General features: G+C 36.9%; 3 protein-coding genes, 2 non-coding genes and 2 pseudogenes across 5 annotated transcripts; 3 read left to right on the top strand and 4 right to left on the bottom strand.

Annotated features, from left to right (window-relative positions):
• Positions 1 to 50074: 50074 nt before the first annotated feature.
• LOC149154967 (alpha-dioxygenase PIOX-like) lies at positions 50075 to 54376 on the top strand. Its single transcript, XM_089444270.1, has 11 exons — positions 50075 to 50146; positions 50243 to 50500; positions 50621 to 50773; positions 50895 to 51028; positions 51166 to 51379; positions 51575 to 51720; positions 51898 to 52125; positions 52264 to 52367; positions 53518 to 53577; positions 53730 to 53973; positions 54084 to 54376. The coding sequence occupies exons 1-11, from the start codon at positions 50075 to 50077 to the stop codon at positions 54307 to 54309; spliced, it is 1839 nt and encodes a 612-aa protein (XP_089300396.1). The 3' UTR covers positions 54310 to 54376.
• A 2392-nt stretch (positions 54377 to 56768) lies between these two features.
• On the top strand, positions 56769 to 58133 carry LOC149154966 (uncharacterized). The gene has a single exon (XM_089444269.1). The coding sequence runs from the start codon at positions 56769 to 56771 to the stop codon at positions 58131 to 58133; it is 1365 nt and encodes a 454-aa protein (XP_089300395.1).
• Positions 58134 to 58748: 615 nt separating this feature from the next.
• Positions 58749 to 59234, top strand: LOC149154965 (uncharacterized). The gene has a single exon (XM_089444268.1). The coding sequence runs from the start codon at positions 58749 to 58751 to the stop codon at positions 59232 to 59234; it is 486 nt and encodes a 161-aa protein (XP_089300394.1).
• Positions 59235 to 88199: 28965 nt separating this feature from the next.
• Positions 88200 to 89885, bottom strand: LOC149154964 (E3 ubiquitin-protein ligase RING1-like; annotated as a pseudogene).
• A 4091-nt stretch (positions 89886 to 93976) lies between these two features.
• On the bottom strand, positions 93977 to 94805 carry LOC149154963 (respiratory burst oxidase homolog protein F-like; annotated as a pseudogene).
• A 3490-nt stretch (positions 94806 to 98295) lies between these two features.
• Positions 98296 to 98367, bottom strand: TRNAP-UGG (transfer RNA proline (anticodon UGG)). Its single transcript has one exon. It is a non-coding gene; the product is annotated as a tRNA-Pro (tRNA).
• A 240-nt stretch (positions 98368 to 98607) lies between these two features.
• Positions 98608 to 98691, bottom strand: TRNAL-CAA (transfer RNA leucine (anticodon CAA)). The gene has a single exon. It is a non-coding gene; the product is annotated as a tRNA-Leu (tRNA).
• Between the last annotated feature and the right edge of the window lie 45488 nt (positions 98692 to 144179).

Here is a 144179-nt window from a genome sequence, read left to right as displayed (position 1 = left end):
GAAATTTGGCACACTTTTTGTCAATTTTGAATTTTTGGAGCAAAACACAGATTTTTCTACATGGTGCGTAGCGCCACCTGATGCTCGCTTTTTTTAGGGACCTCCATTGGAGGAAAACTCAGAATTTTTGGATTCCTCATGAAAAATTATGAATACCCAAAAATGGCCAAGAAATTTTGTCAAGTTTTGAGCTTCCAAAAGGGTCAAAAACACCTCAAAAATGCCCTTTTTACACCTTTTTGGCCACACAAGAAGCAATGTTGGAAGAACTCACTTTTGGAGGGGAAAATGGACACCAAGTTTAGAAACTCCACCTGTTCTAGAAAGTAGACAGATAGACCTTTCCAACAAGCCCACTTGGAGAAAATTTGGTGCACAGGAAGGCCTCCAAAAGCAGCTGTAAAAAGGCACTACACACAGGGACACTGGCGCGGCGCACATGATGGAAAATTGACTTTTTTGCCCAAAAAACTCTGTTTTTCGCCTATTTTTTCTCAATTTGACTTTTCTCTCTCTCATGGTCAAATTCATGATGTAATTTGATATAACTTGATGGACTTTGATGTAAAAATGTTGAAATTTCACTGATGGAGGTAGATACATCATGAAAAGGTAGTTTGAAACTAAATGAAGCAGTTTCCTAGGTTTTAGAGGCAAGTTGTTCCACTGCCTACTTTTCAGTTCTTAGTTTATATCTTGTTGAAACAACTCCTAAACTCATGAATTTGATCCCTAAAGCCTAGCATGAGTTGTTTGTTGCCTATATCTAGTATTTTTTCAGTCATTGGTAAAGGTTGGACTCTTGTGAATGCTTTGAGCATTATTGTACATTCATCTATGCAGTTTGGAAAATGAATAGACCAGGGTTTGCAGCATTTTGTGGGATTCTTGTGGAAACTTGATTTGGTATTGTTTTTCCTTCTATAATGCAAGTTTACATGTGTTTATGTATGCCATCATCTCTTTCTGTTTCAGCTTAACTAAATGAAACAAGGATAAAGGTAGAATTCATTGATATTGCAGTGCTCTACCTAGGGTTTGTTTAGTTATTCATGTTTTCAACTATTTGAGGATCCCTAAGACTTTCATGCCCTCTCCAACTCCTCACGAGTCTTAAGAATCTCCATCAAAGTACTAAACCATTTTCCTACCTCGCCCCACAGAAAACTCTGCAAGACTATGTCCATTCCTTGAACCCAAATCTGCCTTTCACATTTGAGCCAGCAAACCAACATTAAACTCAATCAAACTCCTTTGAGCATATAACTAGCCTAAAATCAGTATTTACATCAGTCATCTCAAACCTCATTAATCATATTTTCCTGAGATTGACAAGGAGAGAGCCCTCTCCCGACCTGGTAGGGCTAGCTACCAGGTTAAGCATGGTTTGATGTTACCCTAGATCCTGCCTTTCCCAACCTGAGGTAGATTTAGGCCATAACAGGTTGAGGCATGTTGTTACATCAAATTTGAAATCCTACTTGCGAATTCGCCGATATAGGGGCTCTAATACAAGGGATGGCTCGTGGTCACATGAAGAATCGAGGAACCAAGGGTTGAGCGATAAAGGGCTATCGCAATTGGAGGTCGCTAACATGTTGTGGCTCATATGTAAAAGTCCCGACTGGAAACTCTGATTGTGATCCACCGAGAAAGGTGCTTTGATATTTGGCCAAGCACCCGGTCATAGCCCCCCGGTTATACGAGAAGAAAGGCAAAAAGGGGCTAAATAAGGGGGCCAAAGGAAATCAAGACTCGTTGTTCTATAGCGCCTTTAAGAGTAAAAGTCTCGTTGTAGTAAATCCCCAATAGTATGATACATGGCTTTTAGCGTGGATGGGTCGACAGTTGAAGCATTGAATGAAGTATGGTGCAGTGACAAATCAGTATGGGGGGATTCTTGAAGATTAATGGCTCAGCATGGATCTCCACTCAGTTGTAAATGTAAAGGACTTCCCCAAAAAAATTTGATTCTACTTTGTAACAGGAAACCACAGTCGATCGCTATCAGTTCCAGAGAGTGGGGAAGTCAGACAATTAAGATGAAAGCAATGGGAACCATCCAATCTGCAACGAGAGGCACATCAGCATAGAGACATGGCTTGATCAGGGACCTTCACAGGAACCACAGGATGATACTTCCTCCATCCTCTTTCTGTTTGTCCTTTCTTTTAATTATTCTGTAATTTCTATTTGATTTCAAGAAAGGAATCAAATCCTTGGAAATCATTTTGGGCAGCAGAGCTATCATAGGCCTAGGAAACTAGTCAATCTGACAGCTGGCCCTGGGCTAAGATATTTTCTAACTGTAAATTCAATGCTCCCCCTCTTCTTATAAATAAGGGGAAGAAACACTTAAGACACTTTCCATAGTTCTACACCTGAGTGGTCCAAATTCTTTGGTTCCAGTTTGGTTCTAAATGTTTTTTCATGAGGGACTTGAGTCGAATATTGCCGAATGTAATGGACTGGGCATTGGGACTCGAGGATTAATGAAACTTTTATGTTGATTCCTATCAAAGCAATGTGCAATATGTTTCCTCTTTTGTTTATCACTTCATGTATGTTTTTCTCCCTTTGAAATAGTGTAATCAAGTTGTTGGTTTCTCCCTTGTTCATTATTGTATATTTGTTACTAAGTAGTAATAATACATGTGTTAGCTACAAATTTACTCAAGTACCTGTAATGTGCACATATCTACCTATTCTTTTAGTGAGAAATTTACCCATGAACTATATAATATCAAATCTTAATTCGTGCTCCATTGTTTCTACCATTCACCTCCTCCCTCTTCCATATTTTTGTCAGGACATTGTCACTTAGGATTCTGTTACAGTCCTATGCATCAAATTCCCTCCTTTCTCTTCTCATCTTTACCTTTATTACAACGTCAATATTAAGTTGTCTATTTTTGTGTGTCGGCCACCAGAACCATACATTTCTCTCTGAGGTTGGCCCAATTTACCCCCTAAGTATTTGGACCCATGTATCGGCTTGAGTTTACCTTCAAGAAAGTTGCCTGAACCAAGCCCCCTTTTATTCTCTTTTTTAAAATTCATGACAATTGGAGTGTAACTAATCCTTCATATCATCTCAAATGCACTCCTCTATTTAAGATGTCCTAGGCATTGGTCTACAAATAACCCAGAGGTTCTCTCTAGGAAGCTTTATATGTCTCTCGAAGCACATATGCTCCAGGTGCCAGAAAAATCTACAACATCTCTCTAGCGTCGTTGCTGGGGAATGGATTATAATATTTTTCCCTAGTTACGACAAATTTTTACATTGCCTCTGTTAGGTGAGCAAGGGAAGTGTGGGTTGAAGATCTCTCACCTTCGCGACTCCATTGTTTCAATTTTATGGTAAACATCATGGTGATTCCACTGTCCATATCTCTAATTGATCGCCCTGGCTTTCAAGTAGCCTCATACTCACTCTGATGCTAAACAAATGAAAGTTTCCCCTGCCTTTGAACTTCAACTCACTCATCTAAAGGGGTTTCAAAATGGCCATTCCTGCATTCCTGGCCAACCAATTTACCCCACTATATTTTTCTTCTATTGCTAGTTATCCCAATCATGTCCCTTCATTTCATGAATGGAATACCTATTTTCGTAGATTTAGTGGGAACACAGATAGAAGGCTTGACCAACACCTCAAAAATTTTCATGAATGCATGGAGCAATAGGGGATTTTTTTGACGATGCGCAAATGAAACTATTCATGCACTCTTCATGGAAGCATATCCTCCTTAAAATGTTTTCATACAACATTCCATAATTATTGCAAAATATTATATCCACCGAATGCTCTGTTCAAAGATTTATGCACACATTTTAATATTGAAAATATCCCTGAGGGTAATGATCCTACTGAAGATGTTTGTGAGACTCCATTCCAAGAAGATATCTACTCACATCAAGAAGCATTGCCCAGTGGTCAAGAATGAAAATAAGGAAACATCATCGAGATGCAAATAAACCCTCGGAGGTCTTATTCATCCAAATTTGATGTTTCTCCTTCCTATGATGAATACAACTCTGATGGAGAGTTAAGTGATGCAGAGCCACAGTGCTCCCAATCATGGGAAGCTCCACAAGAAGAGGAGGTCCACCAGGAGGTTAGCAAAGAGGCTCCAGTTTACAATAAACATCCTTCACCTAGAGAACAAGATCAAGAACCTCCTCCGATTTATGATTCATATCATTCAAAGGAGGATGATATTTTCGAGGATTTTCAAATGGATCCATTTACCAACAAGTGGCGAGAAAGCCTCTAGCAGCAAGTTTTTCTCAAAAAATCTAAAGCTGAGGAGCCAAAACATATTTGCGACTACCCTGGCCAAGAAACTATTTGTGAGTAGAATTTGCATGAAAAAAGGCAATGACAAATATTTCTTGTCAGTTTTGTGACCCTGTAGCTAACTACATGATGACATTCTTAAGTTATAAGCAAAGGTTATTTCTAGAGGATGTATTTTTTTTTTGTTTGAAGACTTTTCATGGTGCATGCTTATTTTGATTTTTAAATTTCAGAAGCAGGGAGGCATTAGGTCCAGCACCCAAATGATGGCCTAGCTCCATTGGAGGGTTGAACTCACTTAGGTGAATTAAGCCCTGTACGTAGGTAGGAGTTGTACATAAATAAGCTCACTAGTTGAGCATTTAGTTTCAAGTTAGAATTTTTATTTTTTCATTTCAGTTTGATGAGGAAATGACTCCCAAAAAATAAAGTCCCATGGAGATTTTATGGTTCTATAAGTTCGTTACATTTTTGGCTCCATGCCCAATGGTGAAGGCTACTGGTATGCAGGTTCTCAGCACCTTGCCAGCAAGGCACTGTCCCTAATTGGAGCCAATGTTGTCACTCACTGCATTATGAGTTTTAAGTTATCCAAAGTTCCAAAGAGAAATGAATTTTGAAGCCATCTCCCAAAATACAGAAAACCTCAAAGCTAAATCAGCCCCTCTCCATTGCATAGTGCTTAAAATGAGCTTTTCAATGGTAAATGGAAGTCTGAAAATAGACTCGCAGGTCAGAAGTTAGAGCAGATTGAAGTTGCCCTTTGAAAGCTAGAAAACAAAGAGAAAAAGACCAAGGGTAAGGGCCATCGCAAATCCCAATCAAAGCTTACTGAAGCAGCAGCAGGGGAAGACAGTGAAATCTGCGATCAACGATGGTCAATATCGCAAATCGCAAATCAAAGTTTCAAGGCACAGTCTATCAACGATCGAAGGTCTTGGCAATGATAAATGAGTAGGAAATCATAGGTTCAGGGGGGATTGGTATATCGGTGATGGAAAGTACCGAAGGGTACAACTAAATACGGTGCCATGAAACTACCAAAGGTTGATAACATTAAAAATCACTGAGATTCGGGCCTTTAGCATTAAAGCGCAGGAGAGGGCCAATTGCAACTAACAAAAGAAATCAACTGCAAAACCAAAGAAGGATGAGCCTTTTCTCTCTCCTCCAACAGACCTCGTGGAGGAATACCATTGGTCCCAATAATTCACATGGCAACTGATGTCAACATGACGTGGTGGTATGAAGGACACATGGCACACAGATCTCGCATTTTCAAGGGTCCAAAGAGGGCATATCTGGGTGACACGTGGCAGAGGATGACATCACATCGGAGATCACAAATTGGCATTTGCAGGTTGAGGCATGTTGTTACATCAAAGTTAAAACCTCGATTGTGAATCCATCAATAAAGGGGCTCTGATACAAGGGTTGGCCCACGATCACATGGGGATTCGAGGAACCAAGGGCCGAGTGCTACAGGGCTATAGGCTACTGAAAAGTTAGGCATCCAACTAGGCCTGCATAGGCTCTGCATCACTCTGGAGCTGCCTGCCACACATGCTGCCTAAATCAACTACCAATCTAGTTGTCATGCATGTTGCTGACTGGGAAAATGCTTCTCCGACCCTCCAGAAATTCTTCTCGACTTCTGGAACTAAAAGCGTCTTCTCCTCCAACCAAATCGAACTGCCTTTTTGAGGCTTATGTGTTGCCTCTACGCAACCTCTCAGAGAAAATATCAACCTCTCTGCAAAGTACTCACCAGATATGGAAAAACTTCCTCCAGATTCACTTTCCAATCTATCTCTTCTTCCTTATTTGGCTCGAACTCTTCTGATATCTACTGTTTTTCTTTTCTGGAAAATCGAATTCTCCAAGGAAATCAACCTCAAGTATGTGTTCTCCATCTACCCATCACCCTCCTCTTATAGTCTTCTGTTGGGACTCCAACAACAAAGATTAAAACATAATTGATGGTTAATATCATATATGGATGATTTTGTGTGATTTTCTAGATGATTCACACCTTATCTCAATTAATATTGATTAGTTAACCCCTTTTCCTAAGTTTAGACTTAGGAAATATTTAAAAATAAGTTAATAATCTAATTGAGATACTTCTGTGTGGAATTTCCAAAAATGATTTATGGGTTATGGAGAAATTATGTTTTTTATTCTCTCCACAAATTCTCGAGACTAGAACACCTTCGATGCTACAAAATCTAACACAAAATAGTTATGCATTTTTTCTCTTTTGATTAAATTGTGATTAGTTTAAGAAAATGACGCTATTGTAGCAAAGCCTATTATAGAATACAAATTTCATTCGTAGAGTAGGGGTAACTGTTTTGATGTTTATTACTGATTGATGCATATTTAATTTATATGGTTTTGCTACTTCAATACCATGTATTGGTGATTTTAATTCTCAAGCTTAGATAGTCAAACTCAAAAAAATATGTTTGTAGAATATGCTCATAGTCACTCCCAACACTAGGATAGAGTTGTATTGCATGAACCATTATATCTCCATATAGGTGATGAAGCACAATGGTGTTGTTTAAATATATACCTTTTGCAGATTTTGACCTAAATTCAACAAAAACAACAAAAAATTGGTCAAATCTTGATTTTTATTGTTTAAAATGTGTTTTTTACAATATATATAGATTCAACACCCTGAAAAAGTCACACAGATTATAGAGAGTTCACAACTCAAACTTGTAATTTCAATAAATGTCTTAAGAATTTTCAGGAAATTAAACCGAGAAAACCTTACAACAAACATGACCATCGAGTAATGTAGTTAATTCCAGTGATTTTGTTCATGGAATTTATACACACACTCTCTCTCTAATTCCAATGATTTTGTTCATGGAATTTATACATGCTCTCTCTCTCTCTCTCTCTCTCTCTCTCTAATTCTCTCCTTCTTCAGCTTTTGTTCAATTAAGGAACCTTTTGTTGTCTAAGGTTTGGCATCTTTGCTTGTGTTGACATTGTTTTTTATTATGACAAAAAAAAAATCAAAATAAATGATAAAATTTGTCTTCAAATGTTATATCACTTTCATTTTCATTTTAATACTATTTTCCTTATAGCTTGGGTTTATAATTTTTAAGAAAATTATGTTTACTATAAAAGTGGTTTAGAAAACAATTTGTTTTTATATTTGTGTGATTCAAATTTTGGGAAACAATTTATTTTTCTATTTGTGTGGATTCAAATAAACAGTGTAAGCTTTGAAACGGGAACTATAAACTCAAAACGGGAACTCTGGCCAAAAAAACTCAAAAAAACATGAAAAACAGTCCTAAAAACAAAAAGTGTGTATACTGGAACGATGGTTTTTTTTAAGGGGTCAATTTTCAACATTTTTAAAAAATGGCAGTAAAACCGAATTTTGTGCAAAAAACACATTAATGTTTTTGGTAGAATAACATTTTTATTTCCTAGGTATAACTTCAACATTTTTTAGTAATGACGATAAAAATAAAATAATGGGATCTAAAACACATTAAAATTCTATCAGTTTTCATCCATGTTGTTAAACATATAATAGTATGACACTAAAGATCGTTAAAATTCTAATTGTTTTCAACCATAACATTACAGATACAAAAAAATTGGAAATTATTCAACCATAAAATTAAAAAGCCATGAAGTTATGAACAAATTACATTACTAAATTAATCAAAATGTCATTACTTGTAGATTGAATGAAACATACATTATATCTCTTAGTTATTGATGCATTGTAGATATTATAAATAATATTAATCATTATAATTAAAACATATAATCCAACAAACATAAAAATGACTCATAACTTCGTTTAACACCATATGGAAATTGAAATTTTTATTTCAAGATACGAAGCAAACATCAATTATATAAACTCTCTTAGACAATTAGTCAAAATCACTCATATTTTCTTGCACACCATCAGAACTCACATCTTCAGATGAATGACTTGATGCAGATGAAGATGTTCCATATTATTCTCTTTCATCAACTAGTTCCCCATCTAAGTCCACATGCATGCCCACCATTTTAGGTTTCAAAATTCTTCTGGATCTACAACTGGTTTCAGCATACTCCCATCTCAACATTGTTCCTTTTGGTAACAACCTATTAAGAATCTCTATCATCTTGAAGCTAATAGTTCCTCTCTTTGTTAAATTGAATTCATAAACAAGCATGTCAATATCCTCCAATTTTAAGAGGTCTATGTAGTGACGATTTATATTTGTACCCTTGATTTTTCTCTTTCCACCAATTTTTTTATCAACTACCATCTCTGGCTTATACACACCATTGAATGGGTGTGTATTTGTGGCATACCAATGTACTTCAACACCTGCAACATCTTCATTTTTTGTAATGACCTTTATAACCTTAGAAACCCATAATGGATAGTCATTGGGATCTCCATCTGCTAGCACCGTGATCATGCAACCCTCCTTAATATCATATATTGAAACCCTGTAAACGTCTTCCATGGATTCACGTTGTGCACAAGATCTTCTAAAACCAATATACATTTCTCTTTCCTCTGCTTATGAAGAATTAATAATACCTTGAGATTGTTGATGTTCAACAATGTTTCTTTCATCATGTTCATTTGACACATTTTGTGGCCAAATAAATGGATTTTTCAAAGGTATATCTTCATTTGTTTTTCTTGAAATGATATCACTTTGATTATTGAAAAAAGACTCCCACCAATCTGAATCAGCAATATCAAAGTACTCATATGTATATCTAATACATTGTTTCATTTCTTCTAGGCAATCAGAATAATTTATATCTCTATTATTCTTGCGTGCATTATGAACTCCAACAACTGATTGTAATAACAATATATTTGATGAAAATATTGGATGATTTGGAATGAACTTCAAAAATTTCAAACCTAATGACGGTGCCCATTCTGCAGTAGTTGAATACTTCTTGCCCCATATTAGTGTTTTCCCGACAATTTTTTTGATACGAAATTGATGTTGGAATCTAATGTCATTAAGTTTTTCAATGCATTTATCCTCACCATGTGATCCCAGAATAAACCTTCACATGTCAACAGTTTCTTCCAACACATCAAAAGTAGGCTTTAGCATGTATGATTTCTTAATACATTCAATTAATGATGGAAAGCTCTCAACTTCCTTCCTCCTCAATGTGACTGAAAAATGACTGAATATCTAATCAATATGGTCATGAGTGTGCACAACAAGAAGGAAACCAACCTTTACCTCCTGAAAAATTCTCAATTCAAAAAGCATGTTTAGATATCCAAAAACAATCTGATTTTCATTTTCACGACAAGTGTTATCCAATTGTAGATACAAAACTTCAGGAAGATTACCAAACCAATGAGAAAGAACATCATGAATTATGGTTATTGTCATATTTGCATCATTATGAATATTTGGAGTTGTGAAGTATACCCTTGGAAACATTTTCCCATTGAAGACCATACAACCGACCAAGTGATACTGAATAAAATTTTCCTCCTGTAAATTTTGGGTGTGCGAACAAAATGTGGTAGAAGTGTTTTATTCTGGTCCATACCATCAATTATCCAACCTAAATATTTATTTGGATTATCATAACACTTCTTTCTATGCCTGTACAACGTTTTCCTTTCACTTGTTTGTTGTTCGTGATGCTCTTCAAGTGCTTTGACAATGAAATCTACACAACATAAAATAAATTCATTAAGAAATATGTTTTTCATAGTTGATGACTATACAATTTTAAAATTTAAAGTTATGAATGCTTACCTCCTTCTGACCCATCACATTTATCCCTTTTTGATTTAAGAGATGCACATTTACTGCAAATCTCCATCCTTGTCTTCTTAGGAATAAAAACATTGTTGAATTATTTCTTCCATATCTTCACAACATATTTATATGTAATAAATCAACCATGTCCCTCAGCGCCTTCTGCATATTCTTTGTATAAGTTGTAGAATTCTCGTCTTGAAAAATCATCTGGAATATGTATCGTCTCTCTATTTGGCATACATTTTCCATGCTTTGAAAATAAATATTTCATCCATGACATTGCAGTATTTGATAATGGCCCAAACTATCGTTTATGACGTACTTTTGAATAAAATGTGGGATTTCTTTCCAAATTTTCTTGGATTCCTGACAAATGAAAAATTACCCATTGAATGAAACATTTTGAAAGCCTTTCTACAGATTAATAAAGACCCAATATGATAATAAGAACCTAACAATGTAGATTGCATGCACCCCACTAGATATGAATTTTGCATGCTTTTATTCATTGACAAATATCTCTTCCTTTTCTTTAATGCAAACTTGAAATCCATATGTTTCAAGCAATCTTTTTGACAACATTCACTTGAAATGAGAGCCCTGATAGAACTTATTCTCATCAGATATTCTGCTCTACCCCTTGTATAACTAGAAAATCTTGGATTGATATGAAAAGGTCTGCTCCTACTCCTCGATACAATATTTCCTGGAAACATCTCCATCATTGGATCATCATTTATATAAGCATTTTCATCATCATTATAAGGAATGTTATCCTCACTATGATCATTTATTCTTTTTAAATATTGACTTGGAGGATATTCTTCATCTTTCCCTTCTTTAGTGCTACCCTCATAGTCCTTAGAGTTAGGACTAAATGTAAAATTTGACTCAATGTTTATTGGACATTCTTCATCATGTTCATTGTCAGTGTTGCTCTCATAGTCCATAGGGTTAGGACTACGTAAAAAATGTGACTCTTTACTTACTAAAAATTCTTCATCATTGTTGCTTTCATAGTCCTTGGGATTAGTACTAAGTGCTTCATCCTGTCCTTCGTCACTAATGCTCACATAGTCCTTAAGATTAGGACTAGGTGGAAAATGTGACTCTTGATTTATTATTAATTCTTCATCCTAGCCTTCATCACTGTTGCTCTCATAGTCCATGGGATTAGGACTAAGTGGAATATGCGACTCTTTATTTATTTGAAAATCTTCATCATGTTCTTCATGACTATTTCTCTCATAGTCCATAGGATTAAGACTAAGTGGACATCCTAACACTATATTCATTTGAAATGATTCATCATGTTCTTCATCACTGTTACTCTCATAGGCCATAGGATTAGGACTAAGTGGACATCGTGAAACTCTATTCATTTGAAAATCTTCATCATGTTCTTCATCACTGCCACTCTCATAGTCCATAGGATTAGGACTAAGTGGACACTGTGACACTCTATTCATTTGAAATTCTTCATCATGCTCTTCATCACTGCTGCTCTCATAGTCCATAGGATTAGGACTGAGTGGAAACCATGACACTCTATTCATTTGAAATTTTTCATCATTCTCTTCATCACTGCTGCTCTCATAGTTCATAGGATTAGGACTAAGTGAAAACCGCAACTCTTTATTTATTTGAAATCTTCATCATGCTCTTCATCACTGCTTCTCTCATTGTCCATAGGATTAGAACTAAGTGGAAACCGTGACTCTTTATTTATTTGAAATTCTTTATCCTATCTTTCATCAGTGTTGCTCTCATAGTCCTTAGGATTGTGAGTAAGTGGAAGATTTGATTCTTTATTCATAGCGGAAGAATTTTCATTATATTCATCAATATGAATAGAGTTGTTACGCGACGAAGATTTTGATGCTTCACAAAGCGAAACTTCACTATCAGAAGAATCCATGCCTTTCAAACAGAAGAGGTTGAATGATACAAATGCACTCTCTCCTAATGATATTATATAGCTTAAAGAATGAAAATTTCCCTCAAAATTTCCCTCCAAAAATTTTCACTGAAATTTTTCCCTCCAAAAATTCCATTTCATGTATTTTCCTCATAAATTTTCTTCTAAAATTTATTGAAAAATTTTAACTAAAATTTTCTTATGAAATAAATATTTTAAACTAAATCTTTAAATTAAAATTGTAAACTAAATACTTTACCTAAATTAATTTTTTACTTAAACTATATAACATTTACTAGACAATTGATTGTTTTTTTAATTTTTATTATATCTTCTAAAACAAATTAATCCCACATTCACCGTGCGGTAAAAAAATTCCGTAATGTTTGCTTTATCATAATTTACTATATCGCCATAACAAGATTTATATGTGAAAGTCTTTATAAAAACAAATTAATCCAACATTCACTGTGCGGGAAGACAATTATGTAATGTTTGTTTTATCATAGTTCCCTATACCGCCATAACAAAATTTACATGTTAATGTTTTTATAAAAACAAATTAGTCCCACATTAACTGTGCGGTAAAATAATTTTGTAATTTCCGCTATAACATAAATTTCATTATCACTATTCCTCACATCACATCAAGGTTTTTCAAGGTTCGTTACAAGACTTGGAGTGAATTTGTGGAGCAACTACATTGTTATCAACAACATATTCAACAAAATATTATTGCATTTGAAAGGTTAGTTTCCCTTTTGTTGTGTGCAAGTTTTAAAATTCAATAGGTTTAATGAGATTTAATTTTCTTTTAGAAATTAAAAATTTATATGAGCCAAATTTACCCACTACGTCCACAGTGAGCGTGGTGGGCTCGATCATGTTCGTTGACGGCCCAATGGGCCCATGGGGGAGGGGCGGGGGGGCTTGTGCCCACCCCCCACCCCACCCTAATGGCCCAACAACCCGCCGGGGTGGCAAGCCGTTGGGCCACCGGTGTCATGACCCTATCCTAGCAGTAGTCTTTTAACCGCACATAGGTAGGTGTGGCACCGCTACCCAATTTCTTTTCACCAATACTTTCTAGTACGGTCTACGTCTAACATTCAACCCTTAGAGTATTTTTCAACTTTACTAAGCATTCACCATTCTTTTACATAGCAGAAACATTCATCATCATCATTATCGTTTGAATATGCACATCGAATAAAATCTTCTTTTAAAGGGAGGAGAAACTCCCTGGTTCAATATTGCCCAAATCAAGTATTTTGCAACATTCATCCTTTGTAAGGCAACCCCGGAATTCACCTTTACAAATTACCAAATCTCCAACTCGGCCCTTCATTCATCCTCGCCCAAGCTTAGCTTGTGCTTGGCCAGGAGCGCCCACGCTCTCGGGTCGCCTACCAGACTCATCGTTGGGCAAGGCACCCAGCTCGTCGCCTCCCACACCCTCTCATTTGCCTTCACCCAACGCGCTTGGGTCTAGCTCACCCACCCCTTGGGTTTGACTTGCCTAGCTCGCCCATTCACAACTCCACCCCGACTCGTCTATTCACAACTCCACCCTGGCTCGTCTTTTCACAACTCCACCCAGCTCATCTATTCACAACTTCGCCTGCTCGGTTGATCACCCGACCTGCTTCCGTTCAGAATTTCAGGTGGGCACACCTATGTGCTACAGTAGCTTGCCCTGCGACTAGAGCTCTGTGGCTCATCACCCGAATTACTTCCCACCTTGCCACCTGCGGCTCGTCTAACCTGTTGACCTACATTCGATTCTATTTGTCCTCGGCCTTAGTATTTTGGCCCTCGGTCTGCCTACACCTCCGCCCTTCCTCCTTGTTATCAAGTTGTATGCTTGGTTATGCTTGGATGTGTTGATTTCTTTCCTTTCATCCATGCCTCCACCACACACACACACACACATACATATGTGTGTCCTCCAATGGATTAGGGTGGGTTAGCCTACCCAGTCCGACCATACAATTCGGCCATCGAACCAGCAAGTCATGTCAGCTCGCCCCAACCACACGTTGGCTTCACCAACTCGCTCAGCTTTTTCACTCTCCTATAAGTTCGTCGCGCTTCTCCACACTTAGTCAAATTTAGCCTTCTCGGTCTTTTGACCCCTGTGTTGGATCGTCGCAACTCGTGTCTTCGTCACATCTCATCGCATGTGTCTCAGGCATGTTTAACCAACAACCCAACTTGTCGCACATGCTAACTCGTCCCATCGTCGCAACTTGTCACACATTCACCCGGGCGCATTTAACCAAACGCCTAACTCGTCGTACATGTCAACCCATCGCCTTTAACTAAAGATCATGCCACCACCCATCGCACATCACAAATTCCAACTTGTGGGAGTGACATACTCCCCCACTCTAAATGGTTGTCATCCTAGACAATATCATCCTAGCAACCACCATCACCAAGACCATAAATCCACACAAATATGTGTATGGGTATCCAAATTTTCTCACCTCTAACCTGGCTCGTGCCATCGATATGCCAAACTCTGCAAGAAAATCATGTGTTGGTGCCCCTCATGTTGGTGGCTAGTTGGGTAGTTAATCCAACCATACATCACCTCCATAAGAACACATGCCCCTATAGCATCATGACTCATCTCTGCACATTGCTACCAATCATGTTCATCTCACCCCAGATGTCGGCTCAAAACATTGGAGACTCACTGCCATGAGCAACTAACAATGAACCTCATCCCCATGTTAGTCTAAGAAGAGGGGGAGGATGTGGAGGCTGAAAGCGCTCCCTCTTCCTTGCATATCAGCTCAATCCATTTGTCAAGATCTTCCACCTCTAATCTCCGCAAGTATGCTTCTCAACTCTCCATCTGACCAACCAGTATAGAATCCTCATCCTTCTCTATTGCCTCTAGTCTACTTGATAGATCCAAGATACTATCAGACAACACTCTAATCACCTGTGACTGATCCATAAGATTTTCCTCCATATGATACAACCTCTTATAAACTTCCTCATCTCGCTTGACCTCTTCCACATTCATTAATGTCAACTTACATTCGATTGGCGTAGCCCCTATGGTTGGTATACCAATGGGTACTTCCTCACGCCCGTCGTAAATGTACAACCTCTTCATGTGTGGAACTATCATAGCTTCAAATTGTTTCATAAATTCCATGCCCAGTACCACTTCATAGTCATCTATCTACACCATTGTGAAATAGAGTTTCCCTATCCATTCACCTAAGCTTACATCGACCTTCTCAACTACACCAATTATAAAATCAGGTGGAGAATTCACCGCTTTCAATTGTGCTTAAACTGGTATAAATTTCAGCCCAATATTCCTCACAGTATCTTCACTCATGAAGTTATGAGTTGCACCACTATCCACCATAGTGATAACAGTGCCTTTCCCAATCTTCATCTCCACATATTCCAACTGGTTCCTTTTGGGATCTCTTCGTGAGATCACTTCTGTAGCCACTGCAGCTCCCAAAATCTGCATAACTCCAACGTAAGTTTCTTCTTTCTTCTTCTTCACATCGGATTGTGCCATCGCTGCCACTTTCAGTCTTGAAGGACAATTCTTCACCGTATGTGGTTCTTCACAAATCCAACACTTCAAGGGCTTCTTCGTCTTCGACTTGTCATATGATCTCGAAGGCTCTTCTTTCGTAGACTTCTCTTTCGGCTTATCAGTCTTCTTCTTTCATTCTTCATTTCCTTCATCATAATGTTCTACCAAGCGATCAACTGATGCAAAAGCTTCTTCAAGTGTCTTAATCTTTTGCCTCTTCACCTCATTGTGTGCCCAAGGTTTCAATCCTATAATGAAATTGAACACCTTGTCCCTTTCCACCATCTCAAGTAACTCCAAAACTGCACTCGAGAACTCACATTGATATGCTTGTAGGCTTCCTGTTTTCTTTATGAATTTTATCTTCATCCTTGCATCCCATGTCTCGTCTTGTGGACTAAAAAGAGCTTGCAAAGCTTTCTTCATGTCATCCCACGAAATGATTTCCGCAGCGTTGACATTAGAAATCTAGTCCATCTTTCTTCACCACCACTTATTAGCATCTTTCGTCAAGAATTGGGTAGCTACCTTCACTTTGGCCTCATCATCAAACATACCCAAGTGCTCCAAGTATTGCTCCATATCCCATAAGAAATTTCCAATAGTTTTTGCACTTCTTGTCCCATCATAAGAATCAGGTTCTTTGACCTTCACATGAGCAACTCCTCCACCAAAACTTTGCCCAATTGCCTTCTTTAAAACCACTATTTCATTTCGAGCATCTCCAAGATCTTTCTACAACTTCAAGATTTCTGCCAAACCTTGGTCCCTTGCAGCTCCAATCTCTTTGACTTCTTTATCTGTTTGTGTATACATCCATTTTGTATACTCATATCGGATTTTGAGGTATTCAAAATCTTCCTTCAACTTCGTGTGCTCAACCTGCAACCTTGCTGCCATATCCCGATGTTCGGAATATTCAGACTTCACAGAAGCTAAGTCAGAATTCAATTCCTCAATTCTATCCAATACCTTATCCATGAAAATTGTCTCAGCATCCCTGCTAGATTTCCCCGTCATAACTTGAGGTTCCTCCACTTGACTTGCAAACAACTTCCTTTGTGATCTAGTGTAGACCATACACCACTTATATCGTTCAAATTGGCCCTTTTCTTTCCCTTGTCAAACTTTCAAATTCTGCAAATCGATCAAAGGAATATGCCTCTAATACCAACTGTCATGAAGTGCAGTTGTATCACTTCTTCCAAATATCCTCTGATACCACTTGTCATGAAGTGCAAGGGGTGTCTACTTCACTTCTCTATTTTCTAAATCATTAAAGCCCACAAAAACTATACCTATCATACCACTTATCATGCCCCTATCTTGGTGGTAGTCTTTCAACCACACATAGGCAGGTGTGACACCACTACCCAATTTCTTTTCACCAATACTTTTGAGTACGATCTATGCCTAACATTCCACACTTATAATAATTTTCAACTTTACTAAGCATTCATCATCATCATCATTATCATTTAAATATGCACAGCGGATAAAATATTCTTTTAAAGGGTGGGGAAACTCCCTGGTTAGAGCTTGCCCAAATGATAACAATAATACAATTTACAAGTATTTTACAACATTTAGCCTTTGTAAGGCAACCCTAAAATTCACCTTTACAAATTGCAAAACCTCCAACTCGGCCCTTCGTTCAGCCTAGCCCACGCTTGGCTCATGCTTGGGAAGGAGCACCCACGCTCTTGGGTCGCCTACCCGACTCATCATTGGACAGGGCACCCAACTCGTCGCCTACCGTGCCTGCTCATTTTCATTCACGCTTCACTACACCGTGTTGCCCAACTTGTGGGCAGGAACACCCAACGCGCTCGGGTTTAGATCACCCACCCCTCGGGTCTAACTTTCCCAGCTTGCCTGCTCGTCCATTCCCAACTCTGCCCCATCTCGTCTATTCACAACTCCGACCCCGCTCATCTGTTCACAACTCCTCCCGCTTAGTTTATCATCTGAACCGCCTTTGTTTGGACTTCTGGGTGGGCGCGCCCCTATACTACGGCTCGTTACCTGACTTGCCTCCCACCTTGCCACCTGTGGCTCGTCCAACTTGTTGACCTGCGTTCAATTATGTTCATCCTCGTTCTTAGTGTTTCGGCCCTCAGTCCTCCGACACTTCTGCCCTACTTTATTCGATCTTCATCCTTGCTCCCAATTCGTATGATTGGTTATGCTTGGATGTGTTGATCTCTTTCCTTTCCTCCATGCATCCACCACATATACATATGCGTCCTCCAATGGATTAAGGTGGGTCAGCCTACCTAGGTCAATCATGAAATTCATCCATCAAACCACCAAGCTGTGTCGGCTCACCCTAACCACATGTTAGCTTCACCAAATCGATCGGTTTTTCGACTCTCCAATAAGCTTGTCGCACTTCTCCACACTTAGTCAAATTTCTTCTTCTCGGATTTTTGAGACCCATGTTGGCTTGCCACAACTCGTGTCTTTGTCGCATCTTGTCGCATATGTCTTGGGTGCATTTTGTTAGCCTCCTGCTGTAGTAGGTTAATCATCTTTCATGATCGACATTTTTACATGCCAAATATGTCGTTCTATGCATGCTGCGCCTGCAATGCTCCATATTTGCTTCAGATGGCCAAAGAAGTGTCCATGAGAGTGTGCTAGTCTCACTGTCACTACTGTGTTCCAATTTTGATAAGCAATCCATTTTTTGGTTTGAGGCAGTTTTTCAGTTGGAGGACTTCAAGCGAGGCATGTCTAACTCCTCCCTTCTTCCTTTTTCCCCAAGTCACTCACTAACTTCCCCTAAAGAGGTCAAGATCTGCTTGATACCTCTTAGTTTCATCATTCTCCATATCATTTGCCTTGGTGAAGATCTGCTTCACTCAAGGAGTGTTCACACTTCTTCTATCAGTCATTTTCCCCCATTTGATAGCCTAAGACATCATACTTAGCGCTTTTTCTCATCATTGTCATATTAACTATTAACTTTACTATGTAGCTCCCTATCTATTTCCCCTTCCCCTACTAAAGCTATGTATATTACTCCCCTATATACTTATCCCCTCCCCCTGGTTGAAAGATAACCATATACATCCTCGGGAATTGCTAAGTTTATCAGAAACTCAACAAGAACCCACACTGCCCTCCTCTAACCATCTTCCAGATGCATTTCGGACTCCTTCCGATGCATAAAGCCCTTCATCACTCTATAAAACCCCTCTAGTGCTTTTTGATTCCTTCACAAAGCATAAATTCCCTTCATATGTATAAAAAACCATCTTTTGGCCTTGTTTCTACCTTTTCCAAGGCACAAACCCTTTTAAAGGCCATTAAACCCCTCTCAAAACACATAAAAATCCTCCCAGGTGCCTTTGGAATCCTTCCAAGGCATGAAAAATCCCTTTTTGGGCTTTCGGACCCCTTCCGATGCCTTGAAATCCCTTCAAAACATCAAAAATTCTGCCTCCGATCATAAAAGCCTGCATCACTTACCTTGGGCCTTGCTCCGATTGCAAAAGAGTTCTATTTGGACCCCCTCTGATGCGATATCGCAGTCAGGAGGGGAGTTGTGTGTTAACACAATGCATATATGGGAGTCCGATCAATAAAGGCTGATTGCGATTTCGCCGATCGGCGTATCGCATGGTTGCAAACAATGTATATAAGCCCAACAAATGGTCCACCAATTGCCGATTGCGATATCGCATCGGCAGTCATATGTATATAGTGTACCGCCCCCAGCTTGCTCCGACAGCGAAACATCGACCAAATCTCAGCCATCCATTTGGGCCCCAGATCAATGGCTAATGTTTTATCGCTTCATTCCTATATATGGCTCTGACTGGGCGGAGCCGAAAAGATATAAGGCGCGGCTTATAAAGTTTTCGGGTCCGTAAGGGCCCCTAGTGCAGTGAAATGAAGGCTCACGATGGGCCAGAGCCAAAATGGTATATAAATACAGTTTGAATGGGTTTCGGGTCCGCTTATCATTTTTATTAAAATCCGTCGAGTTGGGCTCGCCGATGGGCCGGACCCGATCTCCATAAAGAAAGAGCCTATAAGCATTTCGGGTCCGCAAAGATTGGTACTGTGTGCCCCATATCCGGATCCGATAAATTATAAAGAGCAGTTGAAAGGGATTTCGGGTCCGATGACCCATTTTCATTCAAATCCACCGATAAGAGTTCGCCGATGGGCCGGACCCGATATAAATCAAAAGGGAGCCTATAATGCATTTCAGGTCCGCGGGGTTCATCGCTCATCGGAGGCATTATGGTTTGGGATCCGCCGATCGTCGATTTAGCTCCAGTCGTTGGATCTGCCTTCTCGTGATCCAACGACCATGATTTAATAGAATGCACAGTGTTGCGGTAGTGCCAATTTTCAATGAAAATTCATGTTTTTTAAGCATTCGCGCGTTATAAGGAAAGGGGCATTTGTTAAAGTTTTGTTTATACAACACTCCCGCCCGCCACAACTGCAAAGGAACGATGCTTTCCTTGGCTATTTTGAAATCACTTCATGCCCATAATACATCCAAACGCATGGTTTTGCCTCAGCAATCTATTAGAATGCATTTATCCTCCGTTTTGCAGCATTTTTTGAAGATTTAAGCATCATTTTTTATCAACCAAGCGCCGATAGCATCCCAAAGGCCACGGAAGCATTTGCAGCAGTTATTCTTGCATTAAATTGGCAGATAAAGGGGCGATTAGACAATTAAAGAGTATCAAAGAGACAAAGTGGCTTGATTCAGTGTCAAAGTGTATCAGAGAAAGCGGCAAAGAGTATCAGATCAAAATATCAGCAGCCCGAAGCAGCAGAACATTAAATAGGCCCCCATCAAAGTCAATAAAGCAGCTCAGAGCCATCAAAGCCCACCAGATCACAGCTATGAGCATTAAAGCCACTCTACAGCAGCAGAACCGCCTAGAGGGGCAATTCAAGTGTTTAAAGCCCAGATTTTGCAGAGACAGTGTACAAAGACACATATGAGCAGCGCAGCAAGTCCCAAGGCACAGTTATTGCAGAAGTGCCAGCGCATTGCTCAAAAGACCAATAATTTGTTCATTCTTATGGCTGCAGTCCCTGTGCAGCTAGTAGATAGGCATTCTTTCATTTATTTGCAATAAATGTTAGGTTAGAAGCATTCATTTCTCCAGATCTGCTATCAGATCTGTTGTTGTAGATATTTTGTAGATATTTTCTCTATTTATACCACCCTCTGGATAGTGTAAAGGGTTGGTTGGTTGTATTTCTCATTCCAGACTTGCGCTTTAAGCTTAAGAACTTCTATAATCAAAGATTGCTGGAATATTTGCATCTGAACTGTTGGTTGTGCTTTCAATGGCTGAAGAGCTTGATATGGAATTCTCGTGCTTGCTCATGGTCCAATAAGTATTTCCTCTTTCTCTTTATCATTTTATATGTATCAGTATCATCTATATATCATAATCTAAGTTGCAGGAAGAATGAATAGTTCAAAACTGGCTTTCATGCCCTCTGTGCTCAATTCTTGTAACTTTTCTATGTTTTCCTCCGAATTAGTGATGAATATGCATACTTAATTGATCATGTTTAAGCTATTTCCTTCACATATGAATGTTGTTTAGGAATCCTTCATTGCTCCTATATAGTCTTCATCCACTTTCCCTCTTTGGCTGGATGAGAGATCCTTAATTGCCTCTCATCCCCTAACCTCCATTTCATCCTTATTCCAGCATTTAATCATTGTGCCATGCGTAGCTATCCTGCTCCATATTCCCCTCTTCTGCCAAGGAAAACGCACCCTTCAGTTCACATTCATTGACTCCATGCCCAATGGTTTGAACTTCTTACACTTTGTATGCCAACTCTGCTTGAATAGATCAACCATCCCACCAAACTCAAGCAAAACCCATGTGCATCATATCTAGCCTAAAATCATCCCTTAAACAAAGCTAAATCCTAAAGAGAGAGCCCTCTCTGACTGCAGGTAGGCTAGGACCTGCAGTCCAAAGATTGGTTTGTGGTTACCTTGGCCATATCCCTTTGGGAGTCAAAAGGGACAACCTGAGTGATAACACATTTAACCAACCGCCCAACTCCTCACACATGCTGACTTGTCCCATCATCGCAACTTGTCGAACGTTCACTCGGGCGCGTTTAACCGAACGCCCGGCTCGCCGCACATGTTGACTCATCGCCTTTAACCGAAGGTCATGCCATCACTCGTCATGCATTGCAAATGCCAATTCGTGGGCATGACAGTCGGGGTGGGGGCGGGGGGGTTGGCGCATAATTAACCCGCCACCCCCGGTGAACCATTGGGCCACGAGTGTGGGGTGGGAGGGGAGTGCATGGTTGGGGCCACCAAGGTGGGGTGGGAGGGGGCTGCATTTTTTTAACTTCTTACTTTTTTTTTAATTAAATGGTAATGTTTTACAAAATTATTTATCATTTATAGTTTTGTTTGTTAATTTAACCTATTATTTTTTTGTAATTTACTGATTTATATATATGTGTATTTTTTTGTAGGAAAATGGCATGAAAGAATATTTTTGTGAATCTTTCTAGACCAAAGACTGCTAAAATTAAAGGTGGATCGTCAAAAATCACTTTTGAACAAACCAAACCTTACCTAATAGCTACAAATCTATCAAGTGCCTCAAACGAGAAGAAGATTATTTCATACTAGACGAAATCAAAAGAAGTGAAGCTTCCAGAAAATGTATGGTATGTGAAAGAAAGAGAAGGCAAAGATGTGCAGATATATCTATATGTTGATATCCCTAGCGATAGTGGAATTTATGAGGTGTTGGGAAAGGTCATAGACATGTGTTTGATACTGGACAATGAAGTTGTTTATATACTTACAAAACCGCCCAAGTCACATGACAAGATTAAATATCAGTTATCATTGTCATTGTATGACACGAGAGAGGTATCTACAAAGTTGTCTAAACAAATCGTAAATGAGATTGCACAAGATATAGTAAGTATTGTTATATATATTTGTGTTTTGCGTTATTGTAATTGTCTCATTATATTTTTATAACTTAGTTTTTATTGACATATCATATTTTCGAATTCAAGCTTCTATGATCCATAACTTATTAATTAATGAAGATTTTCGGAAAAAATCACATTGCCAATATTTGGTCGACGCGTTTCAAACCGGCTAGTGTGGTTCATCTTCAGAACAAGATGAAGAAACAAATCTCATAGGAAGGTTAAATAGGAAGATAGGTCATTCTAACGACTAGAGGAAAACGGTTAAATTTGACCAAGGAGGGAAATTTATAAAGTTTATTAATATATTTAAACAATTTATTTATCTATTATTATAATTTAACCAAACAGTTATATTTGACTAGGGTAGGGAATTCTAATTTGTTTAATTATTTATTTACTTAATTAACTAATTTATTTATGCATTATTTTATTGTTATTGAATAATTGTTTATTTGGTAATGATTTGGAAAAATAAGGATTAAAAATAATAACTAATGATAAGGAATAAATAAATACTCAAAAAATAATAATAATAAATCAATCAATCAATAAAAGGAATATATAAATAAATATTTAGAGTGTAAAAAATAAATAAATGAATTTTTAACAAGGGAATGAAAATAAAAGAGAAGGTGTTCATATATATATATATATATATATATATATATATCTTTGAAGATGATAAATTCACGATAATATTATTATTATTATTAAAAACTGGTAATAGTAATAGCTAATAATAAATGCATAAATAAAATAAAAATTAATCAATAAATAAACAAAGAGGCTAATACTCTCTAATAATCAAAAGAAGGATAAATAAGGGGGACTAGAAGACTAGACAAAGAGGAGAAAAAACTAGGAGGAGAAGACGAGAATCCAATAGCTACTAATCTTCCAATCATCATCCCTATTAATATTATTAGAAGACCTTTCAATTTCAATGGCTTCCCTAAACTTATGGTGATGAAAATGAGAGATCTTTGCAATGACCTTAGCCTCCTCAATGTATATATGATGCTTGGTATTCACTGCATGTTCCACCAAAGCAGAAGATTTGGTCCTCCCATGCTTAATATCAGCAACGTGTTCCTTAATCCTTTGGTTAATAGACCGACCTGTTTCGCCAATGTATGAGGTACCACATGAACACGAGATAACATAAACACCTTTCAAGTCCATAAGGTTCACTTGGTCATTAACAGACCTTAGGGATCTCTTAATGGTGTTGAGGGGTCTAAAGGTTGAGGGAACATTATGCTTCTTCAAGATTCTCACAATCTTGTCAGTCATCCCTTGGATGAAGGGGAGGTGAACTCCTGCAAGACGATCAGTAGTGTCAGTATTAACTTTAGGACCTTTCCTAGCTTTGAGGAAAGCTTTGACACCCTGTTGCCTACTATAACCATTCTGGACAAAGACATTAAGGAGATGGGACTTTTCATCAGAAAGGTGGTCTTCATCTGAAATTCGAAGTGCACGAGTGGCTAACGTACTGAGAACACCTATCTTCTGAGCAGGAAAATGATGGGAATTCGCATGAAGATACTGCTCAGTATGAGTCTTTTTTCGATACACCTAATGGGAGAAAGATCCATCAGCTTTCCTTGAAATGAGGACATCAAGGAAAGGAAGGCAACCCTCAACTTCTCGCTCCATGGTGAACTTTATGGTGAAGTTTTTCTAGTCTTCTAGTCCCCCTTATTTATCCTTCCTTTGATTATTAGAGAGTATTAGCTTCTTTGTTTATTTATTGATTAATTTTTATTTTATTTATGCATTTATTATTAGTTATTACTATTACCAATTTTTATTATTAATAATAATAATAACATTATCGTGAATTTATCATCTTCACAAATATATATATATATATATATATATATACACCTTCTCTTTTATTTTTATTCCCTCGTTAAAATTAAATATTTTTTTATTTTTTTATTTTTTTTTACACTTTTAATATTTATTTATATATTCCTTTTATTGATTGATTGATTTATTTATTTATTTTTAAGTATTTATTTATTCCTTATCATTAGTTATTATTTTTAATCCTTATTTTTCCAAATCATTACCAAATAAACAATTATTCAATGACAATAAAATAATGCATAAATAAATTAGTTAATTAAGTAAATAAATAATTAAACAAATTAGAATTTCCTACCCTAGTCAAATATAGTTGTTTGGTTAAATTATAATAATAGATAAATAAATTCTTTAAATATATTAATAAACATTATAAATTTCCCTCCTTGGTCAAATTTAGCCATTTTCCTCTAGCCGTTAGAGTGACCTATCTTCCTATTTAACCTTCCTCTGAGATATGTCTCTTCATCTTGTCCTGAAGATGAACCACACTGGTTGGTTCGAAACGTGTCGACCAAATATTCGTAATGTGATTTTTTCCAAAAATCTTTATTAATTAATATCATATTTTTTTTGACAAAATTTTATTGAAAATCTTTCAATTATGTTGGGAGGCATTCATTTCATAGAGCAAGATATTATGAATGTTTTCAACAGTTTCTACTCAGATTCAGAAGAAGATATGCCAAACAAGCAAAAAGTAGTAATTCATGATGCTACAAAACTACATCCAAGGGATGAGAAAAAAATAAATAAATAAATAAAAATATATAAATAAATAAATAAAATAAAATAAAATGTCTCTAATGGATAAATCTAGAAAAGGTAGATAAGTTACTTTTGAAGATGAGGAAGTTGAAACTGACGCTGAAGAATATTTCTTCGTTACTGAGGATGATATTATAAATGATGTTAGAAAGGAGAAGAACCATAAAAGACCAAAAGTAACAATCCCCAGGAATGTCTTTCTTCTAGTTAATAATGAGAATGTTAGGAGGAAGAAAATTAAATTTGAACATTCTCAAGTAGTCATTACCAATTGTAAATATCCTATTGAAAATTCAAAAGAAATCGGGGAAATCATTACACCAGGAGCTAATTTAGAGGATGGAAATATTAAAACAAAACAAAATGTCATTCGACAGAACTTGACAAAGAGTAACTTAATTGGCGGTGGTCGTACATTTCAGCTTAATGTCAGACAAATCTATAAGGCAAGTGAAGGACAAAGTAAATATCAAATCAGAAAGCCACACCACCTGCATGTTCACAACTTGAAGACATTGATGAGGTACAATCCATATGCTCATGTGGTTAATTATGTGCTTCTTGTTGATCCCGTTCAAGTTCCCAACAAAGAATCATTTGATAAGTCAAAATGTTTTGAATACAATTATTATGTGCTTAGGGGGAACCATTCTATAGAATCTCAAAGGAAATTTATGGAGGAATATCCCAATAACCCACGTTTTGAAACAATTAAATATATCATCTATGCTGGTTTATCAGATACAGAATCAAAGTTATTAGCATGGGATCATAATTCAGATAATGAATATAGGATGTCTATGACTTTAATCCGAAGGGTTAGATTTATTCATAGTGAATTTGAAGAAAAATGTGGTGGGGATAAGATAAATGTTACTGTAGATTTTCGAAAGGAATGTTGTCTGGAAATAGGCTATCAAATTGAGGAGAAAATCAATTCAAAAGGAGGCATAGTAAATACTCATATATTCAGAAGTATTGGTAACATTTTCCAGTTGGAATTTAGAACTCGGGAGATATGGGAATTGATTAATGATATTTTTAGCATGTGGGAGAACATTGGCATTAAAAACCATAAGGTCAAAAGGTCTAAACCATTGATATGTAGCGACAGTAAATCAGGTCCTGAAATGAAGAAGCTTCCAGAAGATATGACTATCACACCTTGGAGAGAAATGCAAGGAGTGAAGGATGAAAAACTTGTCAAAGAAATATTATCTCGTGTGAGATCAGGGGAATTATCATTGGAGGAAATGTCTGAGGAATTTCAAAAGTAAGTTTGTTGAATTATTTTTACTTATTTCTATATTATAATTTTCTTTTAAATATAACATATTGTTATTGTTAGTATTTTTTATACATATTATTATATTAACTTTTTTTACTTTATCTATTCAGTCACAAAGTTTACATGAAAATACAAGAACAAATGGTTAAATTGTTGAATGAAGATAGTTGGGATGATGTTGTACGCAACTATCCAAATTCAAGTTCTACATCAACACTAAAAGATTTTTATCTTGCATTTAAAAAGGTATGTTGATTTATACATTCATTTTTATTCATATGTATACTATTTTTATTTTATAACTTATACATATATTTGTTTATTTTATTAAAGATGAGGAAGGATGCAAATGGAGCATCAGATAGTTTCACAACATTTATTGAAAAAATTAAGATCGAAAGACTGAAGAATCAGTGTCTTAGGAATGTTGAACTTGATCAAACTCTTACTCATTTCATTTGGAATGGGCTTGACACTATTCAATATCAAGTAATACAAGGCAACTATAAAGACTATGCTAAACTCATACCTAAAAGGGATTATTCCATAGTTATTGCAGATATTCTCCATGGTTTCAATATATCAAACATTGACTATGATAGTGACCCTTATACTTATCAAGTTGTTAGTAAAGTGGTTGCAGGATTTGTAGAAGTCACACCATCACCATTATGGAGATTAGTGGCATTTCATTTAGACAAACAATTGGCAATGTTATTGTCAAGCTTCAAGGGGAAAACAAACTCAAGGATGCAGCTTACATGGTAAGACATTGAAAATATATGTTTGATTAATGTTAAAAAATTCATTTGTGTACAAGTTAATTGAACTTTTACTATTTCATGTTACATGCAAAAGTCAAATCTTCTTAATCGTGAAGATCAACCATTTATAAATTATTGTGAGTTCATCCATATTGATAGTTGGGCAAAAGATGATAGCTATATGTCTATGCTTTTTAATCGGATAGATGGAAAGAATCATAGTCAAGAATTGGTTTGTAATGTTGTTGTAAAAAAACTAACATATGAAGACAAAGAAGCAAAATGAGAGATAACATTTATCAAAAACCACAGTCATTGATTAACTATGTTATAGACATATGTTCAAATGAAGGAGATTGGGTTCTGGATTTATTTTCTGACTCAAGTAAGTTTTATTATATAGAATTGAATTTCAATATCTTATTTCTTAATTTATATGTCATTATACTAATCTACTTCATTATTTATTTTGTGCTTGATAATTAAGTACAACACTAGCATGTTGCTTACAAAAAGGAACAAATTGCATTGCCATCGAAAAAAGATCCAATACAATGCAAATTTATTCAACAAAAAATTAATGCTCTTCAATTTCTTCCAGATGCAATGCAAGAAATTGGGTTGAAGAAAGGGGATTTTAATGAATCATGTGTGGCAAAAAAGGCAAAAGAACCTCAACCACCATTACATGGAATGATTGGAAAGGCATACATTGGGAGATTCACAAACATCAAAGATCCATTAGAAGAGGAAAATGAGCAAAATGAAGCAGAAAATATTCTGGAAGAGAACAATGATGAAACTCTAAAGGATTAAGAGTTTGGATTACATGATATTCTTGATTAAATTCAAGTTATGCTTGGAAATCAAACTCATTTTTTGTAACTATTAATTAATTATATTTGTAATGTTTTGACTTTGGCATTTTATGAAGAATAAGCATTCAATTAATGTTGTTATGTGTTCAATATTTGTATTATGTGATTTTCGCTTTAATTTTTATGTGAATCATTATTTTTTATTTTTTTTTAAATAGTAATTATTATTATTATTTGACATAAAATTCATATAAAAAAAACAACTATTATTTAACCTTTTTTTGTCAATTTTTTCCTATAAAAATTATGATTTTGACATGTCATTTCTAGCAAAAGATGATCAAAATGTATAATTTTTTAGTTATATTTATGTTGAAAATGGTTATTTTTATGTCAATTCTTAAAAATTATTGTTTTTTAGAGACAATTATTTGATGTGCATCAAAAAAATAATTAACGATATATAAATATGTAGAATATCTAAATTTTAAAATATCAACCTTCTTCTTTAACTATGCAAAAAAAAAAAACATCACTACAAAAAAAAAAAAAAAAAAAAAAAAAAAAAATATGAAGAAAAAGACCACTTCAAAAATTGTTATATTTAGAAAATAATTATTCACATTTAATACATTAGAAAATTTAAAGTCAAAAAATAGGTCTTTTAAAAAAAGGCCTAATGCAGAATCAACACTTTTTAAAATCAGCATGCAAATCACTAACATTCTAAAAACTAATGTACATAAAAAAAATTGAAGTGTCAAAAACTATGCTAAAAAAAAATATGTGTATTCTGCATCACCACTTTTCAAAATCGGGTCACTTTTTTGCTACCTCTATGAAACAGGTAATCGTATTAGTTCTCGTTTCAAAGTTTACATTGTTTTTAGAAGATATGTTGTAACTAGTTCATTTCAAAGTAGTCTAGCTTAATAGACGAAATAGTATTTTTCACCAGAATTGAGTGATACAATTTCAAGCAAGATTGTGAGTTTTTATTGTTTAAAATACATTTTTTATTGCATAAATGGATTCAACACCCTGAAAAACCCTTGAGGCATTCAAATTCTACAAATTAAACAACATAAACTTTAAGTTTTTTGTAAAATTTGGGCTAAAATTAACCAAAAAAAAAATTCTCTACAAAAAGTTATTTCATCTATAAATTAGACTACATCATCCATTTCTATTAAAATTTTATATTTATTTAACTTAATATTGTGAAATTTTAACGTAATTATTAGAAAGAAAAAAAATTATAATAAAACTTAATTAATATTTTATAAAAAAATAAAATTTGTATAATATTTGATTATAAATTAAATTCATTTAACTCTCGATTATAATAAATTGGCTTTTACCCCTCTCTTTTTTTCAGTATAAAATAAAATAATTTAAATCAAATAAATCAATTCCTTATATTTTCATTGTCATCCATATTTATAAACTAATAGGTATTAAATGTTAATTTTAAATAAAATCTTTTTATAAACATAAGTATTAAATGTTAATTTTAAATAAAAACTTTATTAAATTTAATAATTTATAATAATGTTTTTATTAAAAAATTATGTTATTAATTAACTCAATTCAAAGCATTAATTGTAAAAAAATAAATATTTAACAATATTAATATATGTTTATGTAGCCCCCGATCGGGGTGATGAAGTGGGAGCGTACGAGCATGAAGACAGTGCAGGTGAGAGGACGGCCAGGACGGCCGCCTACTGCCATCAAGCTGGATCAACCGGACGTGGTGGCATCCTGCATGATTGCGGGAATTTCAAGGGAGCAAAGTGGCATGAGTATGGGGGTAGAGGTGGGCAAGAACGGCGGCGGTAGTGGGATGGGACGTAGGGTAGGTGGGAAGGGGTACATGAGGGTGGCAAGTTTAGGAAGGGAGCACAGAATGCAGCGAAGGGAAGACGGGAATAGGGCAGTGCAAGCGACGGGATCTTCTGCGGTTGAGCTCAATTTCGGGTATGTTTTCTCTAGATTACCTCCTGGAATTCACTCTAATAACCATAGTATGTTGGAGGGGGGAGAGCTGGGCTACGCTAGGGAGGGACTGTATCAGGGCAGCCCTGAGGACCGCGTTGGGAGGCAGAGAGAGGACCAGAGCATAGGCATGCCCAGGGAGTGTATTCTCAGGGCAAAGGGTCGGCCCTGGGAAACTAAGGATGAAAATCATAAGAAGGACAAGATGGTAGATGGCTTGGCCACCACCCTTAGTCCAGGGGGGGAGAGAACTACGATTTCCCAGAGCGACGGGGAAGGCAGGAGTGGGAGGGAATGCTTAGAAACAAGGATATCCCGGTTTACAGAAAGACCGAAGCTCCTATAAAGCTAACGTTTTTTATTGACAATTGTAAGCAGGAGTCAGTAAAAGAAGAGATGGCATGCCTGGGTAGAGGTCGAGGCCGTGGGGGTAGAGGGCGCCAGAGCCAGCCATGTAAAAACGATCCTACCACTTCGGCACCGGCAGGTCAGAGAAGAGGCAGGAAATCTATTAAGATGGCGGTCCATGAAGCAGCTCACGCATACAGAGAAGGGACGAATGCTGACATTTGTCAGCTGATCCAGGAGATGGAGGATAGCATCATGGAAGAAGATTCTGAGCCAGAAATGGAAGAATGGGGGATATAGTCCCCGACCCAGGGCACACCAGGGGCAGGATGACACTATACAGACAAGCCTTACATGTTTACTGGGTCATGAAGCATTTGCTGGCCAGAGCCCTGGAACAAGTGGCAGGGGAGATGGCAGAAATAGCACAAGGTATGCCCAACCTCAAAAAGGACATGAAAAATCTGCAAATTATGTTGTTTATGCAAGACAGCAAGCTGGACGAGATCCAGCAACGTATGATGAAGCTGTCTCCGGTGCCAGGTGACTCTGTTGTTGCACCGGCTATCATGGAATCTGATAAAGATGATAGAAAGGAATAGTTTTTTAACTTCCAGTTTTTACTAGGTTTTTAGCAGCTATCATTTACTTTTCCTGTGTTTTTATGTTAGTTCGAAACTTGAATAGTGTTTCTAGATGTGAAGTGTATTTAGCTTGGATTGAAAGACTGGTACAATTTTGCTACTGGATGGCATATAATAGACTTAGGTGGCCAACAGACTTGGTTTCCCATATGGGCAAGTTGAGGCCACCAAAATTTTGTATATGGAACAACTTGCTTTATAAATAGAAAAAGGAGGAACTACCGCAACTTACAAACTATATATATATAAATGTTTACGTAAAAATTATAGATATTAAATGTAAAAATTAAATACTTAATTATATCAATATATATTTCTCTAAAAATTATAGATATAATTATAAAAGATTTATAAATAAGTATAATTATTACAAAGAATTTATAAGGAAGGATGATTATCTTTTTCATCTAGATTCAATTCCAACAATTGATATAATTATTCATAATCATTGATGTCATTCAAATATATTTATTTTTTTAATATCTAATAAATTCAAGATTCCACCTTAATTTTTTTATTTCTTTTATTAAAAGTTTAGATTTCAAATCTCTTTCACTTAATTTGAGTGGGATGAAATGATTAAATATTCAACTTTCATTATCAATATAATATTAATAATACCACTCTTTATATGAAGATGATGATGATTAATATCCACTAAGACCTATATGGTCTATGAAACCTTAAGAAGGTAAGATGAATTAGAATTTTTTAACACTTTATTCATATGTTCAAAAAGAAGTGAGAATAATTGTTCTCACATCGTCATAGTTTTTTTGAGTTAGAAGATCAAGAAGGTTGTTAGTGTGACAAATAATTTGAAAATTAAATTCAATGTGAGCATAAGATGAACAATTTAAGAGAAAGTGTTTTTGATCTCCGACCCTCTTAGGATTACACAAGTGAGAAAATCTTTCATTCCATGGCATTTTTGGAATTGACCAACGTTTGATTTCACAATGAAGCTTACGAGAATTAGTTATAATCTTAACAATCAAGACAAAGAGATAATTTTCGTTTTCGAGATTGGGTTTGATAAACTCTTTATAATATTGTAGTTTCCTTTCTCTATCCAGCTCTTTATTTCTTCACAATTTCTCCTTAAATTTGGAAGTGATAATATTTTGAATATTATCTAGATTCTGCAAGACGACCTCTTCCTTTATTCCCTAATGGTTTAGCCAATACTAGGCATCCTTATGCCACCTTCGATTGAGTCAAAGGTGGGGGTTTTGGATAGAGTTAGAAGTAATTTTAGGAAACCTCTTAACATCCCTATTGTATAAATCATTATTATACATAATATACCTTGTCATAACCATGCTTTCAATAGGGGAAAGGCTTGCTTCAATTAGTAGGGTAGGGTGTGGAATATTCCCTTTAATCTTGAGGTTGCAGTTAATAAATTGATTTAGGATATGTTCAATCTTCCTCCATGAATCTATCAATATACTATAATTCCAAACCTCACACCCACATAAACAAACAAGACTGACAATAGTCTCAAAGAGAAGTTTTTTTTTAATCCAAAATCCAAATGTATATCGACTTATGATTGTTTTCAAGCCCATAATAAGCTTCAACCTCCATTCGTCCTTTTCTCAATGCTATAATTCCAATTGAGCTTATCATAGATGTCGATTCACAAATTGTTGTATGAAGGAACTTCCTCCAAGGATTTTTTCTAATAAATGAAACTATCATTATGTGATCCTTTTGGATTTAATTATCATGACTTTAATTTTGTCGGTATTAACAGTGGTATCAATCTTACAACATAATAATTGGAGGATTTTGAGTTGTTTGCCAAGATCATAATGTTTCCTTTCCAAAAGAACAATATGCTTAGCATAAAGTATAATAGTGATGACCATGCAAATGAGCATGGGGAAAACAAAACATGTATCTTCCAAATACTCTTCTAGCTTACCAATGTCTATGCCAAAAAGGGTAGAGGATAAGGTACACCCATGATTGACTCCAATATTGCATTTAATTTCTGTATACCAACCCTAAATGGTCCTAAGTTTGGAAATAACATTTGCGTACAAACTTGCCATGAAAACCCTCAACTTGAGAGGGACCATTATCTGTTTTAGCTTATTCCATAGCTTTGTTCTAGGAATGGTATCAAAATATTTTGCTAAAGTCAACAAAACAACATAAGGGTTCAGTTTGATTATTTCACATTCCTCTATAATTATCATAAGAATAACAATATGGTCCATATTTAAATGATATCTCCCAGACTTGGCTTGGCCATTAGCTCTTTTACCATGGATTTTAAGCTAAAGGCTATTCTTATTTTCCAAAATAAGTTCATTCAACTTGTCTAAAATTTGGCTAATCTCAGTGGTCTTATAATTAAAGGGAATTAGTTTATCCAAACTCTTAATATAGGCACAATAAGTCTTAGGGAAGTATTTCTTTATTGCTAAATTAAAGAGCTTGTATATGTGTAGGATGAGGATCAATTCTCCCATTTTAAAAATTTTGGCTTGGTAGCCTTCAATGTCTTTAGCTTTCCACTAGCAAGCTTCTTAGCCCAAAACTTAATTTCTTCCAAATAAAATATAGCATCATCTATAGGGGCATTCAAAATGATACCCATGTTGTTAGGGAATTCATAGAGGTTTTTAAGGTAAATATTCTAGTTCTTCAAGGGATTCAAATTATTTTCTTTAGTCTTACTAATTAGAAGTTTCTTCCAAAACTTTCTAGGATTAGACTCAGAGAGTTACAATAATTGTTCTTGCTTTCTACTTATACAATATATTTTCTTTCTTTTAATAAGATATGTGTGTGTGTTTATCTTATAAAGTTTTAAGGTTTCATTAGGAGCATCCATAATCACGTTTCTAGTGATTTTACAATCATTATCATATCAAGAGTTGGTAGTTCTATAGTTATTTTTATATGACACCTTGGATGAGAACTTGCTAATGGTAGTAAAGAGAGTTATAGTAAAATTATGATAGGTTTTCAATGATATCCTTATAAGTAAATAGGTTTAAATCCGTAGTTAAATCCTTTAAGAAGAGATACATTTTTCTCTTGTAAAAAAACATGTGGCTTTGACTCTTGCAATTATCATGCATGTGTTTTTCTCGCATGGCAAAGTTTAGAGTTAAGGTTAAAGGTGTATGATCAGAGTGAGGCTCATGGTCATTTAAGAGGTCAAAGTTTATATTTTGGTTGGAAACGTGTATATTAGATATCACATAATCCACGATACTACTTCTTAGCCAGTGAATACAAGTCATCTAGTTGGAATTTGGCTACTTGATTGTGCCATTGCAAATTATAAGGTCTTGAGAACTACATAGTTTGACTAGAACAATACCAAATAAAGTCTCAATTGGGACTTCAAAGTTTCTTTTGAATCTACTAGCCAAATCAAGTTCCTTATCTAGCCAAAGAGTAATAGGGTTTGAATCATTTCTTAAAATAATAGTTTGGTTAGATGCAGTAATAGCTTTAAAGTCTCCTAACAAGAGGATATTAATTTCATTCCTTAGGGTATGAATATCCTACCCTAAGGTGTTATAAGGTAAACTCATATCTAAATTGTTTTTCTTATAAAAGGTAGAGTTGATAGGCTATTGCAGAATCAATGGATAAAATTATTGCACAAAAAAAGCATAGACGACACATGATATGGGTTGCTACTTAGATTTCTAGGATAATTTGCAACATTTCATTATTGATACTATATGCAGGTGTGTAAGTATGTGGTGAAAGAAGTGACAACCAATAAATAGTAATATATGCTTTTGATTGATTGCAAATATGCTATATTTCTTTTGTTTGTAAAATTGTATGATGAAGAACCAATCATAGAATAGGGTGACATAAATTAAACGAGTGGTTCTTGGAGCTCAAAAACCCCTAAACATGCCACTAGTTTGATTATGTCTATAGTATGTTATAGTTTGTGGTTCTTGATACTTAAGAACCCAAGAACAACAACTACTAGTTATAGTTTGTGTGTTTGTAAGCTTGTGTAAAACAGGTCATTTTTTTAGATTGATTATTCGATACATTTAGAATTAAAATGATTTTTCTATATAACTGTAAAATGCAATGTGCTATGTCTTTGACATATGAGAGTTTTTCAATAGAATGATTTAGTATTGAGACTTCCTCTCTGGCACATTGGTTGGGTCTAAGTATGTTAAAAATCGTTAGTCATACAAATACATCAATGATGGTCATAAGCAATTGTATCTTAAATGGATCTAATGGTAGCTCAAAGTTGGTGGTTGAGAAAGAGTGTAGTCTATGAGATTCTAGAGTGGATGGAAGTGCAGATGAAGACCAATCTAGACAAAAAAATCAATGTGAAATACGTTTTTGTGACTTTAGTATTCTTCTTTGTAATGTAAGAATTAAGGGTCGGTGTTAGGATTAATGCTTACATTAGTAGATTTGGTATGTTGGTTTGGTTCAGTTTGTTGGAGGTTGTTGAGGTATTCTCTCAACCTCTCTCTCCAAGATTGGAAATAGTTGGATGTCACTCCAACTATATAAATGTAATATATTTGAACTTCAAAATATAGAAGAATAGTTTTGTGTGTATGGAAGTCAATTTTGAAATGTGAATACCATGGCTTATCAATTCCACATGTCCAATATGATATGGCATTTTCTTTAGTTAATTAATTTGAAATAAATTAATTGAAAGAGCATAACTAACTTGGAGATGAACTTTTGATCATTGATTTATGAATACTACTATAAATATTCCAACATATTCCATGTAGATTAAATCTCTACAATACATTTAACAATTATTAATAATTATATTATAATTCCAGAATAAATATATCTTTCAACATGATTATTAAAATATATCTAAATAACCACACATAATTAATTTAAACGTAAATGTGTTTTACCAAAAAAATGTTAGTGCCACGAATTCCATAGAAATTAAATAACTATAATACATTAAATGATTAAATTAAAATTCTGAAATAAACATATTTATCAACATAATTATAAATATATATAGATACATTTTTCTTTATTGGGTGATCTGAAATCCATTCTTATGGCTCGTCCCTCCTCTCAGAAAAGGAATAATGATTGGGGAGCCCAGGCCCCAAGCCACAACAATGGTTGAGGGCGAGGTGGTGGCCAACCCTAGCCTCAACGAGCCAGGGGTAGAGGTCATCGAGGCTTGGTGGGGAAGTCCCGGGAAGCTCCTTAGGTATATTTCAGCACTACGCCTCCACATGTTTGTCAATTTATCTCCAGTTGGGAAACAGAGCTTAAGAAACAAGATGAGAACTATGATATAGACCTGGAGGAATGGAAGCATATAGTCTCGGATCCTGGTCACTCTCGTGGAAGATACACTTAGTACCAACAGACAGTTTATCTCTATTGGCTTATGAAGAACATAGTGGCAAAAGAAATAGGATCTAGTTTTGTTGGGCCACCCAAACAAGAGTCTGAGTTGCAGGAAATTCACAGAGAATTTCAATTGATCCAATGCCAAATTCAGCTCCAAAATGTTCGCCTCAACCGGATTGAGAAGCACATCCCTTGTCTCCCTCAGAAAAAGTTGTCGGGTTCTAGTGCCAAAGATCTGATGCCTATTGATTCCTCTGATGAGTAATAGCTTGATTAGCATGGTCTTGTTTTTTGAAAATTTTGTGTAGCTCATATGATGGGTTTACAGTCTTTATGCTTATGTTTTAGTTATATAGATATTAGGAGAAACAAGGATATTCAGACTTACATGGCACTACTAGACAGTTTGAGAACCTTTAAATTTTGGATGGCTTACAATGCGATTAGATGGCCAACAGACTCGGTTTCCTAGTGGGCAGGTTGAGGCCATCTAACATTGTTGGATGTGTATGTAAACTCTATCTGCTTTTTGAAAAGGAATATAAAGGATTTTCCAAGCTTACAAAAAGATATATATATATATATATATATATATATATATAGGATCTAGTTTTGTTGGGCCACCCAAACAAGAGTCTGAGTTGCAGGAAATTCACAGAGAATTTCAATTGATCCAACACCAAATTCAGCTCCAAAATGTTTGCCTCAGCCAGATTGAGAAGCACATCCCTTGTCTCCCTCAGAAAGACTTGTCAGGTTCTAGTGCCAAAGATCTTATGCCTATTGATTCCTATGATGAGTAATAGCTTGATTAGCATGGTCTTGTTTTTTGAAAATTTTGTGTAGCTCATATGATGAGTTTACAGTCTTTATGCTTATGTTATAGTTATATAGATATTAGGATATACAAGGATATTCAAACTTACATGGCACTACTAGACAGTTTGAGAACCTTTAAATTTTGGATGGCTTAGAATGCGATTAGATAGCCAACAGACTCAGTTTCCTAGTGGGCAGGTTGAGGCCATCTAACATTGTTGGATGTGTATATGAACTCTATTTGATTTTTGAAAAGGAATATAAAGGATTTTCCAAGCTTATATATATATACACACACACACACACACACACACACACTGGTATTTTACCAAAAAATATCAGTGCCATGAGAATTATGTCTATCTTGAATAATTAACTAAGTTCAATCCCATAGTCTTGATTATGGAAGTCGAGTTGTCTTTAAGTGCGTATTTTTGAAAAGTTTTCTGATTTATTTTTCGATCTAATTTGTTAAGAATCCAGCATGGATTCGTTGAAATCACAAGTTTGATGGTTGAACTATGCACAATTGAAATGCCCCAAAGGTTTTTCGAGGTGTTGAATCTATATATGCAGCCAAAAAACTAGTTTAAACAACACAAATCAAGATTTCACCACAATTTTTTTTGCCTCATTCAAACTAAAATCCCACCAGAAACTCCAAAAAATCGCATTTAAAAGACAAATCCTAGGAACATTATATTAAATCTAGAGTGACTTTTTGTAAAGTGCAAAATTGAATTTATAATTAAAAATAAAGAATGTTTATGTTATTTGAAAGTGTTTATATAAATTAATTTATTTGGTTAATTGTTGGAAAGAATCATTATAATTAAAATAATTGATTTGACTATTTTATATAACTACAAAATATTATGTAGAAACGATTTTAAAAATAATAATAGTATTTAATATTTAATATTATTTATTTCACTTTTATTCATATTGATTTAAAATTGTAATATATAAATATTCTATGTGTAAATAAAGTTTGGTTATTTAAAATAATGGTTATATGGTTATAAAATTTAATAATTATTCTGAAATTAACATCGGCTAATAAATATTTTAATAATTTATAAAAAAATTAATGCAATAAGTTAGGATAAAAATATATAACTTTTTAGTCATTTCATCTCATTCAATTTAAGTGAACGTGAATTGAAATTTAAACACTTTTATATATATATATATAATCATTTTATCTCATCTAATTTGAATTAAGCGAAGGTGAGTTGAAATTTAATCTTTTAATAAAGGGAGAAATAAATTAAGGTTGTTTTAGTATTTATTAGATATTTAAGTGGTAGTGGTAATTTTGGAGGGATTTAAGTTTTTCAAAGGTTTTTAAAAAGTGAGAGATTATTAATGTTTAAGTATTGAGGGTCTTTAGTAGTGCATTATATTAGATATCATTTTTTGGGATTCAACTGCATTAAGAAAGTCATTCATATATGACCATTTCCATGAGAGGTAGTTGTAACTGACTAATTTCTCATGATTTTTAAATAGTCCACTAAGCATTCATTGCATCGGGTGATGCTCATAGTGGTGAAGACGTAGAATTGAAACTAGTGAAATGAATCACAGCGTAAATCATCACCTCTGAAGCTTGCACCGGATAACATTAATATATGTTTAACATGATTGAAAAGGTTATTGTTAAATGTTTTTATGTTCATGTATTTGGTCTTTTATAAGTATATGAATGACTTTTGTACATCAATCAAATGTTTTAAGATAATTTAATATTTAATTTTATATTTATGGGTAATATTGAATTTCATGTTTTGAATTTAGTTAATATATATTTTTTATTAAAAAAATATTTTTAGAATTAAAATTAAATTTTATTTAATAAAATTTTAAATTAAAATTTTTATACTAATTAATATTAATGATGAAGAAGTTAAAGTATTAATGATGATGCGTTATAAAATATTATGTAAACTATGAAATTCAAGATTCAAATCTCTTATTTTTGAAGCCAAAAAAAAATCAATCATGAAAAAAAAAATAGAATTAATTGATAATTGAAAAAAAATGAAAAATTAAATTAAAAAAAAAAAATTTAAATTAAATTTAAAAAAAAAAAAAAAAAGTTAAATGAATTTGATTTATAAAGAAAGACTTAGTCTAATTTATAGACGAAATGGTATTTTTCAAAGCATGGCTTCTGGTTAATTTCAACCAAAATTCGATAGATATCTTTTAAAACTTGAGTTTAAGTTGTTTAATCTATAGAATTCGAGCGACCCAAAGGTTTTTCAGCCATTTAATCCATTTATGCATTCAAAAATGTATTTCAAACAACAAAAATTCACAATCTTGCTTGAAATTGTATCGAGAAATTCAATTGAAAAGGACTATTTCATCTATAAGTTAGACTACTCCATAATGAATTATCATATAAAAAATGTTGCCTTGGTAATGATTAATTGAGATGAGAGGTGCATTATACATTCTAATATGAGGGAGATGTATACTTTTTTTGTGCTCAACTTGGAGTTGACAATGTCCCTTTTTTAAATAAAATTAAAATATTCTTTAAGCAAAAAAACAATATCCACTGTGATAAAAAATAATAAAAAAAATGAATGTACATATTTAGTTCGTTTTAATAAAAACAAATCATTATAAAACATGAATAATCCCACTCTGGACATGTGGTATATATATATCTCTCTCACATATATAAATACAGTGTTGGCAGCATGGTGTTGGCATTGATATCAACAATTGTCAATAAGCCAGTTGAGTTGGGCATTAATGTCAATAGGTTGGTGGCCAATGTATGATCATGATGATTGGGTCGATGTTCTGGAGGTGTTCACATGTTCCATAGGTTTCTAAATACATGGTGTGGCAGGCGAAAGCATATCTAAGTTGAAGGGTTTTCAGTTTTTCTAGCTTTACAATGACTATCATGGCCTTGTCGTTGTCACCCAGTGGCACTACTAGGCTGTCGCAATCATGTCATTAAATGCCTAAGGAAATATGCCTAGGATTCCTAGCATATGCTCGTGGAACTACCTATAGTTGTCGAAAAGGGAAAACCACATGCTTTAACCAATGATTTTCCCAAGGGATTGTTAGTGATCAAGTTGTTTGACATGGTTTTCAACGTTCACATGGATTTGGTCATCAAAAAGAGTGTGAACACATTAAAATTTTGAGTGATCACTTGATCTGGTCACACAATTGTAGTGGAATGCATTAATCACATTAATATGGTCCTTGTGGTTATGGAATGTGTTATTGAATGGGTTAGTGGTCGATTTGGTCCATTTGAGAGAGTGTTGGGCATCATTGTTAAATTGCCATGTCATGGATCGATTCTAAGTTTAGATGGAGGGATTGGAATGAGGTTGCTAGTAGACGGTATGTGTATGGTGTGAGAATTGTGATTTTTGATTGTGTTGATAGAGCATCAAAGTGAACCTCTTGTAGGTTGTGATATAAATTGTAGAAATCATTGATAGAGAGCTAGTGCGTATGACAGAGATAGATCAATGACGAGATGGATTATTATGCATGTAGAGTGCATATGGAGTGGTTATGCATTGTAGAGCATGGGTTTGATTATGCAAGGGTTAAATCATGAGATCATAGTTATATGTTGGTGATTTGTCCGTGTGTGTGTTGATGGTATGCTTCACAAAGTTATATGGTACAAAGTTTATGAAAGTATTGTTTATGTTTTGTTTGCAAAGGTTTACTCTTGGTATAGGGCAATGACACATGTATTAACATTGTTTTTCATCATAATGAGCTATGTATTGTCATGTCCTTGAAGTAGAGTTGTAAGGTCATAGTTCTTTCTTGATACATATTTTGTTGTCTATAGTATGAGTGATAGGTTGATGTTGATTGTGCTGAGAAAATTTTGAATTTCGGAGATAGAGTTTGATGTGTTATTGTTGATCAATGGGTTTGATGAGCAAATTTTTTTATGGGAGCATATATTGATTATGTGTTGGAGAGAGATATTTGATTTAGTGGTTTGTGTATTTAGATTTAGCAGAAGGATTAAGTGAGTCTAGTTTGAAAATTGGATCAAACAAGGCCTAAAATGTTTAAGCAAATATAGTGGGCCCTAGTTTGAACATGTATGAATTGTAGTCCACAAGACCTTGAAGGTTGGGGACTTTAGTGGGAAAGTGGTGGCTTAATGATTCAAGGGGTAGTGGCTTCCTTTGGGTTGTGGAATGAGAAATTGGAAGTGGTGGCTTCCCTCTGGTGGTGGCCAAAGAAACTGTTGGAGGTAGGGCATGTAGTAGTTCGGGGCCTGCAACAGGTAGTGGCTTGCATAGTTGAGGAAGTGTGGCTTCTGTCAAGTAGTGCCCTAGAGCGAGTGGTTGCTCATGTGCATTACAAGTTGGGGCTTGCACATTGGTGGTGGCCAGTGCATGATGTATGAAGAATATTTCTTAATAACAGAGGGCAATGGTTTTTCTCCCATAAGTGTTTCAACCTAATATCTGATGTATTCATGTGATGATGGTGACTTATGTGTTGTTATTATGTTTATGTGCCTTTATGTTATATATTTTGCTCATATGATATAGTTCATTATGTGAAGGATATGGAAAAGATCCCCCTTCTGTGAAATTAATGTAGCATAATGTCGAAGATAAGTGCATAATATATGACAATATTCACAATGCAGATATTTTGGAGAATATAGTGGATATGACATCTGCTAAAGATAAATGGGACAAATTGTAGGTGTTGTATGGAGGAGACAACAACATCTAGAAAAATTGAGAGATTGAGAAAAATAATAAAAAGAAGAAGCCTTCCCAAAATGAGACTCATCCCCCTAGAGCAAATAGTTCAACTAATCATCTAGAGGACAAATCAGTAAATAAAAAACCACATGTATTACAACAAATATATCTAAAGGTATGAATAATGATGAGTTATTTTTGAGTTATGCATTAGATAGTTCTAATGGTAACCATTCAGATCTAAACAATCAAGACATTGACGATTATGAAAGAGAAATGGTTCTTAAAGTTGAACTTGAGTTAACCATGGTTGTAGTTGATAAGCTAGTTGTTGAAGTAAGTAGGTTGACAGTTGTGTATATAAACTAGGAAAAATTATTACAGATTTGTGATCACAAGGAGGCTAAACTCCAAGAGGAAAACATCATTTTAAAGACCTAGCTGGAAGAATCAAGAAGAGTTGAAGATATGATGTCTAATCAACTAAAATAAAGAGAGGGTCGAGTTGAAAAAATAGAAGTTGAAACGGTCTCCATGAGAAAGAATCTAGAATAGAAAGACAATCATTGACTGAAGATGGAAAAGAGAACCAAGGCTTTAGACAACATGCTTAGTAGCCAAATATATCCCTTGATCATATTTGATTGTGGCATTCACATGGGAGAGTCCAACTCACAAGAACATGCAAATAATGATGCAAAAACTAAGAAACTTCTAGCAAATAATGGCACCAAGATGAGTGACGAAAGAGATAACAAGAAATAGATCCACTAGTAGATAAGGAAGGGCGAAATAGCATTCGTGTCAAGAAGACCACTTTCTTCAAGAGAATACTATGAAATATTTCAAAGGAGGAGTCAAAACCACTTTGTGCCCTTAATGGATGAGATCAAGTGTTAGATCTGTCACAACTATGGACATGTTACAGCTAGTTGTTGAAGCAAAGTGTTCAAATCTTACCAGCAAAATGTGCAATAGTTTGGACAGCATAGGAGATCAACAAGAATCAGATATACCAATGCATTTAATGGTTATTGTTTTTCATGTAACATGTTTTGTCGCAAGGCAGTTGATTGCAAATCTAAAGAATCGAGTAGAAGCATGATTAACACAAGGCATAGATCTAATGTGAGCAGTAGGAAATATGACCTTATTGCCTCATATCTTATTCATATGAAGTGTTACAATTGTGAAAAACTTGGTCACATGGATAAACACTGTAAGTTTTTTAATTCTTCAAGGAAAAATAGAAAAGAGGGCAAGATTAACCAAAGCAGGCCTAGCAGAAAACAAGAGGAGAGTGCACATGCAAAGAAGCATCCTACCACAATATGGAAGATGAAGGAGAAGAAATAAGTAAAGTGTGGTATTACTCTATGTACCTTTGATGACGATGATAGATGATATATAGATAGTGGTTTTTCTCATCATATGTCAGGGGACAAGGAAAAATTTATCTTCTTAAAGAAAACTAAAGATGGCCATGTTATTCTTGGAGACAATACACCTGCTAAGGTGTTGGGTAAAGGTAAGGCCAATATTGGTGATATGACGACTAATGTAGTTGATTTTTTGTTGGTAGAAGGACTAAAGCATAATATATTGAGTGTGAGCCATATGTTTGATGGAGGCAAGGAAGTGATTTTCAACTCCAATAGTTGCAGCATCCAGAAAGAAGGATCAAAGAGAGTGATTTCCAAAGGAATTAGAACCACGGATAATGTGTATGTACTGAAGAGAAGAGTGAGTAAAGGAAATATATTTAATACAATCTCTTCCTCTTTAGATTTCAAGTAAGAGAAGTTAGTCCCCAATACATTCCACTATTCTCAAATCTATTCAAAAGAAGACGACAGAAGTGCATGTGAGGCATGCATGGTCTTCAGGGGAGTTCATGGAAAGCATAAATAAGACATGTGTAAGAGTTGTAGCAACAACATGATGTGATAGAGATCCTAAATGCACAATTAGGTTTGTAGGATCAACAAGAAGTCAAGAAGGTGTATGAACTTAAGGGGAGTTGTGCATGGTATTAGGGTTTCAAGGGCTATATATCATTTCCATTTTTCTTTCACTCATTTATGTTTGTAGCAAATCTATGTATTGTTATCATGAGTGGAAACATGTTATTTAAGCCATATGTATCTACTTGTTCATAATTTTGATTTTTTGGTTGAATAATCCTTATTTCAACCATGCATAAGTTTTGGCATGCATATCAACAAGTCCCTTATATCAACTATGTATGCAATTTGGTGTACAAGGTATAGTCTTGTACTATCATTTTTTTCATCATTTGGTCTATTGGTTGAGATCCATGAGTTGTGGCTTGCATAGAAGACATTTTGTTTCAACCACGTATGGGATTTTGGGAGTCCTTGTTATATCCTTGTTACCATTGGTTATGGGTTGTGCGGAGACCTTGGTCTAGTCAGTGTAGCCTCTTGCATGTGGCAAGGAAAAAAAGGCAACAGCAAAATACAATGAACAACAACCTTAAGAAGATAATTTCAGCCCCAATACATGTTTAAATGGAGCATGTTCAACACATGAAATCTCATGGTGTTGGTATAATTGGTGTGTTGGTTGCAGGAATTTCAACTATGAGTAGTAGATTTCATGGCTCCTAATGATTATCTTGCATATGGTGTTTTTGATCATCCTTGATCAGAACACAATTGATATTAACAATGTTTAGATGGTGTCAGCATGGTGTTTTAGCAAGGTTAGGTCACCCTTTTCCACTGAGGTCAAAGGGGGGAAGTGAGACCAAACATTAGCATGGAGTGAGACCGACCAACTTGCAAGGAATATGGATTAATTTGGTGAAGTGGTTGAAGGTTTCCATCAATTTTGAAGAGGGATATTGTTGGCAGCATGGTGTTGGCATTGATGTCAACATTTTTCAGTAACCTATTTGCATTGGGCATTGATGTCAATAGGTTGGTGGTCAGTGTATGATCATGATGATTTGGCTTACATTTTGGAGGCATTCACATGTTTCATAGGTGCCTAAAGACATGGTGTTGTAGGTGGAAGTAGATTTGAGTTAAAGGGTTTTGAGTTTTCCTAGCTTTACAGTGATTATCGTGGCCTTGCTAGTGTCACCCAACAACATTGTTAGATTTCCGCAGTCTTGCCATTGAATGCATGCAACAATTGGCCTAGGCTTGATCACATTGATATGGTCCTAGTGGTTATGGAATACGTTATTGAATGGGTTAGTGGCCAAGTTGGTCCATTTGAGAGGGTGTTGGGCATCATTGTTAAATTGTCATGTCATGGATCAAATTTGAGTTTAGATGGACAGTGATTAAAGTGAGGAAGCTAGCAAAGCCTATGTGTATGGCACGAGAGGTGTTATTGTTGATTGTATGGACAGAGCATTAGATCACACCTTCTATAGAGTGTGATGTATTGCAGAGATCGTTGACAGAGTGCCAGCACACATGACATAGATAGATCAATGGAAGAATGGATTGTTATGCCTATAAAGTGTGTGTGGAGTGGCTATGCACTGTCGAGTATGGGTTTGATGATGCAAGGATTAAAGTATGATATAAAAGTTATATGTTGTTGATTTATTTGTGCGTGTGTTGATGGTATGCTTCTTAGAGCTACAGGAGACAGATTTTACGGCAAATTGTCTATATTTTGTTTGCAAAGGTCTACTCTTGGTATAGGGAAGTGACACATGTAGTAACATTGTTTTGTATCATATTGAGCTATGTATAGTCATGTCCTTGAAGTAGAGTTGTTGGTTGTGTATGTATGGTTATTGTAGTCATGGTAGTGTTTATGCTTCTATCATAGATCTGTATTAATGTCAAAGCCATATAAAAGTGAGTGTAAGGTCAGAGTGCTTTCTTGATATATATGTTTTTTTTTTTAATTCAGGCTTTTTTTATCCATATTTTTGTGAATTGATTCTTTCAGTAAAAATCACAATGGAATTTTTGTGTCTACACATTTCAATCCATCTAGTGTGGTTCATTGTTAAGACTATATGTTTTTATCTTTAGTATGATTGAGAGGCAGTTTTTGATTGTGTTGAACATATGTTGTATTGCAAAGATAGAGTTTGATGTGTTATTATTGTTGAGTGGGTTTGATGAGCATATTTGTTGATGAGAAAAGAGATTGATTGTGCGCTACAGAGAGAGATTTGAGTTAGTAGTTTTTTTATTTAGATTCAACAGAAGGATTAAGTGGGTCCAGTCTAAAAATTGGATGAAACATAGCCTACAGTGTTTGAGTAGAGATAGTGGGCCCTAGTTTGAAAATTTGTGAATGTGGTCCACATGAGCTTAAATGTTGGGGCCTTTAGCAGGAATGTGATGACTTGTTGATTCAAGGAGTGGTGGCTTCATTCAGGTTGTGGTCTGAGAAACTGGGAGAAGTGGTTTCCCTCCAATGGTGGCCAGAGAAACTATTAGAGGTAGGGGCATGTAATAGGTTGGGGCATGTAGCAGGTAGTGGCCTACATAGTTGAGGAAGTGGTGGCTTTCGTTAAGTAGTGACATGGAGTGAGTCGTTGCTCGCATCCATCACAAATTGGGTTTGTACACTGGCGGTGGCCAGTGAATTATGTAAGAAGAATATTTCTTAATAAAAGAAGAAGAAGCAAATAGAGGACGGTGGTTTTTCTCTTGGAAGGTTTTCCACCTAATATTTGGTGTCTTCATGTGATGATGATGATGATTTATGTGTTGTTTGTATGTGTATATGCCTTCATGTTATATATGTTGCTCATATGATCTAGTTCATGCATGTGTTATTTGCTGCTAATATCCTATAGTGCTAGTTAATCAATTGAAAGATCAATTATTTGTAAAGAAAAGGACAAAAATATTAATTGTTGATTTATTGGTACAACATGATTCACACCCCTATCCACAATAGGTAACAATACTTTATATAAACTTTAAAGAGAAATAAAGTAATTAAAAGTAAAAATATCATAAAAAGATGTATGGTTCTCTCTCTCTCTCTCTCTCTCTCTCTCTCTCTCTCTCTCTCTCTCTCTCTCATATATGACTTAAATAACTATTTGAATATCCATGTTAATTAATATATTTCAATATCAACTTTATCTGTATATAGAAAGAGAAACAATATTCTAAAAAATATTAATAACAATAAATATTTTAATTTGCATGTTGATTAAAATATTTCAATGTCAAATATGTATATATTATGTAAAAGAATTGAATGTCAAATATTTCAAGTAGTCTTACTATTTTATATTTTGATCTTCTTCAGGTTAGTTAATATTGTTTGAAATCCAAGAAAAAAAAATGTTGGAATTATAAGTTGAAGCTATATAGTCTACACAATTCAATTCAAGTGACCAAGGGGATTTTCAAGACATTCAATTTATTTATGCATTTAAATATGCAATTTAAACAATGAAAATTATACATGATATACATATAAAATCGTAATTGCATATTTATATCAATCACCAAAAAGGATTGAATCTCTTGAAATGCAAACTTATGTTAGGTTTGATCCCTCTGAGAGCTTGCTAGATCTAAATCCATAATTAGGATGGATCTATACTTATAACATATCCCATTTCTTCAATGATAAAGCAACATATACTTATAAATGTGTGCTTTAGAGTAAACCTGCCTTCTAAATTTTATAGATGTAGGCTTATATATGTAATTTAAGAGAGAAAATAACATCAAAATGAAAATGAAAGTGATAATACATTTTGAAGGAAGATTTTATTATTAGTTTTGACTTCAATTTTATTTAAAATTGGAAAACACGCACCAGTACAAACTTCCATAAATGATTGGAAATCATTTTATTGCATAAAAAATAATTTTAAAATTATCATGAAATGATATAATTTCATAAAGAATGAAACTAGTTTCAAATCAAATGTGGATTTAAATGTATTAACTATTAAATGGTTAATAAATTTAATAATCATTAATCATAATAATCATCAAAACAATTATTTCCTAATATATCGTATATTTTAAAAAACACTAAAGTATAAGTTTCTTTCAAAAAAAAGAATACATTTACTTAAAAAAAATATGCAACAAGATTTTTAACCATAAACATGTACGTTTATTTTACTATGAAGATTTTTAATTTTTAAATAGCATTTGTTAGAATTCTGTGATTTATCTATATAACATACCCAAAAAATTATAACTCAATTCATTTAAAAAAAATAAAAAATAAATAAAACTATTTTGTACAACATTAATTTGTGTATATTAATATATTATTATAAATATTTTATTATCTATTTAATAATTATTAATTAAATTAAAATTCTAAAAACTCGATTCCAAAATAAACCATACAACACTGAAAAGAAAAACTTCATGCCTTCTCAAATTGGCTTCTACGATAACTGCAAATGTGTTTTGTTAGAGTCGTACTCAAATTGCAATCTCGTGACCTATGCAGTAGAGCAGTTGTACAAGGAGAACAAAAACTAAAGGCTGACTAGTTCGAAAGAACATTCATAAGGTTTCACATAGCCAAATTATGTAGAAATGACCAAATATATTGCAGCTGCTGACAGATTTGTCATATCTCTTGAGATAGATGAGGCTGACTGTCATATAGACCCCGATATTGTTACAAGCTGACAGATTTGTCGAACATGTTATTACAGTTTGACAGATTTGTACTCATCTCTAAAGAGCGAAGAGATGAGGCTGACGATCACATTTGTAAGTTTATGCATGTGGGATTTTGGAGGTGATCGTAAGTTTATGCAGGTAGGAGGTGGTTCTGTATTCCAAATATCAAGTATCATGTGTGTAATAAATCATGTGATTTATTGGTTCACTGTATTTGCATATAAGAATATAGTGATATTCAACAATGAGTTTAGTTTATTTTATTGAGGTAACTAATTAGTTGAGTTTATTTTATTGAGGTAACTAATATATAATGTTATTAATTTATTAATGTGTCAGGTGGTATGTGTTATTTTTTAGATTGTGTACTTGTTAAGTCAAGAAGTTCATTTTATAGTTTAATATGAGAAGAATGTGTAAATTTGTCAATTAATTAGTTTGTTTCTTTTTAAAATAAAAATAAAAGTTAAAAATTATGTTCTAAATAGAAAATTAATGTTGACTATAATAATAAAAAATGAATATGTTCTAAAGTAATTAGAAGTAAAAAAAATGTGTGAGTAATATAGTAAGTCTTTCGAATTAATCAAGTCATAATTATTTGGTCGAAGTTTCTAACCAGCGAATGTGGTTCATGTTCCGGACAAAGGTCATAATATTTTAATAGGAATTAATATTGACATACACTTAAAAATATGTTAATAATAAAAAACCATTTTAATTTGCCTCATAAATATGGATGTACATGTTATGTAAAATATTTTAATATCAAATGCTTATACATTATATATCATGTTAAAAAATTATGTATATATCATGAATAAATTAGTTTTTAATATAAATTGTCTATACATGATATATCATGTTATAAGATTATGTATATATCATGAATAAAATAATTTTTTATGGTTAAAATATTTATTTGGTCTTATATATATTCTATTTAAAGTTTAAAAATACAATTTCAACAATGAAAAATAACAGATTATATTTTACACTCCAAAAAAATTTATCCATTAGTAAACTACTCTGCCCTACCACCACATTTATAAATAGATTAATTGATTAATTGATAAACCTTCGTTGAAACCCTAATTCAGTCGTAACTTTATTTTCATTTATGAAAATGGCAGGGATAGTACTGTCAGTATCTAATAAAATTGATTTTTTGATATTTTTGGGGACGTTCTGACGAATAAAGATCCTGTACACTACATCAAATTAATATGCCAATGTGGTTAGCAAATCATAAAATTAATATGCCAAATTGGTCATGTCGATAAAAATACTTTGAGCGAGAGAAAATAAAGTCGCTCGATTCTACCGAACCGAAAAAAAGTGAATTCTGAATGACTCCGTTCTAGGTTTCGACTACTCTGGTCTCAGCCCTCTATATAAAGGCCTCCAGTGTTCTTTCTTCCAGCGCAGAGAGCATTCCCCTCCTCTTCGATCTTGCGTATTAATTGCAGTTGTATTCTGTTTGAGATCATGGGTTTGCTTGACCGGAACCTCGTCTCCCAATATTCAAGATTGAGTTTCATAGACAGGCTCCTCTTCCTAGTAAGTATCACCATGAAATGAAATGTTGTAAATGTAGAATACTGAATGAATGAGGGGTTATGAACTTTGATTTTTCTCTTTTTTTCTAATCTGCAGATTATACATTTGGTGGATCGATTCTACGCGTGGCATAGATTGCCTGTCTGCCTAGGACTCCTATACCTGGAGATAAGGCGGTCATTGCACCAGCGTTATAATCTTATCAATGTGGGAAGTACGGCAGTGCAGGGAGGAAGATATAATGCAGTGGATAGAACTCCCGATGGAAGTTACGATGACCCGTTCTATCCCGAAACAGGATGCCAAGGGGCATTCTTTGGGCGAAACATGCTGCCTTCTCCTCAGCATGATAAGGTCATTAAACCATCCCACCCAACATTGTTTCTTTTCCACATTAAATAGATTAATCTGATAACTAAATTACATTAAATAGATTAATCTGATAACTAAATTACATGTACATTTACTAAACAGTTGCTAAAGCCACATCCCATGGTAGTTGCTACCAAGCTGCTCTCTCGGAGGAAATTGATAGATACAGGCAAACAATTTAACATGCTTGCTGCCACGTGGATCCAGTTCATGATTCATGACTGGGTCGATCACGTTGAAGACACCACGGTACAGGTAGGCACAACTTTTTGAATCACAATCACAATTTTCAATGCCAATATCAGAAATTATATCCTTATTCAATATATCTATACCAGAAATTATACAACATTAACATTAATTCATGATTTTTCAGGCAAAGTTAAGCACCCCACCTAACGTTGCTCCGCAATGTCCGCTAAAGGCATTCAAATTCTTGGAAGGCAAAGCAGTGCCCACTGGGAGTTATGACATCAAAACAGGATACCTAAATAGGAGGACCGCCTGGTGGTAAGAAAATCTACCTGGACTAAACTCTCTCTCTCTCTAAATCCTCTAAATTGTCAAGATGTCTCACAATGTATATATATATCTCTATCTGTATATACTCTTAACTAATAGCGAGTTATATATACATAAATAAACAGGGATGGGAGTGTAGTGTATGGAAACAACGCGAGTCAATCAAAAAAGCTAAGAACATTAAAAGATGGTAAGTTGAAGTTGGGGGACGATGGCTGCCTTCTTCATGACAGCGACGGAATTGCCCTCTCTGGAGATGATCGTAATTCATGGGCAGGTGTGTCGGTTATGGAGGCTCTCTTTATCCAAGAACATAATTCCATTTGCGACATGTTGAAGGTAATTATATTTTATTGGAACTCTCAATAATCCAATCTAACTTATGGAATACTATGGATGTTACTTGACTATGACAAATGATTATGAAAGCTTTTCATTGAAATTCACATCTCTACCCTCATGTTAGAGAATATTTCAGCATTAAGATCAATCTCAGTGCAGAGTAATATAATTTGGTCAACTTTATAAATGCAGCGTCACTATATTGGTATGAACGATGAGGATTTGTTTCGCCATGCAAGATTAGTGACTTCAGCCGCGATAGCCAAGATCCACACCATTGACTGGACGGTGGAGCTCATCAAAACGGACACCCTCCTTGCTGGAATGAACGCCAATTGGTACATATAATTACATATTGCTTCACACAGGTTGCAGTCTTGAAATTTAGGCCGAAGAGCTAAAATATCAGAGCTAGAATATAGAGGAATTTGTCTTTCTATAAAATGTTCAAATACAGACATTCTTGGTATGGGTTATTGGGTAAGAAGGTGAAGAACATCTTTCACTGTGTGTAGGTATGGGTTATTGGGTAAGAAGGTGAAGAACATCTTTGGTCACACTGGAAGTTCTATTCTGAGCCGCTATATAGGAATGCCCAAGCCTCAGAATCACGGGGTCCCATACTCTCTCACTGAGGAATTTGTGGGTGTCTATCGAATGCACAGTCTGTTGCCAGACAGCATCCTCGTCAGAGACATTCATGGAACTCCAGTGGACAACAAAACCCCTCCAATTCTCAAAGAGTGAGTTGTGTTTACAGGATTATTTAGAATGGAACTCTGATCACATCCTACTTATTTTGAAAGTAGTTTGAACTTTAGACTATGATAATAGCAAATAGTAGTTATATATCCGGTGTCATCCATTCATGTGACTCACAGGATAGAGATGAAGGAACTAATAGGAATTCCAGGAGAAAAAACGTTATCAGATATTGGTAAGGAATCTCACATTGTATCAATGGGGCATCAAGCCTGTGGGGCCCGTTGAAAATGTAATTTCTAACTGCGCAACAGTTGAGCCGTGCAGCAGCGTTAAGACTATAGCCGTGCGCTTCACCAAGGATCCGGGCACAAGACATCGCCGATGAGCGATCGCCGACATCGCATCGGCGAGTCGCAATGGAGGACTTACAAAGAGCTTTGGGTTTTTATATTTTGCGATGAGCAATGGCCGATATCGTATCGGCATTTCGCTATCGGGATAGTCAAGGGGACGGGGTCTTTACATATGACATGCATCCGACCCGATGGGACAGACCCAATAGCATTATAAATAATTTCTGATAAATTTTCAAGCCCGCGCTAATGCAGTTTTCAATGGTTTTTGGCGCATTTTTGTTATATATCGAAATATAAGGAAATACAAAGGGTGCCGATAGCGATGAGTCCCGGACCCGATGGATTTCCGAAACAGAATCATTTAGCATTTGAAGTCCGCCAAAGGCAATTTTTTGTGTTTTGCAGCGTTTTTATATATTTTCAAATATATGGAGAAACAGAGGATTGGCCGGCTTAAGATATGCAATGTGACCCGATGAGGCGGACCCGATAGAGAAGATATATATGTGTGGACCTTTGATATTCAAAATAGTGAGGTGGGCGATATTGTTCAATGGCGTGGAGCTGGTTAAAGCATGGAGCAATACAGCAGTAAGCGACTGCATTCAATATACAGTATGGCCGAAAAGGAAGCAGGTTGCAATTCAACTCTTGCACATTGAATTCTCAGCTACCGCAGTTAAAGTGCAGCTCAGCCAAGGACGAGAAGGACAGCCTCGAGCAGTTCACAGCGTGGGACTCCATTTTTGTTCATTAAAATCATTCAATTTTTTTGTGTGTGTGTGGTTGTTCGCTGAGTGAGAGGAGGGTGAATGAATTATTAGTTGTTGAACATATACAATGTAATGGGAAAGGAATGAATAGAGTAGCACTGTATATTTTTTTGGTGAAATCCTTTTGTGAGAGGAGAAGACTCTTTTGTGATACCAATTTTATTAATGAATAGAAATCTGTTGGTATGTGAAAACTCTGTCGTCTGCAAAAACAGAGCATTATTCTCTGTTCAGTTTATTTTGTTTTTGAGATTTTAACAGAAAAATCCCCAGGGCCCTTAATCTGCCCTCTATGGATGAGACGCTCAAGACCCTCATGGCAAAGAGAGACCAGATCATGTAGACTTGCCGGCACTGGAGAGTAAGAACCTATTATATATACACCTATCTATTTTAGTTACTGGTTGCATTTTCTTTTTTAATTTCATCTATTTTAAATTTGCTAAATTAAAATTTGAAATAGGATGCATGCATACATGTTTGTGTTTGATTTGATAGAGTGTACTTTTTCAGTTTATCGTGACAGGGAGAGGAGCGTAGCAAGATACAATGAATTCCGGCGGAATATGCTGATGATTCCCATCTCAAAATGGGAAGACATCACAGACGACAAGGAGGCCATCCAAATGTTGAAAGAGGTCTATGATAACGACGTTGAACTTCTGGATCTACAGGTCGGCCTCATGGCAGAAAAGAAGATTAAAGGTTTTGCCATCAGCGAGACGGCCTTCTTTATCTTTTTGCTCATGGCATCACGGTGGGTAAATAAATAATTTCTCATTTTATAATATTCCATTCTTCAATAAAAAGCGCAAAATTTATCATTCATTTCGTAAGATGTGTTTTGTGAATATATGTCGATTGCAGTCGATTAGAGGCAGATCGCTTTTTCACCAGTGATTTCAAGAAAGAAGTGTATACCGAGGTGGGGATGGCATGGATAAACAACACAGAGGGCCTCAAAGACGTACTGAAACGTCACCATCCAGAGATGGTAGAGAAATGGATGAATTCGTCGAGTGCATTTTCTGTGTGGAATGCGTCCCCGGAACCCAAGGACAGCACGCCCCTCTATCTTCGTCTCCCTCGTTAACAAATTGTGCCACGCCCTGCTCTACGCGTTAGTTGTGTTATTGAGATGTGGTTCTTTCTTTATTCGGAGTTTCTTTCTTTCTTTCATTGTGTATGTTTTATTCCGTGTTTCTTTCTTTCTTTCTTTGTGTGTGTTTTACCTAAGCCCCAATTACGAGAGGCGATTTGTTGTGTTGCATTTTTGTTGCAAGCGCTGTTGTTGAATAAAGAAATGTATTGTAGTCCCCTTTCTTGGAGACATTGCAAAAAGTTTCGAAAGTTATATTGGTTACCTATCATTAATATTGTTGACGTTACATATTTACATTGTTGCAATATGGGCACGGTTTAGTTATGGTGCCCTTTTTTTCTTTTTTGAAACTATTTATAATATCACTAGACGATGTAGGTAGGCTAAGTTCCAACGATTTTTGGACCTACTATCAGTTCTTTTTTTAAGGGTGGTTTCCCCACGAACTGATATGTGTACTTGCTTGACATAAATAAAAGTTTAACATTTGTATGATAATTAATTATTTCCATATAACTCAAAAGTTAAATGGAATGTTCCCGCAGAAGGATGGAGCGCGCGAGCACCACAGGACTGCGTAAGGGTTTTGGATAACCTTCTGCGGTCACCGCAGGGAACCGGAACCCGCATACCTAGACCCCGATCTCATTACCCCCCGTATTCCCAGCGCCGACAGTATCGTTTCCTTGCCTGTTTTTGACCGGCCATCTGTCGTTTTCGATGTCTTCCTCTGCAGGTATATTGGGCAAAACTATGGATTTGGAGGAGGTTGACTACTCCGAAGACCCACACCCCGACCGCATCATTTTCGGTGGCCCTCATTTTGGTTTTTTGGAAGCCGGCCCTAGCTATCAGGTTGATCTTTTCCCTCACACTCTCCCGGTGGTTACCCTTCTGGATCCTCAATCGACATCACTCCCTGCTGGGATCTCTCAGTCTCCATCGACGCTGGATTCACCCCCTCTGACTCTCGCCACCCTGCACATCCTAGCTACTATTGCGCCCCCATCGCCCCCTTTCGACCCCCATCCACCCGTCTCCTCCCTTCTCACGGAGCCTACTGCAAACCCTATTCCTCTGGTGGCCCCAAATCCTGCGGTTCCCTTTCACTCGCCATCTGGATGTTTTGAGACTCCGGCGGTTAAGGTTCGAGCTACCCCCCCGGCCGGCTCACCGGACCCGCTTGCAGACCATCCATCTGCACCCCGCTCGCGAAAAAGGAAAACGAAGTGCGTTAAATCTACCTCAAGGGACATCTCGATCCGATTTGGGGAATCCTCTGCCATAGGGGAAGCTGCAGCCATGGCTCGCACTATTCTGGTTGGCCATGTTCGTGGACGGGCATATTCGGCTGTTCGACTTACACAATGGGTCAAGGAAATATGGGGTGGGGTACTCCAAGAACTACTAGAGATACAAGTGCTCCCAAGAGGTTGGTTTGCTCTACACTTTGCAAAGGAGGCCTACACTGATTTGGTGCTTGGCAGATACTGGCACATAGAGATGGCACCGGTCCTGCTAAAGCGATGGAGTCCTCTTTTCGACCCCGAGCGAGAACAAATTGGGGCAGGACCACTATGGGTTCGCCTACCTGGCCTCCCTCTTCAGTACTGGTGTGAGGAGGTCTTCATTCGGATAGGAAATGCTCTGGGGACTTACCTTGACCATGATAAAACCTTTGTGGAATCAAGGAACAGAACTCTCGCTCGCATACTTGTACATTTGGACATCCGTGAGGGGCTGGAGGAGAAAATAACTCTTCACTGGGGAAACTACACCAGGATTCAGATCCTGGACTACGAGGGGGTGCCATTTCGATGCCGCCGATGTCACAAGGTTGGGCACCTATTTAAAGACTGCCCCCTCAACAAGAAGACAGAGGACTCCCCCACTGCACCCACTATCCCCTCCAAGACGGCGGCACAGACGAATCAACGCACTCCTGCACGTGGTCCGGCGCCCTCGACTCAACTGACAGCAGCTGCGACTCACTGTTCACCCTCTCCACCAGTCACCAGATCACGGGCAGCAGCAGAAGCCGCAAAAGCTTCGGGTACATCTCTATCCTCTCCCTTCTCATGTATTTCGCTCTGCTCCTTGTATGTACCATCTATATCTGCTGCACATTGCACATTGCCATCCTCTCCTATTATGGCACCTCCTGCTCCCTCCTTGCCCTCTCCTCCTTCACACCCTTCTCCTCCCTCCTCACCTCGGGAATCAAAGGCCCATGGCTATAATCTGCGCCCTCGCATCTCCACCCGGGATCCTCCTCTTCAATTTTCTGGATTGGGTCTTACCATACCTGGTACATCCTCCTCGACATCCCGTGGGCGAAAATCTGACCTTTCAAAGGCTATCCGACGGGCTGGAGCTGAAGTAGCCTCTGGTCGACAATCTACTATAGATGGGGTTCTTATAGCAGTGAACACCCCTGTTAGCGTGCCCCCATGAAGTGCCTCACCTTCAATTGCAGAGGCTTGGCTAGTGCCTCAAAGAAACTAGCCTTGCGAAGACTTTTTGAGATTATTCCTACTGACATCGTTCTGCTTCAAGAGACTCTTGGCCCGGCTGAGCTCATCTCTGATTCATTAAACCATATGTGCCCGGGGTGGATATTTTTGGCCATCGACTCTGCTGGTCGATCTGGAGGTCTCGCTATTGGGTACAACCCAAAAACCATCAAAGTTAATGCATCCTGGGGAGGCCGAGGGTACATGGGTATTGATTTTTATACAGCTGAACTGGGGATCAGCCTTCGGGTAATTAACATATATGGCCCTTGTCAGCAAAGGGAACAGTTATGGCATCATCTACTTGGGCTTTCAATTGTCTCTCAGGAGAATATTATCATTGGAGGAGATCTCAATTTCTCTCTGGGCCATGGTGAATCCTGGGGATCCATGGCACAGGTTGACTTGATCACGGGGTATATGACAGATCTTATGGAAAGGCACAACCTGATCGATGTCCCCATGAACAAACCTCTCCCCACCTGGCGGAATAGAAGGGTGGGCGAGGCGGCCCTAGCGCGCAGACTGGACAGATTTATTATGAAAGGATCCCTTATACAGAAATTGCATCAATATAAACAATGGGTTGGAGCTGGTGGTATATCAGATCACTCCCCAGTTTATTTGGAGATAGCGGGTCCTTTCCAAAAACCAAAAGCCCCCTTTAAGTTTAATCACACATGGCTTCAGGATCCATCTTATATTCGAATGATCTCGGACTTCTGGGTTGCGAATCCGATTGACAGATCAGAAACATTAGCAAAAGGATTTTGCTCCAATCTAGCCCAGCTTAAGCATCTGTCCATCAAGTGGGCAAAGGAGAAGTATCAGCAGGAAAATACGGCTCTACTGAACATCGAAACTGAGCTCTGCACACTGATGGATGAAAGAGGTCTGGGGTTTGTTATGGCGGAAGATAAATCCCACCTGGTGGCTCTTGAAAGACAGAAGTCACAGATATTGAAAGACAGAGAGGAATCTATTCGTCTGCACAGCAGAGCTATATGGTTAAAGGCAGGGGATGAAAACTCCCGATTTTTTCACAATTATGCACAGGGCAGGAAGGTCACCAACACTATATGGAGCATGTCGAATCCAGAAGGAGGTATGGCTGACACATTCAGCAAACTCTCTCACCTGGGAACAACACATTTCAGGAATCTCTATAAAAACCCTCCAGGATCGACTCTTGCTGACATTATAAATATTGTTGGTCATTTCCCCAGATTTGTAAATGGGGATGAAGCAGAGGCACTATTTGATCCAGTGACTCCTGGGGAGCTAGAGGCCACCTTGAAATGATTCAAAAAGGATAAAAGCCCAGGGTCGGATGGGTGGACCATAGAATTCTACCTGGTTTTCTAGGAGCTTCTCAACAATGACCTGCTAAGAGTAGTGGAGGAATGCCGGATATCCGGGACAATGTATAATGCTATCAACACGACATTTATCGCCCTCATCCCCAAATTGGACTCCCCTTCCTCCTTTGATGATTACAGACCCATCTCATTGTGCAACTGCCTCTATAAGATCATCTCCAAAATCATTGCCAATCGTCTCCGCCCAATCCTATCTCGACATATTGCTCCTCAACAATTTGCTTTCCTTGAGCACCGCCAGATTCATGAAGCTATTGGCTCGGCCCAGGAAGCCATCCACTCCATTTGGACCAAACACCTAAAGGCCATCACCCTTAAGATAGACCTGGCTAAGGCATTTGACCGTGTCAGTTGGCTATATATTAAGATGATTCTCATACACTTGGGGTTCCCCCACAGCTTCATCACATGGATCATGGCTTGTATCACCACCCCTACCTTTAGTGTGCTCATCAATGGATCTGCGTCGCATTTCTTCCACTCTGAAAGAGGGCTCAGACAGGGCTGCCCCCTGTCACCACTACTTTTTTTGATTGTCATGGATGGTCTCAGTCGGTTGATTGCATCAGCTAGGAGGGTGGGTGATCTTGGGGGTCTCAAGATATCAGAGGACTGCTATATCACTCATCTCCTGTTTGTGGACGATGTTATCATTTTTCTTGATGGCAGTATCAGGGACTCCCGCACATTCTCAAAGATCCTATCCCTCTTCTCATCTGCCACTGGCATGCTAGAAAATCACTCAAAATCCTCCATCATATATACTCGCACATCCATCCAAGAGTCCCAATATGCTCAACGCCTGTTTCCTTATGGAATCACCCCACTTGATCGGGGTCTAAAATATCTAGGTTACTGGATAAAGCCTGTTGCTCAGAAAATTGCAGATTGGACTTGGTTAATAACAAAACTGGAGAAGCGGTTAAAAATTTGGAGCCACAGATACTTATCAAAAGCAGGCAGGCTTGTACTGGTAAAATCTGTCCTTGAGGCCACACCTGTTTATTGGATGGCTCTTGCCTAGATTCCTAGGAACATCTTGGTCAGGCTACATCAAATTTGCAACAGATTTTTATGGAATGGGAACCAAGACAAGAGGATTTTTGCCTGGGTGGCCTGGAACAGGATAGATGTGCCTAAGAAGTGGGGAGGCTGGGGCCTAAAAGACCTGCCTCTATTTGCCCAGGCACTTGCTGCAAAAATGGGGTGGACACTGATCACGGGACAAAATCTTTGGACAAGCATTACTTATCACAAATATATCTGGCCTATGAATATCATGGAATGGATTCGGCTCCCAAATTGGCCCAAAAATGGCATCTCTACAGTCTGGAAGGCGCTACTACATTCACTGCCTCTTATCAGGGACAATTTGATCTGGAGAATAAATAATGGACAATCAGCCCGCATAGGTATTGACCCATGGATTGGGTGCGGTGTACGACATCGTTTAACCAGGGATCTTATACAGCATATACATGGCCAAAACATCAAGGACATCGTAGATATAGCAGATCCTCACAATACCACCATACTTGCCCAAGGATGGATGTCCGCACAGCACCTCAATCTACCCCATCGCTGGCACCACGAATGGTTTGAATATATCACAGCACTCCTAGAATCTCACATAAGGATAAAAGAGGTACTGGATCAACTTATCTAGAACCAATCAGACAGCGGTACCTATACTCCAAAAGAGGGCTACCAAGTGCTGATTTCTCACAAAGTTCCCGACATGATTACATTCTGGTGGAAGGCCATTTGGAAGCTTACAGCGCCACCGCGGGCCAAATTATTTTTCTGGTGCGTACTAAAAAACAAAGTCCCCACTGCGGAGAACCTTATGCACCGAGCCATTCACGGGCCCACCTGGTGCTCGTTGTGTAAAAACGATGTTGAATCGACGTTTCATCTCTTTCTGAAGTGTTCGGCCCTGAAGGATATATGGCATAGCATATCATCAGTAATCCACTTCACGGGCACCTGGGAGGGCGACGATCTAAACAGAGTCTGGGAAGACTGGTACCAACGGAACAGGGGCTCCAAAATACAAAGTCTGCCTCTTATCATTAGCTGGCAGCTGTGGTTGACGCAGAATCGTATCATTTTTTATGGAAAAAACGCAATCTGGCTGCACATATATGCTTGCATTATAACTGTCTATAATGAATTGCTGGAACCACCTCAACCTTGTGCCAGAAGGTCCCGTGACCTGCCTATCATCGATAAAAATATCCCATGGGCATTCTTTGACGATGCGGCCCAACAGCAGGGTTGTGGGGGAGGATTTATCCTCTACATAAACGAACAGCACTATTATAAAGTAAAATTGGGATTGGGGACTGGATCAAACAACTATGCTGAACTCATTACTCTTCGTCACCTCATACATTTCTCATTGGGCCACAATTGCATGAACATACATATATTCGGCGACTCAAAGATCATCATAGACTGGTTTAATGCTACAACTGAATGTCACACACACACACTCAGCAATATACTGGATGAAATAAATATCATGAAGGTACATTTTAATGACATTACTTGTACTCATATTTACAGGGAACACAACAGCTGTGCCGACGAACTATCCAAGGCGGCCACGACACTACCCCGAGGAGAGTGGATGATCCAGGAGCAGAGAGGGTCAAATGCTTTTCAATATTATCATCGGCCCTATATAGACCCTCAATACCACAGGGCGGACAGCCCATGATCTGAATATGATACAAACTGTACAGGTTTTTTGATTACATTTTGACGGAAAGTATATAACCGGCCCTGCGTGGCAATATGTATATAATCTAAACAGAAACTAAATGATCATCCTGCGTGATGAACTGGTTATCTATGCTGATATATATGTCACCTATTTTGCTGAGCCATCAGGCTGACCAGACTATAGCATATGCATTCAGGTGCATCTACAATATGTAATTTTTCAAAGTATAATGAAAGATTACGATTTTTCCAGGGGAAAAAAAGATAATTAATTATTTCCACTCAAAGCAAATTTAGCGAGGGATATTAATAATGAATAGTTTTATGGTTCTCTTTTTAGTTTTAAAATTATGACTTCGACGAGGATTTCACACTTTTACCATGTATTTGGCAACTTCCAACAACACTATGTGCCAAAACATTATGAGCTTAAGGTCATTGGAAAACTATATTCATTATATTATTTAGATTATTTATACGAATAAAATTTCACATATTTTTAGGGAAAGAAACCAAATAGTGGAAAATATTTTGAAGTATATTTCTTACTGAACCACAATACAATAATTAATCCCATGTTAAAGAAACACCTTAAGGTGCTCTTCCTCTCTACAACAATGCCTACCCAATCTAAGAAATAACCATACAACTGCACTATACCATCTTCAAGATATCTAAGACTATTCTTTAGTGTGCTCCTCAAATATCTAAGTACATATTTTCTGGTTACCCTATGCAGTTGTCTTAGCTCCACCACGAACTAACTCAACTCAATGTGTTTAGTACAAAACATCTATGCACCTAGTGTTAACTAGATAAATGAAAGAACTAGTTATGTGTACATCGTGGGATCCACTAACTCTGAATCTAAAGTTGTCATTTTCTTCAAATTAGTAATCATGAGTGTGGTCATTGGTTTTCAACCCTCCATCTAAAACCTCTTCAAGATCTAAATTGCATACTTGTCCCGCCCAAGGAAAACCTCCCATGGTCTCTACCAAACCACCAACCCTAAGAACTAATGCATCATCCCAATATCATTCATCTCGAATTCAGCTACCATGTTGGGCTTCTCTGCACCTATTAAAAACAAGGCATCTACACACAACACCAAGGTAAATAGATCATTATGAACAAATATGTAATATAAGTTAAGAATCTCGTTCACTTTTTTTTAGGCCCATAATGTGTAAACGTACACCAATCATAGAATAATATGTTTTTGATACCCACTAAAGTCCATATAAGGATTTATTAAGCCCACAGTACACATGGGACTCCCTCCCATTTACCTCAAATCCCTAACATTTCTCTATGGACACCTCTTCCCCAATGATATCATTAAGGAAAAGTATCATCTTTAGGGAATGAAACCAAATAATGTAAAATCTCTTAAGGTATTCTTCCTATTGAACCGCAATACCATAATTGATCCCATGTTAAAGCAACACCCTAACGTGCTCTTCATGTCTACAACAATGCCTACCTAATCTAAGAAATAACCTTGCAACTTCACTTGAACATCTCCAAGATATCTAAGACCATACTCCAATGTACTCCTCAAATATCTAAGCACATATTTTGTTGCTACCTGATGCTCTTTTCTTAGCTCCACCACAAACTAACTCAAGGTGTCCAGTACAAAACATATGTTGGCCTAGTGTTGACCAAATAAATCAAGGAACTTATTAGTTATGTGTACATCATGGGATCCACCAACTCTGAATCGAAAGTTTTCTTTTTCTTCACATTAGCGATCATGTGTGTGTCCATTGGTTTTCAATCCTCCATCTAAAACATCTTTATAGTTTGAATTTCATCGTTATCCCACCTAATTAAAACCTCCCATAGGCTCTACCAAACCAAAACCTGAAGAACTAATGCATCATCTTAGTATCATTCATCTCAAATTCAGCTGCCATATTGGTTTTGTACCATGTAATAAGCTTCTCTCCACCTATAAAAAAAGGCATCTACATACAACACTAAAGTAAATAGATCAATATGAACAAATATGCAGTATAAGTTAAGAATATGTTTCAGTTTTGGTGAATTTGTAATTTGTAAATATTCATCAATCCTAAAATACCATGCTTTTGATGCCCACTCAAGTCCATATAAGGAATTCTTAAGCCTATACATGGGAATCCGTCCCATTTACCTCAAATCCTTGAGATTTCCCTATGTACGCTTCTTCCCCAATGATCCCATTAAGGAAAGTTATCATCGCATCCCACTGACGTATTTTCCATACCATAAATGAAACCAAGGATGTAACAACTATAATAGAAGTGTACTTGGCGACTAGAGAAAATTTATCCCTATAGTTAACTCCCTTTCTCTCAAAGAACCCTCTCACCACAAACCTCACCTTGAACTTCTCAATGCTACCATCTACAACATGCTCGATCTTGTAGAGACACCTAGAACTTAGAAATGTCTTCCCTTTTGGTCTTTGTATTATGTCCCAAACATCATTGTTCATGATGGAGGTGTACTCCTCCACATGGCATCCTGCCATACCTATTGTTCTATTGCATCTTGAAAACTAGAATGATTGGAATATAGAATGTTTATCATAAATGTCATATAGTTTGGAAACTTCTTCAAAGGATCGTTCTCTCTAAAAGCGTTATTATGACTCTCAACATGCTCATGAGAATCCATCAATGTTTGATTGAACCATTGAGGTATCCTAATAGAAGTAGAATGAGCTCATAGAAACATTCTGCGCTCTGTAAATATGGCTAATTGAGTAGCCCTCCCTGCCCTTCCACAAAGTCATGATTCTGTACATCCAACTATCTAGGAACTGATTTTTTATGTGGTGTTTCCCAGTGACATGTTCTATAATGACTTTAGAATCACCAAATATATGAAGAGATTGAATATTTAGAAACTGACACAAAAATAGTAAACCTGCAAATGCCATAGCTTCTGCTTTTATGTTGGAGCCTGATCCTCCATTCCAATATATTTGATATTGCAGGTTGTTATCCATGCAGATCTGAACACCGCATCCACATATATCATTCTGAGAAGCCCCATCAAAGAAAGCTCTTGGGAATAGCATTTGGTCCAGTGGAGAATCCGCTTGTTTTGACTTATGACCCAGAGAAGTTTTAACCGAGATAGAGTCCATGGAACAACTGGTTGCTTCTTAGTTGGGTCCTTTTCCAATTTGGAAGGACTCCACAAGTCTGGGTATGTCCAAAGATATGGCTCAACTGTGGATGCAGGTTATGAATAGCTTGAAGAATTGTGGAATCTGTCGTACCTTGGATGATGATGTCCTCACATGGAATGGGAAAAGCACAAAGGTGTCGATCAATGTTAAGGATACCTACACCAACCTTATTGGGATGCTATGTGTTCAACCTCAGCAAATTTATCCTGTCATCTTTTGGAAGTCTGGTTGTCCACAAAAATCCATCTTATTTTCTTGGTTGGTATTCCACAACAAAAATTTGACATGGAATAACTTACAGAAGCGAAATTGGCATGGCCCTGGATTATGTTATGCTTGTAAATCAGCCGAGGAAAACAATTTCCACTTGTTTTTTCAATGTTCCTTATCTCAACAAATATGGCAAGACTTGGCTGCTCATTATGACTTTCCCTTTATTACACATAATTCTATATCTGAAGCATTTATTTGGTGGAGCTGTCAAAAAGTGTCATGGAGACCCATTATTATTTTTGCCCTTTGGCATATATGGAAGTGGAGGAATCATAGTATTTTTCAGGGAAGAAGAGACCCCTTCATAGTCGTCTTCGATAAGATTGTATTTTGGACTTGTTATGAACCATGTATCTAACAACATCCAACAACACAATATCAACTTAAGGCCATTTTCAAAAAATATTCATTATATTATTAGATTATTTCTTCAAATAGAATTTTCACATATCTCTAGGGAATGGAACCAAATAGTGGAAAGGATCTCTAATGAAGGCATTATGTTACCTATAAATAATACCATACTATTGGAATTCAATGATCGGTGAGCATGGATTCATAGCCAATTCATGGTTCAAAACTTTTAATAATGTTATTACTTTGTAGTATGTCAATTTTGATTGTTCCTATGTTGGAATCTTACTATAAAGCGAGTATTTATAGTCAAGAAACCCTTAGAAGGACTAAGAAGTATATCTAAATACATTACTATAACTTCCTCTACTTGGATGATCAATTTTGATTGTGTTGATTTGTTGCTCATTGTTGGATAGTCCTGTGATCAAATCCATTGAAATGACTATCTAGATTTATGTTGGGATTGATTGAGGTTGTTATGCCCCTATTATCTTCATCATCTCTCCCTTATTTCTCTAGAAAGCATCACAAGATGCTATGCAATCCTAGATATTAGTTTGCATACCTTCCCAGAAGAAGTTTTTCCTATTTAATCATCCTTGTACATATTAATGGAAAAATTGGTTGGTAGAAGGATTGAAGAAGAAAGAAATGGAAATTCTCCCTAGAGTGGAAATTATTACAGGAACAAAAGCGATAAACCACTCTCAACTCGTAGATGATATTCTCCTCCTTGATGAAGCCTTAGTGAAAATATCACAAAGATTCAAATTAGCATTAGATCATAATTAGAGGCCTCGACAAAGAAAATAAATAACAACAAAAGCAACATATCCAGTTGGAATAGCTCCACGTTTACCCTCCATAATATTGTAAGAGAGATGGTATTCCTAGTTCAAGGTCATTGGAAGACATTCATATTTGGGCATCCCTATAGTGCTTACCCATCCAAGAATCTCATATTAGTCCCCCATGCTTCAAAATTTTAAGATTAAGATGATCAATTGGGGAACTTAGTGGCACAATCTAGTAGATTGGATTATCCTTGTAAAATTTATCATCATGTCCACTCTAGTCATTTTTCTCAATTCAACTGCTCTAGCCCCAATGCGGTTCACACAATCTTTATGAATTTAGAGATTAAAATATTCATGTGGAAAGGAAGAAAAGAAAAAGAAATTCCATCTAGTCAACTATAAAATAGTTCATGGTCCCTTAAATAGATGTTATTTGGAAATAATAGATCATATATTGTCTAATCAAGCAAAGGGAGCCAAGCTCTTTATGGGGATATGTGACAAGTAAAATATAAATAGTGGGAAGAAGTTCTCTAGCGTAGATACTTTAGAGAAAAACATATTAGAATCTTGGATGATCAAGTGCCAATGATCTTTGGATTCCCTATTTAGTATCTCCATACAACATTCAAATCTCCATCCAAAAGTCGATTCTCACATGGATTCTAGGTATCATGAAACAAACCAAAGTATGGGAAGACAATATAATGGGTTTCCATCCCTTTATTTAGGGATTTTCCTTCAAGATATAAGAGTATATATATTAAATCAAGACATCAAATTTCTCTTTGATCTTTTTGAATGGGAAAACTCTAATAGCGCCAAGTGTTAGCTCAATTGGTCGAGTTCTCATCATTAAAGCACCTCAGTAATGGAACGGCATGTGGTCAATTCTCGTCGATGTTATTGGGGTTAGGCTCTTCTAATGAGTTGGTCGAAAGTGATCCCTTCGAGTGGATATGCCTGGATAGTTTTTGTTGACGTAATGGCCACTAATCTCCAGTATCTGTGAACCACACATAAAAATAAATAAATAATGGAAAAAATCTAATGACTTTCAGGTTGGAAATGGACTAGATGCAAGTATTTAAATCCTCCTAATGAGTTATTCAATAAGATGAACTAGCATCTATCTCAACTAAAGGGTGCATCTCCCTTAAATAAATGAGTCAAATATTGAAGAGGATGACCCCCACTCCCCCAAGGGGGAATCTATTTATGAGCATTGAATATTTGAAATATTTAGCTAACCAAAACCTATCACCCCATTCCCTCATCTAGAAATTAGTTGAAGGGAGATATTGACTACCGCATATCCATATCTCCATTTCAATTCTTGCTCACAACAAAATCTTTACTCATGAAAATATACATAAACGAGGATTCCATGGACCCTCTCTTTGATACATATGCAAATGAAAAGAGGAATTAGTAAAGAAGTTATTTTTTGAGAGTTAGTTCATTGCAAAAGTATGGAGGACAGAAATTAAATATCTTGTAAAACTCATTCACCCACGCAAGATACAAGAGAAATTCCATTGACTTAAATACATCACTATCATATTTCTATGCATATCAAACCTCTTTTTAAGAGTTATTTGATGATGTTACCTAAGTTATCAATGTGGAAATATAGATATCTTGTAATAAATACATATTTAAATAGGTGCCCCACATCCCTAGTAATGATATCCAATGAATTGATCCAAAAATTTTGTTCAATCTAATGGTAGAAGAAAAAATCTTACTATAAAATTTGTTTTTCTCTAAATCCCTTGTGAAATGTTACACCCTCTTCCCACATCTACCCAAGTAACCGGACAACTAGGGTAAATGCATGACGAGAGGTTATTTTGATATGATTCAACCTCCTAGGTGGCCTTAAGAAAGTGGAACCGATGGAAACACAACATACAAACCTTCCACATCAGCTGCAAGACCCCTGAGAACCATCCCAACACTTCAGGAAACTAGCCCCTAGGTCCCACTGAAGCTTTTGATCACTTGACCTCTGGACGCTCTCATGTTATAGGATTGACAGCGTCCAGGAGGCTTTGGGCGCTCTCTTTCTATAGGCATGTCAGTGTTTAGAGACTATTTTGTCCAGTTCAGTGCTAACTTCCCTGGGATTTAAGCCACTTTTTCATGCCCAGATCCCAGTTCACTGCACATAATTGAATGACATCTTTAGAATAGTAAAATAATAGGGAAACAATGATGCAAAAGCAAATCATTGAACAAGCTCTTAACCATACCCCTACTAGCCATGACATGAATTTCGTCAAACATATCACAAATATGTAATCTACATGTGTAAACAACATATTTAAGCATAGGGAACGCATATTTACCTAAGAATCACTAAGAACCATTGTTCCCTCTTATCAATTGTTTCATTATCATCTATTAGGTCATAGATACATTTTCCATTCATTTACAAGTAAAAACATGACGAGAGCCATACATAGCCATTATCATAAAACACATATATAACCAGCATAACAGCAGCATAAATACCAATGAAATCACAAGCATATGATCCATATATAAACTAGTATAATACTCATAGAAATAACCTTTCATTAATGATACAAAATCCAAACACGGGATGGGACTACCACGTTCCACCTGACCATAGAATGGTTGAGCCAAATCTCTCTTCATCCATTCACCCTGTGCCATATTCCAAGCATGAATGTGGGACTCAAACCGAAAGAACCAACCAGGGCATACCGAGGCTATACCACCTCACCCTCATCAATAGAAACTAGGCTTTACCGTAATCCATCCCAGATCACTAGGCCAACACAATGAACATGTAATAACACATTTTACCATTATCTCCACCAGATCTCTACGCCAAAACAAGCATGGATGCCACCATATTTATCCACCTACATCATGATGAATTTTACCACTTTATTGCAAACTCTCAGGCTTTACCGCAATCCAAACCCGGATTACTAGACCCTAAATTGAGACCCACTCTCCAAGCTTTATCACATATCCAAAACTCAGGATTACTATGCCCAACAGAGAGTAAACCACCTCTTGGCTTTACTGTATATCTTGTCATTCACCGACAAGGATTCCTAGGCCCACTAAGGCAACAAAATCTTGAATTTACCGCAACCCACAGTCTGGATCAAGGGTCACTAGTCCAATGAATTTACCATGATCCGCAATCTGGTTCAGGGACCAGTAGGCCTTGTTCTCTATCATTCAGAGATCCACCTCACTCAGCTTCAAATCCATCCAACAATCCATCTCAACCAAAAAATGAGAACCCCATCACACCATGGCTATCTGAAAATGGCAAGGTTGGGCTGAAAACATTGTCACACCTAGCAAAACCCATGTCATAACAGAAAAATAACCACATGTAATACCATGCATGCCAAACCTAGCAAGGAAAATACACATGTAAATCAATACATGCAAAAAACATTGTTGTAGTTGCTTTTCCTGCTCTTCCTTGCTCAATCTCTGCTTCCTCTTTCCTTCTTTGCCTTTCTTGATCCAATGCCACAATGCTCCAAGAAAACTCTAAGTGTCCAAAAGTGAGAGAGAGAGAGAGAGAATAATGAGAGAGCTCCAAAACTTAACTGACAAAAGGTTACCAATTTATCCTCAGAAGCCTTTTTATTAATGAGGCCTCTATTTTCTTCATTTTCCATTATTTTCCTTCATTTTCCTCGTCACATGCAACCTGTGACCTTTCACCTCCCGTTTTTCCTAATTTCCATCATTTTCATAAATAAATGTGCCAAAAAAATTTTCCTTTCCAAAGTCTTAGTCATTGCCTATGTCAATTTCCTTAGCCATTAAACTGATGAACACCCACACTATGATGTTTTTCACAACATTCAACTTGGAATAAGTGTCTCATCAACCGTGGTTAATATTTTTCCTTTATTAATTTTTATTACATGGAATTTTCACGAGGGATGTTACATGAAATCACACCAATTTCATTTTCCTTCCTTCTCTTGACAAGTGCAACTCATATTGGGAGATAAATCATTATTGTAATGGAAGAAAGAATGTAACCACCCCATTAAGTTCCTTGATGGAGCTTCAAAAGAAAGTAATGGGGTGGCAGATGCAAGGGTGTCATTTTTTAGTCTAGACAAACATAAGAAATTGAGTATGCTTGGGGAATATCCATAGTAGGTTATTGAGTATGCTTGGGGAATATCCATTGTAGGTTATTCCTTGATTATTTTTAGAGATATATAAGGAAATTTTTTACTTGAATATTATTCCCTAACATGATTGATAGAAGGGAGAAACAAATTTGATTCCTTCCATGTGTTTCACAATTACAACAACTTAATGGAACATCAAGTGAAATTGAGTATAAGATTGAATTTTGGGTAATATATAGTAAATGTGAAGATAAAAATCCATGTACCCTCATTGTATGTATTGTTCTAACTTCCTAAAATCAGTGCAACCCCATTTTATAAGTTGTTATTTTTTTAAATAAAAAAAAAAGAATTATAAGGTAAATAAAAAAATATAAATAATATATATATATATATATATATATATATATATTTTCAAAAAAGTACGATTGTATAATAATTTAAATAAGTCATTGGGCTAATCAAAAAGAGAAAAAAAAAAGAAGATAAAAGGTAAGTAATTTTTAATTTTACATGGCCTTACCTTTAGTAATATGAAATATATTTAACATGTAACAAACTTATTACTTTCATATTTAATATATTTAAATATAAAAATAATATTTTAAAAAATACTATGAAAATTATAATTATAATTATATATATATGTATTTGTTAATATAGTTATCATCATGTATCAATGAGGGTGTCATTGCAGTTTTAATGGGGACAAGGATTGATATGACAAGGCCCTCGTTGCACCGCTCCCATCACATGCCACACCACCCTGATCTATTAATTAGCCCTCGCCTCCCAAGGAGGGTAGCAGGCGCTTTATAGCACATCTTTGTGTTTGGCTCCATTGTGTGGTTTGAATGCACCATCATGCTCCTCCTTCTCGGAAACCTACTCGTCCTCCTTATGTTTTTTCATTGCCTCCTCCAATTTCTCCCTCTATCTTCCATGACCTTTGATTACTATGTGTTTGCTCGAGTGTAGGAGTCCCTTTTGGCCCCCCTGACTTTCCCTCTACCTCAGGTGGATTTTTCTGAAGGAGAGGGAATTGTCTCAAATACTTCAACAATGCAGCCCTCTTGGCATGATCTACTGGAAAAAGGGTTTCATAAATGGCTCTTACAACTCCCAACTCATCTCTTTCCAGGCCTCATCTATGTCTTACTTTCTCGAGTAGAAATGTTGCACTAGTGCACATTGTCATAGAGGAGGAGGGGGACGAGGAGCGATGGGTGGCTTTGGAGCTTAGTTTCAAATAGTCTTTAGATCTTAGCTTTCAAGAACATACCCCTCCTGATATTTAAGAGGAAATTCAATTAGCTAAGGAGTAAATTCGACAAGAAAAGTGGGAGGTTTTGGACTCAGATGTCATGGTAGGTATTTCTCCTTGGGTTCCTAACACAGGAAACTCATGAGGAGGACATAACCATTACCTTTACATAGTGGACTTTTGTTGGCACATTAAGTTGTTTAGAAATATTCTTGGGGACAAAATGCAGACTCAAGTGAACCTCATGCACCATCTAGATGAGCTCAGGGACCTCATGTTGGACATGGAAGGAAAGTTGGCCAGGCTAGAGATGGGTTCACTTCTCAAATCTCCAAATTCTTTTGTCGTGCAAGGTCGAGGAACATCCTATAAATATAGACACCTCTTTGTCCTCCTAAAGCTCATGTTTCTTATCTATCACGGTTTTAATTCTTAGATATCTATGTTTTTCCACCAAGCTTGTTGGTACCCTGATTTTTGAGTTTTTGTTTAGTTTTACTAACTTGTTCTCTCAAACTTTACAAAATTAAAATTTTACACCTTTTGATTTTTGTAGTTGGTTTCCCCCACGGTGGGGCAGGAGTTTCACAATAAAATTTTAGGTCTCGAGTTGTAAATCATGATTCAATTATGTTACCTTAGACTTTATACTAATATGTCTTTGGTCTGGCTATCTAAGTGGTAGTTTGGAGACAGTAAAAAATGCAAATAAATTGCAATTATTTGAAATTTTCAATATAGAAATTAGCTATATATATATATATATATATATATATATATATATATATATATATATATTTATTTATATATTTATTTATTTATTTATGTTTGTAAATATATTTATTTATTCTACTATATCTTGAAATATAAAATCCACAATTACAGAAAGAGAAGAGAGGTTATAGTGTTAGTTTTCCTAGAGGAAACTAAACCAAGCTATAAGTATTAAGAAATAGGTTCAAAACACCTCCCTATGTAAAGAGTTTACAAAAAGTAAAAAAATGAACCTATCCTACCCCTTGAGAAACTAGACCATGTGAAGCTTCAAAAATACAGAATAACAATTTAAGTTAATAATGTTAAATATAATATTAAAATTATATATATATATATATATATATATATTTATATATAAAGAAAAAACTTAATTTTTATTTCATTATAACATAAAAATTATATTAGGGATGGCAGGAGCAAGGGGGTTATCTTTTGCCTCGATGAAGAAAGGGAGATCAAATTTTCCTGGCGTATAGGGGACTCAACTAAAAACCATGCTTAATACTTAGCATTGTGACAATGATTTGAATTGGAATTCACCAAAGGAATTTGTCATTTGATGGTTTTCAATGATTCATTGATCGTAATAAACGAGGAGAGAAAAGTAGAAGGAAGTTTCGCACAAACTTTGACCCCAATCCTACATAGAATTAAGCTTCTTCTGAAAAAAATTGAGAAGGTAGAGCTATTTCATTTAAAGAGAAACCTTAATACAATGGCATATTCTTTAGCCAATCAAGGAATTCTCTTGGAACAAGGAGTAATGAAAGTGGATGATGAGGATTATATAAACAAACCAATTCCATGAAAGGTAAACCTAAACTTCATGGTACCATGTATATAAACATAGGTAAATATAGAAAATGGGGGAAGAATCAATCATTCTATGTGGACAGTGCATTTACCACCCCGGTGACATCAATATTAATCCTCCTCGTGCAGCGGAGGTGGGATATCATCACAAAAGGTCGCAGTAGTGTATCCATTTGATATATGGTCGTCATGCAACACTAGAGAATGGACAGGTGGAGGCCTGAATATAATCTCAAGGAGGAAACCATGGTGTGTGAGTTAATTCTTGCTCTATCCAAGAATTTGGAAACCGATATGTGCACTTCACCATCACCTCAATTTGTATGGAGCTTTCCACGATGGCGCTGGATCTTAGTGTCCAAACATTGTATGGGGATTACTGCAGCAATAAAGGAGTAGTTATAACCCATAAGTGGAGGAGAGTGGGCTATGGAAGATATATAGAGCCAAACAATGTCCTTGTGAAGCCAAAATAAGCGAATTGCAATAAATACTTTTAGAGCAAAGGGAAGAACTCATGCAGGGTGGTCATCATGGATAGCAGTGACAACACCTGCGAGGCAAACAACATAGTGGAGTAGTAGGAAGGCTTGTTAGACTACACATCATAATTATCCATAAGATTGATGGGAGTGATCCTTTTAGAGGTTTTCACATTGTGAGTTAACAACCCAGAAATTGGGGCTTCTAGAAACCAAAATAGATAGGCTCTAATTGGTGGTAGACATGTTGAATTTTCAAATGGATGAGATGGCTTTGACAGCGAATTGTTTGGTGGTTGAGGAATGCATCAATGTTCTAGAAGAAATGGCACAGGCGTAGAACAATTCAGAAGTGCACGATGGTGATGAAGCCATCATGAGCACCAACATGGTTCAGACCTCACCACCTCAACCTGATGTTGACATGGCGGATTTTCGCTATACCAACAAGGATAACTAACCCGATCATAGACCCCAATTATATCTTCTTTCATTTGGAGTGGCTAGTTCCAACAGGTTTTAAAGGACCCCATGAACTGTTATAGGTGTTGAGAGATTGCTTCCTGGAGGAAGACTTCAATTAAATCAACAAAAGAAACAACTAACCTATATGCATCAAATCCTATCTACACTATTGTTAACTACTCTAATCTAGTCCTAACTATCCTAATCTATCCTGCAGGAGCATAACAAAAGAGAGGTTAAACATCATAGGTAAATTCCAAGTCCAAACGAATCAATTAATGGTTCACATAAGAACAAGGTTGCATCAAATCTAAATTGCAATCCAATCACTCATACAGGAATACACATTCCTTTTTATACAAATAAATCTTGCAACTGATGTCTAACACAGTTTCAAATCAAGGACTGCCTATGAATTAACTATGATGAAGAATTACATTCAAACAACCAAGGCTAATCATAACCTATATTGTTATCAATATGCACAAAACCAAAACACATTTGTATTTATGCCAGCAACAACACCTTGTCTCAAAACATATAAAAGCAAAGGACCTTAAATCTGAAACAAAAGGCTCCTCATTCAACCAAACAGTCTTCTTTATTCATAATAAATCAAAGTTGTTCTTTCTAAATTAAAAACCCTCCTCTCCTATATGGAAGTAATACTTATGCCTCAAGCCATGACCCTTTGTCTTCCCCTGATCTCTTCAATTACCCTTTTTGTTTTCAATATACAAATCAAAATGTGTTGACGTAGCACAGTTAGTGTAACCACTGACACGTAAAGGGTATATCTGTTGGAGTGCTCCATTTCTTGGGGAATGAATAGATGTTGATTGAAAGAGAACGACTGTGTGTCATCTCTTCACACCTGTATAGAGTGGACGTTATCCCCTATTATTTCCTAAAGGAAACTGAAAACATTGCGCCTATCATCCCACATCTGGCATGATTGAAGGTGTGTTTGGAAGTGATGACATCTCGATGGATCAACGTTGTTCTTCTACTGAACTCAGAGAGTGCCTCCATTATGCACTATGGTGGTCCATATTCCCTTTTGCAGAGTGTGTTTTGAAATATCGACACCGGTGGTGCAGAGGTGTCATCTTGATATAACTTACATTTATCCATTACAGGGTCTGCTCGAATTTGCCTGCATAAATAATTCATATCAGCTATGATTATGCAAATATGATAAAAATGCTTTAAAAACACAGATCTTGCCTTCATTAAATGTTTATAACATCAAAAGGAACAAGTGTGAAAGAATCGCCCCATGGTTTTTTAATTCATGCATTGATTGAGTCCTACAAGCATAAATTTGATTTACATTGAAAAGCATTGCATAACACATAACAGGATCCGAAATCTGGACTTGAAATATTATAAGCGGGAACCTATACCCTATCAGGTCTACCATATGGGATTTTCCATTAAAAACCATGACCACAGCATTTTATCGAATACATAGGAAAACACAGAAAAACCCGCGGTCGGGCCGTACATCCAGACTTCAAATCTTATATACCCAAGCCTTATAATTATCGGTGGGTCCGCCGTATCGCAAATCACTTTATGTATAAACAATGAACTCTTTTGAATGTGATAAGTGATTGGTGAGGCGAACCTAAAATACATATGAGTCGAGTTAATAATCCTTTCGGGTCCACTGTATAACACTCTCCTTTGAAAACCGGGTCCGGAACATTTTATCGAAAATACAAGGGAATACATGGGAAAACCGCATCTGACCACAAGGCCGGACTTGAAATAATATATACCCAAATTCATAGTTATCGACGGGTCCGGTATATCATAGCGCACCATATATATAACCCCTGGGTTTTGCTGATTGTGATAAGCGATTGGGGAAGCGGACCCAATAATGTATGTATTGTAGTTGATAGTCTTGTCGGGTCCGCTATATCGCATCGTCCTTATGGCTCAGCTTTGACTCCCGCCAATTGCGATATGGTTCCGAACCCGATATATATGAAATATGGTTAATGATGTCGTTGGGTCCGGAAGACAGTCGTGCGCCTTATATAAAAGCCCCGGACCCCACCGATTGCGATATGTGATATGGTTCCAGACCCGATATATATAAAATATGGTTAATAATGTTGTCGGGTCTGGAGTATAACGGTGAACATCATGCCTTAGTGTTGATTCCGATAGGAAAAAAGGGGTGATTTGTGCATGTTTTGCGAAGTATTTCTGTTGTAAAGAGTTATGATGGAAATAATGATGTGATAGAAGGTTTCCTGGGTCAAAAAAGTCCTGATGAGGATATGAATGAAGGGCTTAGGGAGGGTTATATATGAATCATGCGACAGGGATTTATTAAGGGGACCTTAACCATTTAAAATTTGAAGATTTGACTTGGAAAAGAGTTAAAATCCCTGGGATAAAATAGATCATTCGAAGGGGTGCAAGATCAACTTATAAGGGACCCATTCAAAATTGCTACCAAGGAAAATTTTAATAGGGTGGTTGTTGTGGCCACAACAAATGGTGAACTGTCGGGGAAACCAGTTATCTTTGTTTCAAAATAAACCTTGGATCAATAGAACATCAAAGTGTTAAGATAAACTTGAAATGCAAACTGTACAGATGGACAGGCATGGGTTCCACTTCAACATTAATTGCTTCAAGTGGGATAAAGACAAATAGATTCTACTTACTGATAGGGTTTTGATAGGCATTCTCCTATGGTAATATTATGGAATTTATTGACCTTCCTTCACCTGTTTCCTACTTTCAGAAATCCTTTCGGGGCCATCACTGGTCTGTCAATACATGTTTAGGTGTGTAACTCAACTCTTTATTACTCATCAAACTTGATGTAGATATGTTTATCTACACTTTATATGAGAATTTCAGTGCTATATTTTCATATGATTGAATGGGGCACAGTCATGGATCATGCCATATTTTTAAACCGCTTAAGCAAGGTTGGGCTTGTTGTGTCAACCGGTACTCTGAGCCCAGCAACAGTCCTTACTCTAACCGGCTTCCCAAACAACATGTCCTTCCAGATTGGCACAAGGACTTGACATTTCATTTTCTTTTAAATAAGTCCTTCCAGTTTCAGGCACAAGGACTAGAGCACAATTGGATTTGCCACATGGTATATGACAGTGAGTTTAGCCCATGAAAGGAGATTTACTTGTAGATGACAGGTATTGGAGAATTTAGTGTGGTGGATGGGACCAATGGAGAATAACTGCAAACCTTGCAGGCAAGCATAGGCTAGGTCTGAGTGGGATTTATTTAAAATGCAGTGTTCCTCCATGCCAGTCCAGTTGTAGTTACACATTTTTTGTTTTATAAAGATGCCCCTACATGCTCCAGGTATCCAAGTTATCAATAGATCTTACCTAGTTCCCAACATATGCTAGTGAGTGGCTTCAATTTGAATTCCACAACTGATTTCCAAGCTTTCATAGGCTTACTGAAAATTCGTTTGACTTGCAAGGTAATGATGGATTTAGGATCAGCAGACTCATCAGCAGGTTAATGAAGGAGGCAAAATTTGAAGGTGGCGAATAGGGGCAATCTGAAAAAGGTAAAAACGAGACTGGAGGACCGAAATCAGTTGGCTGAAAAGGACTGCAATTCAAAACAGAAGGAAAATAAACTTTGCAGAAAAACAATGAAGGAAAAGATCGAAATGTAACTAAACTAACAGCAAAAATAAAATGAATTCTAACCTACTCAGGAGGTAACCACCACGTGGTGGCTACTAGAAGTATCTCTTCAGATGTTGGCCATTAACAGGGAGTTTTTCAGTTTCTCCCTGTAAAGTTTTCAACCTGTAAGTTCCTTGACCAATTTTTTCCACAACTTGGAATGGGCCCAGCCATAAGTGTTGGAATTTCATGTGTCTACCCTTTGGCTCATTCAACTTGTCCCATTTCAGGACTAGCTCTCCTACTTAGTAATCTTTATCTCCTGCCAGATGGCGATCAAACCATCTCTTCACAATCATTTGGTGATTTCTAAATTTATTTCTGGCTTTATCTCTCAATTCCTCCAACCTCATCAGTTGGTTGATCCTCTCTTGAAGTAAGGCTGAAGGGGTTCCTCTTGAAGCTTGGAAGAGTTGTAAAGAGGGAAGGGTAACGTTTGGAGGCAAGATGACCTCCTGTCCATAAACGAGGAAGTATGGGGAGTTTCCTAAGGCCACTTTTGGGGTGACCCTATCGGCCCAAAGGGCATTTGTTAGAGAGTTGTGCCAGTTCCTCTAGTTGTCAGCGACAAATTTACAGATTATGCGTATGAGGTTCTTGTTTGAGGACTCTGCAACTCCATTTCCCTGGGGGTAATAGTTCGATGCATACCTTATGTGAATTGATTTATCAATAGCAAATTCAGTCAATTTCAGTGATGAAAAGTAAGAAGCATTATCAAATATGAGAGCGTCAAGAATGCCATACCTGTTGATAATGAATTTCTCAATAAATGATATTACCTCATCTTCGTTCACCTTCTGGAGCGGGATGGCTTCGGTCCATCTGGTGAAGTAGTTGGTCACTGTGAGTATATACTTATGTTGTTGTGAAGAGTTTGGAGTGATCTCGCCTATGACATCCAGGCCCCATTGCTGGAACAGACGATAAATCATAATAGGCCTGAGGGGAACAGTTGGCTTTCTTTCTCGTCCTGCGGCGGTTTGACACACCTTGCATTTGTGAGCGTAGGCATGTGAGTCTCTAAACACTATGGGCCAATAATATCCAGCTCTTAATATTTTGTGAGTAGTGGTCTCTCCGCCGTAGTGACCACCTATTGGTCTGTCGTACATTTCTTTCAAGATATGATCAGCATCATCCTTTTCCAAACACCTCAGCCAAATTCCATCATAATTTTTTATGTATAATGTATCATTGGCCAAGTGATACTAGTTAGATTTCAACCTGAGCGCTCTCCTTTGTGATGCATCCATGTGTTGAGGACATGATCCCCGTGTTAGATAGAAACGTATGCCATAATACCACGACTCAGGATCCAAAATGGCTTCTGACATTCCGCATTCATATATCAGCATCTCATTAATCCATAGGGGCTCCTCCCTGAGTTCTACTTGTTTGTTTTGCATGCTCTGCACTTCTGGTTCTTCGGATGCCCCTTCTTTATCTGCTAAGGCTTCTGCTGCTAGCATGCATAATCCCTGCCCTCAAACTATCTTTGTCGGCTTAATCTCGAGGTTGAATTCTTGAAGTGCGGTTATCCAATTTCCTCTCCATTCACCCATTTATTTCTGCACGAAGAGGGCTCTTACAGCAGGATGGGGAAAGATCACTTTAGCCCTGGCCTTTAATAAATAAGGGCGGAAATGTTTTATGGCCTTAAAAACCACAAATACTTGTTTCTCCACGTCTGGGTAGTTCAATTCTGCTCCCTAGAGATTAGAGCTCATATAGGAAATGGGGACTTCATTGTCCTCGACATTTTTTTGAGTGAGTATCACGGCATATGAAAGATCAGAAGCAAAAGTGCACAAGAAGAATTCCTTGCCGAAATTGGGGCTGATCAATGCAGGAGCTTTTGCGATGGCTTCCTTGATTCGCTAAAACGATTTCTTAGCTTCATCGCTCCACTTATACACAACGTCCTTTTTCATCATTAGCTGCATGGGACGCACTATTTCTGCAAACCCTGAAACAAATTTCCTAATGAAATTAATCTTCCCGAAGAAAGATTGCATTGCCCTTTTATTTACAGGGGGTTGTATTCTCATGATGGTCTCTACTCTTTCAGGATCAATAACAATCCCTTCTTTAGAGAGGATATGACCAAGTAGTTTCCCTTCTGTGACTGTGAGGATTCTTTTCTTGGGATTCAAGGATATTCCGTATCTTTGGCACCTTTCGAAAATTTGTTTCAGGTGATAAATATGATCCCTTTTGCGATATGAATACATAGTAATGTCATCCATGTACACTACTACTGATCTGTTGATCAATCCTCGGAAAGTTATGTCCATGGCTCTCTGGAATGTGGCACCCGCATTAATGAGTCCAAAAGGCATTTTACGATATGCGTAAGTGCCCCATTTAGTGTTGAAAGTTGTCTTTAGTTGATCCCCACTAGATACCAACACTTGATTACATCCTAAAAACCCATCTAATAGGGACAATATTTCACACCCAGAAACACACTAAAGAATGTGTTCCATAGAAGGGACAGGATAGTTATCCTTTTGCGATGCTTTGTTCAGGTTTCTGAAATCAATACACAGCCTAATGTCTCCATTTTTCTTTCTTACTGGCATGAGATTGGCTACCCAGCGGGTGTGTCTGACCGGAAATATGATTTTAGCATCCAGCATTTTGTTTAATTCTTTCTTCACCAGTGGTTCTAGGCTTGGATGTATCTTGCGAAGCTTTTGTTGGTAGGGCTTAGCCTCCTTTTCCAAAGGAATTACATGTTGCATAACATTGGTATCAAAGGTTTTTAAGTCACCACATGTCCATGCAAATACGTCCTTGTATTATTTAAATATCTTGACAAATGCAGCCTTCTCTTGTGGAGAGCACCCCAAGCCCAAATTGACATTTTTTGGGTCTTCTTTGGTTCCAAGGTTGACTGATTCGTACTTCATGGATGAGCTATGTGTTTTGCAGTTAGTCGGCTTTTTGAATTTATCATGCAAGTCATACAAGTGCTCCATCTTGACAACTGACTTGGGGATCATATTGGAATGATCCTTTTCCTCATCTTCCCTCTCATTCATAAGCATGTCATGCTCTTTTTCATCAATGATTGCATTCTTGAATATCTTCTCGCAGTGCAAGAACTCCAGGATTTGCTCGTCATCTTTGAACACTTGCCAGTTTGAGATGTTATCAGGCACGGATGGTCTGAAAATCAATTCAACATAACATTTATTCTTCTTTAATCTAAAATCAGGAAAAAGTTTTGCAGCCATACCAGCCATCAGATCGGCATCTTGGTTTTTTCCTTAAGGTATGTATGTGATATTAAAGGAATCAAAACTATCAATTAAGCTCCATACCTCATGTTGGTACCTTACCAGGTGTGGCGAATTGCAATGTATCCTTTTCCTTACCTGGTCCACAATTATCTGTGAGTCACCAAAAACTTTCAGATTTTTTACCTTCATATCAATGGATCTTTTCAGGCCCTGCAGCAAGCCTTTGTATTCTGTCATGTTTTTGGTGCACATGAACTCCAACCAGATGGCCATCAGATGTTGGTTTCCTTGTGGATCAACGAGAACGCTCCCAGCACCTGCACCTTCAAGGCAATTAGAACCATCAAAATAGAGTGTCCAAAATATAGAGTCTAGTGTTACATCAATTGAATTGCTTCCTACGAAACTAGTTCTATCATCTACTATATTACAAGGTGGTTCATCAGTTGGACTATAGGGGAGAGCTTCCAATTGTGTGTTTATTGGAGTTTCTTCAATTGTTTCTGCATGGAATTCTCCAAAATAGGTTTCCGTGGCACAAACATTGAAACTATAATTCCCAAGGATAGAGTTGGTAAACATTATAGGTTCATTGGGGCCGTTTAATTCCGTCACCACATACTTCATGTATCTTTCATGATCAACTCTCAGCATATCACCCTTCCCCTTCTGAGGTAGCAAGAGATGGGACCAATCAGTTGAGAAATATCCATTCAGTTTTGCTGACCAATCCCTACTAAGCAGCATTCCATAAGCCTCGGGTATATCGACTACCACTATATCAATGACTTGTGTGTATTGTGGTTTAGCAGCCATCCGAATCAGCACATCTTTCAATTCCCCAATTACTTTTACATTTGTCCTGTCCAATTGCATAATTCGAGTCCCAGTTTTCTCGGGTATCGCATGCAGTATTTTAGCAACAGTGTAAGGCATCACAGTGGACGAGGCACCAGAATCTACCAAGCAATTGTGTATGTTCATGTTGAGGATTTCAAATGTGATAAGGAAAGGTGGAGTCATGGATTTTGATTTCCCCCCCATCATGGCTACACTGACATGTTAGGGGTTTTGATCCATTTTAGACAGAGTGGCTTCCATAGCTGAAGGTATTTGGGTTGTACTGGGGGTACTAATAGGTCTGGACACCGGCTTCTTGGTTTGGCTGCTTGGGATGGTGTGACTTTTGCAGTTCCGCTCATTCATAACTTTCAATAGCAAATCTCTTTGCTGCGTTAATTTCAGCAAATCAAAGTATGTGATATTATCCCTAGATTTCTTAAGATCATCCACAATGTTGTAATCAATGTTATAAACAGGGTAGGGCAGAGTAAACATACAATTGTTGCCATTCTTAGGTGGGATTTTACCATTTTGAGTCGCCTTCATTGCAGTGGGAGTTGTATTATCTTTCTCTGGATGGTTTGCAACTAGGGTATTCTTGGACTGACCACTAGGTCTACCCTTCTCAACAGGAACTTTGGGAGCGGGTGCCTTCAAAGGGTGAACATCTTTCTTTGTCTGGTCTACAGGCTTCATCACACCCGCAAGTGGCCCTTTACTTCATGTGTGGATTTCATTAGTGTGGATTTCTGTCGTACTATCTTCTTCTTCATCATCGTTCTCATTTGTGTAGAAATCCCACAGTGCATTGATTTGAGATTCTTCATCCAAGAGCTCTTCTACTTGGTATTCTTCCTCATTTTCTTATTCTGGCTCCAGCTCCACTATAGGTTCTTATTTGTTAAGGAGCCATCCAATAAGAGCCAGCTCTTCCATATTTAAATTCCTTTTGTTGGGTGGAGCAGGCAACGCAAGTTGACCATGACCACCTTTTGTCTTCTTATGATAGAAAGGTTTGAAGGGTTTTCTATTGTTATACTCTCCTCCACTCCCGCCTGTACTCTCTCCAAAATTCCTTTTCATATTGATGACTGTGTTTGTCAACTTCTTAATGATCTGATGCAAACCTTCCACATTTGTGGTATCCTTTTCCTTGATTTCAACCCCTTTGTTATCACTCCCATTATTCTTCTTGGATGCTTGAGAGGCTTTCTTTTCTCTGGTTGTATGATGACATGTTGTGAGACTGATCATTTCATTCTCAACTTTTACTGCTTCATCGATAGCACCCTGTAAGGTTTGTGCGTTACTCCTTTTGACCCACATCGCAGTAGGGACAGGGAGAGCAGCGATGTAGAATTCCATGAGCACCTCCTCAGTAGGTCTAGCGTTAACCAAGATTTTGTTGAACAAAGCGTTGAACCGGATGTTAAAATCTTTGACCTTTCCTTTGGTTTCCATTTTCAAACAGGATAATTCTAAAACTAAGGCCGCAGGTGCTTTGTCATCACCATACTTGTCTAAAAAGGCCTGTTGAAAGGCAGCCCACGAGGTGATCGATCTGGTTCTCAAGCTAAATTACCATGTGGAATATGCACCAATAAGGGTAAAAGGAAATAGGTGACATACTATATCTTCATCAACTACCCCCAACATGCACACAGCCAGGAAGAAAGAGTGAATATGGTTATCAGCGTTGTCTCCCTTCTCAGGGTTGAATTTAGGTAGTACTCTTTCTAGTCCTAACTATCCTAATCTATCCTGCAGGAGAAAAACAAAAGAGAGGTTAAACATCATAGGTAAATTCCAAGTCCAAATGAATCAATAATGGTTCACGTAAGAACAAGGCTGCATCAAATCTAAATTGCAATCTAATCACTCATACAAGAATACACATTCCTTTTTATACTAATAAAGCTTGCAACTAATGTCTAACACAGTTATCAAGGACTTCCTATGAATCAACTATGATGAAGAATTACATTCAAACAACCAAGGCTAATCATAACATGTATTGTTATCAATATGCACAAAAACAAAACACATTTATATTTATGCCAGCAACAACACCCTGTCTCAAAACATATAAAAGAAAAGAACCTTAAATCTGAAACAAAAAATCCCTCCTCTCCTATCTGGAAGTAATACTTATGCCTCAGAACATGACCCTTCGTCTTCCCATGATCTCCACAATTCCCCTTTTCTTTTCAATATACAAATTAGAATATGCTGAAGTAGCACAGTCAGTGTAACCACTGACACGTAAAGGGTATATCTGCTGGAGTGCTTCGTTTCTTGGGGAATGAATAGATGTTGATTGAAAGAGAACGACTACGTGTCATCTCTTCGCACCTGTATAGAGCGGACGTTATCCCCTGTTATTTCTTAAAGGAAACTGAAAACACTGCGCCTATCATCCCATATCTAGCATGATTGAAGGTGTGTTTGGAAGTGATGACATCTTGATGGATCAGCGCTATCATGAGTGCTTCTACTAAACTTAGAGAGTGCCTGCATTATGAACTATGGTGGTCCGTATTCGCTTTTGCACAGTGTGTATTGCAATATCAACACCAATGGTACAGAGGCGTCATCTTGATATAACTTACGTTTATCCATTACTGAGTCCGCTCGAATTTTCCTGCAGAAATAATTCATATCAGCTATGATTATGCAAATATGATAAAAATGCTTAAAAAACAAAGATATTGCCTTCATTAAAAGTTTATAACATCAAAAGGAACTAGTGTGAAAGAATCGCCCCCTAGTTTTTTAATTCATGCACTGATTGAGTCTCGCAAGCGTAAATCTGGTTTACATTGAAAATCGTTTCATAACACATAACCAGATCTGAAATCCGGACTTGAAATATTATAGGCGAGAAACTATACCCTATCGAGTTTGCCATATGGGATTTTCCATTAAAAACCGCGACCACAGCATTTTATCAAATACACAGGAAAACACGGAAAAACCTGCGGCTGGGCCATACAGCCGGACTTCAAATCTTATATACCTGAGCCTTATAATTATCGGCGGGTTTGCCGTATCGCAAATTGCTTTATGTATAAACAATGAACTCTGTCGATTGTGATAAGCGATTGGAGAGGCGGACCCGAAATACACATGAGCCGGGTTAATAATCCTTTCGGGTCCGTCATATAACACTCTCCTTTGAAAACCGGGTCCAGATCATTTTATCGAAAATACAAGGGAACACATGGGAAAACCGCATCCGACCACAAGGCCGGGCTTGAAATAATATATACCCAAATTCATAGTTATCGGCGGGTTTGGTATATCATAGTGCACCATATATATAACCCTTGGGTTCCGCCAATTGCAATATGGTTCTGGACCCGATATATATGAAATATGGTTAATAATGTCGTCGGGTCCAGAAGACAGCGGTGTGCCTTATATAAAAGCCCCGGACCCCGCTGATTGCGATATGCGATATGGTTCTGGACCCGATATATATAAAATATGGTTAATAATGCCGTCGGGTCCTGAGTATAACGGTGAACATCATGCCTTAGTGTTGATTCCAATAGGAGAAAATAGGTGATTTGTGCATGTTTTGCGAAGTATTTCCGCTGTAAAGAGTTATGATGGAGATAATGATGTGATAGAAGATTTCATGGGTCAAAAAATCCTCGATGAGGATATGAATGAAGGGCTTAGAGAGGGTTATATATGAATCATGCGGCAGGGATTTATTAAGGGGGGCTCAACCATTTAAAAATTGAAGATTTGACTTGGCAAAGAGTTAAAATCCCTGGGATAAAACAGATCATTCGGAGGGGTGCAAGATCAACTTATAGGGGACCCATTCAAAATTGCTACCAGGGAAAATTTTAATAGGGTGGTTGTTGTGGCCACAACACCTGAAAAGGAAGTCGATGAATACCAGGTCATCTCTGCAAATAGGAACATGTAGCAAGGTCCAAGTCTAAAGTATTTTTGTATGTTTTTCAAGTATGTAGTGATCTTAGGTGTTTTTTGGAGATTGTATAAGGAGAAACTATTTATAATAGATGTGCCTAGAGCAGGTGTAAAATGTAACACACATTGGTGGAGTTTTTTTAAGACTGGGAAAGATCCATGGGTCTAATATGTATTAGATTCTAAAATGTATTCCTAAATGTTTTAAATGGAAATATATACCCGTTTGTTCTTTAATATATATATATATATAGTGGTGGCAAGATGGGGAGGGATTTTAATTAATCCCAATGGAATAACAGAAGTAAAATTCTCATGGAGCTTAGGAAGAAAAACTAACAACCAAGCTGAAATGTATGGGCTACTACAAGGTCAATACATTTCCAAAGATAGGGGTGTGGAAGACATTATCATATTAGGTGATTCATTGCTCACAATCTAGTATCTTAATAGTGAAAATAGTAAAAAAGACAACTTCCTTGCTATGGTGCTCCAAATAATTAGAAGTATAATGGTATTACTTCGCTCAAGAAGATTCTATCGTATACCTAGAATCAACAATGTGGAAGTCAATATGAAAGTGAATCAACATTTCTCTTTGGAAGAAGCTAAGCTTGAAGTTAATTATCATAATAACATTGGTATGATCCCCTAATTGGTCATATGATTCCAAGAGTTTGGATCCTTCCTAGGTTCCTTCATCATTGGATGATGGTTTTAATTAGAAACATTGTAAGTATTATTCCCCTCCCTTATATTCCCTCTACCCTCTCATGCTTTTTCCTTTGTAATCATTGCAATCATTTTAATCAAGCTTTGGTAAGGTTTTATGATGGTATAGTATCCTATCAAGACGTGTCAAGTTATGCATTCTGTCGATTTGGAAAAACATGTTTTCCTACCTCGCATGCTTGAATTAACAACATTTATGTGCCCAAGCCTTGGATTTTCCCTTCAAATAATAATGGATCTCCTTGGACGATATACAGGGGAATTTAATGTTCTAGAGATGAAAATCATGTGGAGTGACAGGGGAAGCGATGTTAAATTAGGATGGTTCCTCGCTTCATATACATTCATTCCTATGATCATTCCTCTGAGCACGTCATCTCCTTAGGAGTCTGTGAATTTATTTTTTCTTTGGGATCTTGACTTAGTTGTGGCGTCAATGCGACCAATCTTCTGGAAGCTCTCTTAAGAGCTCCATTGCAGACTTCAATTGTTTCTCCATTAGACTATGAATTTGTGGGTAAGTCACACCTGCTCGTGGGAATTTTGGCGTTCAAGGCTCAATGGTTCATAGGCCTCCCTAGTAAATCCTAGGCATCCTTTCTTTTTTTTCCTCAGTCTAGTTCAGGCCTCATTTCTGGAAGGTATATCTAAGTTTCATGTTTTCAACTTTGTTCTCCACACCCAATTTAGTTTGGATGGAAATTCCAGAGATATGGGTTCTTATCTCCGCTCTTTGGATGTTAATTGGAATCTATTAAGATGGTTCGAGGCTCCGTAGGTTAACCCAACAACTCTATCGTCCTTCTTTTCTAGAGCTTTTTGCATGCTTGTCTCCTTCTTCCAAGTTGAGTTTAGAACCCTCTGTAAGTTTGCATGGATATTATGTTTGTATCTAGGCTCAAGTCTATAATTTAAGGGTCAAAAAGGTGGACCTATCATCTCATTGTGATAAAATCCTTGAAGCCAGTGAAGGTAATCCTGGTTCACTTCCTTCTACCATCATGCTTCTTCAAAATCTTGTTCAGTGTGATACAATGAATTTTGATTCAGACTCAGAGTCCTCCTCAACTGATATTCCATGCTCTCATTGTCGTCTACCCATAGTGAAGTGGACAGAGATTCTTGTAGGCAAGGTTTATAATCACCAATCTAGGAAGCTAACCAGTTGGAGAGAATCTCTCAACCAACTAGACCTCAACAAACTCCTAACTAATAGGAACAAACGCATTCCCGAATTGATGAGCACATCAAAGACAAGTAGGAATTATATTTTCCAAGTCCCCCCTTTAATGAATACATGTCTTGATCTCAATCAACAAATTCTAACTATGGTCCTCATGTTTACAAACATGATAAAAAAGAATATGTCGACATCCATATAAAGGAACAACCATTTACTGGAATGCATGGGTACCAACCGCTACAACCACCAGTCTACTAGGATGTCCTTCATTGGCATGGTCCATTCAACCATTATTTGTATACATGTACATGTACCTGTAAATCCCCCTCCATCATCATCATCATGGGTTTTCTCGGATTACCCATAACCATGCTCTAGGTTTTATCGGCTTACCCTAAACCATGTCCAGGGTTTTGTCGGTTGACCCTAAACCATGCCTACATGAATCCCTATCCACTTCACTCTCACACGTGGTTTCTGGCTTACCACAAACCTACACTGCAAAGTGGTTTTAAGCTTACCACAAACTTGTGCTTCCAAAGTGGTTTTAAGATTACCACAAACTTTATGGGGGTACACATGCCTCATCAGGCTTACATTGCACACTCCAACTCTTGTAGTTACCAAATACATACTTTATAAAAACCACTACAAAACACCCTAAACTTGCTTACTTATAATTGATTGTATGTGACACATAATACACCATCATCATGAGTCTATTCCACAAACTCACACAAAATTTAACTTAGTTGTCCATCATATATTAATATCTGATGTAATTCATTTGATGCCATCTTCAGTGTCATGTCTTCATCATATTTGATAATCAATAGTTCCTTCAAATTTTTGCATTGTTGGAATGTCCAGTTCTAACACACTCATAATTGTGACAATAGTTGATCCGACTAATGTCACTACAACAAACATCCAATTTCTTCAACTAGATCTACATTAATACATTTCTACATGAAATACATGCATAATACATTTGTACATGAAATAAATGCATCTCGACAAAATCAAGGTCGGAGTCAAGGCACCATGTACAATCCACTGAAATCATAAATGTTCACAAAGTCAAAATCATATTTAACGCAGTCTCATAGGTCCATGCAACAGTGTATCCCACCAGCCAAACCATGTGATAGATATCCACGCTCACTGCACCACAGTCAGCTCTCCATCGTTGTTGACCGACATCTCGTACCGGCACATGGGGCACGAGTTGTGCAGCTTCAACCACGGTTGAATGCAATCATAATGGAACATGTGCTTACATGGCATCTGACGTGCCTCGCTTCCCAGTTCAAACTCCTCCAAACAAACAACACATTGTGAAAATTCAGGGCAGAGGTGCTCCTCGGAAATTTTCATGGCATGCTTGGCCTCAATAGTAGATCTCGAAGTCGGTGATGTGTCATAATTATTCATATTGTTCTCTGCCAGACGTTAGATCAGCCAGTCAAGCCCCGATCCCATGAAATAGTCACCGAAGACCTCAGGCATGGGCACAAAAAAATCCCCCTTCCTCATTCTCTTCATGCTTGAGAGCAAAGGGGTTCATTAAAAGAACTCTTTCAGTACCTCCTGAGACTCGATTCCTGGCCACAGAAGCACCCAAGGGTTGCAGAAAGTGAAGAATCGGTGACCTTTAAACTACAAACATCGCGAGCCTTCAGCCCCAAAGCTTCCCCCCTTAATTCAGCAATGACCTCTGCCCAATTACATTGCCAATTGTTTCATTGCATATGTGGCGCCAGTATTCCAGGCCCACGACGGTTGTCATTTTCAAATTCCTAACAAAAGAAAGAAAAAGCTTTGCAACTCTTTACCCTAGAACAACAAAGGAAAAATCTCTATAATTCTTCTTCAAATCTGGCCACGAATCTATAGCTGGAGTGTGCAGAAGAAAGAAATTAAGTAGCAGAGAATATGCTTCCACAGGTCTCTAATCAGCACTGCGACCTGGAATTTTCAAGAATTTAAAGCCAACAAATGGAAATACCAAAATAAATTTTGCAGATGCATATTCAGATTTAATTCTCCTTCCGAGCCACGAGCCAATTCTCAGGTGCCAGCAGTGGCTCTCTCTTGGCCTCAATGGACCTCAACACAGGCTCCCCAATTTAATGACAGTCTCATAACAGCGCAGTCAATGTTTCACAGTGAATCATCCAATCCACACGCAACAATCACAGGTTTGCAGATCACTGCTTTAACAATTCTACTGCCTCCACACACAGGTCTGCAGGAGTAGCAACAGAATTAAAAAACCATCCCATTTTGCTCTGAATCATCTAGCATAGGGTTCAACGTAGACCGCCACAATATAATATTTCCTAAACCATGGCTTGAACAGAGTCAACTTCATCAGATTCACCGTTGCTTTGCCATCAACATGCGCAGCTTGCTGCAGATTATTTATAAACCAGACAATGGGGAACAAGACAACACAACAACAGATCACGTCAACTAACAGAAACATATGCTTCCTAGTAAGCCAATCCTTGGCATACGGCCCAGTCTCGTCGATCACCACAGTTGCAATGTTGGCTAAACTTGCAAGGGAATGAAAACCATGAGAAATTTCTTCTCCTTTCCTTGCAAATAGGGTTTCAAATCTCAACACTCTCAACAGATAGCAGTGCAACTAGTGCGTGTGTGCTCAACGAATCTCAACCTAGACCCTTCATTATCGATACGGTCTGGAACGATACCTCCACCTCAGGTCTATCGTTATCAATGGCTCTCTCGTGAAGGACGATTGGCATCCACAACGCAACGTTGTATAGCACTAAATTCATGTTTCTCATGCATCCTTCTCGTGGATAGTGATTCATACAATAGCGACAACATTCTGCAATAATTCAGTGTCGTAATGCAGGCCCACCCGCTCTAGAAATTCATTCACACGTGCTACACAGACAAACAAATAACGTTGACAGCCCAACTCACATTTCTCATTAAAAGGATGGATAGACAACGCGATGCTTACAGAGAATTTATTCACTCTTCAACTCCCTTGGCTCGGGATTGGCCGGCCTAGACCAATACGGGCTTTGATACTAACAAAGGTTTTCTAAATGCACTCCAAATTGTGTTTACATGAAAATAATAATACAATACAAATACATTAAGCTATGTCTTTAGATAGTTAGTCTATTTTAGACATACAATCTCTTGGTTGAGTGAATATCTTAATCACACACTAATCTAGGAAGTTAACTAGCAATTGTCCCAAAAGGTACAAAGAGAGGCTCATAGGATTATTAAATTAGAATTGTTGAATTTCTCTAGAAGAGATGTTGGTTCAAATCTAACGGATGAGCAATTTGAGTTGGCTAAACGCCTTCTAATTGTTTTTTATTATGGTAAAATTATATTGATAATTCATTGGTTTTGCTTTCAATAGCTTCACGGGAATTTGAAGAGCATGTATAGAATTGCTTTGTGGGATTTGATCTTAAAATCACTGATTTGTAGATATATACTCAATGAAAGGTTAATTGGTTGAAACCCTGCACAAATGTTTGATATAAGCAAATAAGCCGAAAAGGTTGAAAGGCTTAATTGGTTTGTCGAAAACCTCGTTTTCTTGGACTAGATTATTGTGCAATTACTTTTCTTTAGATGTTTTGTTTATATCTATATTACACTGAATACATTGAATGTCTTATTTCATTTTAGAGTAAGTTAATTACCCAAAATTAAGAAACTTCTATAGATGGCCAAGCATCTACAAAGCTTTCGAGTGACCAAGGCAATAACCACCATGACTATCCCCTACCATTTGACAATGTTTCTCTACCCAACCAGATTGAATACTTAGGGAGGGAGAAGCAAGCCAATTACACAAATAAATTGCCTTTGGAAAGAATTATGCACATACATAGAGCAAAATCCAAATACTCTACCAAGAAGAAAGAAAGTTGTCCACACAAATTTGTTAAATGGATCCACTTTGTATGCTCGTTCAAAGTGAAAATAATGAAGAGTGGTTTATATGTAAAGGCAAAGAAACTGAAATGTATTTCAATAATGAAGAAATAAATCTCACGTTTCTTGTCTCATGTAATGAAAAATGGCTTTATGTAAAGAAATAAACATTAAAAATTAAGAAATCTTGATGAAAAATTAATAAAAATATAAATACTCATTTGTTTAAGTGGAATGCATTTGTAGACATGATTTGTATTGTTAAGACACTCCTAAGTGTTAAGTTGTTGGTTTAATTTTCCGCCTTACCATGGGAAATTGAATATTAACACAGTTGAAGAATTGTTACAGATAATTTTAGATTTCCACGTCATTTTTGGTCCTGGAGAGAGAGCATTGATAATTTGTTGCAGTGATCATATGTATGTAATTGATCTTTCAATTTGTTATAACTATCATATCATATGTATGTAATTGATCTTTAATTTTTATTAAAAAAATATGTGTATAGCTTTCCAAATTTTGATTGTTTTTTGAGATTTACGGGCCTTAATTGATTTTTCAATTTTTTACAATGTACATATTATTCAAAATAAATGTGTGTATATATTTTCAAATTTTGGTTGTTTTTTTAGATTTACAAGCCTGAATTGATCTTTCATTTTTTAATTTTTTTTACAGCGTACAGAGTATTCGAAAAAAATATGTGTAGCTTTTCAAATTTTGATTGTTTTTAAGATTCACAGGCATTAACCAAAGCTCAGGGAAATAGAACACTAAGAGGCCTTAGATACGAATAGGCATCATTTTCTTGCTGCAAAAAGTTTGGGAAATATGATAATATGTTTAGTTAAAGATAACTTGAATTAGAGTTGTCAATACGAGCATAAGGAAATTGGTTAAATAATAGGTCAATGAAAAAATTGACATTATCTACTCCATCCAATTAGATAGGTGTGAAATGAAGCCAAACCCCGGAGTAGCAAACTTAGTAGATTTTATTATAGATTTGAAGAGGAGAAATGATGATAAATCTTATATAGAATTGGTATGGTAGATATTTGTACAGGTTCAAGAAGAGTTACAAACAGGGAAATAGCATGAGGTACAAGGACAAAACACATGTGCACCAAATTAAGTCCTTTGGCATTGTCAATCAAGTGATTCTACAATTGAGAAAAGAGCATTATCCCATATAAGGTACATGCTTTAAGTTCAACCTGGAGAAGATAAGATCATGTAGGATCTGAAGGAAGTTTGGTGAAAATGCACATGAGGTGGAGTAACCAAGAGTTTGATATTTCACTTATTTTTTATGATGTGAACTTGCATTTATAGAAGGAAGTGAAAATAACGCAAATGAAAAATAAGAGAGTGTTTAGATCGATTGAATGAAGTGAATGCCAAGAAAGAAGCTAGAAGATATAGAAAATATTGTGAAGAAAGGAAATTTCAAAGATGGATTGTTCATTGTAAGTAATGTTTGATAAAAAGGAAGGCTAAAACCATTGAAATCAACACAAAGGTACTTGAGATGTTGTATAAGAAATAATGAAGAGGAAAGAGTAGGAATGATGATGTAGAAATAATGAAGAGGAAAGAGTAGGAATGAGGATGTAGAATTAGTGTAAGGACAAACCAAGTTTTCCATATAAGACGAAGTTGGCATAGGAGAATCCATGACAAGTTTCGTTATAAGCATAGAAATCATGTTATATAAGGAGATTATACAAGGTGAGAACCAAAGTGCAAAGATAAGATAGGAAGGAATAGTGTGGGTGCCATAACATTTATATGCATAGAAGCAAATAGTTATAGCATGCAATTTTGCTTAGAGGAAAAAATGCAACAAATATTTGGATAAGGTCAATAAATTATGTGTATAAAAATTAGGTGATTTATAGATCGAGTGCATAAAAAGATAATGAGAAAATGAAAGTGTGTAGATTAATGCTAAAAAAATATTGTATACACAAATTGGCATGAAAAATATAACATAGGAGGAAGCCAAACAAACATGTACATAAAAATGAAGAATCAAAATTAAGTTGAAGATTGATGAGGTGATGAAAAGATTGAAAAACTAAAAGTTAAAGACTACTTGAGATGTGCATGGAGTTGAAAGATTAAAAGTTGAATATAAATATTAATAGAGATAAAGTAAATTATAAGCTAAAATCAATCAAATTTAAAAATTAAAAATTGAAATAATATTTAATTAAAAAAATATCATAAAAAAGTTTTAAATAAATCACATAAATGATTATGAACCACAATTAGTGGTTCGAAACCAATTAACCTAAAAAATGTCTATATAATTTCTCAAAAAAAAACTTTTTATAAATCATAAATGATAGAAACTTACTTTTAAAAACATATTAATACAAATAAAGTAATAATAATAATAAAATATTAAAATGATTGTCAATTTTAATATTTATTATTTCCTATTTAATAATAATAATAATAAAATATAATTTAAATTATGGTTTTATATCATTTTCGAGACCTTTTGACTGCAAATACGAGGACCCGGAAACATTTCAGATCAGATGGAATCTTCCCTTGCTTATACAGTGCAAATTGTATGAGCATTATATTTTGCAATACCATTTCCATCTATCTACAATGCATATCTATTATTTCTTGTTACAGAAAATGGCTAACGGTGGAAATAAGGACAGGTCTCTAATTCTAGAGTCTACTCAGCCAAACTTATATCACAGTTTGTCTTGCTATCTTGATGAAAAAGACAGGAAGGCATGTTGTGTGCTTTCTTTCACGTTCAGCGATCAAATGGTTGCCTATGAAATCAAATCTTACCTTTCTTTTACTAAAAATTAGAATATAATAGCCCTGTAAGTTGAAATAATGTAAACAGCTTGCATGTGTTAGAAATTTTCTTTATGGAACTCGAATTTAGTGTTCATTTTGTGGTTGTAATCTTTGGCGATGGCTCTCAGCTCCTTGGCCAAAATTAGAGGCCCGCAACAGAAAACCCTTGCATTCAACCAACGTTAATATAAGTAGGTGATTCTCAAAGGAGCCATAATTCCCTACGTTTGTCAGAAATTTTGAAAGCTTGACTTACCAATTCTGGCGTCTTTGTCTTTATTAGCAGAAGCAACTTTTGAGAAAACCTATTTCCAATTTGGACTGGCAAAGTGAGTCTTGACCTGCAGACCAGCGGGTGTTTCAAACAATGGCTTCCTACAGCCCCCAGGTAATGTAATACTACAGCGATAATGGAAAAAATATATATATGTACCCTGGTTCCTGAGAGAATATCGACTCCAGCCTTGGCATGATTCAGAGCTTGCACCATTGTAATTAAAGCCAACCTGACATCGCCTTATTCATAAACGCTCGTCAGATAGTTGTGCATTTCAATAGCAGCCTGGATTCACAAACATCCAACATTCGTTTATATTTTTCAATTCGGCAAAATTTGGTATTCGTTTATATAACCCTGTCGTCCATCTCTGCTATTTCGTTCATGACCCCCTTGAACCAGTCGAAGGAGCCTTGCTCCCTTGTGACCCAGTAGAAATAAGTGTTCGTCAGACCCCAGTCCTTCCTTTTCCTTTTGGAAGCAGAATCTGCGATTTTCATGTGATTTAACATGTCTTTGAGAATGCTTATGAAGGGAGTAGCGCCAATTTCGAGCCCTATCAACAACAGCACATCATATTTCTTGTAATTTTGTGTCGGAACCTCCATTGTCTTTCAAAGATATGTGATTAGAACTTACAGCCGACAAAGAAACTTCACGCTCCACTCTCAGAAGTCTGCTTTTTCCCTCCATTGTCTTTCAAAGATCTGTGATTAGAACTTACAGCCGACAAAGAAACTTCACGCTCCACTCTCAAAAGTCTGCTTTTTCCAGCTGTAGGGGCCTCCATTGTCTACAAAGATCTGTGATTAGAACTTACGGCCGACAAAGAAACTTCATCTTAAAGCTAAAGGAAATAAATTAGTAATCACCTGCGAGAAAACTCTTTTCATCTCCTGTGTCCAGTCTCCAACTGTTCTGATATGCACGCTAATGTGTTCATCATCAAGAGCAGAGGTGATCGAGAATGGATTCTTGCATGTAGAAAGTTCAGAAAAAAATAAAAATAAAAATAAAAATAATAAATAATAAATAATAAATAAATAAAAATAAAAATAAAAAAAAATGTAAGAATCGTGGAAGAAACACTAAAAGATCTTATCAATTGATAAATTCTAATGTATGTTCTAAAATTACCATTCGAAAGGCGAGATCTTGGGGCACTGGAGAAATAAATACATTCCACTCTTGTACTTGAAGCCTGCAGGTTTTGACATATGCAAAGCCAGGACGTTTCTGCGATAAACTACCACCCTCAAAATAAATAAAGCAGATATGTTGATTGCGCTTGCAAAGGATTTCAAGATACAGATAATACAATAAAATTGCATATCTGAAGTAGAAATTACATGACCTTGACAATATTGACAGTATAATTCCCTGCTCTGAATGCTCTCAGTGTGCGCTCGCCGCAATATAAAAGCACCTGAACAGCAATATACATCCAAATCTGCACGTTCAAATCACGTCAAAAATTAAGCCCTGAATTTTTTGAGAGGATAAACATCATCAAATTCTGAAGCAAATTGTCTATGTTTCTTTTCATTTAAGCTAAATTCTCAAGCATTTTAGAACGAAATTAGATATTCATTTCTTACTTTCAATCTTTTAGGGAATAAATTTCGAGGCGTTTTACTTCGAAGTTAGACATGTAGTTTAGAATTAACAGAAAACAAGTTGAAATGTCCTTATGGTTTTCTCCCTCCAATCTTGCACGAAGAAAAGGTGAATGGAATGAAAATGAGAAGCAGGTAAATCACGACAAATGCATGATGTGAATACCAGGAAGCATTGAATTCGGTCAGTTTATCATTGTCGAGAAAGTTTCACTGAACTTCTTCTAAACCAGGTGGTTGCAAGAACAAAGGCAGTTGTTCTAGTAGTGAATGGGCCCTTCCAACACTTGTCTCCCACTCCCTTCCTCTTGCATTTTTGAGCTGTCTTATGACGCCATTTTCCAAGCCCGAGTCTAAAGACACAGAAAAGAAAAAGAAAAACCCTGAGATAACTCTTGCCAAACCGATCCGAGCCCTGCCCTCAGCCCTCCTCCTACGCAGACAATTTCACCAAAGAGACCCCGAGCAGAAGAAGAAGAATCGCAAAGAAAAGCCTAGTAGATTTTGTTTTCAAACTCTCTGCCCATAACTAAAATGCCCACCATTCCGTCCACCCGTAACTGAAGACCATGATGAATACAGTTAAACACATGTCAATGAGGTGGAATAGTTCTTCTCGTCGTCGATTTGTCTCATCGCCCCAGGCGCGCCACAACTCCCTCACCTTCCACAAATTTTCAGTCTCAATCATGCTAGAGTGGGGTTCGATTCCTTAGGTACTAATCCTGGAGATCGTCCAGAGAGGAGCATGCACGCAGCCTGGGCACACGTTCACCGCACCACACGCAGGTTGGGCACACACGTATTAACAGCGCACACAGTGGCATTAACAAATGCGAAACTGCAAGATGCAAAATACCAAGATGTCAATTTGGCTGTTGTTGAAAAAAAATGCCAGGTGTCAACCTTAGAATGAAAAGGACGATGAAAGTCTCTTTCAAAGGAAGGCCTATCGGCCTAACTAGTTGGAGAGAATCTCTCAACCAACTAGACCTTAACAAATTCCTAACTAATAGGAACATACTCATTCTAGAATTGATGAGCACATCAAAGACAAATAGGAATTATATTTTCCATATCCCATGAAGCTCTTCACAGGGAAGATTATGATCTCTAAGTCAAATTTTGCAAAGTGTACCATGCCCAAGTGGATCTCATGGACAAGTTAGTGAGACTTCAGCTTCAGTTCTCTCCTTTGACAAATGAAGGGGACACATTCAAGAACATTATCATGGACCTCAATTTAAGCAATATGCTCCCAAAGGTCCCGACCAACACTAGGAAGATTCAAGCAAGCAGGACATAGATCTCAATAGGCCAACAATTGTCAAGGATTAAATCTAGCTACTATCACTACATGTGAATTTTTGTCCCTTTTGTAATCTTGTAGTTATGATGTAACTAGGTCCATTTTTAGTTTTTTAGGTCCTTTTATGTAATGGGTCGGTGTTCTCTCTTTAAATTTTAGTTAGGTCTAAATATCGAAGATGTAACCCTAGTGTATCTTTTTGCGACTAGACACAAATTTAAAACTAAATTACTCATTTTGTGTAATATATATATGTGTGTGTGTGTTCAATTACATAGTTAATATATCCCAATTTTCAATCTTTCACTTCTCTTTTTTTTTGGGGTTGTCTATATATGAGTTTTTTGGGATTTTTGGCAAATTTATGATTGGAATCCAATGAAAAAAATTGCGATGAAATCTTAATTTGTGTTGTTTAAACTGATTTTTTAATTAGAAGTAAGACAATAACTATATATGAATCAAAAATTATATTATTCTTTGAAATTATTTTTTTTTTTTATATTTACACTCACACAAATATCAAAATCTGGAAAAATATATTTTGTTTACATGTATTTCTTACATCATCAAGCAAAAAATGGTTAAGTAATTTTCACAAGGAAATCAACCTCTAATATATTCATCATTAATATTATAATTAATTAATTAATATTATAATAATACATAAAAGTAACTACTACTCCTAAAGTGAAAAAAAAAATTGTTAAAAGGCACCAAACTAAAACTATTATTATTAGAAATTAGAGTTATCATTTGATGGTATTGTAAAGGGCAATGAATATATGTGCATGTTAAAGGGAGTTGGTACATGCCTGATGGTTTTTTCTAAACACATATTTTATTTTTATTTGTTAAATAAAATAATTTTATGTTGCATGCGTGATGGTTTTCTCTAAACACACACTTTATTTTTATTTGTTAAATAAATAAAAAAGAAAAATTAACATTTTATTTTTATTTATTGCATGCGTGATGGTGCATTCCGGGAATCGAACTCGGCACCTAACGATCTAACGTTCAAGGAAAATCAAAAGACAAATATATAGATGGTTAAGTTACCAGAACGAGAGTTAGAAACTGAGGAATTGAAAATCAAAAGATAAATGTATAGAGGTTTAAATTACCGAAAGGTCAGGTGAGGTTGACCCACATTTGGAACATACAGAAAGAGGGGCATTCCGAGAATCGAACTCGGGACCTCTCGCACCCAAAGCGAGAATCATACCACTAGACCAAATGCCCAGATGAAAGCATAGCCTACAAAATATAACTTAGGAAAATTACTTTTTAAATAATGACGAAAACAGATGCCGCAAATTATACCCCAGTAAAATTAAGAACTTTACCACTAGACCAAATGACCAGACGCCCAAAATTATACCCTAGTAAAAATAAAAATTTATTAAATAATGACGAAATCAGAAACCGCAAATTACCCTAGTAAAATTAAGAACATATTAAATAATAAAATTAAAAAGTGATTGTCAGAAGTGGGATTTGAACCCACGCCCTCTTTCGAAGACCAGAACTTGAGTCTGGCGCCTTAGACCACTCGGCCATCCTGACGATTGATGTTATTGATATCTTCGAGACAAATTAATAACTCTTTCCTTATCAGAATCCACTTGGCCATCTCAACAGCTTCTTCGGATATGTAAGCAGAATAATATCAAATTATTTTATTTCAGTAAATAAAGCATTATAAATAGGTTCACGAACATACAATAACTTATTTACTTCTTCATTTTGGTTAAAGATGGCAGCGATGCGAAATTTTCAAAGCAACTTCATTGAGAAGTGTGATGAGAGGGAAAATAATATTTTATGCTTGTATTTTTTGAAAAAAAAAATTCCGTTTTTTTTATTATAATTTAATTGTTAAATTAGTAGTAGGGATAGTTATTATTAGTTGTTATTTATTATTGTTATTTAAAGAAAATTATGTTATTTGGAATTATTGTTAATGGTCAATAAAGGGATAGGGTTTCACTTTTACCAAAGGTCAATCTTAATTCATTAACCTATTTTTTAAGGAGCTTTTACCCAAACAAAAGAAATTTTATAGAATACTAAAAAACTATATATTTATTCTAATTTATTTTATTTATATTTTTACTAAAAGAATTGATAATTGGATTATTCACAACCACTACCAATTAAACTAACTACTTTTTATTTATTTATTTTTATAGTTTAACTACTTTTTATTTATTTATTTTTATTTAAAATATATATGAATAATAATACTTAATCCTAAATGTATTTTAATATAAAACTACTCTACCTATTATGAAAGGTTTAGTTTAAGAAATTATGATCGGCCAATATATATTTTATTAAACTTGTTTAAGATTTGTTTATGGTTTATAAATATTTTTATATACATAATTGTAAGAAAATTAGGATTTTGAAGTATATATTTTATTAAATTGTTTAAGATTTGTTTATGTTTTATAAATATTTTTATATACGTTAGTGTAAGAATGTGCACTAGTAATATTAATAAATTATCATTTATATTTATTTATTTTTTTAATTAATTATATTTTTAATATTTAATATTGAAAGAAATAATATTTTAATTTATGTATACATATAAATGGATGAAATTAAAAATATATAAATTAAAAAATTTATTTTTTTGGGTTAGAAATTACTACTTTATACGGAAGGATCACTGTTATTAAAGTTCATTTTTTCGGAAGGGAAGGATCACTGTTATTAAAGTTCATTTTTTCGGAAGGGTCACTGCTATTAAAGTTCATCATTTTGAACGGTCTTTGAGTTTTCAAGTTGAAGACAAATCTCGTTTTTTAAAATGATGTAGAGCTTGTTCCTCCGTTCACTCACATTAAGCACACTCTTAATAATTCTAGTTACCTTCGTATTCTTCTTAATGCTATCATCGCGTTGGTTCTTTTGGAGATTGGCAGGGTGAGAAAGTTTTTGGGTTTTATTTCTCGTGATTTGTTGTCTCTACATTTGGAACTTTCAAATGAGATCTCTGCTCCCCTTTGGTCAAGGATCGAGGCGTGCATGGCACTGAAATCTATTCGTCTGGAAGAAATCTGGAAAGTAAAGCAGTCCAAGAAGTTCAGTAAGTTCTCAGAGAAATCAACCTCGCGGCCTAATGATTCTAGTTACTTTTGTGGTCTTTCCAAGAGGAGAATTAATTCTAATCAAATCTATGCTGTCTGATCTTGGGTTGACAGTGTTTCTCACCCTTCCACCATGAGGGTGAAGTTGGAATGTTCTTGTGTTTTCGCTGTAATAACTCTGCAAATTCACCAGGTTAGATTCCCCCGGTTCGTTATTTGTTAATTCTTTTGGTTTTGGTTGGTTTCAAAAATATTAAAAGTGGCTCTATTAATAATAATTTTTATAATATTCAATTGAATAGTAATTATTATTATTATTATTTGTATAATAATAATATTAATTAGTTTAATAATAATAGTCATTGTATTTTCAATTCATATAGGAATAATAATATTAGGAATAGAAATAATACTTTATGTATTGATGATGATGATGATGATGATGATGATTTTTTCAATTTTGATAATTGTAATAATATTAGGATTGGTACTAAGGCTCTAGGTTTGGATAATAATGTTTGTTCCAATTTTCTTTCCTCTTCTAGTAATAGGGTTGTCAACCTCTCTAGCTTTTCTTTTGATCCCCCTGTCTTTAGTCTTTTGGAGAAAGGTTTAAATTTTTCTCTGGCTCCTAGAAAAATCTTGGTCGACAATATCATCTATAGCATTAAATATGGTATTAGAGATTTACTGAATGTCACTAAAGATATCATTCATCAAGACTGTGAGGTTGTCCTTCGAAAGGCAAAGCCCCCCAAGAACAACATTAGCAAACCTGAGTTTGACGCTCTCAAATCGTTAAACAATAATAAGAATAGTGTTGTTCTCAAAGCCGAAAAAGGTGGTGTTGTGGTTATTCTTGATAAAGATGATTACCGTCGAAAGATGTTGGACCGCCTCTATAATAGCGAGACCTACATGAAACTCAACAAGAATCCCTTGAAGATTATTTCCAAAAGTGTGGCTCTTTATATAAAGGCTAGTAGCTCGGTCACCTCATTTAGTCATAAGCTTATAGAAAGTTGCCCTCTTACCCTCAAAATTTATGTCCTGCCAAAGATTCATAAGGAAGGGGCTCATCTGAGACCCTTTATCAACACAATAGGAGAGCCAACTTATCTTCTTGCTAAATATTTAGCCTAGAAGCTTAAGCCCCTTGTTGGCCATACAGAATCCTTTGTCAAGGACTTTGCATCGTTTTTCAATGAGTTAAAGAGTTTCAAGCTTGATCTGGATGAAAACCTTGTGAGCTTCGATGTGGTCTCGCTCTACACTAATATCCCTATCAACGAGGCCATTGAAGTCACCAAGCGCATTATGGATCCTGATATGGCTAATTTAGTTGGTATTTGTCTTACTTCTACTTTCGTTTAATTTGATGGGGAATTCTATGAGCAAACTTGCGATGTCGCCATGGGTTCCCCCTTTCCCCTGTGGTAGCTAATCTATTCATGGAGAATTTTGAATCAAATGCCTTAGCTTCTTCTTGTCTTTGGCGTAAAATGTGAAAGAGGTTTGTGGATGACACTTGTGTCATCTGGTCCCATGGTAAGGAAGAATTGGAACTGTTTTTCCTCCATCTTAACAATCAATCTAGTTCCATAAAGTTCACCATGGAATTTGAAAGTAATGGTAGGCAACCCTTCCTTGACGTCCTCCTCTCAAGGAATGATGATAGCTCTTTTTCTCATCAGGTATTTCATAAGAAAACTCATGCGGAACAATATCTTCATGCTAATTCTCATAATTTCCTATCTCAAAAGCTTGGTGATCTTAACACCTTAGTGACTGGAGCTTTAAGAGTTTCTGATGATAACCATATCAATGAAGATAAAACACATCTCCTAAGTTTTTTCTTTAATAATGGGTATAGTAGACACCAATGTACTAAGGCTTTCCTCAGAGCTGAAAAAGGTCCTAGTGCTAAGAAAGATACCAAGGATCAATTTTCTGGTGTTCATCTTCCTTTTATCAAAGGGACCACTAACAAGATTGTGAGGATCCTAAGGAAGCATAAGGTGGCTTCAACCTCTAGGCCTTTAAATACCATCGAAGCTCCCTTAGATCTGTAAAAGACCCAATGGAACCGAAGAATATGAAGGGTGTTTACATTATTCCATGCTCTTGTGGGACTCCCTACATTGGTGAGATTGGTCGCTCAATTAATCAAAGGATTCATGAGCATGTCACTGACATCAAACATGGCACTGCTCTGGCAGAGCATGCAGATAAATCTAAGCATCACATATGCATTGAGGAGGCCCAAGTCATTGCTAGGGTTAGTCATTTCCATCATCGTAAATTAAGGGAGGCCCTAGAAATCAAAAAAATACCTAATAATTTGAATAGAGACGATGGTTGGATTATTAGTAGAAGTTGGGTCCCTATCTTGTCCTCCTAGTTTTTTAGGTTTCTTTTTGGGATTTATTTTGTTTGTTTATTTATTTATGTAGATACTGGTGTATTTTTTATAGTATTTGTTGTTGGTTTATTCTTCATTAGAGTTTATATTCTTGATCCTTCGTGGTTTCTTAAGTATTTTATCATCTAATTGTTCTTAACTCCTTTTAGTATTTTTGTTATTTGTTTAATGGACCTCAACCCCGTATTTTATTGTTAACCGTGTCTTATTTATTGATTAATTTTCTTTGAATATATATATATATATATATATATATATATATTCTTTACTTATTTATATATATTTCTTTTGACTTGTGTATATTTTTGTTTATTTTATTTATTCTCCAATAATTATTTTTATTTTAGTTTACTTTATTTCCATTAATTATTTTTATCTATTAAAATATCTTCTCTTGATTTGGGTCTTGGCTTCTTTTTTTTGACTTCCTTCTTCGTTTGGAGTTTCATTTCGGTCTTTTTTCCTAGTAATAGTATTTTTTAATAATATTTGATTTCAATAAATTAATTTAAATATTGTTTTTCAAAAACTAGTCGTTATTTATTAATATTTGTTTTTAATAAATTAATATCATAATTTAAATATTATTTTTCAATAACTAGTCATTAACATAGTCGTTACATAATAATATTTGTTCTTAATATATTAATAAATTAATATCATAATTTAAATATTCTTGTTCAAATATAGCGGTTACTTAAATTCTGGTCTCTATATTGCTCTCTATTTAAAACCTTTGCCATGGTATGTCTCTTCAGCTTGTCCTGATGATGAACCACACTTGTTGATTTGAAGTGCCTCAGCCAAAAATTTCTCTTATATAATTTTTACCAAAAAACTTTTAGTAATTCATTATAAATCACAAAAACTTAAATTCAAAAATATATAAATTATTAATATAATAAAATTTTAAATAATAAATATAATTTATTAATTCGATTTAAATTTGAAATTAGTAAAAATATTTATTAAAATTAAATTTAAATCCATTAACATAAAATTATAAACCAACCTATAATAAAAATTTAAATGATAAATATAATTTATTAATTTAAATGATAATTATAATTTATTAATTTAATTTAAATTAGAAATTAGTGAAAATATTTATTAAATGTAAATTTAAATCAACAAACATAAAAGTATAAACCAACAAATCAATGAATAAATAAAGTATCTTAAAATTTATATGGTAATATGAAAGAGCATATTAAAAATTATTCTTTGACTCAAAGAATAACATAATTCAACTAATTTAATAATAATTATATGCCGGAATTCAACTAATTTAATAATAATTATATGTTGAATTAAAGTTACTGTAGAAAAATTTAAAATACTTGAAAACTATTTCAAACCATCAAAATATGACATATTTTATTATTTATTATCATATACATGTACACTCCCACTCTTCTCTAACCATTTCATCATTCTTATTATCTTTAAATTAAATTCCAACAAAGCTCAAGATATAGATAATCTATAAACCAAATTCTTCGTGATAAAGTTTTTGTATTTATATCATAAATGTTAAACCTAGCTCACTTTATTGTTGCCCATATATTTGCACCTTGTTGAATTTCCGGCATCATCTACCATATCTATAAAGTTGGAGATACACAACTATCTCTCAATTATTTATAAAATTAGACATAAAAATGACCTTGCAAACTATCATGTATCTAAAATAGAGCACAATGGCCTTGGTGAATATATTTATTCCGATGTTAAATTTGTGTATCTTAAAAGATTAAGAGCTAAAGAACAAACAAATTTCAAAAGCAATCAAGATTAAGAGATATAGCACAAACAAATTTCAAAAGCAATCATGACACTAGTAACAAAATCTTAGCCATAGCCTTTATCATTAAGGAGGCCAAAGCAAATGGAATTAAAGTTTATTGTTATTTTGTAAACTTTTACAAAGCATTTGAAAGATTGTCTCAACACTTATAAGATTCAAAAGTTTCTAGATTTTTCAGGTCACTTGTTTCATTGATTATTCCACTATAATAAAGCCATCATCAATAAGAAGTTTGAAACATTATAAGACTTAGTCAATATTATCTTATCAAATGGTTTTTATACATTGCATTGATGAATGGAATATTATGTATTACATATGGTTCTTTTTTCTTTGAAGTGTGTATATTTATCTTTTTTTCATAAATGACCATTTGTTTTATCAAAATCGGTGAAAAGCTTACATAATAATTAAATTAAATTAGAATATTATTCTATGTCCATCAAATGAGTATTATATTCTTTTATTCCTTCCAAAATGTAGGTATAAGATTTTAATGATAATCTATTAATGTCTAACAATTACATACATTTGAATAAGATTAAGTGACTCGTTTAAAAGCAAAGGAACCACAAAACATAAATTAACCAAAATCAAATTAAACAAATAATCATTAATTGACTAATAATATTTCTAATCAAATTATTTATTTCTAAAAATTAATTTGAGATATATTTTAAAAGTAATTAAATAATTAATTGTTTAAGAGATGTTTTAAAGTTTAATATAGACGAGATGTGTAAGTGTAATATAATATTGCTTGTGATATATATATATATATAAAAGAGCTTCATATGTTTTAATTAATATTCAAATTAAAACACATATAAATATAAAATGTACAATGTAAAGAATGCCAAATAGTTCCACTAATAAAGAAAGAGATTCTAAAACCCCGAAGAACTGGAGAACCAAAAACGACAAAGAAGTTTTAGCAAATTCTACAAACACCATGACCTGCATGGAATTTCAAGGCTCCACGAATTATACAGTCATAGAAATGTATACAGATGATCTTGCAGTGTTGCAATTGTGTAGGCCTTGCATTTGCAAGGTCAGAGATATAAAAATTGCATGGCTTGAGACGCTTTTATGGGTATGTGAAGAAGCAGATAAAATTAAGTGATTGGATTCATGATGTTGTTCCAAACAATTTCTGGTTAGTTTAAAAAGTTAAAATATATCAAAGAGTATTTTTTATAACCTTATATGGGATTATAATATTATATTATAATATTAACACCAAATCATCGGGCACACATAAATTGTAGTTCAATTCTCTGTGTTGTGAGTATTTGCTCTGGAATTTTATGATTCAAATTTGGAATTACAGTGCGTGAGAGAGCGAGCACTCTGCCTGCATCCTTGATCTCCATCCCTCTCTCCTTCGAGCTGATCTGAGGACCCTTCTAGAGGCTTCTCCCTGAGGGGGAGCAACCCCCCCGCCCCGCTCCCCCTCCTCTGCATCCTTCAGATCCATCAGCCTTCACATTCAGGAGCTTCATCAGCTTGCTTGAGACGCCACAAGGGTGGCCTTCAATCTCCAAATTCGTTAAGAGGCTTGATTAAATTTCAAAAATACAATTGCCCCCTAAGTCCCTCACAAAGAAGCTCTTTCTATTGTCGAACAAGGGCTAGTTGGTTAGTTCATTGACCTCTAGCCATCTCCAAAAATAATTCAAAAATGGATCAAACGCAACTAGGATTCGAAAACCTAAGGACAAATCTCAATTTTTTCTACGGCAGAAGGTATTTCACCTTGTACTTTGAATCCAAGGAATATCAAGATCTGATCTTCAGGAATGGACCTTACTTCATGGATACAAGAGGATTGTATTTAAATCAATGAACGCCATATTTCAATCTTGAACTAGACATTCCAAGTGCAGTGTCGGTTTAGGTTTGTCTTCCCCACCTCCCTCTTGATTATTAGGGAGATGATTCGGTAAGATTTATCGGCAATGCAATCGGAAAATATATAGACAAAAGCGAGCCTAAGGAAAACTTGCATGCATGCACATGGATCTATGTAGAAGTTGATCTTGGAAAAGGGTTACTGGAGGAAGTAAAGATCAAGGTAGACAATTGGATGCACATTCAGCAGCTCGACTATGAAAAACTCCCTTTCAAATGTAAGGCATGCCACAAATAATGACATTTTGCAAACAGATGCTCAAAGCGATAATAGAAGAATCACAAGAGAATCAAGAAGCCTAGTGGGAGATTATTAAACATAGGAATTCAATCAACAACATCAAATCCTCCATGCATGCAATGCACCCTCCTGTGGGCCCATCCTTGTTTGATCCCCCTCCCCTCACTCCTAACCTCTCACAAACCCATCCTCCGTCCAACAACTCCTTTGATTCCCTAGACAATCTTGATCAAGATTATCCCCTCACAATCCCCTTAGAGCTCGAAGAGGGAGAGATCCATTTGCAAGATGAGAACCCTCCTCCACCTCAGAACGTTGTTCCAAATCATCCCATCAATTCTTCTACTCCCTTTTCCTCCAACCCCCCATGCCCTGATCTTCCTCCCCCCAGTCCATACAATACCCATCCTAAATCTCCCCTTGTCTCTTTAAACCCCTCCCATTTTATTCTGCAGGGATCTTAAACAGGAACCAAAAGAAATCTCGAAGAAAAATAAATAAGAAAATTAGAGATGAAGCAGTGCAAAAAGACATAGCGTTGGCAGTCCAACTGATGGAAACATATCTAGACAAAGGAGTAGCAATGAAGGGCATGCATGTGAAAATTTGGAGACCCAAAGTTCTACTACAACAACTGATTAAGTTTCTTCTATTTATTAAATAATTGAACAAATTATATATTGTGTTCTACGGTAAATATCAAAACCAATACATTGTAGCCTTCACTAATTAAATTATATGCGGAAACAAGAACTGAAGAAGAAATATACAACAATTGACACCGTTGTTTTTAGACAAATGTCCCCAAAAAAACCCAATGTGGGAAATCCGATGCAGCGTCTGAGGGCTTGTATTGTTAAGTAGTAGTTTTCTGAATACAATTCTTCAAATGCCCAATCTAGAAATCCTATACAGAGATCTAATTGGGAAAAAGGTAGTGAGATGATCTAACCCTGTCACTCGAAGATCCGACACTGATCTGTGCTAGAGATGAGCCTTTGCGCAGTACTGCATCACACCCATGTAATCACTGCATCACTGTTGTTGTGACTGCATTACACCTCCTCTTAGTCCTTTGCTAGCTAGAAACTTCGGCCCTCTGGCCTCCTGGTCTCACACCCTGGCTCTAGCACTAGATCCTAATTGTTCCTCAACAAAATTTCGGACTCCCTTTGAAGCTTTGCGCTACCACAGGGTAGCTCTATGTGGCCCTACATCAGCCTCTCTAGACGTATTTCTTCCCTCCCTAACTTGTACTCTCCGGATCAAGAAAACTTCCTCCGAAAACTATCCCTGTCCCTCACTGCAAGAAATCACCTCAATCACTTCTCTAGCAACTGTTGCTCTGCACTCTTGAGAAATCAATCTCTTTATCTCTCACTCGATGTATCTTCCAAATGCCCATCAAGTTTCTTCTTATAATCCTCTCGTTGATCAATCAACGACCCAGATTAGATTCTAATCAATGGCTCAGATCATTTTGGCTTGATCCTTGTCTTCTTCTAGAAGTTTCACCCCCAATTTAATTAATACCCTTTAATTATTTTAATTTCCTAAGTTTAGACTTCGGAATCCATTAAAAATAATTAATTATTTTAACAAAACTATCTCCGAATGGAATTTCCCAAAACGATTTATGGGTATTCTAGAATACATGTGTCCTAGCCTCCGTGCAAATTTTGAGTCTTAGATCACATCTGATGCTACCAGAAATCAACACTCCCTCTTAGCGAGGAATGTGTTGATCCAGATTTAAATAGGTACACAAAAAATTACAGAGATAACCATAAATATAGAGATGCGGCAGAAATAATACTTCATTTCATTAATGTGAAATACTGAAATATGCTTACAAACATAAATGGAAATAAACTAGCTCAGGCGATGGTAGCTTATCTCTGAGGAGAGATGTGGTGGCTACATGCCTCTGAACTATCTTACAATGAGGCTCGAAGGCCTATTTATTGTTGAGAAACAATGGAAAACCCTAAACATCCAAAACCTAACCCTAGGAGATGAAGCACCAAACTATGGGCCCTGTTTTGGGTAAAATGGTACATCAATTTCCCGGGTTCGTAACTTTGGCATACGATCTCCATTTGATGCACACAATACCTCGCTAGAAAGATATATCTAAGGACTACAACTTTGGGATGAGTAACATTAGTCCATTGATCCATGTTGCTCCCAGTTTTCCCAAAAAACGTCGTGTAGGGCCTGAAAATGACTCTGGAGGTTCAGGACCCGAAATACTGCCATAAATAGTAAATTGTGCTACAAATAAGGAAACTAAAAAACTGAAAACAATGGTGGAGGTCCAAGTGGAATAGGCGGGTGGCCACCAATATCCACCTGGATCATTCCTCACCCCTTAGGAAGCAATGGTCCCCATTACATTGAGTTCCTCCATGAGATGAGGAAACTTCTGTTGAACTTGGTCCTTGGTCAACCACTTGCCCTGGTGAAGGAGTTGGCCTACTTTGACAACTTGATATAGTTGGATCCTTTGTTGTCAGGTTTTCTTGCTTTGCATGTCCATGATCCGATCAGTTTCAGCTTGTTCTATGCAATCTGGATTTAACTCTGTTGGTGTGAGTTGTTTTGCAATGTCGGATGTGTCTAGTAATGGTGGAAAGTATGGCCAAAGACGGTCCACATTGAACACTGGGTGCAGGCCAAGGAATGGGGGAATGATGAGCTCAAATGCATTGTCTCCCACAGCCTTGGTAATGGTGTAAGGACCATATCGGAGTGGTCTGAGTTTCCGATAGGCTCCGGTAAGGTGTTCCTTTTGCAAATGCAACTAGACTTTGCCACCCACCTGAAACTTGTGTGGCACTCGATGTTGATCATGTCGCTACTTGTACTTGGCATTTGATTTCTCCATAATGTCATGGACCTACTGGCGGATATGTTGGATGTGCTAAATGAAGTTGTTTTCCTTAGCTATTTCGGACTGGACATGAGCCGAATCTACTTGAGTCACTGCAAATGGCATGGCCACATCAATGGAACATAATGGCTGGAATCCCAAGCCCACCTGAAAATGGTTGTGGCTAGTCGAGTAGTGGAGAGCTCAGTTATAGATGTGCTGAACATAAGGGAGGCTCTCATCCCGTGTGCATGGATGCTTTGATTTGTACATGCGTAGAATGTGTATGATCATCCTGTTGACAACCTCTGTCTGACCATTAGTTTGGGGATGGAAGGTTGTGGACTTAGTGAGTTTAGTGTCCAGCATCGACCAGAGACTGGACCAAAATATACTAAGGAACCTGCTATCCCGATCTGAGATGATAGACTGTGGGATCCCAAATTATACCCACACTCGTTCAAAGAATAGTTTAGCAGTGGCTTCTGTTGTGATATTCTTCTTGCAAGCCGCCATAATGGCCATCTTCGAGAACCTGTCGACGACCACGAAAACACAGTCGTTTCCATGCTTAGTAGAAGGAAGGTCCGACATGTAATCCATGGAGATGGATTCCCAAGGTCGACTAGGGGTAGGCAGTAGAGTATAGGGGCCTTGCTTCTTGATGGTCGGTTTGGCAATGGCATACGCAGTGCAAGATTTGATGTACTTCCCAACATCCTGTCGAAGATTCGGCCACTATAAATACTTCTGCAGTAGTGCCACAAATTTCTCAACCCTGAAATGCCCAGTAGCCGGAATGTAGTGTGCTTCCCAAATCATCTTGGCACACTCACTTGAAGGAACACAAAGGTGACCCAGGTGGAATAACAAGGCATCCTCGAGGTGGAAATCTAGAACATGCTGACCCTCCAAGAGTGTTTGGTATGTGTGACCGAATTCTGGGTCACTTTTGTAGAGAAGTGTCCAATCAGAATTCTCGTGCCCACAATAGTTGAGCACGGTTGTTAACACCATGATCGGTGGTCGACTAAGGCAATTTGCAACATTATTTGTGTTGCCCTTCTTATACTTGATATTCAAATGGAACTGTTGTAGGTATGTCAACCACTTCTGATGGCGATCATTCTGCAACTTCCCTTGGGTTTGTATGAAATGTAGGGGCCGGTGGTCTATGTGGATGACCATGTCCTTCCCCAAAATGTAATGCTTCCATTGTCGGCAGGCCTGCACAATGGAATACAACTCTTTGTCATAAGTGGGATACTTCCAAACTGTTTCTGAAAGTGTCTCACTGTGATATGCCACAGGATGATCGTGTTGAGTAAGGATTGCCCTAATAGCATAGTTAGAGGCATCTGTCTCGATCTCAAATGGTTGTTGCAAGTTTGGTAATGCGAGCACTGGTGCTGAGAAGGAGCAACATTTCAACTTTGTGAAAGCCTTCTATTGAGATTCAGACCAAAATAATTTTGCTTTCGCTCCTCCCTTGGTGACTTGACTCAAGGGCCAAGTGATATGAGAAAATCCCAACACGAACCTGTGGTAAAAGTTGGCAAGACCCAAAAAGTTTCGGATCTCTATTAGAGTGGTTGGAGATGGCCAATCTTGAATGACTTGGATCTTGTTTGGATCCACATGCACTCCCCATTCATCAATAATGTACCCCGAATACTAAACTTGGGTCATGCCAAAAGTGCATTTCTCCAAATTGGCACATAACTTGTGTTGTCGCAATGTTTGGAGAACCTATCCGATGCAGTGGAGGTGTTCTTCCCAACTTTGGTTGAAGATCAGGATGTCATCCATGTATACCACTACAAAATAGTTGGTGAATGGCTACAAGATGTCATCCATTAGCCTCATGAAAGTTGCAGGAGCATTCGTCAACCCAAAAGGCATAACCAACCATTCGAAAAGGCCCTCCTTGGCTTTGAAGGCAATCTGCCACACAGTGGAGGGTTCGATTGGTACCTAGTGATATCTTGACTTCAAATCAATCTTGCTGAAATATTTTGCCCCCTTTAGTTGGCCCAGAAGGTCATCAATCCGTGGGATTGAGTACCTATTCCAGACAGTGATCTTGTTTAGCGCCCGATAGTTAATACAGAGTCTCTAAGTCCCATTCTTCTTTTGTACCAACATGACTGGGCTCCCACGGGGCGATGAACTCGATCAGATGCGACCTTTCTGCAACGGCTCCTGAATCTGCCTCTTGATTTCATCGTTCTCCAAAACAGAGCGCCGATAGATTGGTCCATTGGGCAGTGACGCACCTAGGGTTAGATCGATGGAGTGCTTGACCTGACAGTGAAAAGGAACCCCTGTGGGGGAGGTGAAGATGTCCTATTACTCCTCCATGACCTTGTCCATCTGTAGTTGTTGTGCAGAGGGGCCATGTCTAGAAGTTGTGGCCACTGTCTTCTTCTTTCCTTGAGGGCGTATCATTAGGAAAACAAATTTCCCGGTTTTGGAAATGAGCTTACTATATTTTTTTGCAGTAACCAAAGAGATGGCAGTAGGCGGTGCTACCTCTGGTATCCTGTACAACTTATTTCCCAAAGTAACAATAATAGCACGAGGCCTTGACTCATACATAGCATGTCGCTTCGACAAGTATGGTTGGCCTAATAATACATCATAAACATCAAGGGAGCAATGTCACACAATACCTCATCCGTGAAGGGCTTGATGTTGTATGGAAAGCAACACTGTTGGCTCACGTGAAGATCTTGTCCTTGGTGAAGCCATCCGATGGTGTACGGTTGTGGATGTGTTGTGGTCGGTAAGCCCAACTTCTTCACGACCTCTACCGAAATGAGGTTCTTTTGGCTCCCACTGTCAACAATGAAATGTAGCGAGGAGCCCTTTACCCACATATGGGAGTGGAAGAGGCACTCCTCCTCCTCTGGATCATCGGGTTCCTCCTTCTAGATCTTCGTGGTGGAAATGGTGGCATTGGGCTCCTCATCGATAATCTGCTTCCCTTTGTCATTCCCTTATCGGGTTCTGACTCAGAATCGGAACATGCATCTGATTCCAAAGACTTTAGCTTGGCCACCAATGACTGCTTGGTTCGACACTCGTGTTGTGAGTGGAGCTCTTATGTAACTCACACCACTTTCGCGTGTCCTTCTTCGGCTTCACGGTGTTGTTCTTTGATTGTGGATTTGGTGGGTTGTCCTAGGCCACCCCGCCTTGGCTTTGTTCTTTGTTCAGCGGTTTGGGGGCACCTTTCCCTTGCTTCAGATTTGGAGATCCAAAGTCTCACTTCTTCTGTTTAAACTTCTACTTGTTCTTGACAGTGTATCGGTACGCCGTGCCGAGCGAGGAGATGTCCAAGAACTCCATCTCGTCTTGGATGTACTTGTGTAGGCAGCTGCAGTATTTGAGTACCAAATGCAGCTCATAATCCTTGATACCCAACTTTGTGTGAAGGCTATGAAAAATATTGGTAAACTCCAGCACGCCTTAGTCCCTTCCCTGCCGCAACATGGTCCACTTTATTTATCTATCCTCATAGCTTCTGACAGGGTAGTACTACTCCTTGATGGCATTCCGGAATGAATTCCAAGTGGTTGCAGCTGAAAACAGTGAGGCTTAACTTTCATCCTTCTGCTCGCAGTAGGATTCCCACTAGTCCTTGACGTGGGGGCGGCTTTGAGAAGAGTGAAAGTAATACTTTCCCAGCCGGAAAAATCATGAACAGAAAAATATCCTTCTAGCAAATTTAACCATTTATCTACAGCGTCTGCATCTATCTGACCCTCAAATATCGGAATGTAAAAGTTAACTTGTACCTTAAAGGGTGTGGCGCTTCCGGAGTGGCTGTTGGAAGTAGATGTGTCGCCCCTGGGCGGCCGCTGAAGGATCTGGGCAAAGTTGTCCATCATTGTGTTCCTATGTCACTCGAGGGCCTCTTCAGGCAAGATTTTGATGGGATCTCCTACCCCCTTGTCTTTCTTTTCATACGCCATGGGAGGTCGTCAGGATTTGCAAGGCTAGTCTTGCAAAGGTTCAACTAGTTCAAGCCTTAACTCCTTATATCTTGACCTCGTTGGGGACATGTAAAAAAAAACAGAGAAAGAGTAGACTGCTCTGATACCACTAATCTGGATTTAAACAGGAACGCAACAAATTACAGAGATAACCATAAATACAGAAATGTAGTAGAAATAATACTTCATTTCACTAATGTGAAATACTGAAATATGCTTATAAACAGAAATGGAAATAAACTAGCTCTGACAATGGTAGCTTATCTCTGAGGAGAGATGTGGCGGCTACATGCCTCTGAACTGTCTTACAATGAGGCTCGAAGGCCTATTTATTGTTGAGAAACAATGGAAAACCCTAAACATTCAAAAACCTAATCCCAAGAGATGAAGCGCCAAACTATGGGCCCTGTTTTAGGTAAATTGGTACATCAACTTCCCGGGGTCGTAACTTTGGCATACGATCTTCGTTTGATGCACACAATACCTCGTTAGAAATATCTATTCGAGGAATATAACTTTGGGATGAGGAACATTAGTATATGGACCCATGTTCCTCCCATTTTTCGCAAAAAACGTTGTTTAGGGCCTCAAAACGGCTCCGGAAGTTTAGGACCTGAAAAACTACCAAAAATAGTAAATTGTGCTACAAATAAGGAAACTGAAAAACTGAAAGAAACAATGGTGGAGGTCCAAGTGGAATAGCCAGGTGGCCACCAATATCCAACTGGATCATCTGCTCTAGCAATCACCCTAACTCTAGAACATCTCCCTTTGTGTTGTTGATGTTTGACATCACTACCCATCAACTACTTCACAAATGTTCCATTTGTGCTAGTGTTGGTCCTACCACTTCCAACGCTTCATCTGCACTACAACCCTCTCCAACTGATGCTGCTGCAACAACAACGGAAAAGCATCCAAAATACTGAACAGGTATTCAGCATGATGCAATTTTGCTGGAGTTCTGACTGTTGCTAGTCTCTACGTTGGTCCTCTAAAGCCTTTGCGTTGTTGCTGACTTTGCACTGTTGCTAACTCTCCTCTATGTTGATCAATCTCTGGTGCTCCTAGCCACTGCAACTCTCACTGCGATACTCTTCTGCACCAATTGACACTGGTCCATCCTGCTACTTCTGATATGGGCTCCCGTAGCAAGGTATTGATCCAAGAGATGGAATCCTCAAGGATATTGTCCAGTTGTAGTTATTTCGAACTATAGTACTGGATCACCCCACCTCTCCCCCGAAGGTATCTGGGAAATCATGGCAAACTCCTCCTCCTTAATCTTTGTAGTTGCAGCTAGCAGATCATCTTTCTCATCCTTATCCTTCTTCTTGAGATGACATCGTGTAGCGTAGTGACCAAATTCACCACACTAGAAACATTTGATCTTTGAGACATCATTCTTCCTCCTTCACTGCTCTTGTTTCCCCTTTGATGCAAGGGTTACATTCCCTCCCTCCTCCTTGGGCTTCGTCCAATTACTACTGCTACCATAAAGTATGCACTTGACTAAGTCTCTCCTCATCTCTTCCTGTTGAAGAGTGGCCCACATCCCTTCCCAATCCGACAATCTCTCTCTTCCCAGGATACTCTGGATAAACACTTTCCATTCTTATGAGACTACATTTAGGGCCAACTTGACCATCTCAGTGGGATGAGGCATTGATCCTACAGATGCCAATGAGTTTCCAACCTCCTGGAGCTTCAATAAGAACGGATCAATGCATTCCCCCTTCTGCATCCTCATGGATCTCATTTTCTCCTCCAAGTACATATTTTGTTGCTCAGAAGATCCCTGATACAACGTAGCCAAGGCATCCCATATCTCCTTGGTAGTCCCTTTGCCAACAATGTGACATACAACATGATCCCTCACTCCATCAAGGATCAACTGCTTAGCCTTCACAATCTCAGCCTTGTACTTTTTGAGTGGATCCGCATCTGCAGGTTCAACCACCACACTATCGACATAGGCTTTGATATTATGCTCATCCAAAATGCAGGAGATCCTAGCCTTCCAGATCACATAGTTGGATGCTCTGTCAAACCAATCTTGATCTCTCATCCCATTAGCTTCCATATTTTCCAACAAAATGTTGAACCACCTCCTCTCTCCTCTGTGTTGTTTCTAGGATGGCCTACACACTCCCTACTGGAGTTAGTAGATCTTCTCCTCACTACCACTGCTCAGCAACTAAGAAATTGAATTCCCTGGCTAGGAATTCTCTAAGAAATTCCCTCAAAAAGCGTCTCCTTCCTTCTTCTGACATTTTTTTTGCCCCAGCAACTACTGCGAAAAACTGTCTAACCTTAAGACATCTCTGCGTTGAAGCTTCTGTTGTATTTCTCCCTCTTCCGCTGAAAAATCTCAATCTGGAAATCTTAGCTCTCTGTCAACTCACCCAAAGAGAGATCTTCCTTGAGAATCTTTCCATCCTGGCCTGGACTACAAAATCCCTCCTTCTCTTCAACGTTGGGCTCTTCCAGTTTTCTCTCTTGCTTCACCTTCCCTCTGATACCATGTGAAAATTTGGAGACCCAAATTTCTACTGTAGCAACTGATTAAGTTTTTTCTATTTGTTGAAAAACTGAAAAAATTATTCGCTGTGTTCTATGGTAAATATTGAAACCAATACTCTGCAGCCTTCACTAATTAAATTATATGCAGAAACAAGACTGAGAAAGAAGTTTTCATTGTTTTTGGACAAATGTCGCTAGAAAAACCTAATGCAGGAAAACCAGTGTAGCAGCTGAGGGTTTGTATTATTAAGCAGTAGTTTTTTTAATACAATTCTTCGAATGCCCAAACTGGAAATCCTACACATATATCTAACTAGGAAAAAAGGTAGTTAGATGATCTCACTCTGTCACTGGAAGATCTGACACTGATTTTCACTAGAGATGAGCCTCTGCACTGCCTCTGCGCAGTACTATGTCACACCCACACAGTCATTGCTACTGGGACTGCGTTGCACCTCCTCTCGATCCTCTGCTCACTGGAAACTTTGGCTCTATAGCCTCCCGATCTCACACCTTGGCTCCGGCACTAGATCCCGACTGTTCCTCAACAGAATTTCGAACTCCCACTGAAGCTCTACGTTGCCACAATGTAGCTCAATGTGGCCTTGCATCAGCCTCTTTGGACATCTTTCTACCCTCTTTGTCTTGTACTCTCTTAATCAAGAAAACTTCCTCTGGAAACTATCCTTGCCTCTCACTAGAATAAATCACCTCAATCACTTCTTTAACAATTGTTGCGCTGCTCTCTTGAGAAATTGATCTCTTGATCTCTCACTCGATGTATCTTCCAAATGCCCATCAAGCTTCTTCTTATAATCCTCTCGTTGATCAATCAACAACCCAGATTAGATTATAATCAATAGCTCAAATCATTTTGTCTTGATCCTCGTCTTCTTCTAGAAGTTTCGCCCCCAGTTTAATTAATACCCTTTAATTATTTTAATTTCCTAAGTTTAGAATTAGGCATCCATTAAATAATAATTAATTATTTTAATTAAATTCTCTGCACGTGGAATTTCCCAAAACTATTTCTAGGTATTATGGAATACATGTGTCCTAGCCTCCCTGCAAATTTTGAGGCTTAGAGCACATCTGATGCTACCATAAATCAACAATGTAGACCCATGCAGGGAGAGGTAAAGGCCTTGTCATCCCCTTGCAAGATAAATAATGAATCTAGTCTCCTGGAATTGTAGAGCCTAGGGCACACTTCCAAATAAATGAAATCAAAGACCTCATCAGATCAGAAATCCCAAAAATAATTCTACTCTGGGAGACTAAGTTAAGCAAGAAAGAAATGGAAACAATAGTTAAAAGAACAAATAATTTAATTGAAGCAGCAATTAGCTCCAAAGGAGCACCAACATGTGTGTGTACGATCTGGAATCAGTTAATCATGGATCTAAAAGGAGTCTTTAAAGATCAACATTGGATCAAAACTGACTTTCGAAGCAAAGAGACCAAGAAAAGACTCACAGTATACAATATCTATGTCCCTGCACACTACAGGGATAAACTGAAATGTTGGCAATCATTAGAAGACAAACTAGTAGAGGAAGATAGCCATAGCACTATAGTAGGAGGTGATTTTAACTTAGTCATGAACACTAAGTCATGAACACTAGAGAAAATAAATTTGGATCCCATCTCCCAGACCCAAGCAGAGACAAACATGAGACAATCATCACAGAGAACAATCTAATGGGCATCACTCCAAAGAATGGTAAATTCACCTGGAACAACAGAAGGACAACACCATGTAATATAAAAGAAAGGTTGGATAATATTTTAACCCATGCAAGTTTTGTGGCAGGAAGTGGAATGGAATATTCAAAAATCATCCTGATAACAGCTTCATATCACAAACCCATCACCTTATTCATGGATGAAAGTTGTAATTTGGGACCTCTTCCTTTCTGTTACAATCCCCACTGGTCCACCATCGAAGAGGTCAATAAGCTAGTTCAGAATATCAATTGGTCACCAGGATTCAAATGGGAATTCAAGCTCAAAGTTGTTCAAGCAACACTCAGAGAATGGGTCCAAAGAATGAGCTGCAAGGAGCCAACTCATGAAAAATCGAGCTTGAAACCATACATGCAAGATTGTGGATTGAAGAAGAAACCATAGAATTGCAAACCAAAGAAAATTAAATTCATTGGATACTTTACCAAAGTGACATAAAAAAGAGAGCTGGAGGATTAAGTCCAGAATCCTATGGTTGCAAGTTGGTGACAAAAACACAAGCTTCTTTCACAACCAAACCAAAGCAAGAAGAATAAAAAACAAACTAGATTTGATGATTGGTGAAGGAAACATCACCATCAAAGGGAAAGAAGTGATCAAAATGGAATCTCGCCAACATTATAAAAGGCTCCTGACAATAGATCTAGAGTCAGACAGCCTTGAATACCTCTTCAGATCAACCCCTAAAATGGTGACAGAGGAATCCAATGCAACTTTAACTAAGCCAATGGATGAAGATGAATTGCAAAAAGATATTTGGATCATGCATTTAGACAAAGCGTCGAGGTCGGATGGATTCACCATAGCATTTTATCACACATATTGGGATCTCATCAAAAACAATTTTCTTAATATTATTCAATGGAGTCAAATCAAGTGCAAAATTAGAGGTAATGCCAATTCTAATTTTCTTGCCCTTATACCAAAAGAATCTAGGCCCGCTTCTTTTCATCGTTTTCGTCTGAGCTCCTTATGTAACTATTCTTACAACATCATAACCAAGATCCTTGCAAGTCATCTAAAAATATTTCTTCTCCAACTTATCTCTGAAAACCAAGGTCAATTCATAAAAAATATGCAGATTCTGGACAACATTCTCTTAATCCAGGAAACCATTCAATCCAACCTATCTTGAGATGAGCAAGATTTCATCCTTAAGTTGGACTTGGCCAATTCATTTGACAAGGTTAGACAATCATTCCTATTTGTTGTCTTAGAGAAACTTGGTTTTGTCGGGGAATTTATTGAATTCATCAAGGCTTGCATCGACAAGCCATGGATAACACCCTTGGTAAATGGAAGGTCGGGAGAATTTTTTCAAAACACCCAGGGTCTAAGACAAGGATTTCCTATCTCTCCATTCCTTTATATTATAATGGCAAAAAATACCAGCAAGAACTTGGAACATGATAGGCAAAGAGGGCTTCTTACAAGAATTCAGTATAACAAAGGAACTAAAAGTATGAACCATTCCCAATTTGTTGATGGCACTCTATTCATAGGAGGAATATCCCCCATAGTGGCAATAAGATTCAATTCCACCCTAGATCAATTATTGGAGGCACTAGGAGGACTTTTCAACATTCTAAAGAATAGCATATATGGTTGGAACACCTCCCCTAAAACCCTCCAACAAATTTCTCAAATATTTGGAGTACCTTGCAAAATGGAGTGGACTCACTTCAAATACTTAGGTATGTCAATCTCCAAGAAAACATTGAAAACTAAAATATGGATCGACGTCATAGACAGAATGAAAAGGAAACTTTAGCAATGGGGAATGCATTGGCCAAACTTAGTAGGTAGGGTCATCCTTATCAAATTTGTACTATCATCACTCCCACTTTGTAAATTTACAATTTTGCAAGCCCCAACAGGTATACAAAATAAAATAGAGATCACCATAATGAAACTCCTATGGAAGGGAGGTGGAACGAAAACAAAAAAATTCAGTCTCCTCAGTTAGAAAAAAATTAGAGCACCATATGAGAGAGGAGGAATAGCCATTAAACATCTTGGACTGATGAATTTAGCTATGGAAGTGAAAATAACATGGATGCCCATAGTGGATCCTCATGGAAGAAAGTTTTAGAAGAGAATTACATGAGCTCTAATCGTCAACAACTCCTGCAAGCTCAAATTCCCTCCAAACCTTGTTCCCAAATTTGGAAACTATGTAAAATAACCCTTCCTCTCATCCAAGCCCACACATAGTGGAAGGGCCATCCTAATGGAAGAAATTTTTAGAAGAGAAATACATGAGCTTCAATCGTCAACAACTCCTGCAAGCTCAAATTCACTCCAAACCCTATTCCCAAATTTGGAAACTATGTAAAAGAACCCTTCCTTTCATCCAAGCCCAATCCTATAGAATTCCAGGGGGAGGAAAAGACATCAATTTGTGGGATGAAAGCATCATGAGCAAGTTGAAGCTCTCCTCCATCCCTGAAATCCAACACCTTAGAAATTGGTTTGTAGGAAAAGGCATTACAAAATTGGACCAACTCTCATATTGGCATCATAATGAAAACTCTTGGAAAGGTTGCAAATTTTTCACTATCTCAATGGATCCAACATTAGTGGAACCTTCCCCTTCAACATTTAAAGGGCACAATGCTACCCATTTCAAACATTAGTCTGGTTTAAAATCGAATCTGACAAGGGGATATTACATTGTTAAGAGTACCTATAATGTCCTCCAAGAAGATCAAGAGTTACAACCCCAATGGCCTTACTAGAAACTGGTATGGAAAACTGAGAGTCTACCCAAAATAAAGTTCTTTATCTGGACCCTCCTCAGGGGGAAGATTCTAACCGCTGATAATCTAAAAAAAATGCAGCATTCAAGCACCAGCCATATGTCCCCTATGCCAGAACGCGGAGGAAACCATCCATCACGTCCATTCTCTCAAAATTGCTGGGAAATTATGCGTCATCCTCTTCCTATTCATGTAGATTATGATAACATAAGTGAATTTTTCGCTCACTAGAACTCTAGTTATTCTTTCTCTTTCAAAAAGAAGAATTTTCTCAACATTTTTGGATCAACCTTCCTACATATTTATGCGAGCAGGTTTGGTTAGCTCGGGACAAACTCATATTCCAAAATAAAAATAAAAAAACCAGAGACAAGGAGAATTATAGCCAAAGCTTGCGGCCTCTTAACAAAAATTATTCTCTCTAAAGGCAAAATCCATATAGATCAGCAATTCCTGCAAGTGGAAGAGGTTTTATGGTTTAAATTTTCCATGGATAAAACTTCACGCAGCACAGTCAACCTGAAAAGAAGTCGACATGTACTCACCATTTGGAAGATCAGGTTAAAGGACTGGGAGTTTGCAAATTGGTTAAAGGAACAAAAGTGACCCTTTCTCTTCTTTGAAAGAGCCTCCAGACATAATCCAAGAAGACCAGGGGCAGGGGGAATCATATTTAATTTTGAAGGAAACGAAGAAATTTCCTATGAATGGGGATTAGGCAACAATATAAACAACAGAGCGAAAGCATATGGGTTTTTCTTGGGAGATAAGATCTGTTAGACCAGAGCATACAGAACACACAGCGGATTTATATTAAGAGACAGACAAATGGAGAAACAACAAGATTACTCAATCAGAAACAGCGGAATAGATAAAACCATCACTGGAGAACAGAAATCACTTTGCATTACATAACAGGCTAAGGCCTTGGCTTGCTCTCCTTGGCCAAAGAAATTACAAATTTATAGAGGCAGAAGAAAGATCTAGAATCCTGTGTGTGATTCAGATGGAGATCTGGAATGATCTAGAAACCACTGGTGGTGTAGGAGGATCTAGAATCCTGCATGTGATTCTAGAAACTAATGGCGGTGTAGAAAGATCTAGAATCTTGGAGATCTAGAAAGATCTAATCTAGAATCCTCCGTGAATTTGGCTTCACACTTAACATTCTCCCACTTGAAGCCAAATAAGAGTGATCAAGTCACACCGAGTCCTACCATGCCTCTACATAACTCATGTTTATTTCGTGGTAGAATCTTAGTGAGCATATCAGCGGTGTTCCTATCTGTATGGATCTTTTCCAAGGATAACTATTCTTCCTCCAATACATGCTCGATCCAATGGTACCTTAAGTCAATGTGCTTGGTTTTTGAATGAAATGCTGGGTTTTTCGTCAAGTGAATGGCACTCTGACTATCACAATATAACACATACTTGTCTTTCTTTATTCCTATCTCTCCTAGGAATCGCTGCATCCACAACATCTCTTTACAAGCTTTTGTTGCAGATATGTACTCTTCTTCTGTTGTAGAGAGGGCTACTATTCTTTGTAGCCTTGACACCCAAGATACTGTTGCACCTGCAAAAGTATACAAATAACCTGTAGTGGACTTTCTGGTATCCATATCTCTAGCCATATCCGCATCTGTAAATCCTTCAAGCACAGTCTCATCATGACCAAAACATAAACAATAATTACTAGTACCCTTGAGATACCTTTAAATCCATTTTATTGCTTTCCAATGTTGTTTTCCTGGATTGGTAAGGAACCTGCTCACTACTCCCACTGAATATGCAATGTCTGGTCGTGTGCATACCATGGCATACATTAGGCTGCCAACTACTGAAGCATAAGGAATTCTGCTCATCTCTTCTTTCTCTTTGTCATTACTAGGACATAATTCAGTACTCAACTTGAAGTGGGCTGCAAGGGGTGTACCAACTAGCTTGGCATCCTTTATATTAAACCTGTCAAGCACCTTCTTGATATAATTTTCTTGTGACAGCCACAACCTTTTATTTTTCCTATCACGCATAATCCGCATGCCCAATATATGTTGTGTTGGTCCCAAATCCTTCATTGAAAATTTTCTACCCAAATCTTTCTTCAACCTATTGATCTTATTCTTATCATGCCCAACAATCAACATGTCATCCACATATAAAAATAATATGATATACTTTCCTTGATCATACCTCTTGATATAGACACAATGGTCAGCTTCCAATCTCTGAAAACCATGTTCCAACATGAATGAATCAAATTTCTTGTACCATTGTCGAGGTGCCTGTTTCAAACCATAGAGGCTTTTCTTCAACCTACAAACAAGGCCTTCTTTTCCTTTTTCTATGAAGCCTTCTGGCTGCTCCATATAAATTTCTTCCTCCAATTCACCATGAAGGAAAGCAGTTTTTACATCTAACTGTTCACATTCTAAGTCTAAAGCAGCAACTAGACCAAGAATGACTCTAATGGATGACATTTTAACAACAGGTGAGAAAATTTCAGTGAAGTCAATACCTTCTTTTTGGGCAAAACCTTTCACCACCAATCTTGCTTTATACCTCTCCTTCTTTTCGTCACCTTCATGCTTAATCCTGTACACCCATTTGTTTTGTAGAGCCTTTCTACCTTTTGGGAGGTTTACCAACTCCCAAGTTTTATTTTCCAGCAAAGAGTTCATTTCTTCCATTGTTTTCTTCCATTCTTTACTATGCTTGACTTTACAAGCTTCTTGAAAACAATTAGGTTCACCTTCATCAGTCAACAGAATATAGTTTGAAGGAGGATACCTTTGTGAAGGCTTATGAGGCCTAGAAGATCTATGAACCAACTGTGGTGGTGCATTATCAGGTTGAATCTCCTGTAAAGGTGTTGAAGCCCCGAAAATCAGGTCGACAACAAGGGGGATATCCACCCGGTCCGGACCTTGGTTGGCAACTCCTTATCCGTTTGGTATAACGGGTCCGACTGGGGATAATGGGACCAGTTTCCCAATCTAAGGGTGTGTGTGTGTCCAGAGTTGGATGATGTTGATCTAAGGGTTCTAATCTAAGCTACTTTAATCTAATTCTATGCTATTGTAATCTAATGAAAACAGCACATCTAATCTATGCTAACCCGGGATGTATTTATTCTATTATGCGATCTAAAGAGATTTCAAATAATAAGTGGTAATAAAGATCATTCAGCTATCATAAGAATGGAAATCAATTAAGATGAACCACTTTGCATAAAAAGTTAGGCAAAACAGTTGTGAACAGCATATCGCATAATAATTTATTCATATATCAAACATAAATAAATGACTCCACCGTACAAAAGTGCCAAATGGTAACTCAAACATTCATGCAATAACATATAAACAACTAAAAACTATATATCACTTTAAGAATATAAGCAGAAATGGCCAAGAGATAAAAGTACCATTTATGACTGGTCCTACTCATAAGCTTCAAGCAACAATGATTTATCTCTACTTGTTCCAATATCTACTAAGAGTACAGAAGTGAAACATCAGTAGCAGATATCAAATGCAAACATTAATAAACCTTGATCCATTCATTCATCAAAACCTCCTCTGAGGGTGCAAAAGTGCATGTTCTGAGGACAAGTTTTTGACAAATTTCTGGACCCTTCTCTAAATGCCTGAGAAGGATTTAAATACTGTTAACTAAATAACTTAATTACATAAATTTAGGATACGGTTTAAATGACCGCCCTTTATCTAAGCAAACTTATTTCTAAAAATTGAATCTAATTTCTAACTATTTCTGCATTTGCTCCTTAGTGTTGCGAGCATGTAACATTTGCCTGGGAAGAGTCGGTTGGTCGTCTTCTGCGTTTGCTTGAGCTACGAAAATAGAAATAGCAAGTGCTGGCACCACTTTTTAGTAAACTAGAAGATATTTTTGGGAATCATCTTCTAGCTGGGCGAATTTACTGCGTATATACTTGGTAACAACCCAAATTTCTCTTAAACTGCCTCTGCTTTTGCTATCTCGGTTTCCGGACTCCTGGATGACTAAGCAAGTTAGGGACTTTACTTTCTGAACAATTTTCTTAGCGATGCGCGCATCAAAAACTGCCTCCGTTCTTTGATCTGGGCCTTTCTGGTGCATTTTCCGCCTTTAGCGCTTTTTCCTTTACCAGGCATAAGCTTCAGAATTTTGTAAACATGTTGCTTTTGTGAGCTTTTGACCTTGAGTGTCGAATTGCCTATTGATATCAACATCTGTTCAGTAATACTCTGAAATTTGCGTTTCTGTTGCATGCGGTATCCGTTTATGAGGGCATCTCTTCTCTGTTCTCCGAGAATTGACGCTTTCCCTTTTCCTTAGATGTTTCCTGCACATTGCTTCATGTTGTTTCCTATTTTTATTCCTGCAGTTCACGCAAAGGAAAAGAGTAATGATAATAAATTTTGACACGAAAGCTTTAAGCTCTACGAATGTATAAAATCATGACACCCACAATGAACTGACTCTTCGAAAAACACAAAACTGTCCTTCTTGAATACCTTGGCGTACATTCATTAATTTTCTTTAAGGCGCGCGCCCAATTTTTGGTTTAGGGACAACTTTTCTTGAATGTTGAGTCGAGGAAAATTTGCGATGGGTGATTTCTGCGACTCGCAGATCGCAGCATCGCAAGATCGCAGATCGCATTTATCGCAAGATCGCAGATATCGCAAGATCGCAGATCCCAAGATCGTTGCAATTTGTTAAGTTATTTGTGTGTTGTTTATGCGACGTTGCAATTTGCGATGTCGCATATCGGCCATCGGAGATTTCTTAAGATTTTCATTTATGGGCGCTTCTTAATGTATGCGATGCGATGAATTTCGTGTCGCTTCTTTGCAGTTTTTTATTGCTCATAAAGAAATGTTTCACTCTTCTCCGTGCGATGTATTTTTTGAGGAGTATAATCCAAAAAAATTTATAAAATTTTTTGGATTTTTTACTAAGGGTCCCCACTTCTTTAGTGTTATTGCTAATACTAAAGAAGGAGGGGGGTTGTTGGTGGTCACAACAATGGCGATTCACTTGGAAGAACCAATGATCTCTGCTTTTCTATTGAATTTTTGAAATTTTCAAAATAGAAAAATTTTCATAAATCTAAACTTTGTTATGGACAGATAGAGTACATTATGCCTTATTCTATCAATGATATTTTGTTTCAACCTCTTTCTATTCTAATTGTTTGCTTCCTCAGGCTTGTCCTTGTATCTACATCAGCCATTACTTGGTCTTGTAAAGATAAAATAAAGTCTTCTCTGTGTGCTAGCCTTAAAATATGCTCGTTTGCCGTAGGTAGAGCCTCTGCTGCCAGCAGGCATCCATAGCCTCGACAGGGTTACCTGTTACCCAACAATGATCATTTATCCTGTTTAAGGTCATCTACAAATTTCAAAGAAAAATCCATATTGACACTTTTTCCTTTTTTATTCTTAAAGAACAATGTCTTGGTTTGGTAGCCAAATTATGACACAGTCATTCACTTGATTTACACTTTTGCTGAACAAGCTGACTCATGATGAGACCCCTTGTCTTTTGATTTCAACAATCTTGAGTCATTGCCATGTTTTAATGGACAGTGTTTGGCAAAGTCAGCAAAGTTATAATATCTGTGATCATGATAAGCCGGCTCGTGATGAGACCTCTTATTCTTTGAGATATAGTGTTTCTTGGATTGTCCCTCTGAATGCTACGATTTTCTTTAACAGGGAGGAAATCATTGTTTTCCTTAAGAAAGCTCTGGACGACAATAATAGAGTTTGAAAATAGCAGTTTTACAGAGAATATTTATTTTGTTATTGATACCTTTCATTGTGCTGATATAAAACAATTCCTTCGCTAAAGGTTGCTTTCATCAAACTTTTTGTAGTTGAAACTAGTATCATATCTAGGCTAAAGTTTTTAACTGTATCTGTCAATAATAAAGATCAGATTTTCAAAAAATTTATATTTATACAAGCGAAAAGCTCAAAATCTGAAAGAGCATTGGTGTCTCTTCGCGAATACCGATAGTAACCATTAACAACTGGTTTTATTATGAAAAAGAAAAGAAAAACAAAACTATTCTACAAAATAGAAGAATAATCTTCTATGGAAAATATATTTTAAGGATTTGACCATTAGCAGGCAAAGAATCCCTTCTACCTGCTAGATCCTGTAAGACAAACGTTGATGGACCTATGCCTTCAACAATCTGAAAAGGACCAAGCCACATCTTTTGAAATTTTGTATGTTTGCCCTTTTCTTCATGAGCCTTTTCCCATTTTAAAACTAAATCTCCCATCTGAAAAAAAAAATCTGGTCATTATGTTTGAATCAAAAGAGGATTTTATTAGCGCTTGATGATAAGCATGGGTTCTCTTAACTTGTTCTCGTTGCTCTTCTAATTTGATTATTTCCATTGTCTTAGTTGTATGGAGGAAGTAGGTACTTCATCAATGTATTGTATCAAAGACAAAGAGGGAATGACTAGGTGAGTTGGAAGAACCACTTCTTTCCCATAAACTAAATTAAAGGGGGAAGTGTCGATCGAAGCTTTTTTTGTTATTCTATCTGCCCATAAAGCATTTACCAAAGCTTTATGCCAATTCTTTTGGTTCTGGTCAACTATTCTTTTAATAATCCTGATTAGGTTTTTATTTGTTGACTCAGCTAACCCATTACCTTGCAGATAGTAATTGGATGAATATTTTAGTTTGAACCCTCTTTTAAGTGCAAACTCAGTCATTGCATTTCCAGAAAAGTATGATGCATTATCAAACATTAAAGCCGTTGGCAATCCAAACCTAGTGATTATAAATTGATCTATGAATTCGATAATATTTTCAGAATTAGCTGTCTTGAGAGGAACTGCCTCTACCCATTTAGTAAAATAATCTGTTGCCGTGAGGATGTATCTATGCTGCTTAGAAGAGTGAGGAACGATCTCACCTATTATGTCCAAGCCCCATTGGTTGAATGGTTGCTCGATGTTTACCGGTTGCAGTGGCAGGGACGATTTCTTTTGTCTTCCAACAGTAGTTTGGCAGACTTGTCATTTCCTCACGTAACTGTGTGAATCTTTGAACAGCATAGGCCAGTAATATCCTGCACGTAAAATTTTATGTGCAGTAGCATCTCCAGCATAGTGTCCGCCTGCTGGTCCATCGTGGAGTTCCTGCAAAACTTTTTCAGCTTCAGTTTTTTCAAGACATCTAAGAAGAACATAATCATAATTCTTTCTAAAAAGAATATCATTTATGAGCTGATATTGTTTAGCTTTTAATCTCAGAGCTATTTTCTTAGTGTGATCCAGGTGTGATGGAGCATACCCATTCTTAAGATAATAAATGATATCAACATACAATGATTCTGCATCGTTTAGGCTTACCTCATACATTTGTATCTCTTCGGATGAAATTTCAGAGATTTGTGATGCTACAGCGAACATTTTGCAGAAGCCTTGACCTCTTACAATGTTTGCTGGTTTAATCTCAAGATCATATTCTTGTAAAGCAGTGATCCAATTTGCTCTTTTCTCGCCCATATCCTTCTGTACTAAAAGATTTCTTACTGTTGGAAACGGTACTATGATCTTAGTATGGGTTTTGAGTAAGAAAGGTCTGAAATATTTGACCGCTTTGAAAACAGCATAGGCCTGTTTTTCTACGTCTAAATAATTGAGTTCAGCACCTTGTAAATTTGAGCTAAAAAATGCAATTGGAACTTCTGTTTTTTCTTGATTTGCTTGAGTTAGAATCGCAGCATATGATTTCTCTGAGGCAAATGTGTATAAAACAAAAGATTTTGAAAAATTCGGGGTTGCTAAAGATGGAGCATTAATAATAGCTTGTTTGATCAGGTTGAATGCTTCATGTTCATCTTGACCCCATTTGAAAGTTGAATTCTTTTTAATTATGGTTTGCAAAGGAGACACAATTCGTGAAAAATCTGGGACAAATCTCTTTACAAAATTGATTTGACCAAGGAAAGATTGCATGGCTTTTTTATTATGAGGTAGAGATATTTCAAAGATTTCTTTGATTCTGTCAGGATCAATGTGAATACCGGATTTTGACACTATGAATCCTAGAAGTTTTCCTTCACTTAATGCGAAAAAAGATTTCTTTGGGTTAAGTGAAATCCCATACCTTAGACATCGTTGAAAAATTTGTTTTAAATCTTTGAGATGGTCGCTTCGCTTCTTGGAGTACACTGTTATATCATCCAAATAAATCACTACAGATTTATTGACTAAACCTTTAAATGCGATGTCCATGGCTCTTTGAAATGTAGCGCCGGCATTAATCAAACCAAATGGCATCTTCTGATATGCATATGTGCCCCATTTAGTTCTGAATGTGGTTTTCAACTAATCATTTGGATGCACCAGCACTTGATTATATCCTGAAAGTCCGTCCAAGAAAGACATCAGTTCTGAGCCTGCTACTGCATGTAATATCTGTTCCATAGGTGGAAGAGGAAAATTGTCTTTTTGACAGGCTTTGTTAAGATTCTGAAAATCGATACAGATTCTAATATCTCTGTTTTTCTTTCTAATGGGTAACATATTGGAGACCCATTTGGAATGTCTGACGGGGAAAATTATTCTGGCTTTTAATAACTTATTTGGCTCAGTTTTTATCTGATTTTCTAAATTGGGGTGGATCTTTCTCAGTTTCTGTTGGACATGTTTTTCATTGTCAATCATAGGAATAGTATGTTGAAAGATAGAAGTGTCGTACGTCTTCAGCTCATCGCAATTCCAGGCAAAAACATTTTTATATTGTCTCAAAAGACGAATATATGCTAGTTTTTCTTCAGGGACTAGACCGATGCCTAGATTAACGTTTTGTGGTTTATCATCGGTTCCTAGGTTTACTAATTCGTAGTTCAGAGTTGGACTGTAGAACTTTGAATTGGTAGACCTTTTAAACCGGTTTTTCAAATCGTATAAGTCTTCTAACTTAACCACCAATTTAGGTATAGCATTATCAGTGCTATTTTGTTGTATTTGTTGATCGTGATGGTCTTCGTCAATTATCTGATTGGAGTAGGATCCTTCAGAAGTGAGGAAATTTACAATATCAAGATCGTCATTGAATACTCTCCAATTTGTAATGTTGTCAGGGATGGACGGCCTAAAGATTAATTCTATTAAGAATCTATCTGGACTAAAATATTCGGAGGGAATAAGCCTAGAGGCTACGTTAGCCAAAAGGTCTGCGCTTGCGTTTTGGAGTCTCGGGATTGAAGAAATATTAAATGCTATGAAATGCTCAGTCAGATCTTGTACTAAAGATTGATAGTGTTTTAAATGACCTGATAGGCAATGTATAGTGTTACGTACCTGTTTGACGATAATCTCAGAGTCTCCGAAGACTTGAAGATACTTGACGTTTAACCCGATTGCTTTGTATAGGCCTTGCACCAAGGCCTCATATTCTGCTGCATTGTTTGTGCAATTGAATTCGAGTCTGCACATAAGCATGGTCTTGTTTCCTTCTGGACTAATTGGAACGCATCCTGCTCCTGCTTCTTCGTTAGATTTAGAGCCATCGAAATATAATTTCCAAAACAAAGATGTATTTACATGTTCATCTACAAAATTAACGCACTTTGAACTATCAGTTTGGGAAAAAATTTCGACTTGGGACAAAACTGAATTTTCTAAGTAAGGTGATGTGTGAGCATTGAAATTACCGAGAAAAGAATCTACCGACTAATTGCCTATGATACTGCTGTTATACGATACTGCTTCATTTTCTCCCTCTAATTCCGTTACTATGTACTTCTGGTGTAACTCTTGTTCAACCTTTATTTGATTCGCTTTGCCATTGTAGGGTAACCACATGTGCGACCAGTCGGTTGCAAAGTATCCATGGAGTTTCTTGGACCAATCCCTGCTAAGAATTAAGCCATAGGATTCTGGGATATCAGTTACTAGAATGTCAATAACCTGACATACCTTCGGGTTAGATGACAATCTTATGGTTACTTGATTAATTTCACCATTCACTTCGACTTAAGATCGATCAAGCTGAACTATGCGCACTGCGGATTTTTGTGGTTGAACATTTAACTTAGCACATATTGATCTGGGTAAAATATTCGATGAAGCACCGGAATCTACCAAACAATTGTGCACATTTTTGTTGAAAATCTCGTAAGTGAGAAGAAACGGGGAGTGTGAGATCTTGATCTTCCTCCAATCAAGACGATATCATTTGGATCAATCTTATTGATCGCGTTAGTTGGAGGTCTTCCCATGTTATGGGAAGCTTGAGAGAGTACAGAGGTAGGCAAAGGTACAATAGGCACAGCATGTAATTCTTTCATCATTATCTTTTGTTGATGCTTCAATTTGCTCAATTCATAAAGGGTAATATTAGCCCTAGTCTTTTTCATGTCATCAATAATATTGTACTCCATTTCATCCGACACTATCTGTGTTTTTGATGGAGTTGCTTGATCTGCGCGGACTGGGCTAGATTGAGTCGCTTTAGTAGTTGTTTTCTTTGTTGCGACTTTATCTTTTGTTGTAGGGCTTGCGCTCTTCTGCTTAGGGGTAGTTTGGGGAGGATCAAGCTGATTTTTGCTTCGTGTGCTAACCGGAAATACTTCTTGATCTTCTTCTTGTGGGAGGATGAAATCCCACATTCCTTGTAATTCCACAACTTCTTCGTCATCGGTCTGCCCTTCAGTGGCACTTTCTTCTTCTTCCTCTTCCTCGGTTTCAGCATTGGAGATGGCATTGGGTGGTTTTGCATCCGTTGAAGGACCTATTTTAAAATCTCTGTAGGGCTTTTTTGAAGAAGTTTCTGCTACTTGTTTTTTTATGTCAACCATCTCATTAGACATGGTCTTTAATACTTTCTGCAATCCTTCCAAATCGAAAGGGTCTTTTGTTTGTTTCTTCTTGGAGTCTTCCTTGAAGGTGACTTTTTTAGACTTGCGTTCCTCTATCACGGATCTCTTTTCCAGGGCTATTACGCGTTTCTCTACTGCTATCACCTCTGTCATGTTATCAACTAAGGTTGTTTTATTCGCTCTATCCACGAAGATTGCTATGTTTGATGGTAAAGCAGTAATATACCATTCACATCGTACTTCTTCGCTGGGTTGGGAAGCAGTGGGAATTTTGTTGAGAATTTTATTGAACCGTAAATCGAAATCTTTGATAGGTTCTTTAGCTTGGGCCTTAAGATTGGATAGGTCATTGATTAACGTCGTCGTTGATCTGTCATCACCAAACTTGATAAGGAATTGATTCTGGAAGATATCCCAACTTGCGATAGACCCGGAGGGTAATGAAAAATACCATGACCCGGCTGTCCCTTGCAGTGTATAGGGAAAAAGCCGAACAACAGCATCTTCGTTAGTAACTCCATTGAGATTGATAGAAAGCATGAAATTGTTTATGTGTTCTTCTGCTAGCATGCCCGCTTCTAGATTGAATTTGGGCAGCCATTTCTCAGGATGGGCCGGTATTTGACTCAAGGGCACAGGCATTAAAACTGCCCCAGGGTTGTTCCATGGAGACTGGGCCATCGTTGAGCTGCTAGTAGAGAAAAGTGCAGGAGATGATCTCTGTGGCTGGGAAGATGAGGATACTATGATCATGGATGATTGAAGAGGGGTTGTGGTAGACGGATGGATGATGGTTTGGAATGGAGGTGTGGGTGGTTGACTTCGCAGTGAGGTAGTTGAAATGGGCGATGTAGACGAAAGAGTCTCACTGTCAGACTCTTGTGGTGATTTCCTCGCTCTTTTCCTGGTGGGAAGAGGCAAATCAGTTGGCTGGATGCCAAATTTTTCACTTTTTAACCTGGTTAGGGGATGAGCAGGATTGTACTGCGAAGTCACGCTGCTTTGAGATTTATCAGACCTCTGAGGAGAAATGGAAAATCCCTGAAGTTTGTGAATCAGAGATTGCACTCCAGGAGGTTTAATGGTAGATTGGTATGAAATATCAAGGCGTGTAGCAGTGATTGATACTCGAGCAAATTCCAACTCTGGATTTAAATATACTGGAGAAGTCGGGGGAGATGATGAGGGCGATTTACTCTCAGAATGGTATTTAGATTTTGATTTAAGTGCCATTCATAGTTCAGGCCCTCCTTCTAGCGGCAAATATGTTGAAGCCCCGAAAATCGGATCGACAACAAGGGGGGTACCCACCCGGTCCGGACCTTGGTTGGCAGCTCCTTATTCGTTTGGTATAGCGGGTCCGACTAGGGATAATGGGACCAATTTCCCAATCTAAGGGTGTGTGTGTGTGTAGAGTTGGATGATGCTGATCTAAGGGTTCTAATCTAAGCTACTTTAATCTAATTCTATGCTATTGTAATCTAATGAAAACAGCACATCTAATCTATGCTAACCCGGGATGTATTTCTTCTATTATGCGATCTAAAGAGATTTCAAATAATAACGGGTAATAAAGATCATTCAGCTATCATAAGAATGGAAATCAATTAAGATGAACCACTTTACATAAAAAGTTAGGCAAAACAGTTGTGAACGGCATATCGCATAATAAGTTATTCATATATCAAACATAAATAAATGACTCCACCGTACAAAAGTGTCAAATGGTAACTCAAACATTCATGCAATAACATATAAACAACTAAAAACTATATCACTTTAAGAATATAAGCAGAAATGGCCAAGAGATAAAAGTACCATTTATGACTGGTCCTACTCATAAGCTTCAAGCAACAATGATTTATCTCTACTTGTTCTAATATCTACTAGGAGTACAGAAGTGCAACATCAGTAGCAGATATCAAATGCAAACATTAATAAACCTTGATCCATTCATTCATCAAAACCTCCTCTGAGGGAGCAAAAGTGCATGTTCTGAGGACAAGTTTTTGACAAATTTCTGGACCCTTCTCTAAATGCCTGAGAAGGGTTTAAATATTGTTAACTAAATAACTTAATTACATAAATTTAGGATACAGTTTAAATGACCGCCCTTTATCTAAGCAAACTTATTTCTAAAAATTGAATCTAATTTCTAACTATTTTTGCATTTGCTCCTTAGTGTTGCGAGCATGTAACATTTGCCTGGGAAGATTCGGTTGGTCGTCTTCTGCTTTTGCTTGAGCTACGAAAATAGAAATAGCAAGCGCTGGCACCACTTTTTAGTAAACTAGAAGATATTTTTGGGAATCATCTTCTGGCTGGGCGAATTTACTGCGTATATACTTGGTAACAACCCAAATTTCTCTTAAACTGCCTCTGCTTTTGCTATCTCGGTTTCCGGACTCCTGGATGACTAAGCAAGTTAGGGACTTTACTTTCTGAACAATTTTCTTAGCGATGCGCGCATCAAAAACTGTCTCCGTTCTTTGATCTGGGCCTTTCTGGTGAGTTTTCCGCCTTTAGCGCTTTTTCCTTTACCGGGCATAAGCTTCAGAATTTTGTAAACATGCTGCTTTTGTGAGCTTTTGACCTTGAGTGTCGAATCGCCTATTGATATCAGCATCTGTTCAGTAATACTCTGAAATTTGTGTTTCTGTTTCATGCGGTATCCGTTTATGAGGGCATCTCTTCTCTGTTCTCCGAGCATTGACGCTTTCCCTTTTTCCTTAGATGTTTCCTGCACATTGCTTCATGTTGTTTCTTGTTTTTATTCCTGCATTTCACGCAAAGGAAAAGAGTAATGATAATAAATTTTGACACGAAAGCTTTAAGCTCTACGAATGTATAAAATCATGACACCCACAGTGAACTAACTCTTCGAAAAACACAAAACTGTCCTTTATGAATACCTTGGCGTACATTCATTAATTTTCTTTAAGGTGCGTACCCAATTTTTGGTTTAGGGACATCTTTTCTTGAATGCTGAGCCGAGGAAAATTTGCAATGGGTGATTTCTGCGACTCGCAGATCGCAGCATCGCAAGATCGCAGATCGCATTTATCGCAAGATCGCAGATCGCAAGATCGTTGCAATTTGTTAAGTTATTTGTGTGTTGTTTATGCGACGTTGCGATATGCGATGTCGCATATCGGCCATCGGAGATTTCTTAAGATTTTCATTTATGGGCGCTTCTTAATGTATGCGATGCGATGAATTTCGCGTCGCTTCTTCGCAGTTTTTTATTGCTCATAAAGAAATGTTTCACTCTTCTCCGTGCGATGTATTTTTTGAGGAGTATAATACAAAAAAAAATTATAAAATCTTTTTGGATTTTTTACTAAGGGTCCCCACTTCTTTAGTGTTATTGCTAATACTAAAGAAGGAGGGGGGCTGTTGGTGGTCACAACAAAAGGTTCCTGCAATATTCCTTCTTCTTGTTGTTCATTATTTTCCACTTGTTGTTCTTCATGCTCCTGAATTTGTTGTTCATTTTCTTGTATTGGTGGTATGTTTTCCTGTTGCTCTTCAAACCTGTCAATAACCTTCTTAACCTCCAACTCACCTATAGTCATTTCTGACTCATTAAATATAACATCCCTGCTTCTAATAATTTTATGTTTGACTGGATCCCATAGACGATAACCAAGATCTTCATCCGCATATCCCCAAAAAATGCATTTCATAGATTTATCATCTAGCTTAGTTCTATTTTCTTTGGGAATATGTACGAATGCTTCACATCCAAAGATTTTCAAGTGAGAATAATTCAAATTCTTACCAGTCCAAACTTCTTCAGGGATACCGCAATCCAAGGCTGTAGTTGGAGATCTATTTATGAGGTAGCAAGCGATCCTGACTGCTTCAGCCCAAAAATTCTTCTCCAAACTGAAATTGGACAACATACTTCGCACCTTTTCCATAATGGTGTGATTCATCCTTTCTACGACACCATTCTGTTGAGCAGTACTAGGCACAGTCTTCTCATGCTTTATGCCAAACCTGTTACAATATTTCTTATTTGCATTTGAGCAATATTCTCCACCATTATCTGTTCTTAAACACTTCAGCAATGTGTTAGTCTCTCTTTCAACAGTAACATGGAATTTTTGAAATATTCCAAACACTTCACTTTTATTTTTCATAGGATATGCCCAAATTTTCCTGGATGCACCATCTATAAATGTTACAAAATATGATGCTCCTCTTAATGATTTGATGTTAACAGGCCCAAACACATCCGAGTGTACCAGTTCTAACACATTTTTCTTTCTGTCATGGCCACCTCTAAGGAATGAAACCCTTCTTTTTCCACCATATATACAATGCTCACAAAGATCAAGATTGTAGGATTTCAAACCTGGAAATAAATTTTTACCAATAAGGATTTTTAAACCCTTCTCGCTCATGTGACCCAAATGGTTATGCCACAGATTTGTTGAATTTCCTTCTTTTGTGACAGCAATCAAATCTGATTTTCCTATCAGTGTCTTCAATGTATATAATGTTCCTGTCTTGGGTCCTTTGGCCACGACCAATGCACCTTTGCTAATTTTCCAACCTCCTTTTCCAAAGCTTTTCGAATAGCCTTCATCATCCAGTTGTCCCATAGAGATTAAACTCATGCGCATTTCTGGTACATGCCTGGCTTGTTTCAACAATATATTTTGTCCATCTTTCATCTTGATCTGGACATCTCCCACTCCAACAATACTGAAAAAATGATTATTCCCCAAATGCACTCTAACATAATCACCGGGATTATATGAAACAAAACTATCTTTGCATGGGGTTACATGGTGAGATGCCCCAGAGTCAAGGATCCAATCAAAGCTACTGATAGATGTATATACACATGCATCCTCTACTGAAACAGTCAACAACACATCACCATCTATGGCTACAACAGTAGTCTCACCTTCATTTGTGTTGGATTACTTGTGATTTGTATATTCTCTCTAAAGGAAAAATCCATCTAGATCAGCAATTCCTGCAAGTGGAAGAGGTTTTATGGTTTAAATTTGCCATGGGTAAAACTCCACACAGCACAGTCAACCTGAAAACAAGTCAACATGTGCTCACCATTTGGAATATTAGGTTAAAGGATGGGGAGTTTGCAAATTGGTTAAAGGAACAAAAGTGACGCTTTCTCTTCTTCGACAGGGCCTCCAGACATAGTCCAAGAAGAGCAGGGGCAGGGGGAGTCATATTTAATTTTGAAGGAAAAGAAGAAACTTCCTATGAATGGGGATTAGGCAACAATATAAACAACAGAGCGAAAAAATATGGTTTTTTCTTGGGAGATAAGATCCTCTATGACCTCGACCTTAAGAACCCCATTGTGATTGGTGACTCATCCTTTCCCATTAAACAAATGATCAAAGGCTCCAGACCCCCTAATTTCAACCTCAGCCAAATTGTGATTCAAATCCATTAATATTTGAAATATCTTGAGGAGATTTCCTTCTATCACATTCTCAGGGAAATAATGTCAAAGCAAATCGTGCATGTCAGTGCCATCAAGGTCAACCCAGAGTCAATGCATAGACAAGTATCCTAATTTTTCCCTTAAACGACCTTTGATCACATGCAATCATGGTAATTGATATGCTATCTTCAAAACAAGAATCGACGACCCTCCAATTCGACAATGTGTACAATCCAATTACCAATAAACCACTCTCCAAATTTCAAGCTTTAGCTATCAAAATGGATTTAAACGTCCTTGTTGGTAGATTTTATTAGTTTGCTATGATTTATGCGTCTAAATTGAGTGACTCCGACCCCAAAGCCATCCTTCTTCTCCAATCTTGAATCTCTTTAAATATCATCCATATCTATCCTTCCTCATTCATCCTCTCACCGAGTGACTTTCTCCCATCCTTTCTATTCCCTGTGTTATTCCCCCATCCTCCCTACATTCCTCCATGGCATCAAATTACCCATGCCAGTATCGTGCTTCCCTCAAGACCGTGTTGGAGCAATTTAAACTCTCCAAAAGCAATGGAGCGAGAATTTTCAATATGAGCATGGTCTTCTATTCTCATCAACAACCTCACTCAAAGATACTCTCAACAAATCCAATTATCATTGCTCCCATATTTAACACGACTTATCATCTCTACAAGAGGTTGTGTATAGTCATCACGGGTGCGTTGGAATATTGGAATATTGTCTCTCATTCTTGGAAAGGAAGATTGCAGAATACTCAGGGTCCAACGATCGTAATGATTCCCTACCTCAGCTAGAAGAATGATCCATAAACCAGGAACATCAAGGATAATTACAGTCTACAACAAGTTGCTCCAGCAGTTCACCTCTTTGCAGAAGAGTCTCATGAAATGCAAATATAGTTTTTTGTTGTATCAATTTGTTAGAATATATGCAATCAGTGCCATAGTATCTGTTGGTTTTATCCCTCTTTTTGTAATAGAAAGAAACTGCAGGCAAAGAAATCTAAGCCTAGAAGTCAACTCCCACCTGTATGAAGCAATGTACCACGAGCCTTAGCGCTCTATTTTTTAATGAAATCTGATAACCGACATTGTTAAAAAAAAATGGAATTGCAGTATATCAAAGATTAATTACTATAACCTTATATGGGGTTATAATATTATGTTTTAATGTTAACACCAGATCAATTTTAGTTCAGTACTTTTGAGTTGTTAGTATTTTCTTTGGAAGTTTTTTATTCAAATCTAGAATTGCAATATCAAAGATTAATTAACATAACCTTATATTGGGTTATAATACTAACACCATATCACCAAGCGCGTGTAAATTGTTGTTCAATTCTCACTATTTTGAGTATTTGCTTTGGAAGTTTTTTATTCAAATTTGGAATTGCAATAGTGACTATTCTCTAAAAAATGATGGTCTTCACTAATGCGTTCGATAGGGCCCGCCATGAATTCCTCTTCAAGGTAATGAGAAAAATGGGTTTCCACGAAAAATTCATCCAATGGGTTGGCCTTTGTATAGGTTCACCCTGAATTGAAACTCTGATCAATGGTAGAAGCACTCGCTTCTTTAAAGCTTCCAGGGGGCTTAGACAAGGATCTCTTTTGTCTCCTTTCTTGTATATCATTATGGTATATTCTTTGAGCAGAAGGTTGGAACATGAAAGAAGTATAGGTTACCTTCTGAACATTTGATTCTCTAACGGGATCAAAATTATTAATCATGGCCATTTTGCGGATGATACGATCTTTTTGGGGGGAGCTTCAGTGATAATTTCTAAAAGGTATAAGAAGATCTGAGATATATTCTTGGCAACATCTGGAGGAGAAATTAATGAAATTAAATCCCATATATATACACATGGAACATCAGTTTGAGAAGGCAAAAGAAAATTGAAGACGTTCTTGGTTGCAAGGCAAGTAAGGACTCGACGGGCTTCAAATATTTAGGAATCCCCATCTATTTAAAGAAGGCCTCCTCAAAGTCTTAGCATGGGACTCTTGATAAGATTAAGAGCGGAATGGAGAATTGGGGTGCTTGATGGATTAATCTTGTTGGTAGGGCAGTCCTCTCCAAGGTTGTCCTATCTACCATCCCTTTGTTCACATTTTCAACTCTATTAGCTCCAAAAAATATCCTAAATAGAATTGGGTTATATCTAAGGAAATTTTGGTGGGAAGGAGGCGAAGTCGACTAAAAAAACCACCTTGTAAAATGGTCTACAGTCAGGGCTCCCAAACTACATGGATGTCTTTGCATACGAGATCTTGAATTAATGAATATCACAATTTTTGCTAAGATAAATTGGAAAATCAAGAATCACCCAGATCCATGGTGGGTTAAAATTTTGAAAGAAAAGTACTTCCACCAATTATCATCAAGTCCTTCCTCTAGACAAGGCTCCCCTATTGGGAAGTTGTTGCTTTCGACCTCGTCTCTGATTAGTTCTAATTTTTGTTGCATCTCTGGGAATGGAGACAAAATCAAGATTTGGGAGGATCCCATTCTCAATCTTCCCCCTCTGACACATGAATAAAAATTGAGACCTTTAATGATGTTTATGCACTTTGGAAAATATTTCTCAATGGGACTCGAAATATTTGTGGATAGGATGGAATTTGGGGATCCTTCCCAATCAATTGAAGTCCCTTGGGGAGGAATTAACTAGAAATTTGTCCAGGAGGGCCCCCATTAGTCGATTTCAACAAGACTCTTTGGTATGGAAGTCTTCTAAGTGTGTTGTCAAGGATGCGTATTTGGACAAGCTATTCCAATCTCAAATTCCCCCAAAATCCTCTCTTTGGAAAAAAAAATGGAATCCCAATGTTATCCCCAAAGTAAAAAATAAAAATAAAATTGTTGGATGCTCCTTCACAAGAAAATTTTGACTTCTGAGAATATCAAGAGGAGAGGCATCTTGGGCCCTTCAAAATGTCCTATGTGCAAGAATCATGAAGAAATCCCAATGTTATCCCCAAAGTTAAAAACAAAAAACCAAAAAAAAAAAAGTGTTGGATGCTCCTTCACAAGAAAATTTTGACTTCTGAGAATATCAAGAGGAGAGGCATCTTGGGCCCTTCAAAATGTCCTATGTGCAAGAATCATGAAGAAACTATTATGCATATGGTTTTGGAGTGCACATATGTCAAGACAATATGGTCCTTTACCCTTGGTGATATTTTCAATAGATTAAGTTGGCCTTCTAATTCGGAAACTCTATTCTCTGCTTGGCATAAATAGTATATGGGCTCCCTTCAATCTAAATCTTCCCTCAAATCCTTCTAGATAGTTCTTCATAAATATATTTGTTGTAGATATGGCCTTCTAGAAATTTTGCCATCTATGAATTAGCTCAATTCTCTACCAAAGTCACATCGCTCAAGGCTCTCTCTCTCTCTCTCTATGCCTGGAAATCGTTCTCCACTATATGGATTTTCCTTTGGACAATCTAGAGGTTCAATGGGTTACATCGCTTTCTCTTCATCCTTCTCCAATCTCGTCCCCTAAATTTGCTCTTCATAAATGGAAATTGAGGTTATCTTGGGAAGAATTGGATGATTGGAAAATGTATCAACAAAAATGGATTCTTCATTTTGAAGGGGCTTCAAAGAAAAATCCAGGGGTGCAAGGAGGGGCAGGTATTTTAATTAATTCTAATGGAATTAAGGAAACTAGATATGCTTGGGGATTGGGTAACAATACCAACAACCAAGTTGAAATGTATGGTTTTCTCCAGGGATTATGTATTGCTAAGAATAAAGCTATTACGAATATCATTATTCTTGGGGACTCATTGGTAACCATCCAATATATTTTAAAATAAGGCACTCTGAAGGATAACTCCCTTCCCCAGATCATTTATAGAATTAAAGGATTAATGAAGGCATTTCAGTCAAGTGAAGCTTACCATGTTCTCGGAAACATTAACACTAATGTTGATAATTAATCTAACAAAGCATGTTTTTTGGAAGAAGGTAAATTGGATATTATTGACAAGATAAGTTTCCATCATATTCCCTAAGTTCATGATCTTAATGTTTGAAATATCTGCTTTTCTTTTCCCTATTCGCAATCGTTGATTTTTCCTTATTCCTCCCCCTTTCCCCCTTCTCCTCTTCCCCCTCCCCTCTTCACTCTCGCCCTTCTCTTCCTTGCCTCGTTCAATCTGCCTCTTGCGTGTTGGCGTCCTCCCTCCACGATTTAATCATCTCTTCACATGGTTTTGCTTAATCTCTTCCTTTAGGAAATCTAGGTTTGTGGCTTCACGTTATATTTGCATGTTTGAAGGCGACATTAATACGGAAATTCTGCAATTCATACGTCTCAGAGATCGTTGTCAGGTTAAATGGGCAATTCCTTATCCTCAGATCACCGGTGTGATTTTTTATGCATTGGAAATTCACTATTTCCTCCAAAGGGTGATGACATTTTGTTCTCTTTCCTTTGTTTGGGTCAAATTCCTTTGTTCTTGTTTTGTTCTTTGTGCAATCTTCTTAAAGATGCTCTTGTTAAAATTGGAAACTATGGACAAATTCCACTTTGGACAGCTCATATGATGGAGATGATGATTGCATTGTATTCATCTTTTCGAGATGACCAAAATTGATCTAAATGTCATATAATTTGGACATGTAGAAGTGTGTTTCTGATTTTATTCCCACGCATGTGCAAATTGTTTGTCGGCCACATCATCATGTAAGCTCATGAAGCCCAATAGACATGTCTCTTCACCCACAACAACTTGTATAAATACAAGTGTAGTCTCACCTCATTTGGCATCATCATCACTCACGCATTCTTCTCTCTCCTTCTCTCATTGGTTCGTACAGCGATTGGGCATATTCTCTCACTCACACGTGTGGCAAAGGAGGATGAATTTCAAACAGAATTATAGGGCCGAAAATTTCAGATTTTCTTGCAGTTTGACCTATGTTGACCAACATTGACTTTGACTTTCCAAATAGATTTTGACTTCGATTTTCTGGGCATATTTATGTTTGGGCAGGTCGTACACCTTGGCACAGAAACTGAGGTGTTTTGGGAACTTTGACTGCAACATAAAATTGTAATTTGACCGCAGACTTTAGGGCAGAAGTTTGACCAAGTTTAATTGCTAACTTTGGGACTATTTTGGGTTGATTTTGACCTCCTTTTCAGGCCGAGTTTGATTAGGTTTGACCAAGCTTCAAAGGAAACATTTTTTGTTTTGTTTTTACCACCGTTGACTTTCTTGTGAGGGTTGAATTTGACTATAATTGACTAAATATTTGTCAATACTTTTTTACCTTGATTTGGCAAATCAACTTTAACTTTTTGTACTCTCTCTCTCTACTAAACATTTGATATAATAATAAGAAGAATTGATCAAAGGGTTTTCCCCACATTGGAGTTTTTCCCTGGAATCCACCAAATCTGGTGTTCTCTTGTCTTGGCTTGTCTTTTGCATTGTGTTTCATGTTCTATCTACTTTTAATATCAATTTGATTAATGGTTAAAGTGATTGTTATTGGAAACTAAATTGTAAATTATCATTGGGATGCTAAAGTACATTGAAGTAATTGTGTTAAGCATAGAACATACCAATGTTAACAAAATTTAACACCTCTTCTTCAAACTTCTCTTCTGAAGACTTCCCTTGCTCGAAGTGTTTGTTAGTGCATGATAATCTATAGAAGGTTGTGAAGGAATTCCAATTGGAAGCTAGTCAAATGTATCAAGCTCAGATTGAGCAAGAGGATCGACATCTCGTTCTACAATAGAAAATTGCAAGGTTGACTGATGAAATGGATGCCCTTCGTTTGATTATTTTGGACCTTCAGTTCGCCAGGGTCTCTCCCAACATGTAGGATCATCCTAAGGACTAGGTCACCAAGATGGAAATTGATCTCAAAATTCCAGCTTCTGAGACAAATTAGCTAATTATGATGTTTTGTCTGCAAATTTCTTCAAGTTTATGGTTTTATGGCTTCTCAACCTCGGTGTCCTATAGTTTGGATTGGAAATTTTGTTAATCCTATGTTGTAAAGGCTCTTATAGGCTTTTGACTTCATATAGCAGTGTCAATGTTTATAGACTATATCAGTGTCAGCTCTTGCCATAATGTAACAATGTAAATGTTTAAAAATTGTATCAGTGTTGAATGTTAGTATATGTCTGTCATAGGTATGTAGTTTGGGTTTATTGATAAAGAGGGATCTTGAATCGATGTATTTCCAAAATACTTGTTGCGACCAGGCGCAAAGTTTATCTAATACTACTCGTTTTTGTTTTTAAAAAAATGAGGGTCTTTTTGCATATGGTTTTCCTCACATGTCCACTTCACTTCTCAAGTTTTATTTATACATTTTAAATCTTATAAATAACGTAAATATTTTTTTTCTTGGAGTTTCTTGTAAATCTTGTAAATAACGTAGACATTATTTTGTTTCTTGGAGTTTCTCAAGGCGAGGATGAAGATATATTTTTCTCAACATAGAGTTTTAAGTACTAGTTTTCTCCTTCACATGGTATAGTTTCTTATTTAACCTCTAAATTATATGCATGAGAGATATTTATTATTATTATATATAGTAGGCAAATCAAGGCTTATGTGGATTAGGGCTCTTAGGAGTAATATTTGACATTGTTTGTACATGCTTTTGAAGTAAAATATGTTGAAGGCTTCACATAATAAACTTTGTCAAAATAAGTTATTATTTGCAATCACATTGGTTGCACCTAGTTGTGTAAGATCCTTCTGGTGGTCAAATAAATCATTTTTTAGAACATCGTTGAGACTTGATTAATTGCTCCTAAAACGAAATTTAGATCAATAGAAAGTGGGTCAATGGGTGAGTGGAAAGTGTTGTAGAAGGTGTAGTCCATTTCCTGTTTTAGTGTTGGTAGTGATTTATCGTGGCTCTAGATTTGGGCATCTTTCTTTGAATTAATATTATGTTTATATCATGTTATAATATTAAGTTAGATTGATATTGTTGAAAAATGCAGCAAGAAAATCTCAATTTGATTTGTCTTGATTAAATTGAGAAAATTCGAATTTCCACATCAGTAAACAACTTGGATGATCTTAACTTGTGTGACATGGCTTGTGTCACCGAGTTTACTCAGTAAATTCGAGTTAGAGTTAGAGTTTAGTTTTGCATGTGTGATTGCTACAAATGTCAGTTATCTCATGTTGTTTTCAGTTGAACTAGTTCCAACTATTGGGGGAACTAGTGGAGGGTCAATTTGTGCAGTGGGACTTCAGTGAAACTCAGTGATCATTAATTCAACTGATCAATCAACCCAAAATAGCTAGTGCATGCAAGAGAATTTGAGTTACCCAATTCAGGTGGAGATCCCAAGGTAG

The sequence above is a fragment of the Pinus tabuliformis genome, chromosome 9 (genome assembly GCF_031772625.1).
Source record: "Pinus tabuliformis cultivar Carrire ecotype Pingquan chromosome 9, CPIR1, whole genome shotgun sequence".
NCBI lineage: Eukaryota > Viridiplantae > Streptophyta > Pinopsida > Pinales > Pinaceae > Pinus > Pinus tabuliformis.
This window is presented reverse-complemented; position numbering and strand designations above follow the sequence as displayed.

Coding starts and splice junctions, on each gene's coding strand:
- LOC149154966 (XM_089444269.1), top strand. CDS start 56,769: ATGAAGTGCCTCACCTTCAATTGCAGAGGCTTGGCTAGTGCCTCAAAG.
- LOC149154965 (XM_089444268.1), top strand. CDS start 58,749: ATGGATGGTCTCAGTCGGTTGATTGCATCAGCTAGGAGGGTGGGTGAT.
- LOC149154967 (XM_089444270.1), top strand. CDS start 50,075: ATGGGTTTGCTTGACCGGAACCTCGTCTCCCAATATTCAAGATTGAGT. Junction 50,501..50,620: donor CTTCTCCTCAGCATGATAAG/GTCATTAAACCA, acceptor TTTACTAAACAG/TTGCTAAAGCCACATCCCAT. Junction 51,380..51,574: donor CCATTTGCGACATGTTGAAG/GTAATTATATTT, acceptor TTATAAATGCAG/CGTCACTATATTGGTATGAA.